At 43.6% G+C, this 118,859-nt stretch overlaps 4 protein-coding genes and 1 pseudogene across 5 annotated transcripts; 4 read left to right on the top strand and 1 right to left on the bottom strand.

The window, feature by feature from the left end:
- The first annotated feature begins 11,303 nt into the window (after nt 1-11,303).
- Nucleotides 11,304-17,546, top strand: LOC120023358 (annotated as a pseudogene).
- A 2,277-nt stretch (nt 17,547-19,823) lies between these two features.
- LOC120023715 (mitochondrial basic amino acids transporter) lies at nt 19,824-27,717 on the top strand. Of its 2 annotated transcripts, none has more exons than XM_038967779.1 (4): nt 19,824-20,250; nt 21,542-21,585; nt 25,168-25,251; nt 25,963-27,717. In XM_038967779.1, the coding sequence occupies exons 1-4, from the start codon at nt 20,211-20,213 to the stop codon at nt 26,734-26,736; spliced, it is 942 nt and encodes a 313-aa protein (XP_038823707.1). In that variant the 5' UTR covers nt 19,824-20,210; the 3' UTR covers nt 26,737-27,717. The 2 variants fall into 2 exon arrangements, with proteins under 2 accessions (XP_038823707.1, XP_038823708.1); XM_038967780.1 differs by lacking the exon at nt 19,824-20,250 and adding an exon at nt 21,317-21,425.
- A 3,151-nt stretch (nt 27,718-30,868) lies between these two features.
- fancm (FA complementation group M) lies at nt 30,869-103,069 on the bottom strand. The gene is made up of 22 exons (XM_038967657.1): nt 102,278-103,069; nt 102,008-102,180; nt 101,437-101,514; nt 101,017-101,175; nt 68,995-69,126; nt 68,492-68,624; nt 68,292-68,381; nt 67,744-67,842; nt 67,171-67,349; nt 66,480-66,686; nt 64,735-64,990; nt 63,378-63,529; nt 62,829-62,987; nt 47,139-49,026; nt 46,787-46,875; nt 43,333-43,458; nt 42,952-43,117; nt 42,505-42,611; nt 40,658-41,332; nt 39,814-40,180; nt 37,987-38,278; nt 30,869-32,050 (listed from the first exon to the last, which is right to left on the bottom strand). The coding sequence occupies exons 1-22, from the start codon at nt 103,002-103,004 to the stop codon at nt 31,921-31,923; spliced, it is 6,384 nt and encodes a 2,127-aa protein (XP_038823585.1). The 5' UTR covers nt 103,005-103,069; the 3' UTR covers nt 30,869-31,920.
- Nucleotides 79,389-95,091, top strand: LOC120023614 (heme-binding protein 1-like). The gene is made up of 5 exons (XM_038967658.1): nt 79,389-79,973; nt 89,102-89,196; nt 93,526-93,667; nt 93,778-93,961; nt 94,510-95,091. The coding sequence occupies exons 1-5, from the start codon at nt 79,730-79,732 to the stop codon at nt 94,679-94,681; spliced, it is 837 nt and encodes a 278-aa protein (XP_038823586.1). The 5' UTR covers nt 79,389-79,729; the 3' UTR covers nt 94,682-95,091.
- Nucleotides 103,070-103,336: 267 nt separating the features above from the next.
- iqcc (IQ motif containing C) lies at nt 103,337-108,853 on the top strand. Its single transcript, XM_038967367.1, has 4 exons — nt 103,337-103,388; nt 104,140-104,280; nt 108,060-108,390; nt 108,519-108,853. Exons 1-4 carry the CDS (start codon nt 103,353-103,355, stop codon nt 108,851-108,853), a joined length of 843 nt encoding a protein of 280 aa, XP_038823295.1. The 5' UTR covers nt 103,337-103,352.
- Nucleotides 108,854-118,859: the final 10,006 nt, after the last annotated feature.

Raw genomic sequence — 118,859 nt, 5'->3', positions numbered from 1 at the left:
TACTTCTCACACCTTGGAACCTTGCCCCTACACACTGCTGCCACATCCCCTTAAGCTTGACACCTATAACAACATAATGTATTCAGCACAAAAGCTCGTACAAGATAACGTATATATCCTAACATCACTTTGTCTGGCAAAGACTCAACATCAAAACTCAAAAGAACAGACTCTTCTGTTTCACCACCCTGTCTGCGTCGCACCAAACAACGAGCATCACAAACACCGGGAATCTTCCCCTTCAGTTGGTCAACTTTTACATTTACTGCTACCCCAGTAATCATTCCTTTCAATGGCGCCATTTTCTTGAGAGCGAAACAATTCACATTTCTTTCCCCATTCGTTTAAAATGGAGCTCCGTCTCCCTCTTACCAGCAGAAACACAAACAATTTTCACAAGACCACTTCTGGTTACCTTCACCGATTCCACAGTACCCAACCCTGATACCACAAATGGATCAGCTAAAAGGCAAGGGTCCACTTTTTCACAAAACTTCACTCCTACTGTCACAGACTCATCTTTATCCTGACCCTCGGTGCAAAGCCTAGGGCTCCGAAAACTTCACCACACCTACCACCTCCGATACGTCGACCTCATTCACTTCCATTTCTCCTCTTGTCTTCAGCCCTCTCTGCTTACACTTTCTGCCATTCTTCTTTAACAAACCATCTCCCTTTTCCCAGCCATTTTTAACCAACTCAAGCTCACCGTCTTCCTCCCTGTCTCACTTAAACCTCCTCTGCCTCCCTTTTCCCTCCATTCCTCCTATGTATTCCAAGTAAACGCCTCCTTATGATATTACTGCACTTCTCCTGACATACATCTTGTTCTTGCTTTCTCAAGGGACGCCATTTAACCGGCTGTCACAATTTCCGTACAATCAGCACGAACCCCTCGGGATGTATAGCGCTCAACATTGCATCCCACTCATAAAGCAGTTGTTTTGTCTTGATGTTATTCTTTATTAAAGCTACCGCAACGCTTTTCCATTTCAAACAAGCGTGCTCTTCTAACCACCGCAATGTCTTGATGAAGTTATCCTTTTTTGATAAAACTATACTAAATATAGTATCACCAAATAATTTATTAAAACACACATAAGATGGCGCCGAAGAGGATGGCAGACGTTTTACATGCCCGTAACCAATTATGCTATTTTGTTAGTTTTTTTGCGTTGTTTGTAACATATTTTTTTTACTTATTTTGTACATAATGTTGCTGCTACCGTCTCTTATGACCGAAAATAACTTCTGGACATCCGAACTGGGATTACTCACCATGAACTGGAAGAAGCCTTTTCCTTTAACGAGTCCGACGAGACCGATATACTGCTCTCCCGGGGACAGTCCCAGATCCCCGTCATTTGCGTGAAGAAAAAGACAGAGAAAAAGAGGACGCAGATCGGGCTGCCTTTTGAGAATCCGTAGACGAGCGAGTAAACTCCCACTGCCATCAATTCTACTTGCTAACATTCAATCATTGGAAAATAAAATTGAGGACCTATGATTATCCTACCAACGGTACATTAAGGCACTGTAATATCTTATGTTTCACCGAGTTGTGGCTGAACAACGACACGGATAATATAGAGCTGATTTTCAATACACCGGCAGAACAGAGAAGCTACGTCTGGTAAGACGAGGGGTGGGGGTGTATGTCTTTTTGTCAATAACAGCTGGTGCGCGATGTCTAATATTAAAGAAGTCTCAAGGTATTGCTCGCCTGAGGTAGAGTACCTTATGATAAGCTGTAGACCACACTATCTACCAAGAGAGTTCTCATCTATATTATTCATAGCCGTCTATTTACCACCACAGACCGATGCTAGCACTAAGACTGCACCCTACCAACTCTATAAGGCCATAAGCAAACAAGAAAATGCTGACCCAGAAGCGGCGCTCCTAGTGGCCGGGGACTTTAATGCAGGCAAACTTAAATCAGATTTACCACATTTTTACCAGCATGTCACATGTGCAAACAGAGAAAAACAACTGTAGACCTCCTTTACTCCACACACAGAGATGCATGCAAAGCTCTCCCCCGCCCTCCATTTGGCAAATCTGACCATAATTATATCCTCCTGATTGCTTACAAGTAAAAACTAAAGCAGGAAGTACCAGTGACTCGCTCAATACAGAAGTGGTCAGATGACGCGAATGCTAAGCTGCAGGATTGTTTTGCTAGCACAGAGTGGAATATGTTCTGGGATTCATCCAATGGCATTGAGGAGTATACCACCACAGTCATCGGCTTCATCAATAAGTAAATTGATGACGTCATCCCCACAGTGATCGTACGTACATATCCCAACCAGAAGCCATGGATTACAGGCAACATCCGCATCGAGCTAAAGGCTAGAGCTGCCGCTTTCAAGGAGCAGGACACTAATCTGGACGCCTATAAGAAATCCCGCTATGCCCTCAGACGAACCATCAAACAAGCAAAGCGTCAATACAGGATTAAGATTGAATCATACTACACCGGCTCTGACGCTCATCGGATGTGGCAGTGCTTGAAAACTATTACGAACTACAAAGGGAAACCCAGACGCGAGCTGCCCAGTGACGTGAGCCTACCAGATGAGCTAAATGCCCTTTATTCTCGCTTCGAGGCAAGCAGCACTGAAGCATGCACGAGAGCACCAGCTGTTCTGGAAGACTGTGAAGACCTTTAAACAGGTCAACATTCACAAATCTGCTGGGCCAGATGGATTACCAGGACGTGTACTCAAAGCATGCACGGACCAACTGGCAAGTGTCTTCACTGACATTTTCAACCTCTCCCTGACTGACTCTGTAATACCTACATGTTTCAAGCAGACCACCCTAGTCCCTGTACCCAAGGAAGCGAAGGTAACCTGCCTAAATGATTACCGCCCCGTAGCACTCAAGTCAGTAGCCATGAAGTGCTGTGAAAGGCTGGTCATGACTCACATCAACAGCATCCTCCCGGATACCCTAGACCCACTCCAATTCGCATACCGCCCCAACAGATCCACAGATGACGCAATCTCAATCTTACTCCACACTGCCTTTTCCCACCTGGACAAAAGGAACACCTATGTGAGAATGCTGTTCATTGACTACAGCTCAGCGTTCAACACCATAGTGCCCACAAAGCTCATCACTAAGCTAAGGACCCTGGGACTAAACACCTCCCTCTGCAACTGGATCCTGGACTTCCTGAACAGCCACCCCCAGGTGGTAAGGGTAGACAACAACATGTCTGCCACGCTGATCCTCAACACTGGGGCCCCTCAGGGGTGTCTACTTAGTCCCCTCCTGTACTCCCTGTTCACCCACGACTGCGTGGCCAAACATGACTCCAACACCATCATTAAGTTTGCTGACGACACAACAGTGGTAGGCCTGATCACCAACAACATTGAGACAGCCTATAGGGAGGAGGTCAGAGAACTGGCAGTGTGGTGACAGGACAACAACCTCTCCCTCAATGTCAGCAAGACCAAGGAGCTGATCGTGGACTACAGGAAAAGGCTGGCCGAACAGGCTCCCATTAACATCAATGGGGCTGTAGTGGAGCGTGTCGAGAGTTTCAAGTTCCTTGGTGTCCACATCACCAACGATCTATCATGGTCCAAACACACCAAGACAGTCGTGAAGAGGGCACGACAAAATCTTCCCCCCTCAGGAGACTGAAAAGATTTGGCATGGGTCCCCTGGTCCTCAAAAAGTTCTACAGATGCACCATCAAGAGCATCCTGACCTGTTGCATCACCACATTGTATGGCAACAGCTTGGCATCTAACCGTAAGGCGCTACAGAGGGTAGTGCGTATGACCCAGTACATCACTGGGGCCAAGCTTCCTGCAATCCAGGAAAGGAAAGCCCATAACATTGTCAGAGACTCCATTCACCCAAGTCATAGACTGTTTTCTCTGCTACCGCAAGCGGTACCAGAGCGCCAAGTCTAGGACCAAAAGGCTCCTTAACAGCTTCTACCCCCAAGCCATAAGACTGCTGAACAACTAATCAAATTGCCACCGGACTATTTACATTGACCCCACCTCCATTTGTTTTGTACACTGCTGCTACTCGCCAATTATTGTCTATGCATAGTCACTTCACCCCTACCTACATGTGCGAATTACCTCTAACCTGTACCCCCTCACACTGACTTGGTACCGGTACCCCGTGTATATAGCCTCGTTATTGTTATGTTATTGTGTTACTTTTTATAATTTTTTACTTTAGTTAATTTGGTAAATATTTTCTTAACTCTTCTTGAACTGCACTGTTGGTTAAGGGCTTGTAAGTAAGCATTTCATGGTAAGGTCTACACTTGTTGTATTTGGTGCATGTGACAAATAAAGATTGATTCAATTTTATTTGTTTTGCAACGAAGGTCTACAGTAACTTCAACAGCACTCTGTAGGGTAGCACCCTGGTGTAACCGGTGACAGCTAGCTTCTGTCCTCCTCTGGGTACATTGACTTCAATGCAAAACCTAAGAGGCTCATGGTTCTCACCCCCTTCCATAGACTTACGCAGTAATTATGACGACTTCCAGAGGACGTCCTCCAACCTATCAGAGCTCTTTCAGCATGAACTAACATGTTGTCCACCCAATCAAAGGATCAGATAATTCATCTAGTACTAAAAGCATAAGCTACAGCTAGCTAGCGCTGCATAAAATGTGGTGAGTAGTTTAATCAAAAAGATAGAAAGACAATAGTTGAACAGTTTTCAACAAATACATTTCTTCAAAAATTAAGGAGGAGAGAGGTTTCAGTTACGTAGCTAGCAAATGCAGCTAGCTAGTTTAGCCTACTCAAACACCCTGCTCAAACAGAGGTATGCTATGTTAGCTAGCTGGCTATGACTATCCAACACAACACTGGATGTCTTCCAAGTCAAGGTAAGCTTTTGGTTTTACAAATGTATTGCCACCGGGGCCCGCCATGCTAAACTGCTTACTGACTGTGCGCTAACGTTACTGCATGATTGCAGCGGGTTTACTAACGTGTTAGTTCTATTAGCTATGTTGACTATGAAGTTACTTTAGCTAATATGGTGACAACAATGTAGGCTATGTGTTGCAGTTATGATATGGCTTGGCTTGGAAAGGTTTTTTCACCTAGTCACATATAGCAGATGTGCATTGAAGTCCACAAGCAAAAGGTGAGAGGAGGAGAGCGCATAGATGCGAGAAGGAATACAACGTGGCTGCTATGAAAGTGAAATATATGTACACGTGATCAGGGGAGTATTCATTCCGTCGATTCTATTGAAAAACTTTTCTTAAACAGAAGCAAACGGAACAAAACATCTTAAACGGCACCGACCGCCACTGGTTTGGCGGATGCCAGGAGAACCTGCCCCGTGCATAATCAATCAAATGTATTTATAAAGCCCTTTTTAACATCAGCTGGTGTCACAAAGTGCTATACAGAAACCCAGCCTAAAACCCCAAACAGCAAGCAATGCAGAAGTAGAAGCACGGTGGCTAGGAAAAACTCCCTAGAAAGACAGGAACCTAGGAAGAAACCTAGAGAGTAACCCATCTCTGAGGGGTGGCCAGTCCTCTTCTGGCTGTGCCAGGTGGAGATTATAACAGTACTTGGCAAAGATGTTCAAACGTTCATAGATGACCAGCATGGTCAAATAATAATAATCACAGTGGTTGTAGAGGGTGCAACAGGTCAGCACCTCAGGAGTAAATGTCAGTTGGCTTTTCATAGCCATGCATTCAGTTTGAGACAGCAGGTGCGGTAGAGAGAGAGAGAGTCGAAAACAGCAGGTCTGGGACAAGGTAGCACGTCCGGTGAACAGGTCAGGGTTCCATAGCCGCAGGCAGAACATTTGAAACTGGAGCAGCAGCACGACCAGGTGGACTGGGGACAGCAAGGAGTCATCAGGCCAGGTAGTCTTGAGGCATGGTCCCAGGGCTCAGATCCTCTAGGGGGAGGGAGATGGAGAGAGAGAGAGAATTAGAGGGAGCATACTTAAATTCACACAGGACACCGGATAAGACAGGAGAATTACTCCAGATATAACAGACTGACCCTAGCCCCCCGACAAAAACTATTGCAGGATAGATACTGGAGGCTGAGACAGGAGGGGTCGGGAGACACTGTGGCCCCGTCCGATGATACCCCCGGACAGGGCCAACCAGGCAGGATATAACCCCACCCACTTTGCCAAAGCACAGCCCCCACACCACTAGAGGGATATCTGCAAACCACCAGCTTACTACCCTGAGACAAGGCTGAGTATAGCCCAAAAAGATTTCCTCCACGGCACGAAACCAAGGGGGCGCCAACCCGGACAGGAAGATCAAGTCAGTGACTCAACCCACTCAACCCACTCCCCTCCTAGGGACGGCATGGGAGAGCACTAGTAAGCCAGTGACTCAGCCCCCGTAATAGGGTCAAAGGCAGAGAATTTTTATTTATTTTTTATTTTACCTTAATTTAACTAGGCAAGTCAGTTAAGAACAAATTCTTATTTTCAATGACAGTCTAGGAACAGTGGGTTAACTGCCTTGTTCAGGGGCAGAATGACAGATTTTTTTTACCTTGTCAGCTCAGGTATTCAATCTTGCAACCTTTCAGTTACTAGTCCAATGCTCTAACCACTAGGCTACCTGCCGCACCAGTGGAGAGGGGAGAACTGGCCAGGCAGAGACAGCAAGGGCGATTCGTCGCTCCAGTGCCTTTCTGTTCACCTTCGCACCCCTGGGCCAGACCACACTCCCTCATAGGACCTACTGAAGAGATGAGTATTTAATTAAGACTTAAATGTTGAGACCGAGTTTGCGTCTCTCACATGGAAAGGCAGACCATTCCATAAAAATGTAGCTTTACAGGAGAAAATCCTGCCTCCAGCTGTTTGCTTAGAAATTCTAGGGACGATAAGGAGGCCTGCGTCTTGTGACCGTAGCGTACATGTATTGGCCTATCCCTAGTTCATCTACTATTCAAAGGGATCCTTTCAGGATCCTCATCTCGAAAAGCTCAAAAGAACAGACTGTGTCACCTCTGTTTCACCACGCTCCCCACCGGATCTGCGTCGCAGTAAACGGCGAGCGTCACAAACATCAGGAGTCTTCAACTTAAATTGCTCCACCTCCACACTTAACGATACCCTAGAAATGACTCCTTCAATGGTGCCCTGTTCCTAAGAGCAAAGCAAGAAACAGATCTTGACCCAAGTTGCATGACACAGAGCGCCCGCTCCACTCTGGTCAGAAGAAACACAAACAAATATCACAAGTCCACTACAGGTTACCTTTGCTGATTCAAATGCACCCAACTCCTTTCTCACCCACCCTGAAACCACAAATGGATCCACCAAAAGCGAGAATTCCTGGTGTGATTGGTGCCCGGCGTCTGACCCGCTGGGTGAATGGAGAAAAATAAGAAAGTCTGTCGGTCCTGTTGTTTTTATTAGTGTTTTATTTTTGTACTCCTTTTTCTCCCCAAATAAAGAATCCAAGCAGTACATCTCTCCACAATAGTGTAAAATCTTCATAAATGTGTTCAATTATAAATCTACTGATGTCTTGCCACAGTTTTCTTACATGAATACAATGCCAAAGAAGATGCAACACTGTTTCTGGGTGGTCATTACAAAAGGAGCAATTTGAGTTGATGTTTTCCTTAAACTTCTTCATATAGTGGTTGGCAGGATAATATTTATGAATAATTTTAAAGGAAACTTCCTTAATTTTGTTAACAAATAGGTGTGTGTGGCAACATCCAAACTTTTTTCCAACAGATATTATCAATAAATCCATTCCAATAAGGCATGACATAAGGTATAGATACAACATCCTGCTGAAACAAGGTTCGTATCGCTCTGTTGTTGAATACACCAAAAGAGAAACAAATCTTTCCTACCGATGAGTCAACAGGGTCAATAGAAGGTAGGCTCTGAGGGTCAGGTCGTGACACGTTCCTGAATAACAGAGCAACACCTGAGGGAATGGCATCTAAAACAATTGCAAATTCTTTAGGTGTTACAGGGACCTTGTAAAGTGATAAGAATTCCTTATAACTGAGTAAAAGACCCTCTGCATTTACCAGTTGGCTCACCAATAGGATATTATTTCGGAACCAATATTCTAAAAACAAAGTAGTATTATTATACAATATATCCCGATTATTCCATATATAATATCTGTGTGGAGAAAAATTGTGTTTATAAATTAAGGACCATGACAAGAAAACCTGCCGATGAAAAGCAGAAAGTGCCAATATTATAATTGCAAAACAACAAGAAGTTAAGGCCACCAAAAGTAGAGAAGACATGATGAGGAATAAAATTCCAGATAGAAGTGGGTCTTCTTAGGAATTGTTTTATCCAATTGATCTTAAAAGTATTATTTAAAGTAGTAAAGTCCAGAAAATTCAGTCCACCATTCTCATAAGTGTTCATTACAACAGTTGTCCTAATGTAATGGGTACGGTTTCTCCACAGAAAGTTGAAAAGCATCTGGTCTATCTCCTTGCTTATTTTACTGTCAAGATATAAAGATAGAGCGCCATATGTTAGTCTAGAGATACCTTCAACCTTGGTTATTAGGACTCTACCTTTTAAAGATAAGTCCCTCTGTAGCCATTGATTTAGCATCTTCTGGGTATTTTTAATAAGAGGGTTAAAATTTAGTAAGCCTCTAGGCTTCTGATCCTTTGTAATGGTTATGCCTAAATATGTAAGTTCTTCTTTTACTGGAATACCATAATATGAAGGTGTCACACAATCTGACAGCTATGAGTTCACATTTATTAATGTTAAGGTATAGACCAGACGCTTTGGAAAAGGATTGTATTACAATGATCGATATGGGAATTTGGTTAGCGTCTTTTCAAAAAAGTGTAGTAGACAAAATAATAATAATACATTTCTGGCTGGCACCGTTGACGTTTTGAACAGACTTGCATTGTCGTTTATGCGTTTCTCATTATGACCTTCTCATTTGATGAGACTGTTTTTTCTCTAACGTGTAAATATTATAACTTATCTTATTAAGGTAATACACTGCTCAAAAAAATAAAGGGAACACTTCAACAACACAATGTAACTCCAAGTCAATCACACTTCTGTGAAATCAAACTGTCCACTTAGGAAGCAACACTGATTGACAATAAATGTCACATGCTGTTGTGCAAATGGAAGAGACAACAGGTGGAAATTATAGGCAATTAGCAAGACACCCCCAATAAAGGAGTGGTTCTGCAGGTGGTGACCACAGACCACTTCTCAGTTCCTATGCTTCCTGGCTGATGTTTTGGTCACTTTTGAATGCTGGCGGTGCTTTCACTCTAGTGGTAGCATGAGACGGAGTCTACAACCCACACAAGTGGCTCAGGTAGTGCAGCTCATCCGGGATGGCACATCAATGCGAGCTGTGGCAAGAAGGTTTGCTGTGTCTGTCAGCGTAGTGTCCAGAGCATGGAGGCGCTACCAGGAGACAGGCCAGTACATCAGGAGACGTGGAGGAGGCCGTAGGAGGGCAACAACCCAGCAGCAGGATCGCTACCTCCGCCTTTGTGCAAGGAGGAGCAGGAGGAGCACTGCCAGAGCCCTGCAAAATGACCTCCAGCAGGCCACAAATGTGCATGTTTCTGCTCAAACGGTCAGAAACAGACTCCATGAGGGTGGTATGAGGGCCCGACGTCCACAGGTGGGGGTTGTGCTTACAGCCCAACACCGTGCAGGACGTTTGGCATTTTCCAGAGAACACCAAGATTGGCAAATTCGCCACTGGCGCCCTGTGCTCTTCACAGATGAAAACAGGTTCACACTGAGCACATGTGACAGACGTGACAGAGTCTGGAGACGCCGTGGAGAACGTTCTGCTGCCTGCAACATCCTCCAGCATGACCGGTTTGGCGGTGGGTCAGTCATGGTGTGGGGTGGCATTTCTTTGGGGGGCCGCACAGCCCTCCATGTGCTCGCCAGAGGTAGCCTGACTGCCATTAGGTACCGAGATGAGATCCTCAGACCCCTTGTGAGACCATATGCTGGTGCGGTTGGCCCTGGGTTCCTCCTAATGCAAGACAATGCTAGACCTCATGTGGCTGGAGTGTGTCAGCAGTTCCTGCAAGAGGAAGGCATTGATGCTATGGACTGGCCCGCCCGTTCCCCAGACCTGAATCCAATTGAGCACATCTGGGACATCATGTCTCGCTTCATCCACCAACGCCACGTTGCACCACAGACTGTCCAGGAGTTGGCAGATGCTTTAGTCCAGGTCTGGGAGGAGATCCCTCAGGAGACCATCCGCCACCTCATCAGGAGCATGCCCAGGCGTTGTAGGGAGGTCATACAGGCACGTGGAGGCCACACACACTACTGAGCCTCATTTTGACTTGTTTTAAGGACATTACATCAAAGTTGGATCAGCCTGTAGTGTGGTTTTCCACTTTAATTTTGAGTGTGACTCCAAATCCAGACCTCCATGGGTTGATACATTTGATTTCCATTGATAATTTTTGTGTGATTTTGTGTAAAGAAAAGAAAAAAGTATTTAATAAGAATATTTCATTCATTCAGATCTAGGATGTGTTATTTTAGTGTTCCCTTTATTTTTTTGAGCAGTGTACATAAATGCATAGTGGAACTATATAGATCAAGTACTTGTTTCTCAGTGGATACATTTCCACCAACACGAAAGCTGATGCAAATTGAATGACTGGATTGGCAGCTTCATAACATTTGAACAGTACGTGTATGTGAATTATTTGTGAACATTTGGCATATTTCCTTTTGATGTACCCGTGTTTATTTGATAAACATGTCCGGTCAACCGAAAGCCACTGTCATAGAGTTGTCAGAACAGAGGCAACGCTATGGGAAACAATGGCATAACCACCCAGGCGAGCTAATGCAGTAGAGATTGGTTCTTGAATCACAGCATACAATATGCGCCTTGGACCATCCTTTCTGTTAAGGTGGCCTCATGGACCATAACAAAACCAGACAGCTAGATATTGCTGTTCATTAGCTATGTACGTGAACTTCAAAAACAATCCTTGACAGCCACGTGTGTTTTGTTGATATACACGGCTCATACATTAGCTAGCTAGCTACTTTCCCGAGGCAAAGAAACTAAAAAACCTGGAATATATTTTACCAGGCAAAATGCAGTCTTATGGCATACTACTAGTAACTATGCACTCCATACGACGTTATGAATCAGCTAGACATGCTATCTAGCTAGATAGCTTTTTAACCAATGCAATCGCATATATGCTAACGTACATGAAGTAAGCTACTGCATGTAAAATTGTGTCACAGACTTGTATCTCTCCTAATGGGTCTTGACCAGGTTGAAGATGACAAACTGTCAGGGAGACGAGACAGTCCAAACCCTGAAAAAGGAAAAGGCTGCTAAAGTGAGGTTTTATATCACAATAAGTTACTGTACAAGTTATGCAATACAGTCATAGTAAAAATGTGTAATATCTTCTTCATATAGTGAATTCATCCGTGGCCATAATAATGGGATACCATTATGTCAGTGTAATACCGGAATCATGTATTCTGTTTTGGATTACAGGCTGATATCGATGCTGCTGTACAGTTGTTGCTGAAGCTCAAAGTTGACTACAAGCAGGTAACATGAGAGTAGAGCTTACCCCCTGGAGATACGGACCTCCAGGCCAATAGGCCTCCATCCCTGCCCGGGTCAACACCCCTCTCTCTGGGCATGACTTCCAGCCGGGGACACCCCCCACCTCCACAACCTCGCACACCAGGCGAAGCAGGGCAAGGCTGGGTGTCCACCCTCGGAAAGCGACGTTTCAAAAGACAATGGGCCAGCAGCAACTGCTAATGGGGACGACATGGTTGACCCCTGGAACGTGTCCACCACCGGCGCCAAAGGAATGGACTACGACAAGCTGATAGGTCAGAGGGAAAATCATAATGGTAGATCTCTGGGGGCGGAATCCCAGGGCTCTACAGTGGGACCATATTACTCGCATATGCGCCTAAATATTTTGCTGTGCGACCTGGAATTTAAATTTAGGAGCACCAGTGTGCCTAGAAAAAAAATCACCCTGATAATTGTTGCGACGATTACGTCACTGTACCACGGCCCCTGAGTGCCATAGAGAATACACTGAGCGCAGATGCATGACAGTCGTGCTTGCACCATTACTACAAAGAAAACGGCCTGTTGCCTCATATTTTTCATTGTGCGCCTCCATTTCTTTGTGCTTCTACATTTTTCAATTTAGTCGTACACATGCTGATTGTTAAAAAAAAAGGTCCGTGTAGAGCCCTGAATCCTAACTTGCACGGCGCACACTTCACTCGACAATCGCACAGAACCTTTATTTTGAAATCAGTCAGTCAGAACAAAAAAAACATTTCCGGGCAGGCACCGTTGACATTTTGACCAGACTTGCATCGTCATTTATGCATTTCTCTTTATGAACTTCTCATTTGATGAGACTGGCTTTCCTCTAACGTTTTGACATGTAAATATTATAACTTCTCTTACTACGGTAATAAATAAAATGCATAGTGGAACTATATAAATCAAGTACTTGTTTCTCAGGAGATACATTTCCCCCAACACGCAAGCTGATGCAAGTTGAATGAGTAGATTGGCAGCTATGCCATAAAATCTGAATGGTGCGTGTATGTGAATTATTGTTAAACATTTTGAATATTTTTTATTTGATAAACATGTCCTTTTAACCAAAATCCACTGCCATGGCGTGGTATAGTAGATCAGAACAGAGGCAACACTATGGGAAACATACAGTGCATTCGGAAAGTATTCAGACCCCTTCCCTTTTCCCAGATTTTTTTACATTACAGCCTTATTCTAAAATGAATTAAATAAAAACAATGTCCTCATCAATCTACGCACAATACCCCATTATGACAAAGTGAAAATGTATTAAAAAAAACAGAAATAGCTTATTTACATCAGTGTTCAGACCCTTTGCTATGAGACGCAAAATTTATCTCAGGTGCATTGTGTTTCCATTGGTCATCCTGTCTATATAAGGTCCCACAGTTGACAGTGCATGTCAGAGCAAAAACCAAGCCATGAGGTTGAAGGAATTGTCCCTAGAGCTCCGAGACAGGATTGTGTTGAGACACAGATCTGGAGAAGGGTACCAAGAATGTCTGCAGCATTGAAGGTCCACAAGAACACAGTGGCCTCCATCATTCTTAAATGGAAGAAGTTTGGAACCACCAAGACTGAGCAATCGGGGGAGAATGGCCTTGGTCAGGGAGGTGACCAAGAAACCGATGGTCACTCTGACAGAGCTCAAGAGTTCCTCAGTGGAGATGGGAGAACCTTCCAGAAGGACAACCATCTCTGCAGCACTCCACCAATCAGGCCTTTATGGTAGAGTGGCCAGAGGGAAGCAACTCCTCAGTAAAAGGCACATGACAGCCCGCTTGGAGTTTGCAAAAAGGCACATAAAGGACTCTCAGACCATGAGAAACAAGATTATCTGGTCTGATGAAACCAAGATTGAACTCTTTGGCCTGAATGCCAAGCGTCACGTCTGGAGGAAACATGGCACCATCCCTATGGTGAAGCATGGTGGTGGCAGCATCATGCTGTGGGAAAAATTTTCAGTGGCAGGGACTGGGAGACTGGATCGAGGGAAAGATGAACGGAGCAAAGTACAGAGAGATCCTTGATGAAAACCTGCTCCGGAGTGCTCAGGACCTCAGACTGGGGCGAAGGTTCACCTTCCAACAGGACAACGACCCTAAGCACACAGCCAAGACAACGCAGGAGTGGCTTCGGGACAAGTCTCTGAATGTCCTTGAGTGGCCCAGCCAGAGCCCGGACTTGAACCCGATCGAACATCTCTGGAGAGACCTGAAAATAGCTGTGTAGCAACACTCCCCATCCAACCTGACAGAGCTTGAGAGGATCTGAAGAGAAGAATGGGAAAAACTCCACAAATACAGGTGTGCCAAGCTTGTAGTGTGATACCCAAGAAGTCTCAAGGCTGTAATCGCTGCCAAAGATGCTTCAACAAAGTAAAGGGTCTGAATACTTATGTAAATGTTTTTTTACATTTAAATTAGCTACAGTTTCTAAAAACCTGTTTTTGCTTTGTCATTATGGGGTATTGTGTGTAGATTGTTGAGGAAAAAAAGAATGTAATACATTTTAGAACAAAATGTGGAAAAAGTCAAGGGGTCTGAATACTTTTCCGAATGACTAAACCGAAGACTTGTTACAATGATGCATATCAAGCAGCAATTATCTTTTAAATAGTATGAATCATAGAATTACTAAATAAATATCATATATAATGACTCCACCAAAAATAAGAGGAAATAATACTAACCGTGTACACTTGAAGGGAAGAGGGGACTACCAGAACTTACACAGGAAGGGAAGAGGGGACTGCTGTAACATGTTTTTTTCCAGTGAGGTTTGGCAGTAGCAAGATTGACCAGGAGCTGGTGGACAGAAGGCACACCGGTTTTTACGCAGAGGAATATTCTTCTCCTACAGGTCAGTGGCACTAGTCAATACAGTCACCAGATTGTTCACTTCTCTAGTATGACAGCTGTGCTTGTCATCACCTCCTTCCTCCTTCCTATTCATTTATTTGAATGTACTCTAGAGGGCGGCGTGTCTGTCTATCTGGGATTGAGCATGAGGAATTGATACCAAATTGTATTAAGAATCTAGTCTTAATCTGCTCTCATTTTACCTTGAGGGCATTTTAGGATATGTTATATGCCTTAACCGTGTGCTGTTGCTCTTTTTCAGAGATATGCACCAGGTTCTGGACGCGTATGAGAAGAACAAGTCTTTCTACCTCTACACGGGCAGAGGACCCTCCTCAGAGGCCATGCATGTGGGCCACCTCATCCCTTTCATCTTCACAAAGTGAGGCTCCTCTCTGCTATTATACTGTTTCTCTATTCGTTTTAGTATCTATTATTGAGATGGAGGAAGTTGACTCTATGAAGAACCACCGAAAGTTCAATAATTTTTATTATCTATTAACCCTACCCTATGGTACATCCCAGACCTTGTCCTGGTTAGGTCCCGCTGTCAGGAAACTCAAAGCCCTACCTAGTGTATAACACACTGCCTATATAACACACACTGCATAATGTCAAAAACACCTAAGCCCTAGCGTTCTCAGTCAGGCTTGTAGAAGAAGGCTTACAGCCAGTTGGTATCGTAGTGGATTCAGTTGAGAGTAAAGGGTTGTGCTCCTCCATCTGTTCCCAGATGGCTGCAGGACACGTTTGACATCCCGCTGGTGATCCAGCTGACGGACGATGAGAAGTACCTGTGGAAGGACCTGTCCCTGGAGGACTGTCACCGCTACGCCGTGGAGAATGCCAAGGACATCATCACCTGCGCCTTCGACGTCAACAAGACCTTCATTTTCTCTGACCTGGACTACATGGGGTAACTAACCAACCACTATGTCTCTGGGCCCGTATCGACAAAGTGTCTCAGTGTAGGAGTGCTGATCTAGGATCAGATCCCCTCTGTCCATGTAATGTTACTCGTTATGATCTAAAAGGCAAAACGTATCCTAGATCAGCACTCACTCTGAGGAGCTTTGTGGATATGAGCCCTGGTCCTCGTTTACTTTAGAGGTGCAGGGACTGTACGTATTCCATTTGAGTACAATTAGATATTCTGCCTGTTTCAGAATCCCCTCATCAAGCTCTTTGCTGTTTGAGCATTCATACATCATGGGAATACTAAAAACGAGTCTCTTTCACAAGACTTGTTACTTCGGATTTATCCCATGTCTGTTCACTGATCTCACAGAAGGTGGTGCTGTACTGCAATAATTTCAAAGTAGTCAATACAGATAGAAGCCTACATTTTTCTCTCTCGCTCCTCTAGCCTTCTGTCATCATAACTCTTAGCTGTGGGTGGTATGCTAAACAGCTTGATGTGACTGGGAGATATTTGCAAAGCCAATGTTTATCATTCAATAGAAGGAGCTCACAGTGACAAATAATTGACCTATTCAAAGTTCACCCATGTCTGGCTAGTGGTACGAGGCTGTCATGTCTGCTACAGTATTTTACTGATTGTTCTTAGCTCTTAATTGTTTTGTCTCTACGGGGCGGCACCAGACTTCTACAGGAATGTGGTGAAAATAGAGAAGCGTGTGACTTTCAACCAGGTCAAAGGCATCTTTGGATTTGGCGAAAGTGACTGTATCGGTAAGAGAGATTGCAGGAAAATCGTCAACACCTGTTGAGCAATTATACAAACTTTATAAATTCTTTCTGATCTGCATAATGGGTGCTACAATGTAATCAATACAGTCAGTACAGTTCACATTGAAGCACTGGACACCAAACAGGAGAAAACAGACAGAAAAAACAAGGACCAACTGTCCAATAAGAAACACAAATTTTCATTTTCTGTAGCAAAAGGTTTTCCTACAGTGTTTACTAATGAATACGAACCAGGTGAATGATTTTGAACAGTTAAGTATTCCTCTTATCTCTCCCACCCAAGGAAAGATCGCATTCCCAGCCATCCAGGCCGCTCCGTCGTTCAGTAACTCTTTCCCTCAGATCTTCAAGGGCAGAAAAGACGTCCAGTGTCTCATTCCCTGCGCCATAGACCAGGTCAGTCATGCCTCACAGCACAACTAGGACGCAGTGTCTGCTAACCTTTAACAGGGAAAGATATCTGAAAGAAAGTTTTACCAGATCATTTTAGAAATGGGATGCTTTGACTGACCATCTTCAATGCGCTGAACTAGTGGCAACTAATTAACCTTAGAAGCAGCCTTTCTTTCTACACACTATGCTTGTGACTGTATATTTTCATTTAGCCAGAATAATATCATGTGAAGTTAAAAATTTATTTTTTGAGAGAAACAGAAGGATCTGATTAGTAGGGTCTGACAGCATGTTACTGAGACGGTAAAGAACTCAGTTAAGTTCAATCTGAAATGATTACGTTTACAGGGACTCAAGTAATTTAGCATCACATCTAGAGCACCATAATGGTTTTGAAGACATATCCCTCCACTTACCCATGCCCGACTCCTCCTCTACCCCTGTAGGATTCCTACTTCCGGATGACCCGGGATGTGGCCCCCAGGATCGGCTACCCCAAGCCTGCCCTAAACCTTCTTCCCCGCACTGCAGGGGGCCCAGACCAAGATGTCCGCCAGCGACGCCAACTCCTCCATCTTCTTCCACAGACACGCTTTCTAATACCCTGTTTACACTACCTTGCCAACCCCAAATTCACTGTGCTTGCTCTGATATGTTCTTTTCACCTCGTCCTTTCCAGCATGGTTCCAGCAATAGTGAATGCCTAACCAGACTGGCACAGTGCAGCTCAGCTTAGTGTCAAAGAGGTCACTTTGTGACAACTTCTGATGTAAATGGGGCTTTATAGATACACTTACCTTACTTTATTAGTTCCACATACAGTTAACTGAAATGGAAATTACACTGAAGAAAAATATAAACGCAACATGTAAAGTGTTGGTCCCATGTTTCACGAGCTGAAATTAAAGATTAATGAACTTTTTCATAGGCATAAAAAGTGTATTTCTCTCAAATGATGTACACAAATTTGTTTACATGCCTGTTAGTGAGCATTTCTCCTTTGCCAAGATAATCCATCCACTAGGTGTGGCATATCAAGAAGCTGATTAAACGGCATGATCATTACACAGACGACACTACAGTGGTGGGCTTAGGTCGGACCAGCGTTGAACACAGTTCGGCTTGTCACCAAAAGCACTCATAAACTTTTACAGATGCACAATCGAGAGCATCCTGTCGGGCTGTATCACCGCCTGGTACGGCAACTGCTCCGCCCACAACCGCAAGGCTCTCCAGAGGGTAGTGAGGTCTGCACAACACATCACTGGGGGCAAACTACCTGCCCTCCAGGACACCTACACCACCCGAAGTCACAGGAAGGCCATAAAGATCATCAAGGACAACAACCACCCGAGCCACTGCCTGTTCACCCCGCTATCATCCAGAAGGCGAGTCAGTACAGGTGCATCAAAGCAGGGACCGAGAGACTGAAAAACAGCTTCTATCTCAAGGCCATCAGACTGTTCAACAGCCACCACTAACATTGAGTGGCTGCTGCCAACATACTGACTCAACTACAGCCACTTTAATAATGGAAATGGATGGAAATTGATCAAAAATGTATCACTAGCCACTTTAAACAATGCCACTTAATATAATGTATATGTATATACTGTACTCTATATCATCTACTGCATCTTGCCATCTTTATGTAATACATGTATCACTAGCCACTTTAAACTATGCACTTTTATGTTTACATACCCTACATTACTCATCTCATATGTATATACTGTACTCTATACCATCTACTGCATCTTGCCTATGCCGTTCTGTACCTTCACTCATTCATATACCTTTATGTACATACTCTTTATCCCTTTACACTTGTGTGTATAAGGTAGTAGTTGTGGAATTGTTAGGTTAGATTACTCGTTGGTTATTACTGCATTGTCGGGAACTAGAAGCACAAGCATTTCGCTACACTCGCATTAACATCTGCTAACCATGTGTATGTGACAAATCAAATTTGATTTGATGATAATAATACAGTACAATTGTTACTCAACAGGCAAGGACATAGCGCATCAGTGTTCCCAGTACGATAAACACATAATATGATACATCATATTATGACTTTCTAAAGTGGAGGTGAGGTATATAAATATTAGGACGAGCAATGTCGTAGTGGCATTGACTAAAAAACAGTAGAAGAGAATACAGTATATACATATGAAATGAGAAAAGCAGTACAGTATGTAAACATTATCTAAGTGACTAGTGTTCCACTATTAAAGTGACCAGTGATTACATGTCTATATATATATATAGGGCACAGCCTCTAAGGTGCAGGGTTGAGTAACCGAGTGGTAGCCGGCTAGTGATGGCTATTTAACAATCTGTTGGCCTCGAGATAGAAGCTAGTTTTTCAGTCTCTCGGCCCCAGCTTTGGTGGACCTGTACTGACCTCGCCTTCTGGATGGTAGCAGGGTGAACAGGCCGTGGCTCGGTTGGGCAAAGACACATTTCTTCAGCCTCCTGAGGTTGAAGAGGCACTGTTCACCACACTGTCTGTGTGGGTTGACCATTTCAAATTGTCAGTGATGTGTTCGCAGAGGGACTTGACATTTTTCACCTTCTTCACTGCGGTCCCGTCGAAGTGTATAGGGGTGTGCGCCATCTGCTGTCTCATGAAGTCCACGATTTGTTTTGTTGATGTTGAGGGAGAGGTTATATCCCTGGTACCACTCCGCCAGGGCCCTCACCTCCTCCCTGTAGGCTGCCTTGTCATTGTTGGTAATTTGCCACTTAAAAAAATTAAATGCTTCTACACCTGCATTGCTTGCTGTTTGGGGTTTTAGGCTGGGTTTCTGGACAGCACTTTGAGATATCAGCTGATGTAAGAAGGGTTTTATAAATAAATCTGATTTGATTATACAATGTTTGGTTTGACCATACAGTGAGTGTTTTTCAGAATGTCTAATATGCTATAAACGTTGCAATCTTGAATGTGTCTTGGTCAACAATTTACCATATTTTACCCTTAAGAACATCTAGTCCAAGGTCTGTTTTGTTACTTCGGTCCTATACTAAAGGTAAAGGGTTAGACTAGATTGGGGAGAGCTGATCATAAATCAGTTGTTTGGAGTCGAAAGTACTGTAATCACAGTTTTTGAACAGAACCCCACGCAAAATCACATCGAGTCAAAGAGTGTAGGGGCGGTAGGGGTGTTGTCTTCGTCACAGTAATCCGATTGGGCTAAATGCTTCCTCAAAATGGGCTTTGAACTTCACACGATATACAGAAATAGAAGACACAGCCGGTGGAAGTATGCTAACTGTGGGAGAGCCTCAATTCAATTATTAAATTAAAGCATGCACACTAAGCTACTTATCTAGCTTATTCACGAGCTCGCTTGGGTAGCCAGTGAAATCACCAACAGAACTTCGCTAACTGTTCTATATCAAGAGGAGACTAGCTCGGGCTAGCAATTCAACTAGCAGATAGCTAACGTTACAGATGCAGCCATCAAACTACAGGTGGAAACTGATAGCTTGCTAAATTATTCGGCTAGCTTGAAGCATTGCAAGATTGCACCAAGCCAGACCTTTGAATTGGCTAGCCCCTTGTGCTACGAAGAAATACAGGCTCACTGACCGCTAGCAATCTTTTGATTAATTCAAAGACTGAGGGAATGGACTTTACATTGGACTTTGCGGCAGGATGCATAGGAGGTAAGTTAAACTATAGCTAGCTAGCAAGCACACCCTTGAATATTTTGCTTCAATGATTGCTACGTGGCAGCAACACCGAGTCATGGAAAGGGTTTGCCAAATGCGTCGCGTTGGAATCGTTTTGAATTTACTTATTGATTCATGGCTAGCAGTGTTAGTTAGCTAATGCAGAAATGTGCCTAGTGATGGCGCAAGTTTACCAAAAAAGTAGGTTAATGAATGGAAAAATACTGAGTACTGTGAGTGTCTTGTCTGCTAGTCTAGCCCTTTCTTTCCCCCATTGTTTAACTCGCCATATTACATGTACTTAGTTGGCTAAACCTGTAGGTTTCTTAGCTATAGAATATATATTGTTGATAACCTTTTAATTCTCTCACAGCCAAACAATTAACGTTACATTCATTTCAATCCAAACTATGTGCTCATAGTTGGGAGTGGTACAATGGGCAGTCCCTCAAGCAACAACTTCACATGGTCAAAACTGGTGAATGTGAAGTAACGTTACGTACAATCTTCAGATTTTTCAGACAGGGGTACTCATTTAAGAGTTACCCCAACACAAAATTCAACTAGGTGTATTTCTAGACCTTAGAGACGTTGTGAAATAGGACCTGTCTAGCTAAATTACATCTGTTAAAATTATTCTCCACAGGAAGTTATTTTCTTGACTTCCTACAAAGATGTATAATTGCCTTTTAACCCTACCTCCATCTCAAATTATATGAATGTCCGGTTAGCCAGACAGACAAAGTTATTGATTAATAAACTATATCATTGAGCATTATTGTGATACTGTCTCAGCTACAGATAATGTCTTGCAAGTGAGGGTCAGACTAATGTACTCTAATCTGAAACTGCCCTAGGCAGGTTTAGTCCTGTGACACACACAGGTGGTGTCAGACAGTATTGCGTTTCCCTCTCTCTAGCAATAATGTCAAGGACAAGGGTACAGTGAACAACTGTTGATGGCAGTCCAGATAAGACTGTTTGTTCTTGTGTGTGATGCACTTGATATTCAAACATGCACCTGCCACTGTTGCAACAGTACCTCAGTGGTTTTAACTTAAATCATGGCTTGGCTCAGAGACTGATAAGCAGTTGAAAGCATCTCCATGCTCTCTACTGTATCTTTACTGTAGTTATTCACTCTATGCTATCCTGTTTTGCAATTAAGGGTTTGTTTTTCCTATTGGTTTCACATGGCTTTAACTTAGTATAGCCTACATTACTTAGCAGAAATCAACTGCTTCCAACAAGCAAGTGCTGACTAACAGATCTTTGTCATTTTCAGGTGCTGCAGGTGTTTTGGTTGGCCATCCTTTTGATACTGTAAAGGTGGGTTTGTTTTCTCGTTGGCAAATGCCGGGCACGTGTTTATATTTTTCTTAGAAATCACACTGAAATTGAATTATCTTAGCTACCGTGGGGTTTATTAAGCCTCGTCGAAAGGGCGAGTTCGAATACAAATGACCAAAAGCGTTTGATAGAGAATTAAATAGGCTATGCATGCTCTTTTCCAATCAAAACATTTTAAGAACCACATTCTCAGCTACTACTTACAAATAATAAACAGCACCTTTTTTTCCCCAGACCACACAAACGTGGGTATTTTGGCTGTTTTCTGAACTAGTGACATCTATGGAAATATGGACCACTGTTCCCGCTACCCAAAAAAACTCTTACTACGAGTCATTATTATGAGATACGTTTAGGGGTCTGTATCACATGAATCCAATGTGCACTTTGCATCAGGCCCTCATGTATATCCCATTGTCAATGACACATTGTGCATGTGTGTGGGAGAGTTGGTGGTGATATTGTTCCATATTAATGGATTGGAGAGTTGTTGGTGCCTGTTTGATGACATCTGGTTGACACTGATTTAATTAAACAGTCTATTAAAAGGGTCAATCTGGGATTGGTACATGCATTTTTGGACTTAAATTAATATATAGAGTTGAAGTCGGAAGTTTACATACCTTAGCCAAATACATTTAATCCTAGTAAAAATTCCCTGTCTTAGGTCAGTTTGGATCACCACTTTATTTCAGAAATGTCAGAATAATAGTAGAGAGAATGATTTTATTTCACCTTTTATTTCCTTCATCACATTCCCAGTGGGTCAGAAGTTTACATACACTCAATTAGTATTTGGTAGCATTGCCTTTAAATTGTTTAACTTGGGTCAAATGTTTCAGGTAGCCTTCCACAAGCTTCCCACAAAAGTTGGGTGAATTTTGGCCCATTCCTCCTGACAGAGCTGGTGTAACAGTCAGGTTTACAGGCCTCCTTGCTCGCACACGCTTTTTCAGTTCTGCCCACAAATTTTCTATAGGATTGAGGTCAGGGCTTTGTGATGGCCACTTGGAGCAGTGGCTTCTTCCTTGCTGAGCGGCCTTTCAGGTTATGGCGAAATAGGACTCCTTTTACTGTGGATATAGATTTGTACCTGTTTCCTCCAGCATCTTCACAAGGTCCTTTGCTGTTTTTCTGGGATTGATTTGCACTTTTCGCACCAAAGTACGTTCATCTCTAGGAGACAGAACGCATCTCCTTCCTGAGCCGTATGACGGCTGCGTGGTCCCATGGTGTTTATACTTGCGTACTATTGTTTGTACAGATGAATGTGGTACCTTCAGGCGTTTGGAAATTGCTCCCAAGGATGAACCAGACTTGTGGAGGTCTATTTTTTTTCTGAGGTCTTGGCTGATTTCTTTAGATTTTTCCCATGATGTCAAGCAAAGAGGCACTGAGTTTGAAGGTAGGCCTTGAAATACATCCACAGGTACACCTCCAATTGACTCAAATGATGTCAATTAGCCTATCAGAAGCTTCTAAAGCCATGACATAATTTTCTGGAATTTTCCAAACAGTTTAAAGGCACAGTCAACTTAGCGTATGTAAACTTCTGACCCACTGGAATAATCTGTAAACAATTGTTGGGAAAATTACTTGTCACGCACAAAGTAGATGCCCTAACTGACTTGCCAAAACTATAGTTTGTTTACAAGAAATTTGCGTAGTGGTTGAAAAACAAGTTTTAATGACTCCAACCTAAGTTTATGTAAAATTCCGACTTCAACTGTAGCCATTGATTCTTGAATGTACCTTAAATTCCTCATGAGCATTGGTCTTACCCTATCAGAACCCAAAATATAACCTTGGTTTATTATTTGTAAGCAATCACTGTATCGTTTCAAAACCTGGTTAAAACTATTATTCTTATCTCATTGGTGTTCAGTCTTTGCATCCATATGTGAGAGTCCCTGTGTCTATGTATTTGAGTGGTAAAATTGTTCTCCTGCCCCATTCCTCAGCTATTTAGCAAATAAAGTGGTGGGGAAAATGCTTAGTTATTGGTTGAATCCTAGATTGTCCTTTTAAAAAGGTGTTGACCTGCACGACTATTCAATGTCCATGATCCAGACTTACTATCTCATAATTATGACAGTCGTTCCACCAATCCAGTGCCTTTTTGAGAAGTGTAACTTTGTTAAAATAAGGTGAAATATATTTTTTGTTTACTTGGTCATAAAAAGCACATTCTAAACTTCATAAACACTTCCCCATCTCAAGATGTTAAATGAAAATGACTATAGTAAGTGCCTATTATGTGCCAAATAAAGTAACAGAGTTGACGATTATCATAAATCCCCTCGGGACGGGTATTGGAAGCAACAGGGAGTGGAAATTGAATGCAAGCTTCACAAAAAAAAATGTAATTGCTAAAACATTTCTAGCCTGTCTATGGGTAACAGGGTTAACGTTATGCTTGACCTGTTTGAATTTTTTGTTTGAATGCTTGAATTTCCCCCCACAAAACACTAGAAAATGCCCAAAAGGCATAGAACCAGCTGACCTGCTTTTACACTATGAATATACTTTGATGTTCAATGTTTCTTTTGAGAAACACATTTAAAAAGGAATAGTTTTACCATATTAAAACAATAGTTCACATAACAGGGTTGACCTTAAAATGAGGGGCAGATAAATCACTAATCACATGAAATAAATAATCTTCAGATTTGAATTTGTTAAAGTTACTAGGGCTTTACAATTATGGTGAAACTTGGAGACATTGAGAATTTTTGGGGGGATAAGTGGGTTGAAATCTTCCTAGAATTGACACACGGTTGATTGTCAAGGCAGAGGGCTAAGTATTTTGTAAACATGTACTTTGTTCCATTAGGTAATTTCTAGTAAAGTTATACCAGTCATAGCAATAAAGTTATTTAGGCTCAAAATAGCCTCTCGAAATGTATATTATATAGTTGTGGAAACTAAGAATCAGTCGGCTTAATTGTTTTATTATAAAAATGTCAGTACAAGCCTCATCGTATTTTCATACATGTAATTAGTCTAAGAGCTGTAATTTGCCGACACTGAATCTTCGAATATGTGTACTCAATCTCTAAGCAACAAGTTACAACCCGTATCAGGATATTTGTACTTTACACCTGTTTGATATTTGACAGAACCTTTTTTTCCCCCGTTGTGTATTCATTTTTTTGGAATACGAAGGCGCCGAGGGAGGGACACCATGTTGATTTTATCCCTGATCGGGGAGGGCTGTCTTTAACAGCATAAAGTGTCACTTTGTTGTAGATGAGGGATAATCAACCTCTGCACGGATGTGTGACCTAGCTAGTAAGTACGGTCAAGGTCTTCTGTTTCTCCCCCCGTGGTTTGTAAAAAATATTCTCCAGATGTACAAGCACAGAATACTTTTTTAAATATTTTTTTATATATAATTTCACCACCACACAAATTGCACCTGACCCAACTCCCATACCTTAGTACACTACATTTGCCAATAGTCACTTATTCATGTATTGTCTCTTTTCCTTTCTATTATTAAATGTGGCAGTATTGTCTTTGTGCTTTTTTTTACTAACATTGAGGTGTCCATTTTTTTAGGTACGACTCCAAGTTCAGAGTGTGGACAGACCTCTGTACCGCGGCACGTATCACTGCTTCCAGTCTATCGTACGACAAGAGTCGGTGAGTACGACCACCACCATGACCGACTCAAGTTCCTCACAGTACCATGTCTGTAGAACTCAACTGATGTGGCCTACGGGCTGGAAGTTTGAGACTGCTGTAGTGGGGGAAACACCAGTGGTGAAATCTTTTCATATTTGAATTAATCAGTTTCGAGGTGGTTGGCTCTGCATTGCCATGTGCTCTGTGCAGTGCCAACTACAGTTGTACCATTGGTTAGAACAGGACTCTACTCAAGTGTCTCTCGTTACAGTCTTAGGCTCTCTGCTAGGCTGACGCACATCAGCCAGTCTGGAGGGAGGAGGTTGGGAGAGATATCAGTAGCAAGGGTTAAATCGGAGTGTTGTGCCTGCTGCGTGGCTAAATTAAGAGAACCGCCTTAGCACTCGCGCAGGTTGGGAGTTACGCCATGTTTTAATGGGGTAGATTCTGCTGGGCTGCCTAAACCTGTTTTTCATTGTGATTAGGAATTCCACAATTTTCTCAATGGTGGAGTACTAGTGTTAAGCTATATCATTAAAGGAGTAGAATAGCGGCATATACAGCACATTAGCATTATACCATTGCTTTATAAAGAGTCTGGCCTTGAGAACAGCATTTATTGTAGTGAAAGTGTGATGTAGCAGATACTTTTATCCAAAACGACTTTGTTCCAAGTTATTCAGCTTCATTACCTTATTACCCCTCTTTCTCTGTCTGCTGTGTCCACAGATGACAGGGCTCTACAAAGGCATCGGCTCCCCCATGATGGGCCTGACCTTCATCAACGCCATCGTGTTCGGTGTCCAGGGCAACGCCATGCGCAGGCTGGGCCACGACACGCCGCTCAACCAGTTCCTGGCTGGGGCGTCGGCGGGCGCGTTGCAGAGCGTCATTTGCTGCCCTATGGAGCTGGCTAAGACACGCATGCAGCTGCAGGGCTTGGGCGAGAGGAAGTCCAAGCAGAAGCTGTACAAGAACTCACTGGACTGCCTGGTGCGCATCTACCGGAAGGAGGGCTTCTGCGGAATCAACCGGGGAATGGTGACCACGCTGGTCCGCGAGACGCCGGGCTTTGGGATCTACTTCTTGACCTACGATGTCCTGACGCGCCACTTGGGCTGCGAGCCCGACGACCCCTACATGATCCTCAAGTTGCTGTTCGCCGGCGGCATGTCGGGCATCGCCTCGTGGATCTCCACCTACCCCGTGGACGTCATAAAATCCCGGCTCCAGGCGGACGGCGTGGGTGGCCACAACAAGTACAACGGCATCGCAGACTGCATGCGTCAGAGCATGAAGCGGGAGGGCTGGCGGGTGTTCACGCGTGGCCTCACCTCCACACTGCTTCGGGCATTCCCAGTCAACGCCACAACCTTTGCCACCGTGACTCTGTTCCTCATGTACATGCGGAACGACGAGGGCGGCATCACAGACTGCGAGCCCCTACCCGCCCACTCCTCACTCACTGCGAGCCCACAGCAGGCCCAGCCCTCAAGCCTGTGACCTGGGGAAGATGGTGCTTCTGCTCTGGTGACCCTTACTGGAGTGGAGGTGGTCCCACAGTGCACCAGTTAAGCTGCTGAGACCTGAGTGACTTGACCACTAGACAAAGGATATTTTTATACAACGTATTTTAAGATTGGAAAACTTTGGTTGTAAATATTTACGTGTCCCTTTTTGACCCTTGGTTTTGTACAGAGCAGCCTTTTTTTCGGTTAATTAATTTGTCACTGGGGGAAGAAAGCAATCACACTGAAAAAGTACTCAAATTACTGATCTGGTCATCCTGGTTACAAACAAAAACACCCTTATACATGTATGTATGCACAGCTTAGTATATTTATATTGCAGGGTTGGAGAAACGGATTACATGTAACATAAAACTAATCCGTTACCGGCAAAATTATTGTAATCAGATTTGATACTTTTGAATTCAGAAAGGGTGTTTGGGGCCTGGGAAATTGGACTCCTTTCCATTTTCTCCTGACATTCAAATCAGCAAGTTTTTAAAGAGATACTTAAAGATTTTATCTACTTCCCCAGAATCAGATGAACTCATGGATACCGTTCTTAATTCCGTGTCCAGTATGAAGGAAGTTGGAGGTAGTTTCGCTAGCCAATGACTGGAAGTCTATGGGTATCTGCTAGCAGATGCCTATAGACTTTGTCATTAAAATGCAACATCCATTATGGCAAGCCCTTAACATTGATTTATCCTGCAATAGATGTCATTCAATTGGTAATATTAATTTTTGTCTTCTAATGCATCTTAAGGGGAAAGTAACAAAGTAAAGTTTGAGTAATCCAAAAGTTACGTTACTGATTAGAATTTCACATGTAACTAGTAATTAACGGATTAAACTACCCAACCCTGCTTATGTATGTCTGAAAATATGTACAGTCGTGGCCAAAAGTTGAGAATGACACATTCATTTTCAGTCTGCTGCCTCAGTTTGTATGATGGCAATTTGCATATACTCCAGAATGTTATGAAGAGTGATCAGCTGAATTGCAATTAATTGCAAAGTCTCTATTTGCCATGCAAATGAACCGAATCCCCCAAAAACATTTACACTGCATTTCAGCCCCTATGAAATGCTTGTAGTAATGCTTCAGTATTCCATAGTAACATCTGACAAAAATATCTAAAGACACTGAAGCAGCAAACTTTGAAAATGTATATTTGTGTCACTCAAAACCTTTGGCCACGACTGTACACAAGTGAAGCTTTCCGATAAAGACTAACTGTGGAGTCTCTCAGGGTCCGTTCACATTGCTTGCAGGGAAAAAACTATGCCAGAAAGGAAGCCATTTCATTAGTTCTAATCAATGATTCTGCTGGCTAGGACCAATGAAATGACTTCCTTGCATAGATGTTTACGGCGAGCAGTGTGAATGGAGCCTTAGGGCCCATGAGTGAAGATTATCTTGAGTAACCATTTTGGAAAGCCATGGACATCAGAGTTGGGTGCGACGTCTGCACTAGCTGGCTCCTGATTACACAACTCTTAGTTCTTGATAATCCTAATTTAAACACTCAGGGGCATCATGTCTGAGACCTTGTAAAGGTGGCACCTTGTTTATTTTACTGAAACACTCGGGATTAGCAAATGTGCTGAAATCATTGCAGTGTTAAGTATGAAATGGCACGACCGTATTGCACAGCGAAATGAGTGAATTGTTTTGATTCAGGACAAAAGTTTTTTTTACAGTAGCATTGTATTTGAGGCAGCACAGTCCCTAGCAAATGTAGTGAATTAAATTAACAGCCTGTGTTACATTTTGGGCAAAAATTGTTACATACCAACTTAATATTGAATGATGTACATGTCATGATTTGAGAAATTATCCTACAAGTATGATATGTATGTAAACAAATATCTTAAGGATATTGCATCCTTTCACTGGAGGTTAAACCCTACACTGGATATCAAATTGAATTGCAAGTGCATGTGTTTCACAATAACTAAACGACTCGTTTCTATATGCTGGATGACACTGCTTGTACAGAGTAACCTACTGTATGATGTATTTATACTGTGAACTTGAGTCAGTGCTTTCTCGTCTTATTTCTTTTATGGCACAATTTAAGTGTGTTCGTTGACACAAGGGCAACTCAACTATATGGAATGCTGCTTCCTTTGTTTTACTGTTACATAAAAACACGGAAAACCATCAGCATTTTGGTTGTACTGTACAGGTTGGATGGCATATGTCCAAAAGGGCAAGTAACTTTTATTTTGTACGTGTAATGTTTGTTCTTTATAGGTCTTAATGTCTTGCAACCAAAGCAATATGTGGAAAAAGAAATGGCTGAATAAAAACGATCTAATATGGAGTCTTTTGTCATGTCTTTTCAAGGCAAGAATGTAACAAAGTATGTCTGCCAAAGGTCAGGATGCACCATTTCAATTTAATCTCCGACTAAGCCGAGATGTGCAGCAACGCGTTTACAGTGAACGTGGTCTGCACGAACGTTGGAACATTTGCCAACGGCGCCAGATCGGATTAAAGATTGTTGCTTCCGTCATTGTAATTGTCTGCATCATTTCCAATCCCCCATATATTTTTGGGGTAAATATATATATCCATATACATTTAAGAATATACTTTATTATTCCCCGCAAACCCTACCATCCTTCCCCCAAATTGGAGTAAACTAATACACCTTCAGTTTATACATCTTATACACACTTAACAATAGTTATGTTTTTATTTCTGATGTCCATCCAGTTTGATTTCTATTTAACTGTGCTATTTCACAAAATGTCTGAACCTATACACAGTATATCTTGTTGATCAGTATCCATCTAGGTAACTCAAACTGAAGGGAACAGTCACTGCTCTAGAACAGGCAGACATTGCTTTTGAAGGCAAAACCTAGGTCAAAGAATGTGTATATTTTATTCTAGGGCAAAACAAGGAAAGTATCTGAAATGTTCTGATAAAGTTGGTTTGGTTTTGAGAAAGGAGTCCTGTGTATGGCACCAAACCCCTATTTCCCAAACAAGGGGATTGTAAAATGGGGTCACGAGAGAAACAAAAAATTGCACTTCAATTACCTTCGGTAGCTGCTAGATGCGGTTGTAATAAACCGGTTTCTTCCTACAAATGTGGTGCGATCTTTCGAATGGTTTAAGTCACAAAATGACCCCATCACTGAAAGGAACACATACAGTGCCTTCAGAAAGTTCACATTTTGTTACAGCCTGAATTTACATTTAGCAGACGCTCTTACCCAGAGCGACTTAGCAATTCGGGTTAAGTGCCTTGCTCAAGGGCAAAAAGGCTTTTTTTTCTTCTCCTTAACTAGTCGGTTTGGTGATTCGAACCAGCGACCTTTTGGTTACTGACTCGCACTTAACCGCTAAGCTACCTGCCGCCCTCTGAAATTTACCAAATGTTGAGTTGTCACTGGCCTACTCACAATACCACATAATGTCAATGAAAAACAAATGTATTGAGTCAATTATTCACAAGCCCTTTTATGGCAAGCCTAAATAAGTTAATAAGTAGTAAAGATGTGCTTAGCAAGTCACATAAGTTGGATGGAATCACTGTGTGCATTAATACGTTTTTAACTAAAAAAATGACAACCCTATCTCTGTACCTCAAGCGTACAATTATCTGTAAGGTCCCTCAGTTGAGCAGTGAATTTCTAACACAGATTCAACCACAAAGACCAGGGAGGTTTTACAAAGCCTCAAAAAGGGCACCTATTGGGAGGTTTCCTTCCGTTCTGGCAGCTGAGTTAAGAAGGGCGCCTGTATATCTTTGTATTGATACACCATCCAAAGTGTAATTAATAACTTCATGTTCAAAGGGATATTCAATGTCTGCTTTTTTGTGCCCTTCTTTGCAAACTATTGGAAAACTTCCCTGGTCTTTGTGGTGGAATCTGTGCTTGAAATTCACTGCTCTACTAAGGGAACTGACAGATATTTGTACCCCCAAAGATGGGGTACTCATTTAAAAATCAAGTTAAACACTATTATTGCACACAGAGTTAGTCCATGCAACTTGCTAAGCACATTTTTACTCCTGAACTTATTGAGGCTTGCCATAGCAAAATGGTTGAATAGTTATTGACACAAGACATTTCAGCTTAAATGTTTTATTAATTTGTAAACATCTCAAAAAAATATAATTCCTCTTTGACATTATGGGGTATTGTCTGTAGATCAGTGACCCATTTAAATTTCAGGCTGTAACCCCACAAAATGTGGGAAAAGTCAAGGGGTGTGAATACTTTCAGAAGGTACTATATATGACTCCATAGTGCATGTTCGCCCCCAGAGTGTCAAATGTTTTTATGTGGGAACTCTATTATAAAGACTGGAAAGACCAATGACGTGTCCTACTCTGTCGTTATGTCTTCTTATGAAATGAAAGGGTGAACCCTTGTGCTTCAGACAGACTAGTCTTGCCAGACTCTGCAATGCGAAGAGACTACAGACAGACATAAGGTTGAAATCACTGACCTGTTACAGTCAAATACAACCAACTATTAATGTTGGACAAAGAGGAATGTACGAATCTAACACTAAGAAAGGTATGTGCATAAACTTCATTTTGTATTCTTGGGGGATAATACCTGTCATTGTGTTTTGACTGAATCAAATTACCTTAAACAAATAATAAACAAATGCCTCTGATTTCATTGTGAATTTGATTTTGTTACAGAAAAATTGTGCATTTTTATTCCTGCAATCAAAACCTTATATTTGATCTCTTTACAAAATATGAACACAAATATATTACTCCATTATTTGAACAGAAATTGTAATAACTTAAAATATTTGTTAAACAAAACAGAAATGCACTTATACATTTTACATAGGAGGGAGCGAGTACTTACAACTTACATTCACCTTAGTGTCCGTTATCAAGTCAAGTCTTATTTCAAATGTGCAAGAAATACTCATTTTGTAATGGGGAACGAAGGTGAAGTCCAGGTAGACCATCCCTTATTCAGTATTCTTTATTCCATTTGGTGACTAATGCACACAATTCAAGGCCATGATGCCATTAACGGTCCTGTTTGAGAGCAAGATTGTCAATTGTCCTGGAGGCACAGATCTAGGATCGGTAAACTCTCCCAAAATCCTAACCAGTAACCATTAGGAAGGAAAAGGGCCACACTGACCTTAGACCAGTGTCAATGGAGATTTAAGCAGTGATGGCTGGCTAAAGGTCGTTCTTCCTGGGTGTGTTGGTAGTCATCAGGGTGGTGTCACAGGAGTAGCGTAGGCAGCGGTAGATCTCCTCGGCTCTGGGGCGGCTCACACACGCCCCCTTCTGTAGAGCCTCGATAGAGCTACAAGAAGAGGAGAGAGAGAGAGTTAATGCTACTGTAGCTAATTAATGTATTCTCTACTATATACACTACATGGCCATAACTATGGTGGACACCTGCTCGTCGAAAATCTCATTCCAAAATGGGCATTAATATGGAGTTGGTCAGCCCTTTGCTGCTATAACAGCCTCCACTCTCCTGGGAAGGCTTTCCACTAGATGTTTGAACATTGCTGCAGGGACCTGCTTCCATTCAGCCACAAAAGCCTTAGTAAAGTCGGGCACTGATGTTGGGTGATTTGGCCTGGCTCGCAGTCGGTGTTCCAATTCATCCCAAAGACATTTGATGGGGTTAAGGTCAGAGCTCAGTGCAGGCCAGTCAAGTTCTTCCACACCGCTCTCGACAAACCATTTCTGTACGGCCCTCGCTTTGTGCATTTTCATGCTGAAACAGAAAAGTCCCTTCCCCAAACTGTTGCCACATGGTTGGAAGCACATAATTGTGTAGAATGTCATTGTATGCTCTAGCATTAAGATTTCCCTTCACTGGAACTAAGCGGCCTAGTCCGAACCATGAAAAACAGACTCAGACCATTATTTATCCACCAAACTTTACAGTTGGCACTATGCATTCGGCAGGTAGTGTTCTCCTGGCATCCGCCAAACCCAGATTCGTCTGTCGGACTGCCAGTTAGTGAATGAATGAATCACTCCAGAGAACGCGTTTCCACTGCTCCAGAGTCCAGTTGCGGAGAGCTTTACACCACTTCAACCGATGCCTGGCATTGCACATGGTGATCTTAGGCTTGTGTGCGGCAGCTCGGCCATGGAAACCCATTTCATGAAGCTTCCGACAAACAGTTCTTGTGTGGACGTTGATTCCAGAGGCAGTTTGAACCATAGTGAGTGTTGCAACCAACAGACCATTTTTACGCACTACGTGCTTCAGCACTCGGTGGTCCCGTTCTGTGAGCTTGTGTGGCCTATCATTTCGCGGCTGAGTCGTTGCTGCTCTTAGATGTTTCCACTTCACAATGACAGAACTTACAGTTGACCGGGGAATCTCTAGCAGGGCAGACATTTGACATTTGACGAACTGACTTGTTGGAAAGGTGGCATCTTATGACGGTGCTACGTTGAAAGTCACTGAGCTCTTCAGTAAGGCCATTCTACTGCCAATGTTTCTCTATTGAGATTGCTTGGCTGTGTGCTCAATTTTATACACCTGTCAGCAACGGGTGTGGCTGAAATAGCTGAATCCACTAATTTGAAGGGGTGTCCACATACTTTTGGCTATGTAGTGTATCTGATGGTATCAAATATTAAAGATTCTGCAGCACATTAAAAGAGAAATTTCACAATTGTTCAACTTCATCTCCAGCACCACCCCAACATACTGTATGTGAAAATGGCACATTTCTATGTTTTGTGGGGAGAAAAAAGATTGCGAAAGATAATTGTTTCCAATGACATCGACCAATTAGTAGCTAATGCCTACTTACAATTGGTCAAAATCACACGATGCACACCAATGATCTATCTTTTTTACCACAAAACATACAAACGCACCATTTTCACATATGTTGATGTTGGGGTGGTGCTGGAGATGATGAATATGAAGTTGCCATTTGACGTCTGAATGTTTATCGTGTTGTAGGGGTTTTTCTACACCAGACTGAAGAAGACATTTCCATATCCACATATGCAACTGGGGGTATTTCTATAAATAAAAGGGGCCATTGGGATAAAACAAAAAATTGTTTAAAACAAAAATTATTTTTCTGCAGTTCCACATGTGTACTTAGAGGAATATATGCAAATTGCCCATAACTACACCTATACAACATTGGCCTAGAACTATACTTCCTTTAAGTAGGTTTCATGCATACATTGGCAAGTCAAATTCAAGGACTTTCAGGGACTTTTTCAAGCACTGAATTGTAATTTTCAAGGACCTCAATGTTAGAAAATTGTAGAACACCCCCAATATAGAACCCCCCCCTTAAAAAAAGCATGCAAAAAGTATTTTAAAAAATGGGAAAAAAAATTAGTTGAAAATTACCACTTTAATAATAATGAATTTTTGGGGCCTTGTCAATGCATTGACATTCAAATTGTGGAATAGATACCGGCTGGAATGCGGTTATAACCTATCAGCATTCAGGATTAGACCCACCCGTTGTACAATTAAGCAATAACACCCGAGGGGTTTGGCATATATGACAAATATACAGTGCATTCCCCTTTTCCACATTTTGTTACATTACAGCCTTATTCTAAAATGTATTAAATTATGTATTTTCCTCATCAATCTACACACAATACCCTATAATGACAAAGCGAAAAATGTATTTCAAATAAAAACTTATTTACATAAGTATTCAGCCCCTTTGCTATGAGACTAGAAATTGAGCTCAGGTGCATCCTGTTTCCATTGTCATCCTTGAGATGTTTCTACAACTTGATTGGAGTCCACATGTGGTAAATTGAATTGATTGGACATGATTTGGAAAGGCGCACACCTGCCTATATAAAAGGTCTAACAGTTGACAATGCATGTCAGAGCAAAAACCAAGCCATGAGGTCGAAGGAATTGTCCGTAGAGCTCCGAGACAGGATTGTGTCGGGGCACAGATCTGGGGAAGGGTACAAAAACATTTCTGCAGCATTGAAGGTCCCCATCATTCTTAAATGGAAGAAGTTTGAAACCACCAAGACTCTTCCTAGAGCTGGCTGCCTGGCCAAACTGAGCAATCAGGGGAGAAGGGCCTTGGTCAGGTAGGTGACCAAGAACCTGATGGTCACTGACAGAGCTCTAGAGTTCCTCTGTAGAGATGAGAGTCCCTTCCAGAAGGACAACCATCTCTGCAGCACTCCACCAATCAAGCCTTTATGGTAGAGTGACCAGACGGAAGCCACTCCTCAGTAAAAGGCACATGACAGCCCGCTTGGAGTTTGCCAAAAGGCACCTTTTAATTTTATAAAAAATATATATATATATATATTTCACCTTTATTTAACCAGGTAGGCCAGTTGAGAACAAGTTCTCATTTACAACTGCGACGTGGCCAAGATAAAGCAAAGCAGTGCGACAAAAACAACAGAGTTACACATGGAATAAACAAACGTACAGTCAATAACACAATAGAAAAATCTATGTACAGTGTGTGCAAATGTAGAAGAGTAGGGAGGTAAGGCAATAAATAGGCCATAGAGGCGAAATAATTAAAATTTAGCATTAACACTGGAGTGATAGATGTGCAGATGATGATGTGCAAGTAGAGATCCTGGGGTGCAAAAGAGCAAGTGGGCGGGAGGAACACACCGTCTGAACACCGACCAAAGGCCGGCCGACAGGAGCCCTCCCAGGTGGAAAACGAATGCAAATCGGTAAAACGAGTCCTATATCGACACAACCTGAAAGGCCTCTCAGCAAGGAGGAAGCCACTGCTCCAAAATCCCCATAAAAAAGAGAGACTATGATTTGCAACTGCTCATGGGGACAAAGATTGTATTTTTTTGAGAAATGTCCTCTGGTCTGATGAAACAAAAATAGAACTGTTTGGCCATAATGACCATCGTTATGTTTGGAGGAAAAAGGGGGAGGCTTGCAAGCCGAAGAAGACCATCCCAACCGTGAAGCACGGGGGTGGCAGCATCAGCACTTCACAAAATAGATGGCATCATGAGGCAGGAAATTTATGAGGATATATTAAAGCAATCTCAAGACATTAGTCAGGAAGTTAAAGCTTGTTCACAAATGGGTCTGCCAAATGGACAATGACACCAAGAAAACTTCCAAAGTTGTGGCAAAATGGCTTAAGGACAACAACGTCAAGGTATTGGAGTGGCCATCACAAAGCCCTGTCCTCAATCCTATAAACAATTTGTGGGCAGAACTAAAAAAGCGTGTGCGAGCAAGGAGGCCTACAAACCTGACTCAGTTACACCAGCTCTGTCAGGAGGAATGGGCCCATATTCACCCAACTTATTGTGGGAAGCTGCGGAAGGCTACCCGAAACGTTTGACCTAAGTTAGACAATTTAAAGGCAATGCTACCAAATACTAATTGAGTGTATGTAAACTTCTGACCCATAGAAATAAATCATTCTCTCTACTATTATTCTGACATTTCACATTTTTTAAAATAAAGTGGTGATCCTAACTGACCTAAGACAGATCATTTTTACTAGGATTAAATGTCAGGAATTGTGAAAAACTGAGTTTAAATGTATTTGGCTAAGGTGTATGTAAACTTCCGACTTCAAATGTATTTTCCAGCACTTGGGCTGTTGTTGCATCGCATGTGCTATCACAACAGCTGTTCCTCACTTGACTGTCATTCAGAAAATTCCTTCCTGGATCAGATGATGTGTAATAATATCACAACATAATTAAACGGCTCCACACCAAATGCGCATCCAACAAGTATTATGCATAATTATTGAAGAGTCACGTTATTGACAGTATCAATTTAGGTTTTAAGTATCGCAGTAAGGTGACTCTTTCGGTTAGAAGCATTCGATTTTGCAATGGCATACATTTATGTGCCCATAAAAACTGTTTTCATCCCGTAACATAAGGAGACACAAAATGTTACGTAGTTACACTGCATTTCCGAGATCTCTTTACAAAAAGCTGTCTGACAGCTAGATCCAGGATTCAAGTTTTATTTAACTAGGCAAGTCAGTTAAGAACAAATTATTATTCACAATGACTGCCTACCCTACCCCAAACTGCCTCTGGAAGCAACATCAGCACAAAAACTGTTTGTCGGGAGCTTCATGAAATGGTTTTCTAAGATCACCATGAGCAATTTCAAACGTTGGTTAGAGTGGTGTAAAGCCCGCCGCCATTGGACTCTGGAGCAGTGGAAACGTGTTCTCTGGAGTAATGAATCACGCTTCACTATCTGTCAGTCTGACGGACGAATCTGGGTTTGGCAGATGCAAGGAGAACGCTACCTGCCCGAGTGCATAGTGCCCACTGTAAAGTTTGGTGGAGGCGGAATAATGGTCCTTTCCTGTTTCAGCATGACAATGCCCCCATGCACAAAGCGAGGTCCATACAGAAATGGTTTGTCGAGATTGGTGTGGAAGAACTTGACTGGCCTGCGCAGACCCCTGACTTCAACCCCACTGAACACCTTGGGGATGAATTGGAACACCGACTGCGAGCTAAGCCTAATTGCCCAACATCAGTGGCCAACCTCACTAACGCTCTTGTGTCTGAATGGAGGCAAGTCCCGGCAGCAATGTTCCATAATCTAGTGGAAAGCCTTCCCAGAAGAATAGAGGCTGTTATAGCAGCAAAGGGGGGACCAACTCCATATTAATGTCGATGATTTTGGAATGAAATGTTCGACGAGCAGGTGTCCTCATACTTACAACAGAGAACCGAGGTAACAATGCTTAGAGAGATGACTAAGCTAAGGACCCTGGGACTTAACACCTCCACGCTGATTCTCAACACTGGGGCCCCTCAGGGGTGTGTACTCAGTCCCCTCCTGTACTCCCTGTTCACCCACGACTGCGTGGCCAAACATGATTCCAACACCATCATTACGTTTGCTGACGACACAACAGTGGTAGGCCCAATCCCCGACAACGATGAGACAGCCTATAGGGAGGTGGTCAGAGAACTGGCAGTGTTGTCCTCAACTAACCTGTACCCCCGCACACTGACTAACCGGTACCCCCTGTATATAGCCTTGTTATTGTTATGTTATTGTGTTACTTTTTTACTTTAGTTTATTTGGTAAATATTTTCTTAACTCTTCTTGAACTGCACTGTTGGTTAAGGGCTTGTAAGTAAGCATTTCACAGCAAGGTCTACACTTGTATTCGGCGCATGTGACAAATAAAGCTTGATTTGATAACAGAGGTAATGCTAACTGACATGCTAACAGAGCTAATAATGCTAACAGTGATGCTAACAATAGCAGTTTATTTCCCCTACCTGTTGACCAGGTGGCCCACCGATCTGAAGCTGTGGCTCATGTTGAGGGCGTTGACATAGCTGACACAGGGCAGCGTTCGGTAGAAGAGTAGCGCCTGCTGCCGGTGACCTTTGACCTCTAATGGCACGCTAATAGCCTGGCCCTTCCTCTGCTCCACTCGGGCCAGCTCAGCCAGTAGGGTGGCGCTCTCCTCAGGCCCCCCACTCACCAGGAGTCGGACGCCTGCCCGCACCAAGCTGGCCAGTGTGCTGTCGTAGTAGCGTGTAGGTTGGAAAGGACGGGAAGCTTCACCTATGGGAAGAAGGCGAGGCAAATGTACAAAATATGAAGAATAACGAACGGTAGATCAACTTTCCAAAAATGTTTGTCTGATGATAGAAAGGCAATGCTGAACCCTTTAAATAATGTAATGTGGGATCTTCCTGGTTATAGTGTTACATTCAATATTTTATCAAACTTCCATATACATTCTGTCATCGGTCATCGCTAGACACACTTGATGTAGCTTGCCCACCCGTCCACATCATGAGAAGTTGGGCACGCGGTTCGGAATCAGAAAGCTCTTTGTTTACCTAGCAGTGAGCGGATATGTTTACATGTAACTTCAAATGCAGCTCATGCAAGTCAACAAACATTGCAGATGTCAGAGGATTGATTACCGGGCAAGCTAGCAAGCCAACGAGGCAAGGTAAAATATCACAAATAGAGCTAGATGAAGCCAGAGGAATAATATACTTGTTGAACATACTGTAGCTATAGCCATCAGTCCTGCACGTTTTTATGGTCATCACTCACTGTTAAAGAGTGACTGCCCTTGAAAAAGCATCTTCTTGTTTTGAAAATGGCCTATGTGGCATCGATACGACTTAGAAACATTTATTCTAGTGTCAAAATTGACTACAAAGTGTAAATAGGATCATTTTGGTCATAAAGTCCGTCTCGTCCAAAACTGAGGTTTGCGAGATGATGAAAAAAAAATGGTATGTCATGGAATGGAGGATACCGTAACAGTTTTCCATGGGTTGGCAGTATCCACGTAATCATAAATTCAGAGAGCAGCTGCACGCGACCGAATCATTAACGCCCATGGTCAATTAGCTTTGACATTCGATATCCTAATGGGGCTAGTTAGGGACCATCAGTAAATTAAACAATATTTTAAAATGGTCAATTGCTCCAAATTTCAATGACTTAACCTCAAACCAACTATAAATTGTAGAAATTCATATACAAATATTGAAAGCATGTAATGAGACAACTAAAAGATGTGCAAGATGGAAATATTGTCCCATTTACATTGTGTAATTTATTGACAGTCCCCAAGTATTCCCAGAGATGGGCTATCCAAAGTCAAACCAGCTTTGCCATGGTCGCACACCAGCCGGCTGAAGCTAATTGGCGAAATAATTTGTCTAACTAACTCTTCCTACCTGCGAACACACACAAGAGGCACCCACATCAAACCACACCCTGGAACCAACTCACTTTTGAATTAGTCCGCTTCCATTTCTTAATGAACCAAATCTAAAACGAGGCCAAATAAGGAAGTGCAGTTGCCCTTTAAGTTTGTCAAGGTCCCGACTTTAGCGTTAGCTATCCTACTACAAGAGCATTTTGGTGCTGGTGCATCATTCGAACGTGACATCTGCTTGTGGAATGGATCCAAATGAAAACAAAGCAAGCTGGGCGAGCTAAATCAAGTGGCTTCTGTCACAATCAAACAAAAGTGATGTGACAAGCATAATGTAGAAAATCAGGAAGTGACGCCCACAGGAAGTATCCCAGCCAACTGGTCCATTAAAAAGTGAGTGCGTCCCCTCCCTCACCTGGTTTGGTGCGGTCCTTCTCTACGATGAGACAGATCCGCTCAAATAGGCCCTGCAACCTGGTCACCTTCTCCACAAGCCGTTTGCGGTTCGGCATCCCGGCCAGTTCCGACTGGCACTGCCTCTCGACCGCCATGCGGTTACTGACCACGAAGTCGCAGCCGTCCAGCGAGCACACGTGGGCCGTGACAGCGTAACGCTGGCGCAGGCTGGAGACCACATCCGCGCAGGCTGTGATACAGCGGCTGTCCACCAGTACAGAGACGAGGCCCGATGGGTTCGATGACGAGGCAGGGGGCTTGCTTAGAGTGGCGGCCTGACAGAAGGAGGTCTGGGCGTGGGGTACTGAGGAGGTGGAGGAGGTAGCCTGGGGAAAGACACAACATAGACATTTAGGGAGAAATCAAATGAATTACTACTTCTGTAATCCACATTCCGGAAGATTCTATTCCATTCTTCTATTGTAGGAAAAGTTTGGCCTAGACGGATGAAAAAAATAGAACAGTTGTTGTTTGTACTCTGTATTGATTCAAACATCTGTTATTTACAGTAACTAAATATCCCTTGGCACGTGATGCTAAGTGAATTTATTACAGTTTACTAACATCATGGTACATAGATCAGCATCTGACATATCTGTGTGACCTATATGGCTGTGTATACACAGGCAGCCCAATCAGATTTTATTTCACTAATTGGTCTTTTGACCAATCAGGTCAGCTCTGTAAAAGATTGGATGTGATTGGTCAAAAGACCAATAGGTGGAAAAAAATAGCATAATTGGGCTGCCTGTGTAAACACAACCTATTTGGCCTATATCATGTGGCCCATATCAGTACATTACCTGTGGCTGTTTACTTGAGAACAACAGAGACTCTGACTGCTCAAAGTCCAGCTCCTCAGACAGGAGGGCCTGCTGATGGAGCCTCTGGCGACACCTCTCTTCCTGCTGCTCCTCTCTAGGCCCCCTCACGGAGCTCACTGAGGAGGTCCTGCTGGTTCCACTTGGGGCGCTAGGCTCCATCACAGAGTTCATAGAGGAGGACCTGGCTCCACTGAGGACTCTAGGCCCCACCACACAGCTCGCTGTGGAGGCTCTGGTGGTTCCACTAGGGGGCACCTGCTGCTGTGGAGCTTTAAACACCCAGTCATGCTGTTGCTGTAACTCAGTTAGCCTGCAGATGGCAGCAACACCTCCAGCTTTCACACTATTTCTACTTTTCTCCACTTCTTCTTCCGAGCTGGAGTCCTCCAAGTGCACTATGCGGGAGCGCTTTTTTCCCCCAGCAGGATTAGGTTGAGGGTCAGCAGCCCGCTTGTCCAGAGTGGCAAGCCCGCTCCCAGCCTGAGCCCTGATGTTTCGGATCAGCGCCTTGCGTCTGGTGGGGTACTGCCTCCTCCCCTCCACGAAGGAGTCCTCGTAGATAAGCTCCAATGGGACCTCCTCGCCGAGCTCTTCCTCACCACTGCCACTCACCACAAAGCTGTCCTCCGCGTATGTCTCGTCCAGCTCAGGCACCTATGGACGGTTTGGAGAGAAGCTTAAGCAAAACGTTATAAAGTGATTGAATCGGCTAACTTCGTTTCTTTACTTCTATTCATTGTTTCTTTAAAAACTTTAAGAAATTATTAAGTCAGATTTAAAAAATGTTTTATCTAATCCAACAAAAAAGGGTTTAAGTGGCTTGAAAAATCCAAGGTCCAGTGGGTTTTAAAGTAAAAAAGCCTTTATTTATCCTTCATAAACACCTATAGATTTCAGCATAAAGCATTCATCAGAAAAAAAGTCAACTTGAGTGTATTTGTATTTATTATGGATCCCCATTGGCAGCAGCTACATTTCCTGGGGTCCAGCAAAATTAAGGCAGTTTATACAATTTTAAAACATTACATTCACAGATTTCACAACACACTGTGTGCCCTCAGGCCCCTACTCCACCACTACCACATATCTACAGTACTAAATCCATGTGTATGTATAGTGCGTATGTTATCGTATGTGTGTATGGATGTGTCTGTGCCAACGTTTGTGTTGCTTCACGCTGTTCCATAAGGTGGTTTTTAATCTGTTTTTCAAATCAACCACTTTCACCACTTTCAGCCAGGAGAGATTGACGTGCATATTATTAATATTAGCTCTCTGTGTACATCCAAGGGCCAGCCGTGCTGCCCTGTTCTGAGCCAATTGCAATTTTCAAAAAAGTCATTTTTTGTGGCACCTGACCACACGACTGAACAGTAGTCCAGGTGCGACAAAACTATGGCCTGTAGGACCTGCCTTGTTGATAGTGCTGTTAAGAAGGCAGAGCATCGCTTTACTATAGACAGACTTCTCCCCATCTTAGCTACTACTGCATCAATATGTTTTGACCATGACAGTTTACAATCTAGTGTTACTCCAAGCAGTTTAGTCATCTCAACATGCTCGATTTCCACATGATTTATTATAAGATTTAGTTGAGGTTTAGGGTCTAGTTACTGTTTTGTTTAGTGAGTGAAAAGGGTACAGTTGATAAAAATCATAGAATAAAACTCTAAGGGACAGTTTCCCCAAACACAGCCAAGTCCTAGACTAAAAATCACGTTCAACGGAGATTCACTATTGAAAGTGCATCTCAGACAAGGACTAACCTCTGTCTGGGAAACCGGCCCTAAGATTAATAGACACCAAAGAAATCCTGATAATCCTACCTGAGAGAAGATGTCCATGTTGTGGTTTTGCTTGTAGATCATTTTGAACTTGCCAGCCACAGCAGGACTTCTCACTGACTTCAGGTAAACCCCCTGCATCTCAGAATCTGTCACACAGGGAGATACAATGAGAGTGTGTGTGTGTGTGTCAGTCAAGTAATGCCCAAGCTGCTCGAGCCAGCAGTAGTCCCCTTTGACAAAATGCTTGAGTGCTGGGTCATGTTAGGGCACACCAAATCATGTCAATACATAGTGCAACAGAAAATGAAAGTGAGCGATTCTTAGGCATCTCCCCATTTTAGAAACGCTTTATTCCATTTCATGCCCAGTGAATGAACTGTATAATAGGTGACTACCTGTATAACAACTGTATAACATAAGAGACTTTGGGTCCATGAAAAGCGTTGTACTAAACCCATGTTGTTATTATTATATTTGACCCCTCACCGTTGATTCCCTGGGAGCACTGGGTGTTGCTCACAACGAAGCCCTCCAGTGAGCGGTTCTGCTCTTCACCGTCCTCTTCGTCAGATGACACCTCCGCCCCCTCGGACAGCGCCGCCTCCTCGTCCAGAAAGTGACGGGCTCCTCGGTGGTGGTGCTGCACGGCCTGCTGGGAAGGAAATGTTGATTCGAAGGAGTAGATTACTTTACTGTCCAACGTACATATGAAAAAACAAAAATGTCTTCTGCTTTATACCAAACCCTCCAAAAGACACAGAAATGCGTCGACCAACAGAGAAGGTAGCTGAACGACAAGACACTTGAAATGACCCTGGGCTACTGACAACCACTTCTCATGTGAGATGTATTTGACACCTGACTGACCTTAGCTTTCCCATGCGATGCTGATGGTTTCGCAGCCACGTGGGGGGGAGCTCTTGGCTGTCGAACAGAGGTATGCTGGAAGTCATCGTCAGACATCGCCTCCCCCCCCCCCTCGCTCTCATCTGACTGGAAAAGAGGTTTGGAAGACATGGTCAAAGCCATATTAACTTTATTATGACGGTCAGAAGAAGAAGAAAAAATGTCAACATTCATTGTAATCCACAAGTATTTATTTGATGCTAGCTTGTACTGAATTAAGTAAAAGATAATTGAGAGGAAGAGAACCGTACACACAAGCTGCTAGAACTGACACGTTTGATAATGATACTTTAGTGATAGTGGTTATAGTGATAATGATACTTTAGTGATAGTGGTTATAGTGATTATCTTACAATGCATGCCACTGCATGCTTTGACTTCCTCGTCACTTGTATAGGAGAATCCACATCACTGAGAAGCATTGACTGGGAGAGGAAATATAACAAACAATGGATAAACAGAATCATCAATCATCAGAATCATGTGAATACATTTTTAACTTGGGTCCCACAAGGAATCATCTCTCAAACAAATAACTTTTTTTCCCCAGATACTTTTGCATTTGCATCATTGATATTCCACCTAAGATGCAAAGTGTAAATCTTTAGTTGGAAGCCCACGTGACTATTCTGACCCACTTATGCTTTCTGCATGCTTTCTTTATCTCTGGCAAGGCCATGTATGCAACTGTGTGGTGAATAGTCTTGTATTGTCAAAACCTGAGTTGTCTCAGAGAAAACAGATGCTTTCCTAAAAGAGGCCAGTCTGAATAGAACTTTTTTAACAAAATAGATCTTCGCAAAAGCATTCTGCGAGCCTATTGCCATGCCGACAACAGGCAGCTATGAGACAGACAATGCTTAAAGGCTTATATAGAGAAGTGAGATACATCAGACCGCTCAATATTCCGACAAAGTATGGTATCATTACTATATATTGAGCACTTCTTAAATAGGGCACATATGCTCTACAGCCATGGCAAATAAAGTGTGGAAAAGAGGACAGAAATTAGATATGGTAGGTTACATAATAGAAATGGATGATTGTACAATTGATGGTAGTGCAACTCAATGCACTACTACTGAACAAAAATATAAAAACGCAACATGCAACAATTTCAATGATTTTACTGAGGTACAGTTCATATCAGGAAATCAGTCAATTGAAATAAATAAATTAGGCCCTAATCTATGGATTTCACATGAATGGAAATACAGATATGCATCTGTTGGTCAGATACTTTATGAAAAAAGGTAGGGGTGTGAATCAGAAAACCAGTCAGTATCTGGTGTGACCATTTGCCTCATGCAGCGTGACACATTTCCTTTGCATAGAGTTGAGCAGGCTGTTGATTGTGGCCTGTGGAATGTTTTCCCACTCCTCTTCAATGGCTGTGCGAAGTTGTTGGATATTGGCGGGAACTGGAACACACTGTTGTACTAGAGGTCAACCGACTATGATTTTTCAACGCCGATACCGATTATTGGAGGACCAAAAACAGCCGACACCGATTAAATCGGCCGATTTTGTTTATTTATTTACTTATTTTAACTTAATATAATACATCAATAAAATCAATTTAGCCTCAAATAAATAATGAAATGTTGAATTTAGTTTAAATAATGCAAAAACAAAGTGTTGGAGAAGAAAGTAAAAGTGCAATATGTGCCATGTCAAAAAGCTAACGTTTAAGTTCCTTGCTCAGAACATAAGAACATATGAAAGCTGGTGGTTCCTTTTAACATGAGTCTTCAATATTCTCAGGTAAGAAGTTTTAGGTTGTAGTTATTATAGGAATTATGACTATTTCTCTCTATACCATTTGTATTTCATATACCTTTGACTATTGGATGTTCTTATAGGCACTATAGTATTGCCAGTGTAACAGTATAGCTTCTGTCCCTCTCCTCGCCCCTACCTGGGCTCGAACCAGGGACACATCGACAACAGCCACACTCGAAGCATCATTACCCATCGCTCCACAAAAGCCGCAGGAACAACTACTTCAAGGTCTCAGAGCGAGTGATGTCACCGATTGAAACGTTATTAGCGCTAACTAGCTAGCCATTTCACATCGTCTACACCAGCCTAATCTCGGGAGTTGATAGGCTTGAAGTCATAAACAGCTCAATGCTTGAAGCACATCGAAGAGCTGCTGGCAAATGCAGGAAAGTGCTGTTTGAATGAATGCTTACCAGCCTGCTGCTGCCTACCACCGCTCAGTCAGACTGCTCTATCAAATCATAGACTTAATTATAACATAATAACACACAGAAATACAAGCCATAGGTCATTAATATGGTCAAATCCAGAAACTATCATTTCGAAAACAAAACGTTTATTCTTTCAGTGAAATACGGAACCGTTATGTATTTTATCTAACGGGTGGCATCCCTAAGTCTAAATATTGCTGTTACATTGCACAACCTTCAATGTTATGTCATAATTATGTACAATTCTGGCAAATTAATTACGGTCTTTGTTAGGAAGAAATGGTCTTCACACAGTTCGCAACGAGCCAGGCGGCCCAAACTGCTGCATATACCCCGACTCTGCTTGCACGGAACGCAAGAGAAGTAACACAATTTCCCTAGTTAAAAGAAATGTATGTATGCAGGCAATATTAACTAAATATGCAGGTTTAAAAATATATACTTGTGTATTGATTTTAAGAAAGGCATTGATGTTTATGGTTAGGTACACATTGGTGCAACGACAGGGCTTTTTTCGCGAATGCGCTTGTTAAATCGTCACCCGTTTGGCGAAGTAGGCTGTGATTCGATGAGAAATGAACAAGCATCGATTATATGCAACGCAGGACAAGCTAGATAAACTAGTAATATCATCAACCATGTATAGTTAACTAGTGCTTATATTAAGATTGATTGTTTTTTATAAGATAAGTTAACTTGCTAGCCAGCAACTTACCTTGGCTTCTTGCTGCACTCGCGTAACAGGTAGTCAGCCTGCCACGCAGAGTCCTCGTGGAGTGCAATGTAATCGGCCACAATCGATGTCCAAAAATGCCGATTACCGATTGTTTTGAATATGGCCCTAATTAATCGGCCATTCCGATTAATCGGTCGACCTCTATGTTGTACACGTCGATCCAGAGCATCCCAAACATGTTCAATGGGTGACATGTCAGGTGAGTATGCAGGCAATGGAAGAACTGGGATATTTTCAGCTTCCAGGAATTGTGTACAGATCCTTGTGACACGGGGCCGTGCATTATCATGCTGAAACATGAGGTGATGGCGGCGGATGACTGGCACAACAATGGGCCTAAGGATCTCCTCACGGTATCACTGTGCATTCAAATTACCATCGATAAAATGCATTTGTGTTCGTTGTCAGTTGCTTATGCCTGCCCATACCATAACACACAGTGAAAAAGTAGCAAATTGGGACTTACCACTGGAGAAGACAAGGGGTTCGCCTTGACATGATGATGAACCCGCTTACGGGTGATAACCTCCTCCTCACTGTCACTGGTGCACAGGCCTGCGGCAGGGGACAACAAATCATAATGCACATGCCTGAAGTGCTTACCCACTCACAGGCACAAACAGTCAATGCAAAGCAGTACCAATCTGACCTATCGCTCAGAATGTGCTACCTTGATGAGATGTGTAGGTCAGATTGTCAGAACAGCTGCTAATGTCTCGACCAGGTATACATATCAACAAGGTGGCTTAGTTGTTTGTGAATGGGAAACTAGGGGACACATTGAAATCAAGCACCTGTAATAGTTGGAGTGAACTAACCTGGATGAGGTGGGTCCAAGATGGATTTGTGAGACAAACTGTGTCCCATCTCTATAGAACCATTTCCTGGGTCCCTCGCCTGAGCTTTGGGAGTCCGGGCATTCTGTAAGGTCCCCTGGAGTTTCCTCTTTAAGAATGAGAACGAAGTGGATGGGGTGGTGGAAGGACCAGGCAGGAGAGCTCGCCTCGGCCCTAATGTGGGGATTGGTGAGAACAGAGCTCCGCTCTTGGAGGTCAGAGGAGAGGTCTGAGGCGAAGCCAGAGCAGAGGTGTCTGCCTTCTTCCCTCCCGGACAGGCTGCCAGGGGTGTGGACACGTTCTTCCTATGGAAACTAAAGTGGGGAGTGGATGAGCCAGAGATTTGTGGCCCATTCACTGAGGAGGAAAGGGGTGCTTCCTGTTTTTTGGACCCAGGGGTTGAAGGTTTTGAGGGGAACGGACTAGGAGCAGCCTCTGTGTCCCCTTCATCCTCCTCCCAGCCCAAGTCAAAGTTGACAGAGAAGAAATCCTGAGAACAGTCAAAGTTCTCAAGGTCCTGAGCAGGCTCCTGCTGTGCTACAGGAGAAATATGGCTACGGCTAGGTTTGACCTGATACACCATCTTTGTTTCTGTCACACTTTTACTTGACCCTATTAACCATTCCCTCTCCGGAGCCTTCAGGGGGCTAGGTATTCGGATACTGACGTTCTCTGGCGTAGGGATGTTCGGGATGGTCATCTGGAGGAAGGTCTCGTCATCTCCAAACAGGTCCATGCTCTCGTCCAGGTTGGTTTTAGCGTGCTGGGCTTTAGGCTGAGTGGGATGACATGGTGGCTTGAAGTCCGCTTTATCATCCATATCATCGTCCTTTATGTCATTGCTGTCATCCTCGAAGACCTCATCCCAGCTAGGGCTGCCAACGGCACTTTCCCTACCCATGCAGTCTGCTGGCACAGTAATGGGTGAAGAAGGAGAGTGCTGCTGATGTGGTTCACAATGGCTTTCACAGTCTAGAGAACCAACGTCTAAATCAACATTGGGAGATTGAGAAGCAGGATCGGCAAAGTCCTCATCCACTTCCAGGGAGAAATTCACGTGGAATGTCTGACCCACATCCAGCAGTTCATCCAGAGGTTCAACCGGAAGTGTATGTGAACAGTCCTTGGTGGTGAAGGGGGAGGGCCCAGGGTCGTACTGAGGGCTGTCCAGGTCAAAGTGCAAAGCTGGAGGAGACCTAGACAGAAGCTCTGTCACGTTGACTAGAATGACCCTCAAGCTCTCTAACCTCTGTCTCAGGGGCTGCAACTTGGGGACGGCAGCGTCCCATTTGGGCAAGTAAAACAAAGCCTCCAGTTCAGAATCTTCATCTGACTTGGGTTGACGGTCTGCAATTGAGGTCAACTGATTGAGGTCAATCTGTTCTACAGCAGCAATGCAGTTCAATGATTCGCTCTCAAAATCCCTTGGAGAATTAACCTCTGAACTTTCACTCTCGTTGTTGAGTATGATACAGTCAGAATCCATGTCCATGATTTGCTGGTCACCGGTGGAGGAGAGTGGCCAGAGGCCTGGGTGATCTCTGAGGTCATGAGTCACCTCCTTGTGGCATTCTGAAGGGACTCTGTCCTTTATCAGGGTCCATGGAGAGACTAAGGTTGTCTCTGCTTTAGAAATGCTTTCCCTCTGCACTTCCTTTTTGAGTTCGACACGGTCTAGGTCAGCTGAGGAAAGGCAGGAAGTCTTCTGCTTGTGGCTCAGGTTGGCCATTTTGGTTCTGGATTTTGTCGTTTTTCCCTCTTTCTGCTTCTTTCCTTTGGTGGACTTTTCCTGCTGTGCTTCCTCCGTGAGGCCTATGACATCTGCATTGTGGAGGTGGGGCAGCAGCTCCAACTCATATCTGCTTTCACCCTGTCAGATAAAACAAACACAACAATGAATCTAACTACAAAACCTTTTTATTATAAAAAAAAAAAAAATTGATTGAAGTCTGGCAAATTTCTTCAGATGTTGCACAAGCTATTGTATCATAACGCAAGTTACAGATGTAATACTTCCCTGGTACAACACACAAAGTTGACTGGTTAAATAAACAAGACATTTGACACAGTGCCTTTAGAAAGTAATCATACCCCTAGACTTATTCCACATGTTGTGTTACAGCCTGAATTTAAATCAAAGTGAAAACATGTTATCAGTATTCAGTAGGCTACGTCTTCATTCAGCGGATATGAGAAGTAGCATTAGGTTTAATGCTTAAACAAGCCTGATGTTTTATGTTGTGTACAGTGCCTTCAGAAAGCATTAATACCCCTTGACTTATTCCACATTGTTGTGACAGCATGAATTCAAAATGGATTAAATCACTCATCTACAAACAAATTTTAGCAAATGTATTGAAAATTAAAACACAGGAATAGTATTCACACCACTGACTTGATACTTTGTAAAAGCACCTTTGGCAGCGGTTACAGCTGTGAGTGTTTCTGGTTAAGTCTAAGAGCTTTGCACACCTGGATTGTGCAAAATGTCCCATTATTTTCAAAATTCTTCAAGCTCTGTCAAATTGGTTGAGGATCATTGCTCGACAACCATTTTCAGGTCTTGCCATACAGTTTTGACTTAAATCTGAAAGTGTAACTCGGCGCACAAACCCACCGTCGCTGGAACAGACAGAACTGGCAAAAAGTGCTCTTCACTGACGAGTCGCGGTTTTGTCTCACCAGGGGTGATGGTTGGATTCGCGTTTATCGTCAAAGGAATGAGCGTTACACCGAGGCCTGTACTCTGGAGCAGGATCGATTTGGAGGTGGAGGGTCCGTCATGGACTGGGGCGGAGTGTCACAGCATCATCGGACTGAGCTTGTTGTCATTGCAGGCAATCTCAACGCTGTGCGTTACAGGGAAGAAATCCTCCTCCCTCATGTGGTACCCTTCCTGCAGGCTCATCCTGACATGACCCTCCAGCATGACAATGCCACCAGCCATACTGCTCGTTCTGTGCGTGATTTCCTGCAAGACAGGAATGTCAGTGTTCTGCCATGGCCAGCGAAGAGCCCGGATCTCAATCCCATTGAGCACGTCTGGGACCTGTTGGATCGGAGGGTGAGGGCTAGGGCCATTCCCCCAGAAATGTCTGGGAACTTGCAGGTGCCTTGGTGTAAGAGTGGAGTAACTTCTCACAGCAAGAACTGGCAAATCTGATGCAGTCCATGAGGAGGAGATGCGCTGCAATACTTACTGCAGCTGGTGGCCACACCAGATACTGACTGTTACTTTTGGTTTTGACCCCCCCTTTGTTCAGGGACACATTATTCCATTTCTATTAGTAACATCTGTGGAACTTGTTCAGTTTGTCTCAGTTGTTGAATCTTATGTTCATACAAATATTTACACATGTTAAGTTTGCTCAAAATAAACGCAGTTGACAGTGAGAGGACGTTTCTTTTTTTGCTGAGTTTATTTAATCCATTTTAAATTCAGGCAGTAAAGTCATGGGGTGTGAATACTTTCTGAAGGCACTGTATCTGACCTGCAAGTGATCCAGACACAGTGGGCCCAAAGTGGACTAGCGGGAGCGAAACAGAACTCGACGCCGGAAACCGAGGTGTAAGAGAAAGGTGGGGTATAAAGTTATGCCGGCATTTCAGCAAGGGTACGATTTAAGATAATAAAAAAATCAAATCACATTTTATTTGTCACATGCGCCGAATACAACAGGTGTAGACTTTATCGTGAAATGCTTACTTATGAGCCCTTTCCCAACAATGTAGAGTTAAAAAGTAAAACAATTACAATAAAACATTTGACAAAAAAGGAAACAGTAACAATAACGAGGATATATACAAGGAGTACCGGTCAAGTCAATGTGCAGGGGTACGAGGTAATTGAGGTAATTATGTACATGTACTCTAGTTAGGGGTCAAAGTGACTAGGCAACCAGGATAGATGATATACAGAGTAGCAGCAGCGCATGTTTTTATTTTTTATTTTTTTATTTTACCTTTATTTAACTAGGCAAATCAGTTAAGAACAAATTCTTATTTTCAATGAAGGCCTAGGAACAGTGGGTTAACTGCCTTGTTCAGGGGGAGAACGACAGATTTGTGAAGAGTGTGTGTGTGTGTGTGTGTTTATGAGCGTATGTAGTGTGTGTGTGTGTGTGTGTGTGTGTGTGTGTGTGTGTGTGTGTGTGTGTGTGTGTGTGTGTGTGTGTGTGTGTGTGTGTGTGTGTGTGTGTGTATATTGGGGTGTCAGCGTAGTATATGTGAGTGTGTGGGTAAAGTCCTGTGAGTGTGCATAGAAACAGTGCAAGAGAGTCAGTGCAAAATAAAGAGGATCAACACATATCCCAGGTAGCCATTATAGTAATCATTAACTGTTCAGCAGTCTTATGGCTTGGGGGTAGAAGCTGTACATGAGCCAGACTTGGCACTCCGGTACCACTTGCCGTGCGGTAGCAGAGAGAACAATTTATGGCTTGGGTATATAGAGTCTGAACAATTTAGGGCCTTCCTCTGACACCGCCTGGTATAGAGGTCCAGGGTGTCTGGGATGATGGTGTTGATGTGAGCCATGACCAGCCTTTCAAAGCAATTGACGGCTACATATGCGAGTGCTACGGGGCGATAGACATTTAGATAGTCCCTGCGCCCAAGAACGCCAAGGTAACCTATGGTGGTTTCTTTGAAACATGGTCGGTATTACAGACTGGGTCAGGGAAAATGTCAGTGAAGACACTTGCCAGCTGGTCAGTGAATGCTTTGAGTACGCTTCCTGGTAATCCATCTGGCCCTGCGGCCTTGTGAATGTTAACCTCACATCGGCTACGTACAGCGTGATCACACAGTCGTCCGGAGAAGCTGGTGCTCTCATGCATGGTTCAGTGTTACTTGCCTCGAAGCGAGCATAGAAGGCATTTAGCTCGTCTGGTAGGCTAGCTTCACTGGGCAGCTCGGAGCTGGATTTCCCTTTGTAATCTGTGATAGTTTGCACGCCCTGCCACATCCGACAAGTGTCAGAGCCGGCGTAGGCTTAGTCCTGTATTGAAGCTCTGCCTGTTTGATGGTTCGTTGGAGGGTGTAGTGGATAAGCGTCCAGATTAGTGTTCCGCTCCTTGAAAGCAGCAGCTCTAGCTTTTAGCTCAGTGCAGATGTTGCCTGTAATCCATGGCTTCTGGTTGGGATATGTACATACGGTCACTGTGGGGACGTCGTCATCAATGCACCTATTAATTAAGGCGGTGACTGATGTGGAAAACTCCTCAAAGTCAGTCTGTGCAAGCAAAACAGTCCTGTAGTTTAACATCCGCTTCATCAGACCACTTCAGTATTGAGCACGTTACTGGTACTTCCGGTTTGAGTTTGTTCTTGTAAAATCAGGAGGATAGAATTCTGGTCAGATTTTCCAAATGGAGGGCGAGGGAGAGCTTGTATGCGTCTGCGTGTGGAGTAAAGGTGGTCTAGAGTTTTTTGGCCTCCAGTTCCACAGGTTACGTGATGATCGTGGACTTCAGGAAACAGCAGAGGGAGCACCCCCCCTATCTACATCGACGGGACAGTAGTGGAGAAGGTGGAAAGTTTTAAGTTCCTCGGCGTACACATCACGGACAAACTGAAATGGTCCACCCACACAGACAGCGTGGTTAAGAAGGCGCAACAGCGCCTCTTCAACCTCAGGAGGCTGAATAAATTTGGCTTGTCACCAAAAACACTCAAACTTTTACAGATGCACAATCGAAAGCATCCTGTCGGGCTATATCACTACCTGGTAGGCAACTGCTCCGCCCACAAACGTAAGGCTCTCCAGAGGGTAGTGAGGTCTGCACAATGCATCACCGGGGCGCAAACTACCTGTCCTCCAGGACACCTACACCACCCGATGTCACAGGAAGGCCAAAAAGATCATCAAGGACAACAACCACCCGAGCCACTGCCTGTTCACCCCGCTACCATCCAGGAGGCGGATGGATAAGACAGCTAGGACAGTATCCAACTGCGGTGCCTTACAAATGAATCACTGAGCATTCCAGAGCATTCTACCTGATGACTGGTAGAGAACAGCAGAACACAGCTGTAGTGGGGGTGTTGCCCCCTTCCACTACAGCTAAAACACGCCATACTAGTACAGCACTGCTGTTGACTTACACTACATGACCAAAAGTATGTGGACACCTGCTTGTCGAACATCTTATTCCAAAATCATGGGAATTAATATGGAGTTGGTCCCCCCTTTGCTGCTATAACAGCCTCCACTCTTCTGGGAAGGCTTTCCACTAGATGTTGGAACATTGCTGCGGGGACTTGCTTCCATTCAGCCACAAGAGCACTAGTGATGTCGGGCACTGATGTTGGGCGATTAGGCCTGGCTCGCAGTCGGCGTTTCAATTCATCCCGAAGGACAGTCAAGTTCTTTCACACCAATCTAGACAAACCATTTCTGTATGGACCTCGCTTTGTGCATGTGGGCATTGTCATGCTGAAACAGGAAAGGGCCTTCCCCAAACTGTTGCCACAAAACTGGAAGCACAGAATTGTCTTGAACATCATTGTACGCTGTATAGTTAAGATTTCTCTTCACTGGAACTAAGGGGCCTAGCCGGATCCTGAAAAACAGCCCCAGACCATTAATCTTCCTCCACCAAACTTTACAGTTGGCACTATGCATTCGGGCAAGTAGCATTCTCCTGGCATCCGCCAAACCCAGATTCATCCGACAGACTGCCAGATGGTAGAGCGTGATACATCACTCAAGAGAACGTGTTTCCACTGCTCCAGAGTCCAATGATGGCGAGCTTTACACCACTGTAGCCAAAGCTTGGCATTGCTCATGGTGATCTTAGGCTTGTGTGTAGCTGCTCGGCCATGGAAACCCATTTTATGAAGCTCCCGACTAACAGTTCTTGTGCTGACGTTGCGTCCAGAGACAATTTGGACAGACTTCACGGCTGAGCCGTTGTTGCTCCTAGACACTTCCACTTCACAATAACAGCACTTACAGTTGACGGTGCCACGTTGAATGTTACTGAGCTCTTCAGTAAGGCCATTCTACTTCCAATGCTTGTCTATGGAGATTGCATGGCTGTGTGCTCAATTTTATACACCTGTCAGCAACAGGTGTGGCTGAAAGAGCTGAATCCACTAATTTGAAGGGGTGTCCACATACTTTGGTATATATAGTGTACCTTTCCAGCACATCTACTCAGGGAGTTAAACACTCTGAGGGTATAGATGGATCTCAAAAGGGGAAGTGGCCTAGTTATGAGTTATCGTAGACAGCGCCTCTTGGCAAACACATGTAATTATATTGACAGTTGTGAACTACGCTAAGGGAGACAGAACGCGGCGGGGGGTTAGAGAACACAACGTACAGGACATTTTAGTGTTTGTTAGATTGAGGCCGTGATACATTAGCCTTGTAAACCAGCCTGATCGCTTTGCGCGGGTCTGTTTCAACTGAAGCACGCGGCTATAGATAAACGGGCAATCTGAAGTTCAAACAACAAAGCAGAAGCCCTACCAGTGCCACCATTGTTTTGGTAGACAACTGAGTGATGGGGCTGGAGACATTTACCCACCCTCAAATGTTTCTGTTTCACACTTCAAAACTTTCATGCAGCACAATCAGGCATTGTATTTAACTGATTTAATAACACCCGAAGCAATTGTACTGCATATTTACAGAAGGGGATAAAACGGGGAAAAAACTAAACTAAACTAATCCACTAAACTGTTTGTTTACAATTGCTTGAAATTAAAAAGGGTAATTATATACCAGAATCTAAATTTGTCAGACTTTTTCAGACCTCCAAAGTAGTCTAATGTAAATATGAGTCCACTTCGCACACCATTGGTTGTGTGGATCCAGCTACATGCCTTCACCCCAAATGCATGGATTAGATGAGCCCCGCAAACTGCATGGTGCCTATCTTTTCCATTCATTTTAGAGCTTGTGGAATTTTGCTGGATCTACAAAACAGACGGTCTGAGACGTGGATTCATCTTGACGTCAAACTACTTTTGAGGGCTGAAAACATCTCACGAGATGTGATTTTGGAATTTAAATGTCACTTTAACATCTATTCCTATTTAACCCATATTTTACTTGTTAGTACTGCCTTGTTACATCAGATGTTGCACTGGCGCAAACGCGTAGTCAATCTGATCCTGAATTCCCCTTGAAATTCAAAGTCCTACATTAGATATGACTCACCTATTGAAATATAAACGCCAATGTAAATGACAGACAGAAGCAGATGACGTGATAAAACACATTGCAAACGTCTGAAACACAATTATCATTTCAACACTGGTGAGAGAGCAATTGGGTCACTGGACTGAATTCCCCTTTCCGTGTACCAGACAATGTTCTTGGTCTTTCGCTCAAACGATTAACCATTTGATCGAGTGCATGTTATTATTAAATTAACCACAAGCCAGTGTAAACTGGAACATTAATATAAAACATTGGACCACAATTTGATCATTGGGTTGACATTGTTTGGGTTCACAATTTACATGAGTGGTGCTGAGCTGCGATTCCCAGGCGACCGCCCGCCCAGTCTAGTAAATTGAAATGAAATCCAATCCCGAGTTCATCCCGTTCCATAGTGACGGCCAAACCCCTCTGGTGTTCATTGGTAAGGGAAAACAAACCAAACACCGCTGGTTTGGAGTGGACAGGCCCCTCTATGTTCATCACAGAGGCAACAGGGTGTCAGGCTCCCCATCTCTTTCAATCTAATCTCTGCTCTTCCTAGCTCGTGCATATCTAGGTCACCCAGGGCTGGCCTACTTAGTGCTTCCTGGGCTTATAATTCTGAGAAACGTAATAATTCTGAGAAAAGCAAGGGAGAGTCTGCCTGCTCTGTGTCTCCCTCTCTCCTCATCATAAAGGAAAATAAAAAAGGGGGGAGACAGGAAAATGAAAAACGCAGCGTGGCTGCGTGTGTGCACCGACTCACACAGAGAGGTCTTCAAATGAAAAGGGATCGGTTTTTTAAATAAACAAAAAAACATTTCCCTTTGAAATTGAGTTGTTTTTTTTGCGTTGTCCCAGTCATTGGTTTTAAAGGTGAGGGCAGAGGAAAGCAGCGCAAGCGAAAGAACGAATGCAAAGGCCTTTACGATTTAGGCCATGTAACTAAGCCCTGGCTAATGTCATCGACCCTCTGAATAAGCTGAGTCAGTCAGCCTTAACTTCTTATGGCTGGGGGCAGTATTGAGTAGCTTGGATGAATAAGGTGCCCAGAGTAAACTGCCTGCTACTCAGGCCCAGAAGCTAAGATATGCATAGCATTCGTAGATTTGGATAGAAAACACTCTGAAGTTTCTAAAACTGTTTGAATGATGTCTGTGAGTATAACAGAACTCATATGGCAGGCAAAAACCTGAGAAGAAATCCAACCAGGAAGTGGGAAATCTGAGGTTTGTAGTTTTTTAAGTCATCGCTTATCGAATATACAGTGTCTATGGGGTCATATTGCACTTCCTAAGGCTTCCACTAGATGTCAACAGTCTATAGAACCTTGATTGATGCTTCTACTGTGAAGGAGGGGGGAATGAGAACTGTTTGAGTCAGGGGTCTGGCAGAGTGCCACGAGCTCAGTCTCGCAAGCTCCCGTGAGAGTTAGCTGCGTTCCATTGCATTTCTACAGACAAAGGATTTCTCCGGTTGAAACATTATTGAAGATTTATGATAAAAACATCCTAAAGATTGATTCTATACTTCGTTTGACATGTTTCTAAGAACTGTAATGACTTTTCGCCTGGACTTGCCCACGCTTCCTGAGTTTGGATTTGTGTACTAAATGCGAACAAAAAGGAGGTATTTGGACATAAATGATGGACTTTATCGAACATAACTAACATTTATTGTGGAACTGGGAATCCTGGGAGTGCATTCTGATGAAGATCAAAGGTAAGTGAATATTTATAATGCTATTTCTGACTTCTGTTAATTTTCTTTATTTCTGCTTTTTGTGACTCCTCTCTTTGGCTGGAAAAATGGCTGTGTTTTTCTGTGACTAGGTACTGACCTAACATAATCAGATGGTGTGCTTTCATCGTAAAGCCTTTTTGAAATCGGACACTGTGGTGGGATTAACAACAAGTTTATCTTTAAAATGGTGTAAAATACTTGTATGTTTGAGGAATTTTAATTATGAGATTTCTGTTTTAATTTGGCCCCCTGCACTTTCACTGGCTGTTGTCATATCGATCCCGTTAACGGGATTTCAGCCGATCTCAGCCATAAGAAGTTAAAGAAAAGAGCGAGTGGGAAGCGGGCCTGGAATAAGCTAAACAGAATACCAATAAATAGGGCAGTCAAGCTCATCTAATGAAGCCCCCGTTGGAAAACCTATGAAAGTTGTTTGGAATAAAGGAAACAGCAGAGGGAGCACCCCCCCTATCCACATCGACTGGGCAGCAGTGGAGAAGGTAGAAAGTTCCTCAGCGTACACATCAAGGACAAACTGAAATGGTCCACCCACACAGACAGTGTGGTGAAAAAGGCATTACAGCGCCTCTTCAACCTCAGGAGGCTGAAGAAATATGGCTCGTCACCAAAAACACTCAAACTTTTACAGATGCACAATTGAGAGCATCCTGTCGGACTGTATCACCACCTGGTACAGCAACTGTACCGTACACAACCGTAAGGCTCTCCAGAGGGTGGTGGGGCTGCACAACGCATCACCGGGGGCAAACTACCTGCCCTCCAGGACACCTACAGCACCCGATGTCACAGGAAAGCCAAAAAGATCATCAAGGACAACAGCCACCCGAGCCACTGCCTGTTCACCCCGCTACCATCCAGAAGGCGAGGTCAGTACAGGTGCATCAAAGCTGGGACCGAGACTGAAAAACAGCTTCTATCTCAAGGCCATCAGACTGTTAAACAGCCATCACTAAACACAGAGAGGCTGCACAAACAAACAATATGTATTACCATCTATTGCATCTTACCTATGATGCTCTGTAATTGCTCATCCATTTATTTATATGTATATATTCTTATTCCATTCCTTCACTTAGATTTGTGTGTATTAGGTAGTTGTTGTAGAATTGTTAGATTACATGTTAGATATTGCTGCACTGTCGGAACTAGAAGCACAAGCATTTCGCTACACTTGCATTAACATCTGCTAACCATGTGTATGTGACCAATAAAATGTGATTTGATGATAGTGGATTCGTCTAATGAGGGAAATATAAACGGTGGTGAAAAAAAAAGCTACACTACGTTCAGATCTTTTCCATTTCAAACTGTTGAAACAGCAGTTAACTGTGGCCTATATACGCAAGGCCTATTTTGTGGTTGTTTGCGAAAAACACTTTGGTGAGATGGATGACCACAAATAGAGCTTCTACATGCGCTGAAAATGTCCTTGTCTAGATTGATCCCAAATATTGATCCATGGTGAACAAACAAGAGGAACCAACTGGCACGACGTCTCGTTAACCTGTGGCGGAGGAAACGTTCCAAAATAGCTTATTAGGATAAGGTGAAAACTAGATCCACCTGAAACAAACCTAGGGCTCTAAAGGACTGAATATCAGCTATTGTCTTTGAATGAAAGCCAATGTCAGCACAATGGAGCTCTCTGATTATCTTTTAAAGTTATACAAATGATCCTTAGCATGGTGGTGATAGATAGATGATGATGATACATAGATGTAGTAAATGGTTTTCCATTGTTGCTAGGGATCTATTTAACGTAGCCTAAAATCTCCCTAATCCCCAGAAACACTTACTACACTTTTTGTAGAAATACCGATGGCTACACATCACTCAAATGTAAACTTGCATACTTGCTACGTCTCGAACGCTACCTCCAGAGGTATAGCACCACAATCGCCCAACAGTTGTCTCGTTGAGGTAACACGCATACAGTATAGATGATAATAGCAGAGCAATGTTTTTGAAACAGCTGACAGACATTTTCCTAATATTTGAGACTTGTTATTGAGTTTTTAGCTGAAATTGTAACATTCTGAAAATGTTGCAATAGCGGAGACCTATCCGCCCCACCAAAATATGTAAAATGTAGATCATACAAATAGAATATGTTTCTTCATTTGTAACATTGTGTGGTGATTTCAGAGGTGGCACCAAACAATCCCTTAAAGTACTACTGAAGTAGGTTTTCGGGGGTCTCTGTACTTTAATTTACTATTTTATATTTTTGACAACTTGTACTATTACTCCACTACATTCCTAAAGAAAATAAGGTACTTTTTACTCCATACATTTCCTCTGACACACAAAAATACTCGTTAAATTTAGAATGCTAAGCAGGACAGGAAAATGGTCCAATTCACACATCTATCAAGAGAACATACATGGTCATCCCTACTGCCTCTGATCTGGCAGACTCACTAAACACACATGCTTCATTTGTAAATTATGTCTGAGTGTTGGAGTGTGCCCCTGGCTATCAGTAAATAAAAAATAAATACAAATTGTGCCGTCTGGTTTATATAAAGGAATGTGAAATGATTTATACATACTTTTACTTTTTAAACAAAAGCATATTTTAACAGTTACAATTACTTTTGATACCTATGTATATTTAAACCAATTACTTTTACTCAAGTACTATTTTACTGAGTGACTTTCACTTGAGTCTTTTTCTATTAAGGTATCTTTACTTTTACTCAAGTATGACGATTGGGTACTTTTTCCACCCGACTGCAGTTTAAAATGTGTATGAGAGGGTTAAATCGTACATTTTTGATCGGCTAACGTTACTTGACGAAGACATGCTTTTAGCAACTCTGCTTTTGTCTTGAAGCTAAAATGTAATGAGTGTAGCCTACAGACGAGAAAATAAACCCTTTGTCTGCACATGCTTGTGGTATAGGATTGGTTATGTTTAGGTCTAGGGTGTCAGGTAGGGTGGAGGTGATATGATCCTTGACTAGTCTCTCAAAGCACTTCATGATGACGGAAGTGAGTGCTACGGGGCGATAGTCGTTTAGCTCAGTTACCTTAGCTTTCTTGGGAACAGGAACAATGGTGCCCCTCTTGAAGCATGCGGGAACAGCAGACTGGGATAGGGATTGATTGAATATGTCCGTCAACACACCAGCCAGCTGTTCTGCGCATGCTCTGAGGACGCGGCTGGGGAATCCTTGCGAGTGTTAACACATTGAAATGTTTTACTCACGTTGGCTGCGGTGAAGAAGAGCCCGCAGGTTTTGGTAGCGGGCCATGTCAGTGGCACTGTATTGTCCTCAAAGCGAGCAAAGAAGCTGTTTAGGTTGTCTGGGAGCAATACATCGGGGTCCGCGACAGGGCTGGTTTCTTTTTGTAGTCCATGATTGACTGTAGACCCTGCCACATACCTCTTGTGTCTGAGCCGTTGAATTGCGTCTCTACTTTGTCTCTATACTGACGCTTAGCTTGTTTGATTGCCTTGCGGAGGGAATAGCTACACTGTTTGTATTCGGTCATGTTTCCGGTCGCCTTGCCCTGATTAAAAGCAGTGGTTCGTGCTTTCAGTTTTGCGCGAATGCTGCCATCAATCCACGGTTTCTGGTTGGGGAAGGTTTTAATAGACGCCGTGTGTACAACATCACCGATGCACTTGCTAATAAACTCGCTCACCAAATCAGCGTACACATCAATGTTGTTGTTCGACGCTATCCGGAACATATCCCAGTCCACGTGATCGAAGCAGTCTTGAAGCGTGGAATCGGATTGGTCAGACCAGCGTTGAACAGACCTGAGCGTTTCCTGTTTTAGTTTCTGTCTATAGGCTGGGGTCGTGGTCAGATTTGCCGAAAGGAGGGCGAGGGAGGGCTTTGTATGCGTCGCGGAAGTTAGAGTAACAATGATCCAGGATTTTGCCAGCCCGGGTCGCGCATTCGATATGCTGATAAAATTTAGGGAGCCTTGTTTTCAGATTAGCCTTGTTAAAATCCCCAGCTACAATAAATGCAGCCTTGGGATATGTGGTTTCCAGTTTACATAGAGTCCAATAAAGTTCTTTCAGGGCCGTCGAGGTGTCTGCTTGGGGGGGGGATATACACGACTGTGATTATAATCGAAGAGAATTCTCTTGGTAGATAATGCGGTCTGCATTTGATTGTAAGGAATTCTAGGTCAGGTGAATAAAAGGACTTGAGTTCCAGTATGTTGTTATGATCACACCACGTCTCGTTAATCATAAGGCATACACCCCCGCCCTTCTTCTTACCAGAGAGATGTTTTGTTCTGTCGGCGCGATGCGTGAACGAAGGAGACTGTACCGACTCTGATAACGTATCCCGAGTGAGCCATGTTTCCGTGAAGCAGAGAATGTTGCAATCTCTGATGTCTCTCTGGAAGGCAACCCTTGTCCGGATTTTGTTTACTTTGTTGTCAAGAGACTGGACATTGGCAAGTAGTATACTCGGGAGCGGTGGGCAATGTGCCAGGCTACGGCGCCTGACCAGAAGACCGCTCCGTCTGCCCCTTCTGCGGCGCCGTTGTTTTGGGTTGCCTGCTGGGATCCGATCCATTGTCCTGGGTGGTCGACAAAACAGAGGATCCGCTTCGGGAAAGTCGTATTCCTGGTCATAATGTTGATAAGTGTCACAAACGTTGTCTAGGTGGAAATGACCGGACCAAGGTGCAGCGTGGTAAGCGTACATATTTATTTAAATTTTATATGTCGCCAACAAAAACAAGAAACAACAAAACGAACGTGAAGCTGACTAGGGCTATACAGGCCACTAACACAGATAACTACCCACAAAATACAAAAGCAAAAAAGGCTGCCTAAGTATGATTCCCAATCAGAGACAACGATATACAGCTGTCCCTGATTGAGAACCATACCCGGCCAAAACATAGAAACACAAAACATAGAATGCCCACCCCACATCACATCCTGACCTAACCAAATAGAGAAATAAAACGTCTCTCTAAGGTCAGGGCGTGACAGTAAGTTGACGTTGCTCTTATATCCAATAGTTCCTCCCGGCTGTATGTTATAAAACTTAAGATTTCCTGGGGTAACAGTGTAAGAAATAATAATAAAATAAAAAATACTGTATAGTTTCCTAAGAACGCGAAGCGGCCATTTCTGTCGGCGCCGGATGTTTATGTGGATATATTGAAGCAACATCTCAAGACATCAGTCAGGAAGTTAAAGCTTGGTCGCAAATGGGTCTTCCAAATGGACAATGACCCCACGCATACTTCCAAAGTTGTGGCAAAATGACCTAAGGACAACAAAGTCAAGGTATTGGAGTGGCCATCACAAAGCCCTGACCTCAATCCTATAGACAATTTGTGGGAAGAACTGAAAAAGCGTGTGCGAGCAAGGAGGCCCACAAACCTGACTGTTACACCAGCTCTGTCAGGAGGAATGGGCCCATATTCACCCAACTTATTGGGGGAAGCTTGTGGAAGGCTACCCGAAATGTTTGACCCAAGTTATACAATTTAACGGCAATGCTACCAAATACTAATTGAGTGTATGTAAACTTCTGACCCATAGAAATAAATCATTCTCTCTACTATTATTCTGACATTTCACATTCTTAAAATGAAGTGGTGATTCTAACTGATCTAAGAATGGGAATTTTTACTAGGATTAAATGTCAGGAATTGTGAAAAACTGAGATGAAATGTATTTGGCTAAGGTGTATGTAAACTTCCGACTTCAACTGTACATGGATGTGTAGATGGATGACCCCCTCTCAGGTTGCCCTCCCTCTCACCTCTTCCTGGCGCAGGCCGTCAATGAGCTCCATGACCTTGGTGAAGTGGTGGCAGCGGTTGGAGTGGTCCACAATGTGAGTGGGGAAGGGCTGGTTCTGCCAGTGTCTCCACTCCCACAGAGACAGCTCCCTGGTTGGCCCGCTGGAGGGCGGCTCCACCTACAGCCACAACATAATCATAAAATATACCACTTAGCAGATATTATCCAAAGAGATAATGGGGCAGCAGGTAGCCTAGTGGTTAGCGCGTTGGGCCAGTAACCGAAAGGTTGGTGGATCGAATCCCCGAGCTGACAAGGTAAACATCTGTCGTTCTGCCCCTGGACAAGGAAGTTAACACACTGTTCCCTAGCCGTCATTGTAAATAAGAATTTGTTCTTAACTGACCTGCCTAGTTACATAAAGGTTAAATAAAATAAAATAATACGTGCATACAATGTGTGTGTGTGTGTGTGTGTGTGTGTGTGTGTGTGTGTGTGTGTGTGTGTGTGTGTGTGTGTGTGTGTGTGTGTGTGTTTGATCTGTGCAAGAATTTAACCCATGACTCACCCGAGGTGGCGAGCCTTCCTGTTTTGAGAGGAAGCGGGACCGTCTCAGAATGGGTGGAGCCTCCCCCTCCCCCAGTTTCATCGTAGACTCCCAGTGAGTGAGCTCAGAGGGGCTAAGGAAGCCATCCTTCTTTACATTCTCCTGGTGCCCGACTGGATCATTAAAACACAAGGGGGAAGCAGCCTTTATACTCCAAAGCTGAGAGAGGCCCGTTGTCTGTCTTTCAACTGTTACAAAAGCTTACAATACAGGTATATGGAGAGCCAATACATACACTACCGTTCAAAAGTTTGGGGGCGACTACGAGAGGCGACTACGGGATGCTGGCCTTCTAGGCAGAGTTGCCAAGAAAAAGCCATATCTCAGACTGGCCAATAAAAATAAAAGATTAAGATGGGCAAAAGAACACAGACACTAGACAAAGGAACTCTGCCTTGAAGGCCAGCATCCTGGAGTCGCCTCTTCACTGTTGACATTGAGACTGGTGTTTTGCAGGTACTATTTAATGAAGATGCCAGTTGAGCATTCGTGAGGAGTCTGTTTCTCAAGCTAGACACTGTAATTAATGTACTTGTCCTCTTGCTCAGTTGTGCACCGGGGCCTCCCACTCCTCTTTCTATTCTGGTTAGAGCCAGTTTGCGCTGTTCTGTGAAGGGAGTAGTACACAACGTTGTACGAGAGCTTCAGTTTCTTGGCAATTCTCGCACGGAATAGCCTTCATTTCTCAGAACAAGAATAGACTGACGATTTTCAGAAGAAAGTTCTTTCTGGCCATTTTGAGCCTGTAATCAAACCCGCAAATGCTGATGCTCCAGATACTCAACTAATCTAAAGAAGGTCAGATGTATTGCTTCTTTAAATCAGCACAACCGTTTTCAGCTGTGCTAACATAATTGCAAAAGGGTTTTCTAATGATCAATTAGCCTTTTAAAATGATAAACTTGGATTAGCTAACACAACGTGCCATTGGAACACAGGAGTGATGGCTGCTGATAATTGACCTCTGTACGCCTATGTAGATATTCCATTTAAAATCAGCTGTTTCCAGCTACAATAGTCATATACAACATTAACAATGTCTACACTCTATTTCTGATCAATTTTATGTTATTTTAATGGACAATTTATTATTTTTTTCTTTCAAAAGCAAGGACATTTCTAAGTGACCCCAAACTTTTGAACAGTAGTGTATGTCAAATGAAAAATATTTAGTTAAATGCAAACATTGCTCTGCTCTGGACAAGATGGCCAAATATATTTGGAGCACGGTGATAACACCACCAAGACTATTATCTCTGAGAGTCTGCTGTCGGTTCGATTCAATCACAGACATACCAAGAGCCCCAGCCTCTCTTACCGAGACCACGCGGAAGAATAAGGGACTCACGTCGGCCCTCCAAGGAGTGGGACCTGCGCCCCCTCCAACCCCCGGAGAGCCGCCCGCTGCTCTCCCGGTGGTCAAACTGGCCACAGGTGATGTGCATCTTGTGCAGGGCGGGGTGCACCCCGTCGGGCAGCATGCGGGGGTTGCTGGGGAACATGTGGAATCTGTGGCTGTTCCCCACGATAGACTTGTACACACTGCGCTTGTTGCTCTGGCTCTGGTTGTAGGTCTGAGGGGGAAACAAAAGACGTCAAGATTATTTAAAGCTATTTCATGCCTACAATGCATTCAGAGAGTATTCACACTTTTCCCACATTTTGTTGTGTTACAGCCTGAATTTAAAATGTATGAATTTTTTGATTTGTCGTCACTGGCCTACACACAATACCCGATGATGTCAAAGTGATTTGCTTAACAAGTCACATAATAAGTTGCATGGACTCACTTTGTGTGCAATAATAGTGTCTAACATGACCGTTTTAATGACTACCTCATCTCTGTACCTCACACATACAATTATCTGTAAGATCCCTCAGTCGAGCATTGAATTTCTAACACAGATTCAACCACAAAGACCAGGAGGTTTTCCACTGCCTCACAAAGACGGGCATCTATTGATAGATGGGTAAAAATAAAAAAAGAAGACATTGAATATCCCTTTGAGAATGTTGCAGTTAATTACACTTTGTAAGATGTATCCATACACCCAGTCACTACAAGGATACAGGCGTCCTTCCTAACTAAGGGATTTCACCATACGGCCAATGGTGACTTTAAAACAGAGTTGAATGGCTGTGAAAGGAGAAAACTAAGGATGGATCAACAACATTGTGGTTACTCCACAATACTAACCTAATTGACAGAGTGAAAAGAAGGAAGCCTGTACAGAATAACAAACATTCCAAAACATGCATCCGGTTTGCAACAAGGCACTGAATTAGTAATGCAAAAAATGTGGCAAAGCAATGAACTTTTAGTCCTAAATACAAACTGTTATGTTTGGGGAAAATCCAATACAACACAAACTTCTAAAAACATGTTTTCACGATTATGAGGTATTGTGTGTAGATGGGCGAGACGATATATATATATAATTTATTTTAATCCATATTGAATTCAGGCTGTAACACAACAAAATGGGGAATAAGTCAATGAGTATGAATACTTTCTGATGGCACTGTATCTGTTCATTCTAGAGGCAACCGTAGAGCAAATGTTTTGGCGGTTGATCAATGTGTGACAAAACAGGAGAAGCGTGGATTCTTAAAGCAGTGCCAGGTAACGAGGATGTTTGGTCTATCTTCGCATAACAAAGGGAACCAATATAAAAACGGTGCGATGCCTGGGAAGGAGCCAGACACCTGTAAACACTAGACAGCGACTCCAGAGCCAAAAGCCGACAGACACAAAAGACTGGGTCCGGTTGGGGGTTGTGGAATTTGGTATTCTGAAAGAGTGGAAACACAGCTGGGTCTGGAGCACACTTTGTACCTCAGTCTCCCCCTCTCTATTCAACTGTCTAAATAAATATGATGAAAAAAAATAAGGACATTCCATTGACCTGGTCCTAGTGCCGTCTTGCTAACCCCTATGTTAATTGTCATGCCAAACATAAACATGTTTGGCATGACAACAATCATAGGAATGACCATAGAGGTACAGCACAAAACAGATGTGGGACCATTCCTAAGATTCCAAAGGCAGGAGTTGTTGCTCACTCTCTCCTCTCGTCCCTCGGCCAAGATGACCACTATGCGGCCCTGGCGTTTGCGTCCGGTGCGGCCCATGCGCTGAACCAGGCGGATGGGACTCTTCTGGGCGTCGAAGCACACAATGAGGTCCACCTCGCCTATGTCCAGCCCCTCCTCGCCCACGCAGGTGGACACCAGGGTGTTGAAGCCCCCCTCCCGAAAACTCCGCATCACCTTCGGTACAGAAATCGATACATTTTTATCAGGATGACAGACATTTTCACTGTGCCTGTATGTGAAGTCAATCACAAACATGTATGTCTGTGCTGTCAAGTCATGTGGTTCTAATGATTTAGTGGGTAAGAGCATGGTGATAGCAACATGAGGGTTGTGGAATCGATCCAAGCATGGGTCAGGGCCACAAATACTGAATATGAGTCAGTGAATGGTGCTGAATGACCATATTTGCACACACACACACACACACACACCTGTGAATATATACTGTACTTTGTTTGCATCAATAAATACACACAGGCCTATGTACTGAAGGTGGTGGTCCAAAAGGGTTCTTCGACTGTACACATGGGAAAATCCTTTGAAGAACCCTTTTGGGTTACAGGTAGGACGCTCTGTGAAAAAGTTCTTCAAAGGGTTCTTCCATGTGAACAATCGAATAACCATTTTAGGTTCCAGATAGAACATAGAGTGTTTCTACCTCCAGCTGCTCCTTCTGGGTGAACCCTTTGACCCCCTTCCCTGCCGAGGCCTGGCCCATAAAGGTCATGACTTTGACCAGGGGCAGGTGGCGATTTAACATGGCGGCAATCTCCTGCACACTCTCCCGGAACGACGAAAAGATCATCACACGTGTGCTCACTTCCTGGGGCCCAGAGCCTGGGCCAATCAAAGAGGAGAGGAAAAAGAGAAAGAGGTTACTTGCAACCAATGAAAAGGGGGCACCACGGCTCACTTCATGTCGTTGTAAATTAAGTATATGTCTTAAATTTCCTTTTAGGCAACATTTCCTACTGAAATACACACGGCATACATTCGGTTAGTGCCTTCCTCAGTGCGTGCGTGTGTGCGCTCTTACAACCGATCAACTGCTTGTTAAGTGCATCTGCTACCACTCCACGCAAATACGGAATAACAACATCTGGAGCACACTGACTTTAACCATGTCATTCATTCCTGCTGTTTAATTCGGCTCTAGTTAAATATCTTAAAAGGATGAGTCATCGCTAAGAGTCGAGTGCAGTTAGTTGCTACTAACAAGAGAGTAAATTACCAGCGCTGGAGCTCTCAGCCCATGTTTTAAAGTGCCCTAGCACTACCTCCTCCAGCTTCTGCAGTTTGGGGTGGCTGTAGATGAAGGGCTCCTCGGGGCCTGGAAGCAAAGCGCAATACACGGCAATTAGGTCAGTCAGGGCCCACGACACCCTCCATAATAAACATTCACAATTAGGAGAAGCATTGGTAACGCTTTTTTAACATTTATTTTATTTTTTATACAGCCAGCTGTTGAACAGGTAGTTATTTAAAAAATGACTTGTTACAACAGTACTCGACTAATAATTGCGTAATAATTACACTCCGGTTTCTTTGAGATTCGACACAAGCATCACTATGCACCATTTAGTAGCAGGTAGTTACCAAATTGTGTTGAATTCTTTGAGGTAAGTATTTTTTGGTACTTATTGTTACCACAGTTTCTTAGTATTCACCATGTAAATACCAGGAAAGTACCAGCTTTAACCAGGCTCCTGGCTGTAAAATAAAGTGTTATCATGAGGCTTCAAAAACTGTAGGAACGGGGCTGTAGGAACTTTATCCTACCGGTGGGCTTTACAAACACGGCCTCCATCTCCTGGTACAGGTCCATGAAGGTGGCGTTGCGCTGTAGCTCGTTCCTGGCTCGAGACTTCTCTGAGTTGGCATAAACAGAGAAATCACCTGAGAAGAATGCTAGCTATCACTTACAGAGTGCGTGAGTGAGTGAGTGTGCGTGCGCGCGTAGGGAGGTGCCTCCTACCTACCTTTGGTGCCATTCATGATGCCCTGGACATAGAGGAAGAGGGAGCGCAGGCCCATTTGGAGCAGCAGCTCGTAGCCATGGTACAGGCTGATACACAGAGCAAAGTCCCCCTCCAGAGCCCCTTGCTGAGCCCTCTGTTAACAGCCAGGACCACAAAGATAGGCTTAACGTGTGTAGCTTGACTTAATTTGACAGCAAGACATAACATAACTTGACATCGATTTGCAAGTCAATTTGACATTGGATTTCCATCGCAAAACAGCAACATGTTGATTGATCATAGAAGAAAATGAATAGGGGTTACTCTGAGGACATTCCTGCTCCCAAAAAGATGAGCATTGGTTGGCTGTGTATTACAAAATGTTCATAAAGTTATTAAAAGTATAGTGTAAGTCAAGGAATGCCTTTCTCTCTGTGTGTGTGTGTGTGTGTGTCGTGTGGTGGTGGTGTGTGTGTGTGTGTGGTGGCACTGTGTGCCTGCATACGTCCGTGTGTATACCGCACCGTGACGTGGGGCGGAGGGTTCTTGCGGAACTGTTCCCGGGCCAGGATGAGCTGGTACTTGGTAAGGGAGTGCAAGTCGCGGTGAGACATCGCCCTGTTCTGGATCAGACGGCCCGTGAACCGTTCCAGTACCTGGAACAACAATGGGCGACACAGAAAGGATAAGTTGAGCGCCTATTTCAACAAACGCAACACAAAACCGAAGGCGGCTCTGCAATTATCTGTTCCCCATTTCAGAACGAGGCAGATTTTATTTAAAAAAAATTGTGGCCACAATATTCATATCCTGTAATCTTCCCAGCAGGAGATTGAAGTCTCCAACAGGAAGCCCTGGAACCAGTGTGACTGCAACTATTCAGAATAAGATAAGTCAATTATAGGCTGGTATGGAAGAAAAATAAGAAAATAATGCTTTGTATAGAGTCCTCGATTCACATAAGTCACTATTCACATTAATTCCAGGGACCTTTTACGTCGCAAAAGCATATTAGATAGATACCAAACGAAGATATTTTTGCCACACACAAGACAAACACATTAGGGAGGATTTCTCCCAATCAAGGTGAGGATTTCAACCGATTGGACATAGCAGAGAAAACAGTCTGACTACTACCGCACGGCAAGCGGTACAGGAGCGCCAAGTCTAGGTCCAAGAGGCTTCTAATAACTTTACCTACATGTACATATTACCTCGACTAACCGGTGCCCCCGCACATTGACTCTGTACCGGTACCCCCTGTATATAGCCTCGCTGTTGTTATTTTACTGCTGCTCTTTAATTATTTGTTACTTTTATTTCTGACTTTAATTTTTGGGTATTTTCTTAAAACTGCATTGTTGGTTAAGGGCTTGTAAGTAAGCATTTCACTAAGGTAAATTAAAACTGTAAATTCGGCGCATGTGACAAATACAATTTGATTCGAGTTGTCCAATCCAGCAGGCATGAAGATGACTCTAAATTAAGTTGTTCAGTCTTTCAATGGCTGGACTCAAAACTCGCTCTTCCCAAATCCGAAAAGCAAAAAGCCATTTTGGGGGATTGGTTTGATTTAGGTCTATTCTCTCTAACACAATCAATCTAATGCTCAGAAATTTAAATATTCTAAACTTTCCCAGATGCCACAATTCAACAATGACACCTGGGCCGTGTTCATTAGGGAAAGGGGGATACCTAGTCACTTGTACAACTGAAATTCGTCTTCCGCATTTAACACAACCCCTCTGAAATCAGGGCACTGCGACGGAATAATAAAACAAATGTATTCAGTTTGGCGCCTAATGAACACTGCAGATCATAGGCCTTTATTAACAGCACATTCACAATTGAAATGAGTAATTAATGTAAGTAATGGGGCACAAATGTAAATGAATGAGGTTTTATTTCTGAGGGTATCTAATGGAGCGATGGGTCTGTAATCTAGCACTGGGCACTGTGGAGACGTGTGCCAGCTGGGACCGAAGCCTTTGAATGCTTCAAATATGCTTTTCCACAAACCATTACATAAAGGGATTAGGGGATCAAATTAAAAATCAACCCCTCGTGACAAACTGGCCCATCTACCTTTTCAACAGGGCCAGGGTCAGATTTCAAATCAAATCAAAGTTTATTGGTCACATAAAACAGATTTGCAGATGTTATCGCAGGTGCAGCGAAATGCTTGTATTTCTAACTCCAACAGTGCAGTAATAATACCGAGAAAACCATACGCACCTACTCAAAAAGTAAAAAGAACGGAATTAAGAAATATCAATATATAAGTGTGTATACAGTAGACTAGAAATGTGTGTAAAGCAGTAGTTATGTAGGATGAGCTATGACTAGAATACCATATATACATATAAAGTGGGTAAAACAGTATGTAGATATTATTAAAGTGACCAGGGTTCAATGACTATGTATATAGGGCAAAGCAGTCTGAGGTGCTGGGTAGAGTCCCAGGTGTAGCCGGCTAGTAACAGTGACGAAGGTTCAGAGATGGGTACTGAGCGGAGGCCGGCTTGCGGTGACTGTTTAACAGTCTGATGGCCTGAAGCTGTTTATCAGTCTCTCTGTCCCAGCTTTGGTGCACCTGTACTGTCTCCTTCTTCCAGATGGTAGCGGGGTGAACAGGCTGCGGCTCGGGTGGCTGAGGTCCTTTATTCTTGGCTTTTCTGTGACACCGGGTGCTGTAGATCTCCTGTAGGGCAGACAGCGTGCCCTCGATGATACACTATATAGTCAAAAGTATGTGGACACCTTAAAATGTGTGTATTCGGCTATTATTTCAGCCACACCAGTTGCTGACAGGTGTATAAAATTGAGCACACAGCCATGCAATCTCCATAGACAAACATTTGCAGTAGCCTTACTGAAGAGCTCAGTGACTTTCAACGTGGCACCGTCATAGGATGCCACCATTCCAACAACTCAGTTCATCAACTATCTGCCCTGCTAGAGCTGCCCCGGTCAACTGTAAGTGTTGTTATTGTGAAGTGGAAATGTCTAGGAGCAACAAAGGCTCAGCTGCGAAGTGGTAGGCCACAAAAGCTCTCAGAATGGGACCGCCGAGTGCTGAAGCGCGTAAAAACACCCACTACGAGTTCCAAATTGCCTCTGGAAGCAATGTCAGCACAACAACTGTTTGTCGGGAGCTTCATGAAATGGGGTTCCATGGCCGAGCAGATGCACACAAGCCTAAGATCACCATGCGCAATGCATGAATCACACTTCACCATCTGTGATGAATCACGCAGTCCGACGGACTAATCTAGGTTTGGCGGATGCCAGGAGAACGCTACCTGCTCAATGCATTGTGCCAACTGTAAAGTTTGGCGGAGGAGGAATAATGGTCTGGGGCTGTTTTCATGGTTTGGGCTAGGCCTCAAAGCTACAGCATACAATGACATTCTAGTCGATTCTGTGCTTCCAACTTTGTGGCAACAGTTTGTGGAAGGCCCTTTCCTGTTCCAGCATGACAATGCCTCCGTGCACAAAGCGAGAGCCATAGAGAAATGGTTTGTCGAGATTGGTGTGGAAGAACTTGACTGGCCTGCACAGAGCCCTGACCTCTACCCCATCAAACACCTTTGGTATGAATTGGAACGCCGTCTGCGAGCCAGGTCTAATCGGCCAACATCAGTGCCCTACAGAAATGTCATGCTGGAACAGGAAAGGGCCTTCCCCAAATGTCCGTGGCTGAATGGAAGCAAGTCCCCACAGCAATGTTCCAACATTTTGTGGAAAGGCTTCCCAGAAGAGTGGAGGCTGTTATCGCAGCATAGGGGGGAAAGGGGGCCATCTAGTCAATTGTACAACTGAATGCATTCAACTGAAATGTGTCTTCTGCATTTAACCCAACCCCTCTAAATCAGAGAGGTGCGGGGGGCTGCCATAATCGGCATCCACGTCGTCGGCGCCCGGAGGAACAGTGGGTAACTGCCTTGCTCAGGTGCAGAATGACAGATTTTTACCTCGTCAGCTCGGGGATTCGATCCAGAAACCTTTCGGTTACTGGCCCAACGCTCTAACCACTAGGCTACCTGCCGCCCATGATTTCAGAATGAGATGTTCGACGAGCAGGTGTCCAAGTACTTTTGGTCATGTAGTATACGTTGGGCTGACAGCACCGCCCTCTGGTTGTGGAGGTGCCTGAGGTTGAGGAGGTGCTGCTGCTCTTTCTTCACCACACTGTCTGTGTGAAGGGACCATTTCAGGTCGTCAGTGATGTGCACACGAGGAACTTGAAGCTTGTGACCCTCGACACGAAGGCCCTGTCGATGTGGATGAGGGTGTGCTCTGTCTTGGGGGGAGGGGGGTGATATTTGTGTGTCTAACTTTCTCACAATTAATTCAGGATTATCTGTAATCATGGTAGCACCCACATTAATGTAGAAGTGTTCCGAAACATATTCTGTTCTTATTTCCAATAAAAGTGACTCCAAAATGACAATACATTATTTACCTAGGAGCTAGGAACATAAGCATTTCACACCAGTCATAACATCTGCAAAATATATGTGTACGCAACCAGTACAATTTTATTTTATTTGAATGCTGGCATCTATCCACCGTTTTTGGTTTGGATAAGTTCTAACAGTGGGAACAACATCCTCTGCGCACTTCCTGATGAATCCAGTCACGAGTCAGTGTATACGTCCTTACTATTCTCAACGTTAAACCGTCCTTACCACGGGAGTTTCCTGTTTAAGTTTCTGCCTATAGGTGGGAAGGAGCAGAATGAAGGCGTGATCTGATTTGCAGAAAGGGAGGGTGGGGGAGGGCCTTGCAGCCGCCCGGAAAGGGAGATTAAAAATGATCCAGAGTATGTGATGCGCGTGCAGCACAGGAGATGTGTTGATAGAATTTCGGTAGCATTTTCTTCAGATTTCCTTTATTAAAGTCCCCAGCTAAAATAAATGCGGCCTCAGGATAAGCGGCTTCCAGTTTGCACAATCCAGCATAGTTTCTTGAGAGACGTTGTGGCATCTGCTTGTGAGCGAAAATACACGGCAGTGACGTTTTGATGTTGAGGTATTCCAGATCGGGAGAAAAAAAAGGACTTGACGTTACTGTACGGACTGTACGTTACCACAATCTCACCATGAAACAACATTTTGGGTTTGGTGAATTACTACTAGGCCTAACCCCCCATGGCTCTCATCGCAGACTCACACACTAGCTGGAAGCACGCTACACTACTCTATTGATGGCGCCGACAGACATGGCAGCTCTGCTACTAGCTCCGAAGCAACTTTGCAGTATTTTTTGCTATTTCTTACATTATTAGCACAGAACGTTTGTGTTATTACATACAGACGGAAATAACCTTTGGATATCAGAGCTGCGGTAACTCACAAGCATTCTGACCAGAAATACGACTTCCCAAATTGGATCCTTTGTTCGTATCCCCTAAGGCAATTGAACTTATTCCAGTGGCTGTTCCAAGACGCCGCTGGCGGAGAAGAGGTATTTGGAGCGGACTTGAAGTCCGACTCAGGAGACGTGCACACCATCCACCACTTCCGAGTATATTACTCACTAATGTTCAGTCCATGGACAATAAAGTAGACGAGCTCTGGGACTGTAACATACTCTGTTTCACAGAATCATGGCTCTCTCCGGATATACTGTCCCCATCCATACAGCCAGCTGGGTTCTCAGTACATCGCGCAGACAGGAATAAACAACTGTCCAGGAAGAAGAAAAACAGATATGTTTCATGATTAACTAGTCATGGTGTGATTGTGATAACGTAGAGGAACTCAAGTCCTTTACTTCACCCAACCTAGAATACCTCACAATCAAATGCAGACCGTATTACCTCCCAAGAAAATTCTCTTCGGTTAGTCACAGCCGTGTATATTCCCCTTCAAGCCGATACCACAACAGCCCTCAAGGAACTACACTGGACTTTGTGGATTTGGAAACCACATATGCCTGAGGCCGCATTTATTGTAGCTGGGGACTTTTAACGCAAATTTGAGGAAAACGCTACCAAAGTTCTATCAACACATCAACTGTAGTACTCTCACTGCTAAAACTCTCAACCACTGTTACTCTCCCTTCCAGGATGGCTACAAAGCCCTCCCCCGCTCCCCCTTTGGCAAATCAGATCACAACTCAATTTGGCTCCTCCCTTCCTATAGGTAAAAACTCAAACAGGAAGTTCCCGTGTTAAGGTCAATTCAGTGCTGGTCTGACCAATCGGAATCCATGCTTCAATATTGTTTTGATCACACGGACTGGGATATGTTCTGGGTTGCCTCTGAGAATAACATTGACGTATACACTGACACGGTGACGGAGTTCATCAGGAAGTGTGTAGGGGATGTTGTTCACACTGACTAATAAAACCTGCCCAAACCGAAAACCGTGGATGGATGGCAGCATTTGCGCAAAACTGAAAGCGCTAACCACTGCATTTAACCACAGCAAGGTCTCTGGGAATATGGTTGAATACAAACAGTGCAGTAATGCCCTCCATAAGGCAATCAAACAGGCAAAATGTCAGTACAGAGACAAAGTGGAGTCGCAATTCAACGGCTCAGATACGAGACGTACGTGGCAGGGACTCCAGACAATCACAGATTACAAAGGGAAAAGCAGCCACGTCACAGACACCGAAGCCTTGCTCCCGAATAAACTAAACACCTTCTTCGCCCGCTTTGAGGATAACACAGTGCCACCGACGCGGCCCTCTCCCGGGGACTGTGGTCTTTCATTCTCCGTGGCCGACGTGAGTAAGACATTTAAGCGTGTTAACCCTCGCAAGGATGCCGTCCCATACGGCATCACTAGCCGTATCCTCAAAGCATGCGCAGACCAGCTGGCTAGAGTGTTTACGGACATATTCAATCTCTCCCTATCCCAGTCTGCCTTCCCCACTTGCCTCGAGATGTCCACCATTGTTCCTGTACCCAGGAAAGCAAAGGTAACTGAACTAAATCAATATTGCCCTGTAGTTCTTAGAGAGGCTAGTTAAGATCATATCACCTTCACCTTACATGACACCCTAGACACACTTCAATTTGCATACCACCCCAATAGATCCACAGATTATGTATTCGGAAAGTATTCAGACCCCTTGACTTTTCCCACTTTTTGTTACTTTAACAGCCTTAATAAATAAAACATTTCCCTCAACAATCTACACGCGATACCCCATAATTAGTTCCTCTCTGGAGATGGGTGAACCTTCCAGAAGGACAACCATCTCTACAGCACTCCACCAATCAGGCCTTTAAGCTAGAGTGGCCAGACGGAATCTACTCCTCAGTAAAAGGTACATGACAGCCCACTTGGAGTTTGCCGAAAGGCACCTAAAGGACTCTGACCATGAGAAACATGATTCTCTGGTCTGATGAAACCAAAGTTAAACTCTTTGACCTGAATGCCAAGCGTCACGTCTGGAGGAAACCTGCCACCATCCCTATGGTGAAGCATGGTGGTGGCAGCATCATGCTGTGGGGATGTTTTTCAGCGGAAGGGACTGGGAGACCAGTCAGGATCGAGGCAAAGATGATTCACTAACATTAAGTGGCTGCTGCCAACATACTGACTCAAATCTCTAGCCACTTTCATAATTACAAAATTTGATGTAATAAATGTATCACTAGCCACTTTAAACAATGCCACTTTATATAATGTTTACATACCCTACATTACTCATCTCATATGTATATACTGTACTCTATACCATCTACTGCATCTTGCCTATGACGTTCGGCCATCGCTCATCCATATATTTATATGTACATATTCTTATTCATTCCTTTACACTTGTGTGCAAAAGGTAGTTGTTGTGAAATTGTTAGATTACTTGTTAGATATTACTGCATGGTCGGAACTAGAAGCACAAGCATTTTGCTACACTCGCCTTAACATCTGCTAACCATGTGTATGTGATCAATAAAATGTGATGTCTGTAGACAATATAATGGCATAATGATCCACAGTGGGTGAAGGTCAGAGCCACATCTCTTTATTTGACTCTGGCAACGGTGTTTTATAGTGCTGCAGCCATAGAAATCCATCATGAGTTTAATTGCCAGGGTTAGAGGCCCCTTAAGCCCCTTCTACAGATTCTATTTCTATGGCTGCATCCACGTTGCCCAGAAATTAAGGTACAAGACGACGCCAATAGACACAGTCACCCTGTTCATGGCTCCTAAGCAACTTTGTTACAAGCATTCCGCTACACCCGCAACATCTGCCAATGTACATTTTAAATGATTTGAACAATAAAAGATCCTCTGAATCAAAACCTGCTTTGAGCAGTTGTTTCTGTCACTTGTGTGTACTTAACCAGAGTGGTTAAGTATACTGAACAAAAATAAACGCAACATGTAAAGTGTTGGTATCATGTTTCATGAGCTGAAATAAAAGATCCCAGAAATGTCCATACGCATAAAAAGCGTACTTCTCTCAAATTTTAGACGCAAATTTAGTTACATCCCTGTTACTGAGCATTTCTCCTGTGCCAAGATATTCCATCCACCTGACAGGTTTTGCTTATCAAGAATCTGATTAAACAGAATGATCATTATACAGGTGCACCTTGTGCTGGGGACAATAAAAGGCCACTTTAAAATGTGCAGCTTTGTCACACAAAACAATGCCACAGATGTCTCAAGTTGAGGGAGCGTGCAATTGGCAGCTGATGAAACTGGGTTTACACAACTGAAGAATTTCTTCAAACTGTCAGAAACCGTCTCAGGGAAGCTCATTTGCGTGCTCGTTGTCCTCACCAGGGTCTTGACCTGTGGCGTCGCTTGCTGATGTCAACGTTGTGAACAGAGTGCCCCTTGGTGGCGTTGGGGTTATGGTATGGGCAGGCTTAACCTACGGACAACGAAGACAATTGCATTTTATCGATGGCAATTTGAATGCACAGAGATACCGTGGCAAGATCCTGAGGCCCATTGTTGTGCCATTCATCTGCAGCCATCACCACGTTTCAGCATATAATGCACGGCCCCATGTCGCAAGGATCTATACACAATTCATGGAAGCTGAAAATATCCCAGTTCTTCCATGGCCTGCATTCTCCCCAGACACGTCACCCATTGAGCACGTTTGGGATGCTCTGGATCGACGTGTACGACAGTGTGTTCCAGTTCCCGACAATATCCAGCAAATTCGCACAGCCATTGAAGAGGAGTGGGATAACATTCCACAGGCCACAATCAACAGCCTGATCAACTCTATGCGAAGGAGATGTGTGTCACGCTGCATGAGGCAAATGGTGGTCACACCAGATACTGATTGGGTCTCTGATCCATGCCACCTACTTTCTTTTTTTTTTAAAGGTATCTGTGACCAACGGATGCATATCTGTATTCCCAGTCATGCAAAATCCATAGATTAGGGCCTAATGAAGTTATTTAAAATTGACTGACTTCCTTATATGGAACTGTAACACAGTAAAATCTCTGAAATGGTTGCATGTTGCGTTTATATTTTTGTTCAGTGTAGTATGCTAGTGACCGTCCGTTGACCTGAAGAAAGGTCATAGGTAAAGCAAGTGAATTAAAGGTGAAGCAACAGGGCAAGGTGCACAGGGGGTGGGGGCCCTGGGTGCACAATTTAGTTTTGCCCTAGCACTACACAGCTGATTCAAATAACCAACTCATCATCAAGCTTTGATTATTTGAATCGGCTATGTAGTGCTTCAACCAAAACGTGGAGAATTTTTTATTTATTCTCATTATAACCCATATATTATCATTATAGTCTAAAGACCAGCTTTCCCATGAGCTCCATTTCAGACACCCACCAGTTGGCAGACACAACTCATGAGCTGCAGGAACGGGAGGATGGCGAGTACTGGAACCCACAACACTGACAGCTCGTGTTCATATACAGTGGCATCATGAAGTCATTCAAATTCTGTGGAAGGAAAGAGAAGATAAGCGGAGTGGGCGGGGAACCGCTGAGTGAAGCGAGGGCCTGGGAGCTGAACAGGGACTAACGTTGGGGAAAGCGGAATTTTATGCAAATCTTCTGCGATATCGCGGCGTGAGTGACCAATCGAAGCTCGCCATAACTTTCAGCCCCTACTGGATTGGCTGACATGGGCTGTTGATACCTAGCTCTACCTAGGTTGCTTGCTAGCACCCCCATGAGGGCGAAGCTAGCATAGCTAGCCGAGTGCCACTAGTACAGTCCATCTTGGCCGTGAGGCTTACAGAGCAAACTCGGTGAAGGAGCTCTCTCCTCATTGGCTGAGCGAGTGTGGAGTTAGGTGACGTGGGAGCCAATCGAGTGGCCTTTCTTCTTTGTAGCTATTAATTTACAGGCCAATACACTGCTGCATGTCTACAATGGATGCCGGTGCAAAGGATCTGTGTCATGGCCCAAGTTAGATGAGATAATTATCACCGCAGGTGAAAGCGGTTAAGAGGTCAACAGGCTTCACTTGACTATAAATAAACTTGTTTTTTGGGATTGCAGCCCTTCTTTAGGGCCAAGTTACCCCAGATGAGCACTGACTGACCAGCTGGTTTTGAGTGTGCCCCATGTATCACATCACAGAGCAGAGGATTATATAAATGTCCTCATGTCAGCATATTCTCTATCACTCTTTAATAACCCTGTCCCTTCCCATCTCCCCTACTCAATGGACTCAAGATAATTAATTCATGATATGCATTTCTGGCCAAAGATGTGCGAGAGAAACAATTCTCCCAGTTACTGAAAACAAACACCATCCCACTCTGATTTATGTGAAAAACAACATTTGTACCTAATTTACTGTCTACCCGATTTAAAACAATAGCAATTGTTAATGACAAAGGGAAAGCAGAACGTCTGAATTCAGGCAAAGTTGTTCAGTGAATGAACTTCAGCATTTATCACGTCTTGCAGTAGGAGTGGCCAGGTGTCATGTGGTGTCCCATTATCTATACACGTCAAGATAGGTTCAACAGCATATGGAAAGCAGCGCGTTATGACAGGCAAGGTATTTGTCTTGCAGTCTTCGACGATTAATAACGTCAGTAGAATACGTTTGAAATGGTTTCTGTAAATAGAATATAGGTTGCACAGCTGTGTAAATAAAACGAGCGCGTCAAGACTTGAGCAAAAATGGCCCTGAAGTTTTCCTAAATCGGATTTAACCTGGATCAGAATTTACCGCATCGGATTGTGACTGGAACGCGCTCGGATCTACCACCAAAAGCTGTCTTTCTTTAGACCCAACAGTACACATTTGCTTTGAAATACGTTTATTTAAAGTATTTTTTCCAAGAGTGGAGAATGCATCCTGGCAATTGTCGTATGAATGGAGGTGGTGGACTCGATGGTGGAGACCGCAGCGAATCCGTATTTGGGACGATCACGCTAGAGGATCTGGAATCTTTTTCGGAAGACCAGCTGTCAGATTCGGGCAATGGAAGTCTGGAAGAGGAGAGTGAGACGATGGAGGACGAAGGGCAGCAAGACCGATTGCTGCGCTACTGGCAGGACGCTGCTCGGGGACACCAAGTCGAAGTGCCTCGAGGTAAAGCATTTGGGATTTAGAGCACACACTGTACAGTTCGAATTTAGAAAGTAGTGGATTTTGTATGGGCAATTCTCTTGGGGCAATGCTGTATGGACAGTATAAACAAAACTGTTGACACTGTTTATTGTGACAACAATAAATGTGCAAAGTTGGCTACTTTTGTTTTTATTTTGTGTTTCATCGATTGACCTAGTTCTGCGTGAGAGATCAGCCGCAAATTCGAACTCGAACTATTCCTGTAGTCGACGTCATCATGAACACACACAAATGAACGCTACTTTTTTCCACAAATAGACATACAGTGATCATCATTAAACTCTTAAACCATTGTCGACGTCGTTTAAACTCTCGGTCAATGTTGACGGCTGTCAAAACAGTGCATTGTGGGTAATGTGCTGTGTCCCAGCCAAGAAACGGGATACATTGTATCAGAGCTCAAGACAATGTATACATTCACACAAGCGGTACTATTGTCACTAGGCTAGTTAAGGAACACTGAAAAGTATTAAACACGTATAATGTACTTGAGCTACATGAAATCCTAGGCTGTGAATAATGCCATGTGTGAAAATGAGGGGCTAGCCTAGAAAAATGAGTGATTGTAGCAAGTAACATGACGGATGTCACTTAAAGCCCCTAATCCTTTTGCCCATCATGGCCAGTAAAGGCGCTTTTAAAATGATTAACAAACCCTGATCCAACAGATTACGACTCTGCAAGCCATTTTGGCAGGCATCCCCATGCCAATGACATTTTAAGAAATGCATCTGTTAAGAAATCGTTTTCCTAACATAAATCTTGAAGATGGAAAAATGGTCTGGTCAGTGGAAAAACGAAATGGAAAAATAGTTAAATTTCAATAAAACTGTATTCATCCCTGAGGGACAATAATTGCTGTGCATAGAAGGAGAGGGAAATAGGGCCTTACAGGGGTCAGTGAATGTTCAGGTCAACCCCGCTCATACAAGATTTACCTTTAGGTTGTAATGTTAACATCAGTGGGGAGTGTTCGTTTGTGGGGATGACAGACATGGATAGTTTTGATAAAAGAAAATTCCACTTTTTAAAAAAAATTACAGAACCTCTGACTCTTTGAATACCCCTGCTGTAAACAAATGCCAAATGAAATGTGGTAATTAGAATCCTAACTGAAAGTATTAACAATTTAAATATTGAACATACTCTTTCAGCAAAGAAAAAAATATTGACAGCAATGTTTCAGGCCCTGAAAATGGCGTCACTTTTTCAGAACCTACCTCTCGGAAAAATTATAGCCAGAATACAGTAATGGCTGAAAAATGGGCCGAATTTGGCCGGTGGATGGTTTTACACCCCATGTTTTGAGCCCAAAAATATGTTTTTATTAGTGTTGGACATAAACAAAACACCTGGAAATCAGCTCCAAGTGATTTTTATTTAAGACATCTGTTCAAGTATTCCCATGCATAATAGAAAGAAACGTGATCGTATACAAATGTAAGCAAGGTTTGAAATTGTTTTTGTCAAACATATATTTGGTCTTCTTGAGGTCAATTTGCCATCTACAAATTTGTAATTATGTTCCTGCCGCCCGACTATCCTCTCAAGAAAATAAATAAAAATCGGCTCGTGGCTGAATCTAGTTGATGATCCCTGCCATATAGCCTACAAAAAAACCCAGGTTGAAAGACACTGTTCTGTTCTGGAGAATGTGAATATTTTGTCCTGAATTTAACACCCCTGCAAGGTTAACATGAGGCAACAACACTGAGTGACTCAATTCCCCCTGCAGATTGCAGCAGTCTGCATGTACAGTAAAACAAAGGATAGGCCTCCTATTGCACACAGAAGCCAGTACTGCGACGCTGTACTGCGACCAGATTTGTACCCAGACCTGCTTATATTTCTGAAAGGAAACTGAGCAAAATTGTGCCTGACCTACTAGGTCGCCTGGAATGCAGACTGGGTTTGCAGCAGGCAGCCAGCAGCAAAATTACAGAAGGCTGACGGGGTACACACAGACTGGGCTGTCTATGCTGCTGTCCCCAGAGTAAAGTCAAAACCTCTGAACCTAAATAGTACTACCGCTGTTCAATCTACATTCTAGGTATCCCCTCCACTACAGTCCAGTTGGGCACATGCCAAAGTCAAGCCAAAACCTCTGAGCATGACTAGTATCGCTGGTGTTAACTCGATTCTAGCAATTCAATCCTGCAGTCTGGGGTTGTGTTCAGTAGGACACACTACCAAAACATTAATGGACATATCCACAGCCCCTCTGTGTTTTGAGTTGGTTTCCTCAAACGTATTGCCTAATAAACACAACTAGGGCTGCGCGATATCAAATTAATTAGATGAATTCTAATGTATGTTTTGGCGCTATATTCCAAATGCCTATATTGTAAGAATAATTTTTTTTTATGAGTGTTTATGTCCACTTGTCATCTTTTTGGTCTCATCTCCTTTGCGTCTTCTGTGCAATAGCTTGTAGGCTGTGTACCTTCCAATTCTCACACACACACTTACAGATGAGAGATCACTTTTTCCTCTCTGACAAGCGGATTGAACTCGCTATTTGCATTTGAGGTTTGGTCCAACAGAAAATCGGCCATATGGAAACAAACACATTGAGACATTTTACTGTAATAAAGAATTCAACCTTTAACACCCTTTTTATGTTTCAACTCCTCAAATTGCGAGTAGAACAAACACTACTAAAACTAGTATGAATGAACATAGATTCTGGAAAATATATGCTTGGTTTGTCTCGTGCGGTTCCGCCAGCAGCATTTTAGCCGAAGACTGTTATTCTAGCTGTCTAGTCTGTTTTATAGATGATCAATAATAACACAATTATATAAGGAATTGGCAACTCTCATTCTGAGAAAGGTAGGCCACTTGATTTCACATCTGAAGAAAGTGGACAAGCATGCTTTTCAAACAGTTGGAGACAGAAGGGTGTGTTCATAACAATGCAACTAGTCTACCTTGTTAGCAAATAGATCCAAGTTGGCTAAACTTGAAATATAAAAGATTAGCTGGCTACTCACTAGCACGTGTTTGAGACCTGTGTCTATTTTCTAATGCCTGCTATAAGAAGTTAGCCATTATTATTGAATGTGCATTATGCATGGTTCTGGTTAAATTTGTAATTTTTCATAGGCTTATGTTTAGCCTTCAACTATAAAACCCACTCATTTAATTATTCTATGTATAATTTCACAAGCTCTGAATTCATTAGATTATTGCTGACTGTCAAATGCAGTGTATTTGACCTTTAAATTGTACAAGAAAGCTTATTTAGAGAAACACTACATGACAAAGTATTGAACATCTCATTCCAAAATCATGGGCATTAATATGGAGTTGGTCCCCCCTTTGCTGCTATAACAGCCTCCACTCTTCTGGGAAGGCTTTCCACTAGATGTTGGAACATTGCTTCAGGGACTTGCTTACATTCAGCCACACGCATTAGTGAGGTCGGGCACTGATGTAGGGCGATTAGGCCTGGTACGCAGTCGGCGTTCCAATTTATCCTGAAGGTGTTCGATGGGGTTGAGGTCAGGGCTCTGTGCAGGCCAGTCAAGTTCTTCCACACTGATCTCAACAAACCATTTTCTTTATGGCCCTTGCTTGGTGCATGGGGGCATTGTTATGCTGAAACAGGAAAGGGCTTTCCCCCAAACTGTTGCCACAAAGTTGGAAGCACAGAATCGTCTAGAATGTCATTGTATGCTGTAGGGTTAAGATTTCCCTTCACTGCAACTAAGGCGCCTATCCCGAACCATGAAAAACAGCCCGAGACCATTATTCCTCTGCCACCAAACTTTACACTTGGCCTATGCATTGGGGCAGGTAGCGTACTCCTGGCATCCGCCAAACCCAGATTTGTCTGTCGTACTGCCAGATGGTGAAGCGTAATACAACGCGTTTCCACTGCTCCAGAGTCCAATGGCGGCAAGCTTTACACCACTCCAGCCGACACTTGGTATTGCACATGGTGATCTTAGGCTTGTGGTGCGGCTGTTCGGCCATGGAAACCCATTTTATGAAGCTCCCGACTAACAGTTCTTGTGCTGACGTTGCTTCCAGAGGCAGTTAGGAACTCAGTAGTGAGTGTTGCAACCCACCACTTCAGCACTCGGTGGTCTCGTTCTGTGAGCTTGTGTGGCCTACCACTTCGCTGCTGAGCCATTGTTGCTCCTAGACATTTCCACTTCACAATAACGGCACTTACAGTTGACCGGGGCAGCCCTATCAGAGCAGAAATTTGATTAACTGACTTGATGGAAAGGTGGCATCCTATGACGGTGGATGGAAACTGAAGTTGAATGTTACTGAAGTTCTTCAGTAAGGCCATTCTACTGTCAATGTTTGTCTATGGAGATTGCATGGCATTGTGCTCAATTTCATACAACTGTCAGCTGTGGCTAAAATAGCCAAATCCACTAATTTGAAGGGGTGTCTACATAATTGTGTATTGTGAATTGCCCATAAGTTAAAAAAATACATCTAGATATGATTATTAGGCCATATCGCCCAGCCCTAAACACAACCCAGGTTGAAGTAGGCTAGTGTCAAAGCCACAGGTTAGAAATAAACGCCCTTTTGTTTGGATGTGTAGGCTGCTGAACATTGAGTGATGAGGTTATGGTATGCTGCTTACGGAGTTCCAGTTAGGCTGGGACTCCCGCCTGTTCCTTCTCTCCTCTGACTAACTAACTGGAGACTTAGCATGGAGCCGCCGTTGCGGCATTAAAGGCTTAACAGATGAGATATAGCCTAGCCTGCTCTGGTTAAGGGAAAGCTTGGGCTATTAAATCCTGTCCTAAAATACGGTGGGTTACAAAGTTGTACAGTAAACCTCTACGCTCTTGGGCTTTGAATGGTGCTCAAAAGGTGTTCAGTCAATTTATTAAGATCTTCCCGTCTGTGTCCATTGTAATACCACCGTAGTAAAACACAGACAGACGACACGTTGGTTTGCGCAACACTCGATGCAGCCGTTCTATTGAAGAAGGAGTTTCTGAACTGTACATAGAAATGTCAATAAGCACATTTCCACGAATAAAGATTAGGCTACACTGTACTATAGCCTAGCGCTCATGTGAACAATACCCCCTTCATACACTAGAGGTCATCTGCGATTGAGAGCTCTTTCACACTATTGGGCTGCAGTCAGTTAGGCTTATGGTTACAAAACAGAGCTCACAGGTGGATTATTACGCTAGTCTAGTAGAACATTTGGTTTTGTATTCAGTTAGCACACTATGTATTCATTCAGATCTCATTTTAGAATGAATGTTCTCTACCCTGACACTTGTTTAAACCATGTCTGATGGAATTACCACATTTTCTAAAATCGCAATTGCGATATAAGGCCCCCCCCCCCCCCCAAAAAATAGCAATTAGATATTTGGTCCGACTCGTGCAGCCGTACAGTATTTGGTCAAATACGGTATATAGGGCCCAGCCCTATTCTCTCATGTTAGTATCCATGCCCAGCCCTCTAGTAAATTGTGACGAACTCACAAAACTCTGTTTTGGATGAGACTGACTTTATGACCAACATTATCCTATTTACACTTTGTAGACAATTTTTACACTAGAATTAATGTTTCTGACTCATGTCGGCAGGTAGCCTAGCAGTTAAGAGTGTTGGGCCGGTTCGAATTCCCGAGCCGACTAGGCGAAAATTCTGTCTGTGCCCTTGAGCAAGGCACTTAACCCTAATTGCTCCTGTATGTCGGCAGGTAGCCTAGTGGTTAGAACGTTGGGCCAGTAACCAAAAGGTTGCTAGATCGAATCCCCGAGCTGACTAGGTAAAAATCTGTCGTTCTGCCCCCGAACAAGGAAGTTAACCCACTGTTCCTAGGCTGTCATTGTAAATAAGAATTTGTTCCTAGTTAAATAAAGGTCAAATAAAAATAAGTCGCTCTGGATAAGAGCATCTGCTAAATGACAAGTAAAAGATGCCCCTTGTGCTGTTTTAAACCAGAGAAGTTGGTTCTAAGGGGCAATTAACCTTTAAAGAAACAATGACCCTCCTTCCCAAAAATATTAGCAGACCGTCATAATGCGTCACCCATGTATGATCATGCACATCACCCCGCCATCTTAGTCATCTACTGACCATCTGCTCGCTGATAAATTGTAGGCCTAATGTGTTGAAATGGCAATGGAGCCATTAGCCGATACAAAGCCGCACATGCAACTAAATATTTTGCTGTGCGACATGGAGTAAATCCTATATTAAATGACTTTTTAGTAGTTGTAAGGCTTTGCTGTACCATTATTTCCCAGAGCACAGATTTATTAGCGCCACGCTTGCACCATTAATACAGCAAACTGCCGGTTTCCAACCCAAACCGTTCAAAAGATCTGACCCATATTACCGGCGTAATGGTTCTTCCTCTGTCATGGGGAATTAGAAAATAATCTACTTCTATACAAATGTTGATCAGTACAATAAAAAGTGCTACATGGACGGGGAAACAGATTTATGGCTTTACAGATGACATCAGCCAAAATTGAGAATAGGCCTAGGATACATCTTTGATTTACCCAGTTTATCAGATTTATAGGCTTGGGTGGTATAATACACACACCATATACTGTTTTTTGTTTTGTTTTTTTGTAACTACTTTAAGTAAATACCTGCAGTCAACTTATGCAATACGTTAGATAAGCCTAAAGAAGATTGCATTCTTCATTTCACCGGTCACATCATTTTTCATTAGGAAGTTTACTTGTAGTCCCCAGTCAGTGGCATTTGTTTTCAAGCACACAACGACGAGAGAACGGCGCCTTGCGTGTCACTCCCTGTTGTGCAGCATGCGCCAGGTGACGTAGTTAATACCGAATTCACAACTAAATGTTTGCCAGCTAGATGTCTTAAACTAAGTTACCAGCCTAAAATGTTCTAAATGCCCTGCAGTTGTGCATTTGGTTTGCTAATTTAGTAGCTAGTTAGCTATCGTGCTAAGTGGTTAGCTTCTTCCCAAATCAAGCTTTGTTTGGTAACAGTAGAGAAACCCTTCCTGAATCAAGAGCCTTGATGTCTAATTGTTTTGTGCATGCTGCAAACTGAGTAGCATTTTTGTTGTTACTTGTATATTTTATGAGCTGGGATGTCTGTCCTGCAAATACTTTCGGTCAGAACTGTAAAAAGTTTCCAATGCGCTCGTTAGCATTCTCTATGGGATTGTACATGTACTTGTTAGCATTGCTAACCTTCGGATTCCAGAGGCTGTCGGGTATGAAATTAGTGCTGCTTGTGTTCAGTGCTGGTATTACAAAACATCCCGGGATGGCACAAGGTCGGTATGAAGGTATGACAATCTGGATACTGCCCAAGCCTACTGTAGACTATAGGCCAGGGGTTCCCAAACTTTTTTGACCCACGACCCCAATTTGATATCTGAAAATTCTCACGACCCCAACCATGTGAAAACTAATGTAATTAACAACCAATGTTTACTTTTTGATTTGGGGTAAGGGCCAACAATTGAAAAACTAACAGTATTTCTGATTGTCTTCTCAACTCACCATCACATACTTTTAAATGTGGGGCTGTGACAGTCAATTGTAGGTACCAAAATGCTCGTTCAAGCTTGAGGCGAGCAGTCATTACTCAGGTGGGAAACTTACTGATGCTGTTTTGTGTTATAAACATGCACAGCCAAGAGGAGGCATGGTTCGCTTTTGAAAGACTCTCCAATCAGAATTCTTTCCTCTGATCTGAATCCACTGACTCAAGTCAATCTGTAGAATGTTTTTGTATTTCCCCTGCATGCTTGTGTTCAGTTGACCAAATATGTATGTTACATAGGCAAGGAGACATTTTATTAAAAAGAACGTCAAGTCTTTAAAAAAAAGAAAAATAGTTTAAATCCATTGTAAATGACAACAGTTACTTTCTTAAATGTCAAATCTTTTTAACAATCCCCCTCGATAACCACCAAGCCTCGGTGTGAAACATTGTCATGCTCTGATCCCATATCTCCACATAGTTTTACGAACAGAAGTGCGTGCAGCGGATGTGGTTTGATGTAGTTTATAATCGAAGATAGTCGCCAGTTGCTCTCGGTGTATCATACAATGCGTCCATATGGCAGAGGGAGACACCTTCGTAACTAGAGTGCAGAGGCCTGCCCGCCGTAGATGGCGCACCATCTGTGCAAAAGCCCACCATTTCGATCCCATAGGATCTGTTTTCGTCAATATAGCCACGTAGCACACTGAAAATCCCCTGTGCCTTTTTATGCTCGGGAATCGTGAGACAGAACAATGTTCACATGAATAGCATCCCCCGACATGTATAGCAAACAAAAGAAAGTCAATCCACGGGCATCTTGGCCGTCACAGCTAACGTCCATTTGGAGTGCATAAGCTGGGGAGTTTGAGTCCGAGTTCTCTTGATTGCTAGCAATAGCATAAATTCTTTAACAGTGTCATGACAAAGGTATTTGAGTTTCCTGTGCCTCTGCACATTGTTTTTCACCATATCAATTGCGGCCGGTAATATCAAAGTCTCCGCAATAGTGTGTGGTTTCATAGCATAACGGGGCCTAGCCATTCACCTTGGGAATGATTCAAGTGCAACAGTCAAGTGATCTAATTTTATCTTTCACATTTGAATAATTTATTAGATTAAGGTTAAACATAAGATTGTCTCTCAAAATTATGTATATTTTTTTCCCCTTCAGGATTTTGGAAATTCTCCCGCGACCCCATTTTTATATCAGGCGACCCCTAGTTTGGGAACGGCGACTATAGTCTATAGACTGCAATAGGAAACCAATACTTCTTGTACTACTACTAGCTAGTCATGCCATAGGGGTCTATATATTTCAGCACCTTGGCCTTTGCCTCAACTAGTTTGACTTCTATTAGGCAGGTTGGCAGACAACGTTTTTCTGAAACTGTGGAGCCCAAGTCCGGATCGGAAATGTAAGAGTTTTGTTAGTAGCACTACAGCATTGTCATTAAGCATACAGCTTAACTTCACATTTGTTGTACTTGAAGGTAGGGTTGCAAAACTCCCCACTCTTTCCCCATAACATGTGACGGTCCTGGACTACGGCGACCCTACTTGACGCAACTCGATAAAAATTAACCAAGTCCGTTTTTATCTCCAAAAACAGACATGGCCGAGCCCATCCAGCAGATCACCAGCAACAACAACGGACAACACGACCGGGAGCGCGTGCCCTTCACCCTCATCGCTCGTAAGGAGAAGGCAAGTCCATCATCTGACAAATTCACCAACGAACAATATCTACTCTGCCAGCCAAGCAATAAGACTCTGTAAAATGTGTGGTCCTGTTTGGCTGCAGGGATCACACATACCAAAAATGTATGTTACACTAAGTCTGCTAATTTATAAAATGTTTTATTATTGGACAATTCACACTAAATTCTAGGCAATTGTCACATGCTTTGCAGAAAACAGGTGTACACTAACAGTGAAATGCTTACTTACAGGTAAATGTCCAACAATGAAGAGTTAAAGAGAAGGTCCAAAATAGTGACACTGAGGAATACAGCAAATGTGTAAAAATAACATGGCTATATATAAGGAGTAGAAAATAAGTTACACACAGGCAGTATTAGTACCAAGTTGATGTGCAGGGATACAAGCTAATTGAGGTAGCTATGTACTGTACATTTACAATATCAGTCAAAAGTTTGGACACCTACTTATTCAAGGGTTTTTATTATTTGTTTTACCATTTTATACATTGTAGAATACTAGTAAAGACATCAACTATGAAATAACACATGGAATCATGTAGTAACAAAGTGTTAAACAAATTAAAATATATTTTGAGATTCTTCAAAGTAGCCACCCTTTGCCTTTGACAGCTTTGCACACTCTCTCAACCAGGAATGCTTTTCCAACAGTCTTGAAGGAGTTCCCACATATGCTGAGCACTTGTTGGCTGCTTTTCCTTCACTCTGCGGTCCAACTCATCCCAAACCATCTCAATTGGGTTGAGGCCGGTTCATCTGTGGAGGCCGGGTCATCTGATCCATCCCTCCCGGTCAAATATCCCTTACACAGCCTTGAGGTGTGTTTTTGGTTATTGTCCTGTTGAAAAAAATGTTAGTCCCACTAAGCCCAAAACAGATGGGGTGGTGTATTGCTGCGGTAGCCATGCTGGTTAAGTGTGCCTTGAATTCGAAATGAATCAGACAGTACCACCAGCAAAGCATCCCCACACCACCTCCTCCAAGATTCACGGTGGGAACCACACATGCGGAGATCATCCATTCACCTACTCTGTGAGACGCAAAGACAGTGGTTGGAACCAATAATCCAAAATTTGGACTTGGACCAAAATTTGGACTTGGACCAAAGGACAGATTTCCTAATGGCTATTGCTCATGTTTCTTGGCACAGGGAAGTCTCTTCTTATTGGTGTCCTTTAGTAGTGGTTTCTTTGCAGCAATTCGACCACAAAGGCCTGATTAACTACTGAACTTATCCTCTGCAGCAGAGGTAACTCTGGGTCTTCCTTTCCTGTGGCGGTCCTCATGAGAGCCAGTTTCATCATAGCGCTTGATGGTTTTTGCGACTGTACTTGAAGAAATAGTTTGTCTTTACTATCATTCTACAACGTAGAAAATAGTAAAAATAAAGAAACCCTGGAATGAGTAGGTGTGTCAACTTTTGACTGGTACTGTAGGTAGGGGTAAAGTGACTAGGCAACAGGATAGACAATAAGTAGCAGCAGTGTGTGTGTGGAGTAAGTATACAAGCACACTTTCAATTTGGGTTCTCCTACAGTAGGTTTGCATCAGTTGAAATGCAAACATCCTTCAAAGGAACAGTGTGTTCTAGGCCATTTTCCCCAAACCTATAAAAGGACATTTCACAACATCTCCAGCACCACCCAAACATCAAGATGTGAAAATTGCACTTTTCTAGGTTTTGTAGTAAGTGTTTCCAATGACATCGGTGTGTTTTTTTGTTTTTATAACCAATTATGAGTAGGCATTGCATACTAATTGGAAACACTTAGAATAAGAGATATTTTTTTACTACAGAACATAAACGTGCCATTCACATATGTTGGGGTGGTGTTATAGATGATGAATATGAAGTAGAAAAATTGTGGAATGAGTTCATGCCTGCTAAATTCAAATATGTTCCTAATACTTTCCACCACCAAGGGGTCGTCAATCAATCAATCCAGTCAATAGCTAAAGATTACCCAAGCCTTAAAAAAAAAAATTATGGCCAAGACCACACATACTTGACCTCGTATAGTACAGCTGTGGAACGAGGTCATATTCAGCTTTCAAGGATGGAGGTACACACACGCATACATACATACACACATGTATGTATGTATGTATGTATGTATGTATGTATGTATGTATGTATGTATGGTGTGGACGCCCCTTCAAATTAGTGGATTCGGCTATTTCAGCCACTCCCGTTGCTGACCGGTGAATAAAATTGAAAAAAATCTCCATAGACAAACATTGGCAGTAGAATGGCCTTACTGAAGAGCTCAGTGACTTTCAATGTGGCACTTCATAGAATGCCAGCTTTCCAACAAGTCAGTTCATCAAATTTCTGCCCTGCTAGAGCTTCCCCGGTCAACTGTAAGTGGAGCAAAAACGGCTCAGCCGCAAAGTGGTAGGCCCCACAAGCTCACAGAAGCGGGACCGCTGAAGCGCGTAAAAATCTGTCCTCAGTTGCAACACTTACTACCGAGTTCCAAACTGCCTCTCGAAGCAATATCAGCACAATAACTGTTCGTCGGGAAATCCATGAAATGGGTCTCCATGGCTGAGCAGCCGCACACAAGCCTAGGATGCAATGCCAAGTATCGGCTGGAGTGGTGTAAAGCTCGCCGCCATTGGACTCTGGAGCAATGGAAACGCGCTCTCTGGAGTGTTGAATCACGCGTCACCATCTGGCAGTCCCGACGGACGCATCTGGGTTTGGAGGATGCCAGGAGAAAGCTACCTGCCCCAATGCATAGTGCCAATTGTAAAGTTTGGTGGAGGAGGAATAATGGTCTGGGGTTGTTTTCCATGGTTCGGGCTAGGCCCCTTACTTCCAGTGAAATGAAATGTTAACGCTACAGCATGCAATGACAAGACAATTCTGTGCTTCCAACTTTGTGGCAACAGTTTGGGGAAGGTCCTTTCCTGTTTTAGCATGACAATGCCCCCATGCACAAAGCGAGGTCCATACAGAAATGTTGTCGATCTTAAAGCATAAAACAATCCCCATAACAATCCGTCAGTTTAAGCTAGAGATCTTTTTGTTTTTTTGTATTGGATGAGTCTCAATCCACCATGTCCGACTGTCGCACTTCCGCATCTGCGGTGGAGGCAGTTTGCATGTTTAAAAAAAAATACACTGTGTACAAAACATTAATGAACACCTTCCTAAGATTGAGTAACCCTCAGAATAGCCTAAACTTGTCGAGCCATGTTGACTCCAATGCTTCCCACAGTTGTCAAGTTGGCAGATGTCCTTTGGTGGACCATTCTTGATACACACGGGAAACTGTTGAGTGTGAAAACCCCAGCAGCTTTGCAGTTCTTGACACTCAAACTACCATGCCCCGTTAAAAAAGGCACTTCAATCTTTTGTCTTGCCCATTCACCCTCTGAATGGCACACATACACAATCCATTTCTCAATTGTCTCAAGGCTTAAAAATCTTTCTTTAACCCCTATAATTGAAGTGGATTTAACAAGTGACATTCACCTGGTCAGTCTCATGGAAAGAGCATGTTAATGGTTTGTCCACTCCATTTTTTTACCTTATATTATGGAGGCATGTCCAGAAGTTGGAAGTAAAAACTTTTCAAACAGCTTTTTTCTGAAATCTGGAGCCATAGTCATTATGCGCAATTCTATAGAAAGAGAAATAATATACAGTGCATTGGGAAAGTATTCGGACCCCTTGACTTTTTCCACATTACAGCCTTATTCTAAAATTGATTAAATAAACATTTCTTCCATCTACACACAAAACCCCATAATGACAAAGCGAAAACAGTTTGCTTTTTTTTTTTATATATTCAGACGCTTTGCTATGAGACTCGAAATTGAGATCAGGTGCATCCTGTTTCCATTTGTATTTATTATGGATCCCCATTATTATTATTATCCCCATGTCATTATGGGCGGGGGACAATTTAATCAATTTTAGAATAAGGCTGTAACACAACAATGTGGAAAGTCAAGGGTTCAGAATACTTTCTGAATGTTAGCATTTACTCAGTACTTTGTTGAAGCACCTTTGGCAGCGATTACAACCTCGAGTCTTCTTGGCACACCTGTATTTGGGGAGTTTCTCACATTCTTCTCTGCGGATCCTCTCAAGCTCTGTCAGATTGGAAGGGGGAACGTCGCTGCACAGCTATTTTCATGCCTCGGATGTTCGATCGGGTTCAAGTCTGTCTCTGGCTGGGCCACTCGAGTGGTTGTGGATGGGTTATTAGCAATTGCGGGCCGGTGAACAAACCGCTGATCCGCGCATCATTAGTAGTGACCCAGCCAAATGCATGAGCCTGAGCCTTTGTGTCCGTCTATACAGTGTGGGGACGTGCTTTATGAGAAGAGACACTATGAGAAGGCCCACTGGGCGTGCATCACGGTTCACGAGGACACCTACGAGCAGAGCATCTGTTACGGTTTCATGAAGCTCATGAGATACATCTGCCAGCAGAACTCCTCAGGTGAGTCCAAAGCAGCCTTTACAGTAGTCAGTGAGTCTTTATTCTTCGAACGTCATCCTTGTTTCGCCAAATCTACTGCAGACTCTTGGTTGTTCATGTCCTGTCCTTAGGTACCTATCTGGGTTTGACCATCCCTATCCTGACGGTGATCCGCACGGACGAGAACCACTCTGTCTTGTCTAGTGACGTCACTGTGGCCTACTACCTGCCCACAGAATACCAAGCCCAGCCACCCCAGCCTTCTGACACTGAAATAAGCATTGAGGAATGGCCTGCCACTATTGTATACACAAGGTAAGAGTTTGCGATTATGTTGTGCTGCCTGATATATTTTATGACAATACAATATGGAAGTAGATACGTTAACGTCAAATTGTAATCATTACTGGAGCCACTTTGTCAGTTTGCGGCATGAACAAGTTCAGTTTCTAACAAACTGTTTAGGCCTGCAGTTAGCCAAGAAGTTAGCTTACTGGGAATCTCGGAACCAAATCTCATGTAACTAGCTAGCTACTCTATTGGACACAAACATTTGTTAAGTCAGTCACAAGAGAGACTAACTAGCTAAAGTTATTTACATTATTTCAGTCAATCAGCCACCACCCCAACACTTTTTGCTAGACATCATATGGTTGCATCATGCTTCCAAATATGACAAAGTGGCTCCAGTCGTGTTTCCATTTAGCCTATTGTGACATTCACTTTCATGGCATATTGTATTGGACAATCTCATTGGAATTTATACAGCAGAATGGGTAGGGAGGTTAAAATACCTTAAACGCACAGCTCCATTACTTGAATCAAATCTCATTAGGTTCCTATGTGCCCCTTTCTCGCTCCAGGACCTTCGCTGGTGCTACGAACGAGGTGACCATCATCAACGAGATCCGCACCATGGCGGAAGTGCTCGACTCCCCCGCCATTTGCGTGAATGGCTCATTCATTGTCGCCGGCTACACAAACCCCGCGGCGGTAAACCGACAGAACGAGATTTGGTTCCTGGAGCAGCCTTGAGGGCCAGCCTAACCTTGACCTCTCCTCCTGAACTTGACCCACCCAACACCCCGTCCTTATCTGACCCTACCGATTCACCCCTAATGGAAACCCCTTCCCATTTTAGAGAGAGAAGAGACTTTGGGACTTTGCTGAAAAAAGGTTCTTATTACCAGTTCTGTGCAAGGCTGCATCATTTGGGTCCATTAATCCTCTAGAGTCTTAACCTGGAAGAGGAGGGTGGGGGTTCTACTAAGCTAACATATGGAATTGTTTTAAGATGGTCATACAAAGGATCACTTAGATATTTTAATTTTATATTAAATTATTTGATGAAACATTGAATTTGGCCTTACTGCTATTAGCCCATAAACACATTGAATTACAGATTCATACAAGGAAAAACATAGTAAAACATCTACTGGAAGTTTGTTTTGAAGTGTCTGTCTTATATCTGAGAGATGAGATCAGGAAACGGGTTATATTTTGACACATTTAACCCCTTTTTTAGGCACTAAACTACTTCCATACACACGTGTACAAAACATTATGGACACCTTCCTAATATTGAGTTGCACCCCGCAGTTTGCCCTCAAATGCCTCAATTCGTCGGGACACGGACTCTATAAGGTGTCATGGTGTCGAAAGCGTTCCACAGGGATGCTGGCCCATGTTGACTCCAATGCTTCCCACAGTTGTGCCAAGTTGGCAGATGTCATTTGGGTGGTGGACCATAATTGATACACACAGGAAACTGTTGAGCGTGAAAAACCCAGCAGGTTGTAGTTCCTGACACAAACCGGTGCGCCTGGCACCTACTACTATACCACTCTCAAAAGGCACAAATCTTTTGTCTTGCCCATTCAACCTCAAATGGCACACATACACAATCCCAGTGGTGAAAAAAGTACCCAATTGTCATACGAGTAAAAGTAAAGATACCTTAATCGAAAAGGACTCAAGTAAATGTGAGTCACTCAGTAAAATCTTAAGTCTAAAAGTATTTGGTTTTAAATATCAAAAGTAGAATGTAATTGCTAAAATATGCTTAAGTATCAAAAGTTAAAGTATAAATGATTTCAAATTCCTTATATTAAGCAAACCAGACAGCACCATTTGTATTACTGATGAATAGACAGGGTCACGCTCCAACAATTTATAAATGAAGCATGTGTTTAGTGAGTCCACCATATCAGAGGCAGTAGGGATGACCAGCGATGTTCTCTTGATAAGTGTGGGAATTGGACCATTTTCCTGTTCTGCTAAGCATTCAAAATGTAACGAGTACTTTTGGGTGTCAGGGAAAATGTATGGAGTAAAAAGTACATCATTTTCTTACGGAATGTAGTGAAGTAAAAGTTGTCAAATATGAATAGTAATGTACAGATACCCCCAAAAAACGACTTAAGTAAAAATACTTGAAAGTACTACTTAAGTACCTAACACCACTCCACAATCCATGTCTCAAGGCTTAAATCCTTCTTTAACCTGTCTCCTCCCCTTCATCTACACTAATCGAAGTGGATTTAACAAGTGACATCAATAAGGGATCATAGCTTTCACCTAGATTCACTTGGTCAGTCTGTCATGGAAAGAGCAGGTGTCCTTAAATGTGTTGTACACTCAGTGTATGCTATATTTAACTTGCATTCATTTTGAGCGCAAAAATCACCGACATGTTTGAGTCTCACCTTAGAGGGGTCATAGTTTGTAGGCCAAACACTAGACCGTGAGAAGAACGATTTTTCGGGATGTCTCATGATCTGACAAACACCTCTGTGGCGCTGCTGCCACTTTTCACCGCAGCTGCGGAAGGCCGATTTTGGCGGATGCGGTGGATTGAGACGCAGCCCAAGCAAAAGGATATTTCTAGCTTAATTTTTATGTTTTTTTTTTTAAGCTAATTAGATTTGTGGGGCCGCAGAAACTGACTCAAGGGTTAGCACCTTTTTTGATAGGCCAACTACTGATGTTACTCTGCACCTCTGTTTTTCTCCTCACATAGTCTTGACCTCCTCCTAAAAGGTGAGGAGCCAAGTGACGTTTACTTGATATTTTGTGGAAAGTGGGTGGATATCTAATTCTTGCACCAGTCACTGTAAACCTCAAAGAACTTGAATCTTTACCAAGCAATTAACAATCCTGAACGATGACACCTATTCCAGTCAGAGTTAGGTGGGGGGGGGGACCTAATTGCAATCTTCACCATGATAACTACCAACTTTAGACAATTTAATGCGATAGGAGGGTGGATTTATTAGCAATAAATAAGTGTATGTAAAGCAGGCCATTTTATTTCTGTCAAGGAAACACTGGAGATGCAACATAACGACATATAGACAAACACAGAACTATATAAACATGTATTGAATCGGCCAACAGTCAATGTATAAACACTAGGGTTGTGCGGTATCCATATTTTCATATCGTCATACAGTCCTTCTCTCATCCCAGGAATTATAGTATTACCGCCTTAGTACACAAGGGGGCACTAAAACGATGCCCATTGTGCATCTATTACCAGAAGGCTAACAAAATTAGCACAAACTAAAAGCGAATTTCAATAGCAGCTGCTAGCTAAATATGCTAACGAGCACAAAGACAGGCAATCCAGCTCAAAGTTAAACAAGTATAGGTAGTAGCTACCGAATGTCTTTTTGTCAGTTTGGACATTTACGAGCAAATGTGAACGAGAGACATTGTGCAAATGAACAATGTTTTGAAGCATGCTTGTCATAAGGGAGTGGTATGTGTACAGCGGTGTCTATGTGGAGTCGCTAGGGCAACGGGTCTGCCTGCTTCGCTCGGATAAATAGGGGGCAGGAGTAGACTGACCGAGAAGGTAAAAAAAATAAACGCAAGGAAATCAAGATACCCATCCAAAGCTCTTTGTCTTCTCAAACACGGCAGAAAGCTAGCACTATACGATACCCTGCCCATTCACTTACTTAGCTAACTAACAAGATAAACCAAATGCACAGCTGGACTCACAAGCACTAGCTTTATCCCATTGTGCTACTTACAAACAAAAATGATTAGCTCAACTGTTCTGGGGAACTACGGTAAAGCTTCATAATGTGACAGGTGAAATTAAGAACACAATCTGCTTTATCTCCTAACATATTGCACAAGTTGACTGCAGGTATTAACTTAAAAGATATAAATATACAATAAATAGTTTTAACAGTATTGAAAAACAATCGTGGCTTTTTCCAAATACCCCGCTATACCGCCAAAGCACTGCGAGAAAGAGAAAAGAAAAAACAAACAAAAAAAGCATTACTACAAACCAAAATCACTGACCTTTGCTGTATGACAATCAAGCATGCTATCTGCCGCATACTACATTTCTCCATGATCGGAGTCAACGCATTCCTCATTCTTAAAGCCGGGGTTTCTTCTGCCATTAATCCTTGGGCGGGCTGCCTAAATGTTTTTTCAGGTTGCCTAAGTCCAAACAGTGAAAAATATTATTTGGGGGGGATAACTTTTTGGGCAATGTAAAAATGATTTCAGTATAAACTTAAACTACTAAAACTAGATAATGGACCTATATATTTTTTTATTTTTGCGAACTAACAATCACCTAAAGGAAATAAAAATGTAAACTATTAATTTAGCAGTATAGATTTAGTTTTAGAGCATAATAACACATTAGCCATGGCAAAATGCATAGCACTGTAGGAAATTAGCTTTAAAAAAAGGTAGACTCAGCTAAATGACAATGCCACAAGCAGCAGCGCAAATATCGCTCTCACAGTCATACACAGTATCTGCACATGTGCACGGGTTCGCTTCACTCTTACAACGTGGGCGCCACGGAACCAAAAGAGCGGAAATGTACCCACTATGCTGTTTACTTTCTGCATCTACGTCATATCACTAAGTCTACCTTTAAAACTGCAAAATTCTCTCAGCGGCATGGCAAAATGTAGAATTGCAGGAAATGTGCTTTAAACTGCAACATTTCTCAGCTGCATGGCAAAATGTGTAGAATTGCCAGAAATCAGCTTAAATGCAAAAAAAAAATCGGCTAGATGGGGGGGAGGCTCAAATTGGGGGGGAGGCTCAAATTCTCTGAAATTCAGCCACACCGACAGCCTGACCGTTCCCTTGCCACGCCCCCGGCCATGCCTACCACCTAAGCCTCTTTTTGATACAGAAAAACCCTGCTTAAAGACAAGCTGTTCAAACTACAGTACAATATTACGTATTTCTGTCTCTCTACATACTGTTCCAATCCAGACATTGCTTTGTGTCAATGTTGGTGCAAGCTACCTGCCACTGCTGATGAGAAACAAGTAACATTGAAAAGAGAGGAAAAGCATAGAGCAGCCTATCGTATACACACACTGATGTGTTTTGTATTTTTATTCTAAGAAAAGTTCATTGTTTTTTAGTTCACCACGTTATCTATACCCAATTTAACGAAAATCCATGAACTCAAAATACGATTTTTAGGAGGTATTTTCTATCTTCACAAATATTTTGTAATAAAACCAATGACTAAGTGGATTGATTTAACGTCTAAGTGAACATCTGTATCATCTATTTTGTTGACTCAACAATACATAGATCTGTCATTCTTGTTTTAGAGGAGAATTAGGCCTATACTGCTTAACACCGGACTATATAGTAAAGTAGCTGTGATGACGCTAGTCACAGACAGTACTGTACGTCAGTACCTTGCCAAATCATCACTGTGTGAAGACTTGTTCAGAAGATCATCTTTCTCATTGCCCAGTGTGGGTTAATGGCCATTCATAACCATTATTTCACCACATTCAGCAGCATGTAAACTAACAGGATCTCAATCACTTCAAATCGCCAAGTCCAGTCTAAATGTAGTTCTGAGAAATCGTCGTCCCCATAATTTTATGATCAGCATAGTGATATAACACGCACCTTTTAACCAAGTTGTTCCAGGGGTGGTTATTAGGCTAACTGTTTGGCCTTTGCAGCTTTTTACACTAAGCTAGTTGTTTTGCTGGCCGGAATCAGATGATGTAGACACCAAGTAGGATATAATGTTAACGTTCCTAATGTGCACAGAATTGGAACATGCTTAAAGATTTGAACTCCATGTCTAACAGACTGGTCATTTGGGAACATCCAGTTGGAGTGGATACAATTTGGAGGGTTTTGCCATTTTTCCCCCCCTGTGATTTGTAAAAGTGTTCTGTACAGTAAACATTTTTGAGGAAGTGCAACGATGAGAGCTGTGGATTTATTGATTGTTTTGTTAAAGAAACCAAACATTAAGAAATAAAAATGGTATTAAGTCTTCGTTGTGTGATTTCAGCCATGATGGTGAGGATGGATATTTCCCAATAATAACCTAGACTACCAGTATACAAAAAAAGCTTGATTAGTCATGTTCAGACACACGGAAGCAGATCCACAGCTGTAAAGTTTAGTTTCAAACCTATCTGGCACCAGTGAGCATGGAAATGGCACCATGCTGAAGGCTATTCAAAACCTGAAGGTGAGATGGGGGCATATGAGGTTACTAAGCCCCAGCTTAGTGCCTGAGGGAGCAGGAAATCTCCAGAGGGAACATCTGACATGTCTGCCAAATTACTCAATTCACACCCAAAATACATAACCTACAAAAGAGGGAATGGGAACAAATATTCTTTCACATGACAAGGGAATAATTGAGCACATCAGACAAGAGGTGCACCACACGAGTCCAGTCTCCTCCTTGCCAGAGGCTGTCTGGAATGCTGGATCATGGGGAGCACCTATCTGAGCGTTCATTTATCTGATTCGCATAGCAGCCAGTCACTTCAGCTCCAGTGGCTTGACAGGTGACAGTGATTGAGGTTGGAGGTACAGTGCTGGAGGAGTAGCTGGTGGATTGGCCCTTTGTTCTACAGCCACAACATTCTACCACTCCAGCCAATTGAGACCAATTAGTCTGAAATGGGCACAACAGTACATTGACGAACAACCACAGTGCACGCTGGTATGCAGCTTCTCACTAAATTGTTAGAAATAATGAATTAAGTTGTACCACACTGAGATGGCAAAAGAGAATGTTTACTTCCAAGTACGGTACAGTTGAAAAAAACATCCTGCAAAAACAAATCTCAGCCAGAAGATGGTGACAGTGCACCAACACAAATATCACATAACCCAGGGTCAAAAGGGAACCAGCCTCAGAAGCCACTCCTTCACCACAAAGTTCAAAAAGCTAACAAAACATAGACGTTATTATTGTGTTTTGGAAGGCTCTACAGCTGTCATACAGATAGGAACACTGTTTACCTTTCTAGTTGACATAAGCTACATCACATTTCCAGGAAAACAATCTGTGCCGCCAAGTCTGATATGAGAGGATCTATGGTGCCTACCTGTAGGTAGAGGGCCTGGTGCCCGGCCAGCGACTCCCCCAAGGGAACCACCACCTTCTCCAGGCTGCGCTGGTGGGAGTGGGCCTGGATGTCAGGGCTCTCTTCAGACCGCAGCTCAATGTGGGAGATCAGCAGGTTGGATATGACTTGCTGCACTGACTGCAGAGGAAGACAGTCCCGAGTGAGTTGATAGATTTCTAGGAGGTAGGTCATTTGGGTGATAATCCTACATAACGTGAATACTATTGAGGTGGAATATAATTTCTGTTCTCTTGTAAATGGTTGAAGTGGTACATCATTACATAATGTCAGTGCATAATGTCATGTTAGTCCATTTAATACCCTTTTGCAAGCATCATAAGGTCAAAATAATAGTGGTAAACATCCTCAGAGTGTTGTGGAAGAGGCTGTGCTGCTCACATTTGTGTCTCCACCTGGCGTGGCGCTGAGTGCCAGGATGCGAAACTGTTGAGTCTGGCTCCCCAACTGTCTCACCACCTGAGGAGAGAAGCAGTGATAACATCCCATTATTCCCACAATTTAACAGTCATTAGAGAATAGCTTTAAGGTGTCACAAAAACAATATCTGAGAAATAACATGGCGGTTTGATTGGGGGTATTTTTCTCACAAGGTCTCTCAAACGGGCACCTCTGCTGTTGATAATTATTGCTGCCATCACTAGCACATTAGAGGCTGCTGCCCTATATACATAGACTTGAAATCACTGGCCACTTTAATAAATGGAACACCAGTCACTTTAATAATTCATTTTGTCACCGGCTGGACAAGCCTATTACTTTTAATCATCTAATAAATTCTATCAATCAATCAATTCCTCTGGTGGTAACTGGAGCCAGTATCAGTTATAGAACAGTGGTGAAATAGCTTACCTCTGGTCTGTAATGGTCATTGACATAAATGGAAAGTTCAACACAAACGTCCTTAGTTAAAGCAGAAACATTCCCAGGTATGGTTTTAAGTGTTAGATACCTGGCAATAGGCATGATTCCCCAGTGCCTTGTGAGCCTCGTCAATCACCACACACTTGACGTGCAGCGCGGGGCAGGTAGCTCGAGACAGGTCGTTCACCAACACCTGGGGAGTGAGGAAGAAGACGCGCCTGGACCTCCACAGTTCCTGCCTCTGCTGAGCCTGCGTGCTCCCTGGTGGAAAAGGACTGGAAATGTCAGACAAGAGACGTTTTATAGCCTTGCCATGGCCCTGTTTAAACGCGTTTAAGGTACATGTGTGGCAACTTACCCGTCAACTCTGCCATGTGTGTCTGTGGAATACCCATCACTTTGTAGCACGCTTCTATTTGTTGTGCCACCAGCGGTTTCGTTGGTGCCATGAAAACGATCTTTCCAGATGGATACCATCGATAAAAGTTGTACATTACCACAGCAGCAATAAAAGTCTTGCCCAGGCCAGTGGGGAGGCATACCAGCGTATTCTGAAATAAAGCTGCCTCCGATATCTTTAGTTGGTAGTCCCTTATGGGATAGTTGGTGGGGTAGATCCATACCTTTGCAGAGGAGCTGTCAAGGCCAGGGAAGTCTTTGTAATATGTTGATCCACTTGAGCTCATCTGTGTGAGACAAGTGCTCTCAACATTTGTTGTGTGTTCACTATGTTGTCCAACGTTTCCATCAATTTGCAAAGACTTTTCCGCCTCATAAACAGCAACTACCATTAAATCATCATCATCTTCATCAGCAGCAGCAACCTCCTCGACATCTCTCACCTCGTTGTCAGCTGTGGACCCTTGATCAAATTCACCCCATAGCGTGTTACGGGGCGCCGGGGGCGGCAAAGTTATACCAGTCGCCCTCTTCTGAGTCTTGACTGAGGCTGCTGTGCTGCCCCTGCTGTTTTGGGTTGTTTTTCGTCGCCCGGAAGACTTCTTTACATTATTCGTTTGACTAACCTTTTGCGGAACAGATGCTCCCCACGTCTGGAACAAAGTCATTTGGTTCACACCACTCATTTTCGCGTGTGGCGTTGATTTTTAGCAAGAAGCCATGCGGCAACCCGACATCCAAATATGTTTGGACAGCGGTAGCGTTACAAAGTTTGCAAAAATAAGTACTTCCGGGGTCGCTCACATATTTTTCAAAATAAACACCAATAACGATATAACGCAGAAATGACTAATAATAGCTTTGAATATATTAGAAATATAGACGTGTTTCCAACTTATAAGGAGATGTTGATATATATTTTAAATTACACATTTCACGAAGGGACTTTTCATTTTCACTTGACGTGATTGTGACACCGGAAAAGGAACAAAAATCGGTTTATTTCCCGCGAACTTTGCCTCGTTACCATAGCAATGGAGGGAAGCGAGTGGATTTTCATACTTTTTCAGGTAAAAGCAACTAACTAGCTAACTAACTAACTAGCTGGCGTCTCCAAACAAAGAATGCTCGTTTGCTTACCCGTGTTGTCTTGCTACTATAGCTGCGTGCATGTTGCTTGAAAGCAGCTTCAAAGCTAACTTTAGCTAGTGTTGGCTGGCAGTGGGGAATGAGTGTGGGTGGGAGGCTTAAGTTACTAGCTAACGTTAAACGATGCGTTCTAGCTGCTAGCTAAATACAGTATTGTAGCTAACTACAGTCTCTGTTGAACAGGGTTGTATTCACTAAATGTATGTAGCTAGCTTTTTATGATAGTGTAGATTCCCTGTATTTGAATGTACTCTGCCAAACGGTCTGGACCTTTATGGCACAGTAGGAAAGTGTACTACAACATGCTCTGTAACATACAGTACAGTAGCTAATTGTTTGTTCATGCCCTAGCTGTACCCTTGCTCTAACGGTAGGTCGATTATCCCAAAAGCCTCCTTCATTTGATGGAAGTGTTTCATTGGGAATAGAGGCTTCTCCGGAGAGGTGGAATAATGTGGCCAGTGCCATTCTGTATACAACAGCCCCTGCCAATAGGTCTGGAGGGACCTTAATGGCAGAGGTGGTAATGTGCTCTCCCTGTTACTGAAGGGTTGTTGGCTCAAACCTAGCTCTAGTTGTCAATTGCTACACTACTACTAGCTAACAAGTTTAACCTCACCAGGTTTTGAAGCTAACACTTAACACAGTGGTCACCTCATCCCTTTCCCACAGGCACGCGCTCGTGGATATCTGATGAGAAAGGAGATCAACTGCGCACGTTCAGAGTTTGAGGACATTGTGAGAGATATCGATGGAGGAGTGAACCATTTAGATTGGAAGGGGAACATTATTGCCATTCCTCACTTCAAAGACGTAAGCATTTTAGGGTTTCAAATCGAATGTTATTGGATGTGTACACACATTTTGCAGATGTTATCGCGGGTGTAGCGAAACGCTTACAGTGCATTTGGAAAGTATTCAGGCCCCTTTACTTTTTCCACATTTAGTTAGTTTGGCTGGGTGGCCAGCTCTAGGAAGAGTCTTGGTAGTTCCAAACTTCTTCCATTTAAGAATGATGGAGGCCACTATGTTCTTGGGGATCTTCAATGCTGCAGACATGTTTTGGTACCCTTCCCCAGATCTGGGCCTCGACACAACTCTGTCTCAGCACTCTACAGACAATTCCTTAAACCTCATGGCTTGGTTTTTTCTCTGACATGCACTGTCAACTGTGGGACCTTCTATAGACAGGTGTGTGACTTTCCAAATCATGTCCAATCAATTGAATTGACCACAGGTGGACTCCAGTCAAGTTGTAGAAACATCTCAAGGATGATCAATGGAAACAGAATGCACCGTTCGGGTCTCATAGCAAAGGGTCAGAATACTTATGTAAATAAGATATTTCAGTGTTTTATTTGTAATATATGTCTAAACCTGATTATGCTTTGTTTTTGTGTGTAGATTGATGAGATTTTGTCTTTTTATATAATCCATTCTAGAATAAGGCTGTAACGTAACAAAATGTGGAAAAAGTCAAGGGGTCTGAATACCTTCCGAATGCACTGTATCTTCAACAGTGCAGTAATGACTAACAATACACAAACAAACAAACAAAAGCAACTTAGAAATATTAGAATGAGCAATGTCAGTCTGGAATATAAATACACTACCGGTCAAAAGTTTTAGAACGCCTACTCATTCAAGGGTTTTTCTTTATTATTACTATTTTCTACATTGTAGAATAATAGGGAATATATCAAAACTTTGACATAACACATATGGAATCATGTAGTAAACAAAAAGTGTATTTGAGATTCTTCAAAGTAGCCACCCTTTGCCTTGATGACAGCTTTGCACACTCTTGGAATTAACTCAACCAGCTTCATGAGGAATGCTTTTCTAACAGTCTTGAAGGAGTTCCCACATATGCTGAGCACTTGTTGGCTGCTTTTCCTTCACTCTGCGGTCCAACTCATCCCAAACTATTTCAATTGGGTTGAGGTTGGTGATTGTGCAGGCCAGGTAATCTGATGCAGCACTCCATCACTCGTCTTCTTGGTCAAATAGCCCTTACACAGCCTGGAGGTGTATTGGGTCATTGTCCTGTTGAAAAACAAAGGATAGTTCCACTTAGCTCAAACCGGATGGGATGGCGTATTGCTGCAGAATGCTGTGGTAGCCATTCTAGTTAAGTGAGCCTTGAATTCTAAATAAATCACAGAGAGTGTCACCAGCAAAGCACCCCCACACCTCCTCCATCATGCTTTGCGGTGGGAACCACATATGCTGAGATCATCCGTTCACCTACTCTGTGTCTCAAAGGTACGGTTGTTGGAACCAAACATCTCAAATTTGACTCATCAGACCAGAAATGAGCGCTTGATGGTTTTTACGACTGCACTTTCAAAGTTCTTGAAATGTTCCTGATTGACTGACCTTCATGTCTTAAAGTAATTTCTCTTTGCTTATTTGAGTTCTTGCTATAATATGGACGTGCTCTTTTACAAAATAGGGCTTTCTTCTGTATACACCCCCCCACCCCACCACCACCACCTTATCACAACACAACTGATTGGCTCAAATGCATTAAGAACAAAAGAAATTACACAAATTAATTTCAATAGGATCCCTGATATAATGTAAATGTTATACTCTCCCTCAGTGACATGAATAAGTATATTACATATTCTCAGAACCCAACAGTCCCCCCTCTTGAACAATAGCTGTTCAACTTATTTAAACTTGGAAATGAAGTTGGAAGTTTACATACACCTAAACCAAATACATTTAAACTCAGTTTTTCACAATTCCTGACATTTAATCCGAGTAAAAATTGCCTGTCTTAGGTCAGTTAGGATTACCACTTTATTTTAAGAATGTGAAATGTCAGAATAATAGTAGAGAATGATTTATTTCAGCTTTTATTTCTTTCATCACATTCCCAGTGGGTCAGAAGTTTACATACACTCAATTAGTATTTGGAAGCATTGCCTTTAAATTGTTTAACTTGGGTCAAATGTTTCGGCTAGCCTTCCACAAGCTTGCCACAATAAGTTGGATGAATTTTTGGCCCATTCCTCCTGACAGAGCTGGTATAACTGAGTCAGGTTTGTAGGCCTCCTTGCCCGCACACGATTTTTCAGTTCTGCCGACAAATTGTCTATAGGATTGAGGTCAAGGCTTTGCGATGGCCACTCCTATACCTTGACTTTGTTGTCCTTAAGCCATTTTGCCACAACTTTGGAAGTATGCTTAGGGTCATTGTCCATTCGGAAGACCCATTTGCGACCAAGCTTTAACTTCTTGACTGATGTCTTGAGATGTTGCTTCAATATATCCACATAATTTTCCTCTCTCATGATGCCATCTATTTTGTGAGGTGCACCAGTCCCTCCTGCAGCAAAGCACCCCCACAACATGATGCTGCCACCCCCGTGCTTCATGGTTGGGATGGTGTTCTTCGGCTTGCAAGCCTCCCCCTTTTTCCTCCAAACATAACGATGGTCATTATGACCAAACAGTTCTATTTTTGTTTCATCAGACCAGAGGACATTTCTCCAAAAAGTACGATCTTTGTCCCCATGTGCAGTTGCAAACGGTAGTCTGGCTTTTTTATGGTGGTTTTGAAGCAGTGGCTTCCTCCTTGCTGAGCGGCCTTTCAGGTTATGTTGATTATAGGACTCGTTTTAGATGTCCTAGCTTGCCAAAACTATAGTTTGTTGACAAGGAATGTGTGGAGTGGTTGAAAAACTAGTTTTAATGACTCCAACCTAAGTGTCTGTAAACTTCCGACTTCAACTGTACCTTCCTCCTGCAGATTACCATTATCTTCTGGTGAAGCCCTAAGCACTCAATATTTCAATAGGATCCCTGATATAATGTAAACGTTATAAATTACCCTCTCTCCCTCAGTGACATGACTAAGTATATATCATATTCTCAGAACCCAACAAGGCAAAGGGTGGCGATTTGAAGAATCAAATATAAAATATATTTTGATTTGTTCAACACTGTTTTGGTTACTACATGATTCCATATGTGTTATTTCATAGGTTTGATGTCTTCACTATTATTCTACAATGTAGAAAATAGTCAAATTAGAGATAAACCCTTGAATGAGTAGGTGTTCTAAAACTTTTAACCGGTAGTGTATATGATGGTGTGTGTGTGTGTATAGACATTATGGAGTGACAGTATATGAATAGAAAAGGTGTGTACAGCAGTAGTTATATAGGTTGAGCCTTCACTAGAATACAGTGTATATACATGTGAAGTGGGTAAAACAATATATAAACACGATTAAAGTGACCAGTGTTCAATGACTATGTACATAGGGCAGCAGTCTCTAAGGTGCAGGGCTGAGTACCGGATGGTACTAAAGTTCAGGGCCGGGTACTAGGTGGAGGCCGGCTAGTGGTGACTATTTAACAGTCTGATGGCCTGGAAATAGAAGCTGTTTTTCAACCTCTCGACCCCAGCTTTGATGCACCTGTACTGTCTCCACCTTCTGGTAGCGTGGTGAACAAACCGTGGCTAGGGTGGTTGAGATCCTTGATGAGTTTGCCATTCTGTCGAAGACCGTAAGTTCTGCCTGTCATTTTCTGCACAGTTTGTGTATCTAACAAATGTTATTGTACTCTACCATACAGGATGGCCCATCTGGTATCTTCACCAAAAAACATGCGGAAGAAGCACCAGACAGGGGAAGCCATCCTCTGGAGCAGCCAGGGGAGAGAGAAGGGGCACAGCTTATGTCTGATAGGCTAGAACCGGAGAGAGATGACCCCTACAGCCATGGACAGGCATCCATCTCCAGGGGCTCACCCAGTCCTTCTTCTTGTCCACCTGGGGGTGAGGGGGAGACTGAGAGCAGTCAGGGGGAGCAGCTGGATGGAGGAGGCATGCTGGAGAGCACAGGGGATACGACCACTGTCTGGAGCAGTCTGGGTCGAGATGTGAGCTATGGTTGTTTTGAGAAAGGTAAGGTGGGTCAAATAAAAGTTTAGTGTGTGTGAATCCAAATATGCTTGTTTTTAGAGACTTTATACTCATTGTTTTTAGGGCATGTAAGTTAATGACTTGCTCTGAACGTGTCTGCCTTTTCCCAGGTTCCCAGCGGTGGCGTAGTCTGGCCCAGGACGAGCCCCATACCCCCGAAGCCTTGCAGCTACACAGGAACAATCTGGCCATGGAGATGCTATGGCTTCAACAAGCTATTGCCAGCCGTAAAAAAGTGAAAGCCGTTTTCTCAAATTTTATGTCATTTGTCGCATTGTTTTCATTGATTGTGTTGAAGAATAAGACCAATATTCAATGCAAGGTTAACAATTGCATTATCTTTCTCTTCTCTCTCTCAGTACCTGTCACTGAAAGAGAGACTGAATATTTCCTAATGGCAGAGGACCAAGGAGAGGCTGTTTCTCTAAACTGGACAATGATCTGAAGGACTGAATCTTTCCCCATGTTGATAAATGAAATTATGTTAACGATACATAAATAATCATATACCAAATAAATTAATCTAGCTATCCCACAGTGGGAGGGGTATAATTAAATGTATAATTTTTTGGGGGGGGGTATTTATTCAAGATGTGTTTGAGTGGCACAGAGTGAATGTTTGGGGGAAACATATTATGAATAATGTTTATGTGTGTAACTATCCATTGATGACGTGGTCAAATAATATATTCAAGCTATGTTTTTTAACAATAATACTTATGTTGTTGCTGTCAGTGCTATATGTGATGTCGCTTCACGTCACTGCTATTGTCTTCATCGTTCCATATAACTATGGTGATCTCCGTTGTTTTCAAATAAGATATGGGAGAGATTCAAGGGAATTCCTGCTGCCTTTAGTTTATCTCAGGTGATCCACGCAAGCTCGTATTTCCCATTGAGACCACATACTCAATACAATCATTAAAGTGCAGTTATACAGTTCAACATACTGTCCTTGTTTGTGGGGATATCGACAACACCAAAGCTGCTTTCTTGACAGCCCATACAAGGTCAAGCAAGGGAGAATGTTTGAAATGGATGAATGGAAAAGGTATTCCAACTCCCTCAAGTCAACTCCCAGAGCCTAACCTATTGTAGAGGGGTTATCCCTGAGCTTTAAGTACTGTTTCCGTTGTACATACTACAGAACTAGCATTAGGCTTCACTTGTGAATTTGACCATGTCAATTTCCACAGGCTTTGTATGTTTTTTTTTGTGTTTTTTTTAAGATGATGCATAGGTTTATGGTTTCTTATTTATTCAGCTTACAACACTGTCCCCTTGCTCTCTGACTATTGCTCCTGCACTCTCCCTCTTGTCGTTCGTTGCTGCTGATGGTTTTGCCCACAAAGCCAGTCATTGCTGGCCCTGCTGCCATGGCAACCAGGAAATACTCACAGCCGCCAGAGATGTGTGTGTGTGAGAGAGAGAGCAGCGGGAGAGTCCAGAGCTGTGATAGACCACCACACAGAACACAACAACAGAAGAGGGTCTCACCTTCTAATTCAAACATTTCGACACTCTTCTAGCCTTCTAAGGTTTGAGTATATGAGAGGTGGTGTGTTAGACCCCGAGCAGATGGGGACAAAGACAGCATCTGGTGAAATGGCTTCTAGTGGGTCAGCAACTCTCCTGCCTCCGGTCAAGAGCGTGATGGTCTACATGAACGGTGACTCCTACTCTGGCAGGAGGTTCGTGGTCAACCATCGACAGGTGGCCACCATGGAGGCATTCCTCAATGTCGTGACCCACTGCATCCAGGCTCCACTAGCCGTGAGGACCCTGTACACCCCCGTCAGTGTCAGGGAGCTGCATGACCTCCAGACCGGGGCCGAGTACGTAGCTGCAGTCTTTGAGAGGTTCAAGAAGCTGGAGTGAGCAGTAGTCTACCAGGCAGAATTATGAATTCTCTAGAAATTGTCTTAATTCTACCCCTGTATGTTCCATGGCATCGGTCCATTTATTCATGTCTACCATGTATGTCTACCATGACGTGTGTAAATGTCTAGCTCCAGTAGGTTACATTATTTTGTCCAAATGAACGTTTCCTATGAGATGTATGCATTGTGTGCCTAATACACATGAAGCTAGTAATCTATTATGCAAATATTTTATACAGACATGGGTCAAGCGTTCTATGTCTCATTGACGTTGGTGATGACGTGTGAACCCTCCATACAGTTATTTGACCACAGGGTTGAAGACGCAGCCTGTACCCAGAGAAGGAGCTCAGGTAAGGTTCAGTATGGTTTTCTGTGTGTGGCGGCTCTCTGCCGGGTCCATTACTCGTTAGTCCATGCCTAAACCATCTCGGACTCGCCACTGGAACGCTCCGAGGGGGATGGTCACACTAGCACACCCACTCAAATCAGGTGGATCAGAACCGGTACCAAGACAAATATGAAAATAAGCACCATAACATCAAAACATCAATGTTCTGTGCTGTATTCAAGCTGTCACCCAGTGTCTTAGGTAATTGTTGGCCCATTTCAATAGCTCTCTCTCTCTATCATCAGATACATTCATATATCAAAGGAGGATAGATCTTGTCTTGATGAGGTAATATTATGCAAGGACTCTCGGACGTGTCACGGATGCTTGTCATACAAGGCCATTTCAAGCGCAGCATCTCAATAGGGTTAGGGTTATATGTTTTCCGCACAATGGAAAGTGCTTGCTTTTTATTCAGTCCAATTGGTTGGATAGCAAGATATGAATGTATTTAATTTTCAGCTGTGGAGTGTGTGTACTGCTTTGGAGCAATATCGTACTCCTAAAAATAATATAAATCTCCATTATCTGACTGGGACCAGAAAGGCCACCATAACTTGCCCGTCAGTATTCTTTCTCTACACCACTGAGTTAATATGAAGCAGTAGAAAGGCAATTGTGTGACACTTGGGTTGGCACAGATGTTGTTTTGCCACTGTGTTATCAGGGCTCTGAACATGCCTGGGAAGGCCTGATACACAGCCTACAGATGTAGGATCTTAGTTTGAGCCAGTTTGCCACAGCAGGTAAATAATCCTGCAGCAACAGGAAATGTGAATTAGCATGTGGATTATAATTCATGGCCATTTTTATTGGGGTTAATACATTTTTCATTAGGGCAAATCAAGTCTGAATTTTCAAAGTGGAAATTACAAACCTTTAAAAACCCAGCAAACTTTTTAAAACAAGTTTGCATTTCCTGCTGTGCTGCAACAAAAGAGTCATCAAATTAAGATCCTACATCTGTACGCAGCCCCTCACTGGCAGCCCCCATGCCTACCGCTCGGTTTAAATACAACGTTGCATAGTACCACATCAAAGTGGAAACACTGTAGAAACATTATTATCTGTCTATGGCTAGGTTTAGTTTGAAGTATTGATTTATTGTTATATTATGTGGTCAGAAACAATGAGTGATATTAACAGGGCTTGCCTCAATAGCCTCTGGACCTAATAGTAAGGTCAGTGGCCGTTTTGTGGACGGAGTGGCTATATTGTTAGTTATTCATTCAAGTGGGGCACTCAATCTGTCTATGTAGATGTGTTATTGGCCAGGATGATGATGTGTGTTGCCATGGACACTGCCCTATGACTGAAGGGTGCGTGGCCATAAGTGATAACCGCTTATTGTGAAATGTCTGTGGGTGAATGTTCTGTAATTAATACAATTGGTATTTGACATTTGAGTCATTTAGCAGATGCTCTGATCCAGAGCAACCTACACAAGCAATTAGAATTAAGTGCCTTGCTCAAAAGGCACAGACTGATTTTTCACCTAGTCGTCTTGAGATTTGAACCAACAACCTTTCAGTTACTGGCCCAACGCTCTTAACCACCTGGTGTCAAATCATATCAAATGGGATAGTTGCTATATTAATGATTGTTTATCAAATTGTATTATTTGGCATTCACTGCTCAGAGGAGGTTGTATTTCTGCCTTGTCTTTTTTTCTGACTCACAAATCTATCTAGAACTACAGTGCTGTAGTTTATTTGTAAAGTATTCTGTTATCTTTTTGTCCTAGGCAATATTACTCCACAGAGCGAATGTGTCAGCAAAATGGAGAAAGTATATTCCTCTACCCTGTATCGTAAAGTGAGTTTCCCTATTAACCGTCTCACTGCGCACGGCTCCAGTGTGTAAATTGGCCTTCTCTGTGATTAGACCGAGGATCTGATCCAGGTCTCGCTGCCCGGTCCTGGGAATGATGAACCGGAATGGGAAGCAGAGGAGATCTTCATTGTGGAAAACACTTTCGAGGAACGCACACAAATAAGTTGCATGTTTCTATATGCAATGTTTGTACTATTTGAGATTATGAATGGTCAGACACAAACGCACACACACACCACACATACTCATACAGGCACGCATAGAAACACACTGAGACTGATCACATAGGACAACACAGCTGTCACACCCTCACAGCATGTTTGACCTATTACAGGTAATGGCAGTCTAATGACCTAATGGTACACAGATGACAGTCTCTCCAGGGCAGGCTCCAGGCATAAGCGACATAAGCGGTCGCCAGGGGGCCCACGACCCCAAAAAATAGGAACTCAGTCAGGGTCTCAACTTACTGTTAAGAGTTAGAATAGTAGAATACACAAGGTGGAATTTCAGAACTTGGTTCTGCTTCAGCAGGTCTTCTTTTGTTATGTCAGTCACTGACCGTCAGTTAATTAGCTATGTCAGCTAACAATTAGCAATGTCAGCTAAGTAAAACAAAAAAATGTCTCTCTGCCCCATGGCAAAATGAGTAGAAATGCATGAAATGTGTTATAAAAAATTGCCTAACTTCTCTCCGCCCGATGGCAAAATGTGTAGAATTGCATAAATTAAAACTGCAACATTTCTCTACTCCCCATGGCAAAATGGGTAGAATTGCAGGAAATTAAGTTTACAATTTAGATTTTTTGTTGTTGCCGCCAACCAAATCTCACTTAGGGCCCCCGAAAGGCTAGAGGCTCTCTGACCCCATTAGTGACCCCCTGACCGTTGACCCTGCTACCTCTTAGGCTGTGCACTCTAGAGGGTGTGACCGTGTCCAGCGCAGATGAGCTGGAGAGTGGCCAGTACTATGTGGCAGTGGGAGCAGAGAGGTTCAAGAAGCTTCCCTATGTGGAGCTGTCGGTTCCTAAAGCCACTGAGATGTATGGATGGAATTATCATCGTACAGAAGTTTGAGAGAAACTGACAATAGAACCGCTTTTAGACAGACAAGACTAAAGACTAGTGTGTGTATTTTATTCTAAATAAAATATTTAATTCTATATTACATGAATTTCAATTTTCCATTATTTTCCAGAATTTACCCTGGAATTAGAAGGCTGTCAAGGAGATATGAGGTAAGCTACTTTGTGCTTATCATCTACTGATTCATATTTTATATTTATTTTGTCTGTAGGACAATTGAGCGTGGTAATAAAGGTACACACGGTCTCCCTTTGTCTTGCTCAGGGCAGGAAGGCAGCCAGGGGCCCTGAGGACAGATACAGGGTCTCTGCTCTCCTGGACTCTCCAGAGGTACAGTCGAAACACTGTAGCAAAAATGTAGTGAAAATGTGCTTTTCTTATAAGTCCAGGTAGCCCCGCCCTGCTTGTCTGTTTTCTTCCATTTGGTGTCTAATGAACACAACTCTGATGTTGTGGTTCCAGTCGGACGGAGGGTGAAGTCAACGGGGGATGAAGTAGGGAAGACAACACTCCCAGCCATCCAAAGGAGACCAAAGAAGGAGGTGAGCGCTATCTTCTACGCCAGACCAGTGAGGAACAGAGCCCAACCTAGGCCTCTGCCAAGGAGTGGACCAGGTAAGAGCACAAACTCAAATTACCTGGGGGCCAGAGGAGGTGCTGGAAGATGAGAACACAGCAGTAGATCTCCCTGTTGACCAGGTATACCTCTTTTCTCTCCTCCACTCTATTGTCCTCCTTACCCAAAGTCCTCCGTTCCAGGACAGCAACCACCCGCTCCACTCCGCGTTCCAACTTCTACAGTCAGGTTCCAGATGCAAACCAGACTAAAAAGCAACTGATACAAGCACTCCTTTGTACCCACCGGCTAAAACATGTTAAACACTTGGCCCAAGTAGGGATAGGGAATTAAATGGTGCAGTATCTGATTTTCGCATGCATTCTATTGCCTGAAGAAGAAAATAAATCTATGTACTATGTGTTTTTTTAACATGTTACCCCTGCCTGCAACCAAATTTCCCTCTGGGGATTAAGTTTGAGCTGTTATTTCTTCCCTTAAGCAGTGTAATTGGACCATCTTTCACTTCTCTCCTTGAAATTATGTATGAGGTATATTATACTGATAAAATATATAAATGCAACATGTAAAGTGTTGGTCCCATGTTTCATGAGCTGAAATAAAAGATAAGCTCACAATAAGCTTCTTTGTCTATGTCACGTTCCTGACCGGTTTTATGTTATTTTGTATGTGTTTGACGGTCAGGGCGTGAGTGTGGGTGGGTAGTCTATGTTATGTGTTTCTATGTTTGTTAAAGGGTGACCTGATATGGTTCTCAATTAGAGGCAGGTGGTTTTCATTTCCTCTGATTGAGAGCCATATTAAGGTAGGTGTTTTCACATTGATTGTTGTGGGTGGTTGTCTCCTGTGTCTGTGTCTATGTTGCGCCACACGGGACTGTTTCGGTTTGTTTGTCCGTTCGTTCGTTTTGTGTAGTCATTTTTCCTGTTCGTGCGTTCTTCGTTACATGTAAGTTCTTACGTCCAGGTCTGTCTACATCGGTTTTGTTATTTTGTTTATATTCAAGTATAGTTCGTTTTTTGTCTTGTTTAATAAATATAATGTCAAACTACCACGCTGCATATTGGTCATCTGATCCGTCTCGCCTCTCCTCGTCCGAGGAGGAGGAAGAGCTAGAGAATCGTTACAGAACCACCCACCGAACCAGAACCAAGCAGCGTGAGTTCGAGCAGTGGCCTACGAAACAGGAATCCTGGACATGGGAAGAAGTATTGGAGGGAAAAGGACACTGGGCTCATATTGGGGAATATCGCCGCGCTCGTGAGGAGATGGAAGCAGCGAGAGCCCAGGAGCGGTGGTATGAGGAGGCAGCAAGGAGACGTGGCTGGAAGCCCGCGAAGAAACCCCAAAAATTTATTGGGGGGGGGGGCTAAGAGGTAGTGGGCCAAGGGCAGGTAGGAGACCTGCGCCCACTTCCCAGGCTAACCGTGGAGAGCGGGAGTACGGGCAGACACCGTGTTACGCAGTAGAGCGCACGGTGTCTCCTGTACGTGTTCATAGCCCGGTGCGGGTTATTCCACCTCCCCGCACTGGTAGGGCTAGATTGAGCGTTGAGCCGGATGTCATGAAGCCGGCCCTACATATCTGGCCACCAGTACGTCTCCTCGGGCCGGCTTACATGGCACCAGCCTTACGCATGGTGTCCCCGGTTCGCCTACATAGCCCGGTGCGGGTTATTCCACCTCCCCGCACTGGTCGGGCGACGGGGAGCATTCAGCCAGGTAAGGTTGGGCAGGCTCAATGCTCAAGGGAGCCAGTACGCCTGCACGGTCCGGTATTTCCGGCGCCACCTCCCCGCCCCAGCCCAGTACCACCAGTGCCTACTCCACGCACCAGGCTTCCAGTGCGTTTCCAGAGCCCTGTTCCTCCTCCACGCACTCTCCCTATGGTGCGTGTCTCCAGCCCAGTGCCTCCAGTTCCGGCACCACGCACTAAGCCACCTGTGCGTCTCCAGAGCCCTGTACACACTGTTCCTTCTCCCCGTACTCGTCCTGATGTGCGTGCCCTCAGCCCGGTGCCACCAGTGCCGGTACCACGCACCAGGTCCATAGTGCGTTTTGAGAGTCCAGTGTGCCCTGTCCCTGCTCCCCGCACTAGCCTGAAGGTGCGTGTCCTTAGCCCGGTGCCTCCAGTTCCGGCACCACGCACCAGGCCTACAGTGCGCCTCATCCGGCCAGAGCCATCCGTCTGCCCAGTGCCATCTGAGCCATCCGTCTCCCCAGCGCCATCTGAGCCATCCGTCTCCCCAGCGCCATCTGAGCCATCCGTCTCCCCAGCGCCATCTGAGCCATCCGTCTCCCCAGCGCCATCTGAGCCATCCGTCTCCCCAGCGCCATCTGAGCCATCCGTCTCCCCAGCGCCATCTGAGCCATCCGTCTCCCCAGCGCCGTCTGAGCCATCCGTCTGCCCAGTGCCGTCTGAGCCATCCGTCTGTCCCGAGCCGTTAGAGCCGCCCGTCTGTCCCGAGCCGTCAGAGCCGTTAGTCAGTCAGGAGCCGCTAGAGCCATTCGTCAGTCAGGATCTGCCAGAGCCGCCAACCAGACAGGATCTGCCAGAGCCGCCAACCAGACAGGATCTGCCAGAGCCGCCAACCAGACAGGATCTGCCAGAGCCGCCAACCAGACAGGATCTGCCAGAGCCGCCAACCAGACAGGATCTGCCAGAGCCGCCAACCAGACAGGATCTGCCAGAGCCGCCAACCAGACAGGATCTGCCAGAGCCGCCAACCAGACATGAGCGTCCAGAGCCGTCAGCGAGCCATGAGCGTCCAGAGCCGTCAGCGAGCCATGAGCGTCCAGAGCCGTCAGCGAGCCATGAGCGTCCAGAGCCGTCAGCGAGCCATGAGCGTCCAGAGCCGTCAGCCAGCCATGAGCGTCCAGAGCCGTCAGCCAGCCATGAGCGTCCAGAGCCGTCAGCCAGCCATGAGCGTCCAGAGCCGTCAGCCAGCCATGAGCGTCCAGAGCCGTCAGCCAGCCATGAGCGTCCAGAGCCGTCAGCCAGCCATGAGCGTCCAGAGCCGTCAGCCAGCCATGAGCGTCCAGAGCCGTCAGCCAGCCATGAGCGTCCAGAGCCGTCAGCCAGCCATGAGCGTCCAGAGCCGTCAGCCAGCCATGAGCGTCCAGTGCCGTCAGCCAGCCATGAGCGTCCAGAGCCGTCAGCCAGCCATGAGCGTCCAGAGCCGTCAGCCAGCCATGAGCGTCCAGAGCCGTCAGCCAGCCATGAGCGTCCAGAGCCGTCAGCCAGCCATGAGCGTCCAGAGCCGTCAGCCAGCCATGAGCGTCCAGAGCCGTCAGCCAGCCATGAGCGTCCAGAGCCGTCAGCCAGCCATGAGCGTCCAGAGCCGTCAGCCAGCCATGAGCGTCCAGAGCCGTCAGCCAGTCATGAGCTGCCCCTCAGCCCAGAGCTGCCATTTATCCAGAACTGCCCCTCAGTCCAGAGCTGTCTCTCTGTCCGGAGCTGCCCTTCAGTCCTGAGCTACCTCTCTATCCTGAGCTACCTCTCTATCCTGAGCTACCTCTCTATCCTGACCTACCTCTCTGTCCTGAGCTATCTCTCTGTCCTGAGCTACCTTATCCCGGTGCTGCCCCTTGTCCCGGTGCTGCCCCTTATCTTAAGGTTACCATTTAAATTAAGTGGGTGTAATATGAGGGTGGTCATTCTAAGGGGGAGACGTAAGCTGGGATTGACTATGGTGGGGTGGGGACCTCGCCCAGAGCCTGAGCCACCACCGTGGTCAGACAGACGCCCACCCAGACCCCCCCTAGACTTTTGGTGGTGCGTTCGGAGTACGCACCTTGAGGGGGGGGTTATGTCACGTTCCTGACCGGTTTTCTGTTATTTTGTATGTGTTTGACGGTCAGGGCGTGAGTGTGGGTGGGTAGTCTGTTATGTGTTTCTATGTTTGTTAAAGGGTGACCTGATATGGTTCTCAATTAGAGGCAGGTGGTTTTCATTTCCTCTGATTGAGAGCCATATTAAGGTAGGTGTTTTCACATTGATTGTTGTGGGTGGTTGTCTCCTGTGTCTGTGTCTATGTTGCGCCACACGGGACTGTTTCGGTTTGTTTGTCCGTTCGTTCGTTTTGTGTAGTCATTTTTCCTGTTCGTGCGTTCTTCGTTACATGTAAGTTCTTACGTCCAGGTCTGTCTACATCGGTTTTGTTATTTTGTTTATATTCAAGTATAGTTCGTTTTTTGTCTTGTTTAATAAATATAATGTCAAACTACCACGCTGCATATTGGTCATCTGATCCGTCTCGCCTCTCCTCGTCCGAGGTGTTATGCTGGTGAATGAGGACCCAAAAGCGACTTAAAGAAACAGAGTCTTTATTCCAGGCTTAAACAAACAATGATTCTCCTGGAAATTATCATAGGTAAATCCAAAACAGGAAACTGAAATCCTCTCGTCAGTAGAGAGGAACGACTGGAGACGCGACCACAGACTGCAGGTCGCTTCAGGAAGGCACAGGCCGTAGCTGACATAGACACCTGCTCACACGCAGCATCTGAAGAAGGCAAAAACACGACAGGGCGGAACAAGGACACAGAACAGCAAACATCAAACAAGAATCCGACAAGGACAGAAGCGGAAGACAGAGGGAGAAATAGGGACTCTAATCAGAGGGTAAAATAGGGGACAGGTGTGAAAGAGTAAATGAGGTAGTTAGGAGAATGGGAAACAGCTG

This window comes from Salvelinus namaycush, chromosome 28 (genome assembly GCF_016432855.1).
Source record: "Salvelinus namaycush isolate Seneca chromosome 28, SaNama_1.0, whole genome shotgun sequence".
Lineage (NCBI taxonomy): Eukaryota > Metazoa > Chordata > Actinopteri > Salmoniformes > Salmonidae > Salvelinus > Salvelinus namaycush.
This window is presented reverse-complemented; position numbering and strand designations above follow the sequence as displayed.

What these genes read in the sequence shown, in the direction of transcription:
- LOC120023715 (XM_038967779.1), top strand. Translation starts at nt 20,211, where the DNA reads ATGGACTTTACATTGGACTTTGCGGCAGGATGCATAGGAG. An exon ending in ATCCTTTTGATACTGTAAAG is followed by an intron (nt 21,586 to 25,167) that starts GTGGGTTTGTTT and finishes CCATTTTTTTAG; the next exon opens with GTACGACTCCAAGTTCAGAG. An exon ending in CTATCGTACGACAAGAGTCG is followed by an intron (nt 25,252 to 25,962) that starts GTGAGTACGACC and finishes CTGTGTCCACAG; the next exon opens with ATGACAGGGCTCTACAAAGG.
- LOC120023614 (XM_038967658.1), top strand. Translation starts at nt 79,730, where the DNA reads ATGCATCCTGGCAATTGTCGTATGAATGGAGGTGGTGGACTCGATGGT. An exon ending in CCAAGTCGAAGTGCCTCGAG is followed by an intron (nt 79,974 to 89,101) that starts GTAAAGCATTTG and finishes CTCCAAAAACAG; the next exon opens with ACATGGCCGAGCCCATCCAG. An exon ending in CTGCCAGCAGAACTCCTCAG is followed by an intron (nt 93,668 to 93,777) that starts GTGAGTCCAAAG and finishes TCCTGTCCTTAG; the next exon opens with GTACCTATCTGGGTTTGACC.
- fancm (XM_038967657.1), bottom strand. Translation starts at nt 103,004, where the DNA reads ATGAGTGGTGTGAACCAAATGACTTTGTTCCAGACGTGGGGAGCATCT. An exon ending in GGCTGAGAGCTCCAGCGCTG is followed by an intron (nt 67,350 to 67,743) that starts GTAATTTACTCT and finishes TGATTGGCCCAG; the next exon opens with GCTCTGGGCCCCAGGAAGTG. An exon ending in GTGCTCCCAGGGAATCAACG is followed by an intron (nt 42,612 to 42,951) that starts GTGAGGGGTCAA and finishes CCTGTGTGACAG; the next exon opens with ATTCTGAGATGCAGGGGGTT.
- iqcc (XM_038967367.1), top strand. Translation starts at nt 103,353, where the DNA reads ATGGAGGGAAGCGAGTGGATTTTCATACTTTTTCAG. An exon ending in CCATTCCTCACTTCAAAGAC is followed by an intron (nt 104,281 to 108,059) that starts GTAAGCATTTTA and finishes TCTACCATACAG; the next exon opens with GATGGCCCATCTGGTATCTT. An exon ending in CTATGGTTGTTTTGAGAAAG is followed by an intron (nt 108,391 to 108,518) that starts GTAAGGTGGGTC and finishes GCCTTTTCCCAG; the next exon opens with GTTCCCAGCGGTGGCGTAGT.